Consider the following 134,074-nt stretch of genomic DNA (forward strand, 5'->3'; position numbering starts at 1 on the left):
TGGTGCTGTGCAGTTATAAGTGTCATCACCAGTGGCGTAGCTACCATAGAGGCAGGGTAGGCAGCTGCTATGGGACCCTGGGGGAGGGGGGCCCAGGGATGCACGGGGAAGATAAGAGCCTCCTGTGCCCTTCTGCTTAACCCCTTATGTACTGCAGTGTGTTAGTGACCTAGTGTTCTGTTACATGCTGCAACACAAAAAAGGGTTAATAAGTAAAAGACAATTAGCTCTCTGCTTCACTGCACTGATAACCTCTGACCTCTGTAGTCTGAGCTACTACAGAGGTCAGAGGTTATCAATGCAGTGAAGCAGAGAGCTAATTGTCTTTTGATGATTAACCCTTTTTTGTGTTGCAGCATGTAAGAGAACACTGGGCCACTTACACACTGCAGTACATAAGGGGTTAAGCAGAAGGTAGTCTGCTCCTGCACCTATGTATATAACCATAAGGGACCCTAATAGGCTCTTATAGTTAAATACAGTTGACTGACAGAACAAGCAGCCATTGACCTTTCTGCTCTGCCAGGCACTGTTGTGGCTGCACGCAGGATTCTGCCTCTGCCCACAGTATATATATATATATATATATATATATATATATATATATATATATATATATGTGGTATAGTGAGTAGGGGAGGGGGGCCCCCCATACAGTTTTTTGCTATGGGGCCGCATGAATCCTAGATACACCCCTGGTCATCACTGTAGAGCACCACTGTAATATTCATTAGGATGGGCAGGCCGGTGGGGCAGATCAGTACACTGAAGGCAGTAGCCCACCCCCAGTGCACTGAACAGCCTAATTTACATATTGATAAGAGTCAAGAGTTATCAAAAACTGCACTGAGGATGAAGGTAAGAAAATGACCTTCATCCTCAGAACTCCATATGTTATGGGAACATAACAGCAGGTTAGAGTTATCTAACCTGCTGTTAGTTTCCCTTTAAGGCTGGGTTCACACTATGTATATTTAAGGCTGTATTTGGTCCTCATGTCAGTTCCTCATAGCAACCAAAACCAGGAGTGGATTGAAAACACAGAAAGGATCTGTTCACACAATGTTGAAATTGAGTGGATGGCCGCCATATAATGGTAAATAACTTCCATTATTTCAATACAACAGCCGTTGTTTTAAAATAACAGCAAATATTTGCCATTAAATGGCGGCCATCCACTCAATTTCAACATTGTGTGAACAGATCCTTTCTGTGTTTTCAATCCACTCCTGGTTTTGGTTGCTATACAGCCTCAAATATACAGCCTCAAATATACGTAGTGTGAACATAGCCTAAAGGTATTTTCTCACTGACGGTATATCCCTTTACCCTATTGAGTAATTTAAGGCAGGTAGCAGACTAACACAAAACAAATCATAGAGCAAGGACAAAAGAAAACCAAAATCTTTAACATTTTATACATATTTGAGTTGTGGATCCCTTTCTTTTGACCAAGACTTATATTTTAAGTGACCCAAAGATCCTCAGGAAGTGCTTAGGATACTCTTTAGGATCATTTTCATCTTAGAAGCTGGTTATACTATACAGTTTTGGAATAGCTGTCTTTAGCTTCCAGCAGAAATTAGGGTGCAAGTTCCTGATGTCCCGGCCCCCAAAGCCAGTAGCGCCCCCTGAAGGAGTGGCATTCTTTGCCAACCTTGGCGCTGCAATTTTATGTTTGCCTACAGAAATAAGCAACCAATTGGTTAGATTTATAAAAACTGATATTCATTTCACGAATAGAATTAAAATCGTAAAAAATATAATCTTTGTCATAATGCTGTATGTCAAATATTGGATTTTACCTAGATACTGTACATATAAATTTAGTTATACTTAGAAAGATACAGTGAGGAAAATTAGTATTTGACACTGCAAATTTTGCTAGTTTTTCCACCTAAAAAGAATGGAGAGATCTGTAAATTTTATTGTAGGTACACTTCAACTGTGAGACATAGAATATATATTTTAAAAAATCATCGGGAAAAACAACAGCCATAGTTTTAAGCTAACGGCTATTATTTGCCATTAAATGAGGACCATCCACTAAATTGCAACACTGTGTGAGCATAGCCTTTCTGTGTTTTCAATTCACTTATGGTTTTGGTTGCAAAATACTGAGCAAAATACTGAGCGAAAATACTGTATGAGAACATTGCCTAAAAGTGAATGTCCACCTTAGAAACCATTTTACACTCTTTATACAGATAATCTATGTGAACAAAAATGTTGCATTACATTTATTAAAGCTTTAAACAAACGAATAATAATAAACACAATGGTTTATTTATCTTCTACCGATCCTGAGTTACATGCTGTATTATACCCCAGAGTTGTTTTCACAGTTCTTCATTGCTACTAGTCCTCGTGGTCATGGTTACAGACTACAAAGCAACCCTATGTTCTCTGACCCACCATTTGTGTGTAGTTTTCGTCTGTCCCCCTAATTCCGCTCCAACTGTCTGTAGAGAAGACAGATGAAAGGGAGTAATGACTGCAGAATCTGACAACACAGGGACCCTTTGTAGTCTGTAACCATGGAGACAACAGATTATTTCTCTTATTTTTGTCACGCATTATTATTTATTATTCATTATTTTATATTCATTGGAATTCTCACCGATAATGATGAATTAGATTATGTATCCTTTAAAATACTATTTTAGCATTTCAAATTGTATAAAAAATGTATGTTTTTATAAGGCTTATTTTACTAACTTTCCAAAGAAATTGTAGATAAGCGTAACTCCGCCGAACAGAAAGAACATTGGCAGGAACTATTAACTTTTTTTTAAGTTAATTATGCCAAACATATTTTGGATAACGTTCCCATGGGAGATTAAAGTAAGCAACGGCTTCAGACTAACTGGATCTAGAGTTGGAATGTATACTATGTTAGCCCCACCAAAGGAAGATGAGTAATAGATTTATCAAATAAATCAACCAGTTACTTTGTTTAGTCATTGTGAATGATCTGCGTCCAAGTCCAGTGTAAACACCAAATAAAAGTATCTGCGGGTCCTTTTACAAGGGCAGATAATTGCCCGTTATAAGCGCCAATCGATGACAAAGCAAGTGCAACGGCACTTGTAAAAAGAACCGTTTACACTGTGCAATTGTTGAGGGTGAACAGCCATACAAACAGTTAAGGTCCTATTACACTAAATGATTATCAGCTGTATTTGGGCGATATCAGCCGTTATGGTCGATAATCGTCTGGTGTAATAGAAGACATGAACGATGTCGGCTGATCATTGCTGTCGTTTGTCTTTCAACGATCTGCTGCCGTCTCTCACGTGCCAACCCGGGGCTCTATTCATAACAGAGTCGGCGGGGTCTGATACAGAGATTGCCAGGCGGTTCAGGGGTCGGACCCCCTCGATCTTTTTCCCTATCCTGTGGATAAGGGGAAATGAATTTTTCCCGGAATACCCCTTTAAGGAAAAACATTTGCACAATTTTGTTAGAATAACCTTTCAGAGCAGCAACAAGGTGATTTTAATTAGTCTTTTACTGATACTCAGCTCCTGTAGGTCCTCTACATACTATTTCTGATTTTCTCCATAAACAGAGAACATCCAGGAACAGAGGGCTGTTTGCCAGTAGTATACACAGAGGTCCTTCTTTTCCCTTACTTGTCTGGCTAGTCGTCACAACATTTTATTGCTGTGCCATTGATATAGTCTAAACAGGCTGGCGGATGGTTTTACAGTAAACTACTGTATATGGCATGTTGTGGAAGGAGACTGACTGTGCAAGGTGCTATGTGTGCAGAAAGGAAAGAAAACAGCAGCAGGGGTTATATTAAGTCATGAACTGCAGCTGCTGCTCCTAGGATGAGAGGGAAGCCTTGCTTTTCTAGGACAGTGTGGATCCTCTGGAGAAAGCACATAGTCTTGAACACTCTCTTGGACAAAACAGTAATTAAGTCCTGCCCCCACCTGTGTCCCATCTTGGTCTATCTGTTATTACAGTCTAACTACAGGATTTAAAGGGAACCAATCAGCCCAATGAGGCTGATATAGTTCCCTGGAACGCTGTGTAAAGCTCCTGCAGCAGCCATGGCACATACCGGCCATGGCTGCTGCAGAAGCTTTGTACCGGAAAAAAACAAGTTTAATCACTCGAGCGCGACAGGCATTATTAAGCTTTATACAGCGCTCCAGGGAACCATATCAGCCCACTTAGGCTGATTGGTTCCCTTTAAACAGCAGATTCCATAGAAATGAAACTCCTAGTGGCCAAAAATGTAAGGCTTTTTTTTTTATGAGGTAAGTAGTCATTTTCTGGTAAATTAAGACAAATCTATTGGGAACCACATGGGCTGGACCAGTGACCATTTAAGGCTTAGCTATAAACTTATGTGTGTGTGTGTGTGTGGGGGGGGTAACATAAAACAACAAAGAGTAGTGGGCCACTGATATTGACAAACATTAGGCTGTGCCTAACAAAAGCAGGACATGCGGCTTGATATTGGTAATCCCAGTGGGGAGGTAGAGAGCAGCCAAAACCAGTGATGAGACAGGAGGTGTATGTAAAACTATGGCTAAGCTGTTGTCTCAGATCATAGGTCTCTTTTCCTTTCCATGACAATTGTATGTATATTCAACAGGGCATACCACAGGAATCCATTGACTATTGCCCCTTAAAATGTGATATAATATGCCAAACATTCAAATTAATGGGTAACCATGTGAATAATTACAAAAATAGAAATCCAAAGTCCGCGTATAAAACAACAGGATTGCTAACCTCGGGTCTTTTAGGCACGGTGGCTCTTGTGGTGCTCTGTATGTAATAACATAAAGTCCATGTATAGCAAAAACCATAGAAAAGATGATCATGCGGCACTCACCATATCTTCGTACATATTCTTTTATTTATTTCATAGTAACAAAACAACCTTAAGTGCTGTACTTCAGAGCAGTGGAGGAATAACGTCTAACAGCATTCCTGAGTTACAGCACTCCAAGGTTGCTGGATCCATTGCTTTTACACAAGAACAAGAATATTATGATTTCCCAGGATCCCTGAAGTGTTCACATCTACATTAGAGGAACAGAACATCTGTACATTGTGCTGTGGTGAATCGCAATAGCCAAGAACATTCTGAAGCTTGTGACTGCGTCCAATATGATGCCTAATGCATGCAGATAATAAGGGAAAACCAAGGAATAATTGTATCTATAAACCAACAATGTAATTCAATATTCTGTAACTATCTTCCCTTCGACCTGAGTCTAGAATTGTTCTGTAACCAAACTTTTTATAGCCAAAAAATAAAAATAGAAATGTCGGATCGGATCAGCATGCAGCCATCCTCAATGTTACAAGACTGGTTTCCATGAAAGAGCTAATGGGGTATCCATCTGGGACATTTATGGCATATCCATCTCCAATGCCTGAAACTAGGTGGGAAGAGAACCAAAGGGATTGAGATGGGTGCATGTTCCAGAGGTTGGGGTGGAGTCTTTTATGTTTACTGAAAAGTCAGGAGACGGCTAATATTTTAAGGGGTTGTATCATAAAAGCAACCCCTGTTCATATTCACTAGGACTCCCCTCTACGAGTCAGCACAGAGATCTGTTTGCAGATGGACATGTTTGAGATCAGTTTGAGATCTGTCTGATGGACATGAGGTATCCTTGTATTACCGTGTTTCCCTGAAAATGCCTTATATAAATTTTTACTCAAAAACTAGGGGCAACTAAGACAATTCTACTTTACACCAGTTTACTTAATCTGCCCCATGTCTTATTTTTGGGGGTATGCCTTATTTGTTTCCGCCTGGCCAGGGGTAGAGAAATAAGACATCCCCCTCGGACCTCCCTGGAATACTCACAAGAGGGCATCAGCAGTAGGACGTGTGGTGGCGTGCAGCGGGATGTGCCCGTGGGATGGGCGGCGTGCAGTGGAACATGCCGGCTGCGACGTGCGGCGTTATGTGTTGGGACGTGCAGCGGCATGCGTTGGGATGTGCGGAGAATGGGGGGGCCATGGACCAAGTTGCCTGCGGTGCCGTCAGTGAAGCTTTACAAGGGGATTAAGTTAGTCCTGGGTGGCTGCGGGTAGTAACGAGCGGCCTTACTTTCGGGGGTCGCCCTAGTTTAGGGTAGGGGGATGCCTTACTTATTTTCGGGGGATGCCTAACTTTAGGCTAGAGGGTAGGGTAATTGGAGTATCTTATTTTTGGAGGGCGTCTTATTTTCGAGGAAACGCGGTATATAAATAGCTATCAAAAGGTGTTGTCCAGGACTAGAAAGACATAACTGCTTTCTTCAAAAAAACAGCGCCACTCAGGTTGTACGTGGCATTACAACTCGTCTCTATTCATGTTTAGATTTTTCCATCTTAAAATAAAAGCTGGTGGTCTGAGGAAGCCAGATGATTCTGAGTGGCCCATCACCCCATGTCTTGGATACTCACGCTACTTGGCTTTGAAGAGATGGAATATATATATGAGACATCAAGACATTTCCAAGTGACTTATGATAGACTCCGTTATTTAGACAGCAATATCAACAGGAACAAGCAAATGTTCTATTTTTAAGTTTTGGAAAATCCAAATGAATCCTGCCAAGACTTTACGGTTCCCAGTATGGTGTCAGATAAGTTTATAAAATATAGTAAATAACCCTATGGAATCATATAGAGATTCTGGAATGTTTACTCAAATACCACGGGCCAATATATGTGACATGTGAGATAAGTGCTCGCAGAACTACATGGTAAGAAGAAACAAAAACATGAAGATACATACGAATCCCGGAGTTATCTGATGAATCTGCTGCTTTTATTACCCTGGCCTTACAAATGAAATCTAAAGCTTATAAACTGTCTAGTTAGAGGCCAATAAAAGAGGATTGTGTTTATCTCTGATATTTTCTGTAAATTTGTTATGCTCTGTTGTTTACATTGAGATTCACACTTGTCTTATAAAATATTTATTAAAAACATTTTAAGTCCAATTATCAATAAACAAAGAATAAAAAAAATACAGCAGCTAAGAAACTAGATTTAGGATGAGTTTACTGTCACATTGTGTTATCAGTTATATCTAAGGCTGGGTTCACACTGTAGTCTGTTTAACATATTGTTTTATGGGGAAAAAATGAATGAAAAAACAAATGCAATTGTTTGAATTTGGGGTTTCCATTTACTTCCATTATAAAAACCAAAAAAAAAATCAAAACAGATACAATTTTTTTCTTTTTTTTAGCGTACACAAAAACACGGTTTTAAGTAACCATTTAAAAACATATACGTTAAATGGACTGTAAAAACTCAGTGTTAACACTGGTACACCCAAATGTGGCTGCATTACAAACATTGTATTTTCCGGCGTATAAGATGACTGTTTAACCCCGAAAAATCTTTGGGGTCGTCTTATACACCGGGTATGGTCGCCCCATACGGTGGGGGGGGGGGGGGGGCTAAAAAATGGCCGCATTTCCACTATATGGGGCAAACACTATTAAAAAAAAAAAAACAGTTTCTGGCGCCTCTGCATCCCCTGGCGCGTTCCCGGTGCAGGCAGTGTGTTGTACATTGGCTGCACAAAGGTTCCCACGAGGCACTCCCGAGCAGACGCCCCGATGAGAGGCTCGGCTGCTGGGAAAGCTTTGGGAGAATGACAGAGGCTTCGGGTACCCATTTTCCCAAAGCTTTCATGGCAGCCGAGCGTCTTCGGGGATCCCTGGCACAGCCAGTGTACATCACACTGCCTGCGCCAGGAACAGGCCAAGGGAACGCGCGGATGCCGGGAACGGGCCCCAAAAAAACTGTTTTTTTTTTTTTTTAAGTACCTGCAGTTAACCCCTGCCTGACCGCAGCAGGGCTGCGGTCAGGTAGGGGTTAACTTTTTCCGGCGTATAAGGCGAACCCCTACAATTTTCTCAAAAGTTAAGGGTCGTCTTATACGTTGAAAACTGCGTACTGCATCACTAAGGCTAAAAAAAAATAGCGGACTGTTTGTATAAATTTGCTTCTGTTTACACATCTGTTTATGCCTATTCTAACATTATCAGTTTGTTTACAGGATGCGGGACAGGTCATTTAATCTGGGGCTGTTTCCTGGGTCTCTTCCTCTTCTGAGCATGCTCAGTTTAAAAAACGGATTTTGATGAAAAGATGTAAAATGGATGCAAACACAACATTGATTCATTGATGCTCAACAGAAAAGAACAGAGGTACTGTATGTCATAAAAAGGAGCACTCCAACAAAAAAATGCAAAACTATGAAAATACTTATTACAAGTTCCAAATAGCAAAAAATATACTATGGCATAGAAACAAAACAGGATCCCTATACTATTATACTATACTATTTAAAAACCTGACAAAGTTCCTGTTGGGACGTAACCCGTAGGGTATCTTGGGTCGCCACGTGTATGCTCCTCTCCCTCTTGAAATGGTGATATAATTGCCCTTTTTTTGTACTTATGTGTGTTGGAATTTTTTTTTTTTTTGCACTAGCTTATTTTGCTTATTAATTCATATACAGTGGTGCCTTGGATTACGAGCATAATTTGTTCCAAATCCACTTACACCAAATCACATTTTCCCATAAGAAACCATAGAAATGCAGACAATTGGTTCCACACCCAAAAAATGATTTATTATTCTGAATAACATGTAAAACAAATGAAACAAACCTTCAGAAACAGCAGAATATGTAATATTATAAGTTACTGTACAGTAATGGAGAGGATGGGAAACACAAGGGCGGACAGAGACTATAGGGAGCATGAAGGAATGAGCAGGACAGATGTGGGCACATACATGCAGCGCTCTCTGTCCGGGGAGAGAGGGGTTACAGCTATGGAGAGATTACCTCCACAGTCCTGTCCCCTGATGCAAGACCCAGCCTGAAGTGGATCTGCCATGATTTGGAAGGTGAGGGAGGCTTCCTGGGTCAGAGTACAGGGCTGTAGACCCAGCTATGCAGACCCTGCCCCTCCCCCTCCCACCCAGTAAAGGGAGCTCTTAAACCAAAGCAATGCTCTTAAACCAAGTCACAATTCTGAAAAACTGTGAGCTCTTAAACCAAAACGCTCTTAAACCAAGGTACCACTGTATTATATTTTCTCATATGTTATGTGGTATAATATGGTACACACTGTGGGTCATTGATTGATATAGTGGTCACCCCTTCCTATTCAGCACATAGCACTTTATATGCTTTAGCAGGAGGGTCTGTGGGTTGTACTGTTTACTGTGTTGCAGGCCGGGGGGATCCTTTTATTGCATGGGTCCCTCATGGTTGTGGATATTTTAAGTGTTTTTAAATAGTGTATGGGTATTCTGGAATATAGAATAGAGGTAAGCGAAGGCATTCCTGTTGAGAACTAAGGGGACAGTTTATTTCTGTTTCTCTCATTGCAAAATGAATCAGAGAAGCAGAAGACAAGCGGAGGAGTAACGGATATATCAACCCAGCCTAACTTGTCCGGGCAATGTTACATTATACCTGAAAATATAGGTGGCTTTTATGCAGAAACCCACTGACCACTTTTTAAAAACACAATGGGGGACATTTATGAAGTCCGTTTTTTACGCCGGGTGTAAAAATGTCCCCACAGCTCCGGAGCTCAGGGGTTTTATGTAGAGGCGCGCTGCCTATAAATAAATCCCGATTTCAAGGAGCCCGTCCATGCAAAAAATGTTAAACCTACGCCAGCTCAGAGCTGGCGTAGATTTCAGTATCATTTTTCGTTGCAAAAAATGATAAATGCAGGGGACCCAGAGTCCGCGACCCCCCTCCACACCCCCTTCCCACCCCCTCCCCGCCCCACTGGCGAAGGTGGCATAAAATGGGCAGATGCAAATATTTTATTTGCAAAACAGCCATTTGCGAAATAAATTAAGTCGTATCGGGCCATTTTACGGCAACAAATACAACTTTTTTGCTTGATAACTTTCCCCCAATATGCTCTTATTAAAGTCATTATACAGTATATTTCTTCTACAGAATTACAGGCTTTGTGTGAGAGAAAATGTGCAAAAAAAAAAAACAAACATACGATACACCCATAATATCCTGGACCTGAAATGGTTAATGTGAGATGATGGAGGGAGGAGAATATTGAGCATATATAAAGTAAAGGGGGCCCCATGGAAAAAACGACCTGGGTTCCCTCGCTATTGCTGGTTTACGCCATCCCAACCTACTATCCAGGGACAGGAGGGCTCCGGCTTTCTTCCCCTCTCCACACCCTATTAATCTCCTGTAGAAGGGAAGGTGACGTAACCCTGTGGTCATTTCCGTGCTCACTTTCTTTCCAATGTGGTTATGATTGTGAAGAGAATTGGTACTTACACCCCAGAGGAAGTAATAGTCGTAGAGGCATTGCCATTACATGACAGCGCTGCCTGAGCTGGTGCCTGAGATCCAATGGAAAAGCTTATTGTGAAGCTGCAGCAGGAAAATGGTTCCAATGCGGGTTTAACTAATTCAGTAGGACTAATATGTGCCCGGGCTGTCAGATACAGGGTCTGTATGGGGTCTGTGTCGAGTACTGATGAGCGAACATCCCGATGTTTGGTTCGGATCCCGAACACAAACAAAACAAAAAATAATTATCATGATCGGTTCGTGTTTGCCGACATGTCACGAACAAATAACGAACATACAGTAGAAGTGTCTGTTTCGGTCTACGCACATGTATACAGATTATCAGGTGCAAAGTGTAAATTGCACAGTTGCGTACGCATGTTCGAATATGTTTAACCATTCCGATCATAGAAGAAATTGTTCGTCATCTGCGAACACAAACAATTAGCGTCATGTTCGTACGAAAATACAAACATGTTCCTTCGAGAAGTAACAAATGTCTATAACTTATGGCATGGTATCTGCATAGATTTCCATGCGGAATCCACAGCAGAATGCAGGCAGAATTATTACATGGGAACATTAAATTCTCCATTCACTTTCTATGGGACTCATTGCTAAATTTAGTGCTCCTATAGTTCCACAGAGAATGAATGAATGAATGAATGAGCATGAACACTGCCACTCCATTCACCCAGGGGACTGTCTTTCCACATTTGGGGTCCCACGATTAGCTAGTTACCCCCTTATCCATAGGACTTTGGATAACCCTTAGGGAAATTTTCATTAAATAAAAAAAGAAAACCCTTTGATCTTCCAATGTGTCCAACAAGCTGGCTGACAACCAATATTGCTGCTAACCCACCTCTCAGGGACTGTCACCCTGCTTCCCCAGACTCCTGTAGTCTGTCTTGTTTATAGCTGGAACAGCACTGTTTCAGGGTTCTGGGAAAGCTGAGTGACCACCACAATTCTGTTTACACCCACCATCTCTCACTGTAACCAGTATAAGTAATAATATATGTGTCACCATGTCAGAGCTCACTAAATGTGTATAGAAAAAAGATTTCCCAAATGAAATCATGGCTGAGGAGCTGAGGAACTACAACTCTCAGCAGATCTGACAAGGTATGGCAGAAGCTATAAGAAAGCAATAGGCTCCTGCATCATCTTTCCCTCAGCCTAATCCCAGTGTGATCCCAGTCCAGCCCAGTCCTTCCCACCACACAGGAGGCATTCTGGGAGTGGGAGGGGCTGGGCAGACAATGGCTGCCTACAGTTACTATGTTGTTAGTGCTCTGCCTGTAAGTTACCAGAGAAGAGGTCTCCCTGCTGATACGTGAGGGCTGCAGAGCGGACATCAATGTGCTGCTGCAGGGGGAGGAGGAGGCAGCAGCAATAGCCGGGCACCATGAGGGGCACAGAGGAGCAGCAGAGGATGATAGTGCAGGTCGGTGCTCCATACATTGTAGCTTCTCTCTATGTAAGCACTGTTAACCCTTGCTTGCCTGCGCCTTATATCAGTAGTTTCTTTGCACTGGAAGGAGTCTGTATTATTATAGTCTATGTGTAGCTGTCATTGTTACTAATCCATACCGGCAGTGAAGAGGTTACAGTGTTGTGGGGAGGGAGCAGTACACTGTATAGGGATGTTGCTAGGTTGGTGCTAAATAGAAACCAACTGTACAATGGCCTTACTGACAGTGTGGGAGTGTATGCCTACAAGATATATATATATATATAGATATATATATATATATATACTGTATGTGTATATATATATATATACATATATATATATATATATATATATATATATATATATATATAATAAAACAAAGTTTGTCCGAGGCGGCACTCCAGTAATTAGTGAATGAAAAAAAGGTTTTTATTCACCCGTCAATGTGTGACGTTTCGATCTCTCATTGACATCTTTTGCAAGCAACAATATCAGTGAAACAATGGCTGGTATTTAACATGGAAACCCCTCCCATTGTACATCCCATCATTAGTGACATCATCATAATTAGTATATGTAAACAATACATGATTCAATATAATACAGTGCATCAGTACAGTGTAAAATCCCAATTAATATATATACGATGTGAGATAAGTGCCATCAGGGTGGCTGATTCTCCCAATTCATATAATAAAGTCCACAAAACCCAAATAGTGTCTTCCTAATAAAGTCCAGTCCATACATGGTTAATGGAAGAGGCCATCACTCACCAGGTGCTCTAACAATCAGCTGTTCACTCCATGCTGGCTTTATGGCCTCGGTGTTTGTCAGCAACAGAATCACGCATGTTCCGAGTGAACGCAAAGAGTCATGGGAAGGTCCGGGTTACGTCATTGAGCTTGATTCCGCAGCGGAGATCCTCGCATGTGTACTAGATGACCTGAGCCCAACGGACGCCATCTTGGAAAAGGTACCAATTGCCCTCTATGTGGAAGCAAGCAGAAAACCGCATGGGTATCGCAAGAGTCACCAACAGCTTTGTGCTGTCACCCGGATGCATCCTATGTGGAAAATGGAGTTCTACAGCATGTCCTGCTGCATGGCCCAGCACCGGCATGGTGTCTCTCAGGGCACAGCTGGACTGGTTGCCACCTGGTTCTGTACCATGTAACCCAACTTTCTCTGGTTTGGCAGATGTGCATGGCATGTCTGCCAATCATAGGGACATTTTCCCTTTCTGCAGGGAAGGTGGCTGTCACTTGGGCCCCCTATGAGTCATGGGACCCTGGGCAATCACCTACCTTGCCCAATGGGAAAGACAGCTCTGGAGAAACAAGGGTGCCATATGATCCTTAGATCGTCCGGGTGGCCCATTGAAGAGATTACACGGAGCAACAACATTTTTTGGGGCTGTACATAAAGAGCATGATGTTCCCACGCCTGAAAAATATTGTCTTAACATACCCTAAAGCTGCCTGTGCAGAATAGATAAAAGTTGACCAAGGCCATTGATTTTAGTGGCATAAACTGACTCCGTAATGCGTGTGCGGGACCTCTTGTAAAATCCCCTGATAGTAGCTGTCATTCTGTCCTTGAGATTGGCATTCAGAATACATGCACAATCAGCCAAGCTAAGGGTACATGTGGGGACTGGGATAGCTGTCAGATGCCCAAACAAATGTCAACTATGTGTGGCCTGCTTATGTCCTAGGGGAGAAGCACTGTAAGCAGCAGCAGTGTCCTCTCTGGAAGGGTCCGCCCAACCACAATGGCCAGGTAAGGGTGGGTTCACACAGGAATCCAACCGGATCACCCGCCATTGATTCCGTCACTCGCCCCTGCTCGCAACCACACGTGTCTCCGCCTGTGCCATAGACTCCATTCTATGGTCGGGCGAATCCTGCTGGCCGCCGAAAGAATTGACATGTCAATTCTTTTGCCAGACGATGGAATCTGCCGACCATACAAGAGAGTCTATGGCACAGGCGGAGATGCGAGCAACGGAATTTGCGTTGGATTATCCGCCCCTATTCCGTAGTGTGAATCCAACCTAATACTACATTTCTTTTGTTGTGGATATGAGGGGTCTCAAGAACAAGATCCATGGAGGTGCGCTGATCACCATCAGACTCTTTTTTTTTATTGAAGAAATTACCCCTTTAAGCAACAGCTATTTGCCATGATGTGTGATCAGCCTCGATCCCTTTAGCTGCATGTATTATTATACAACAACAATACATTAGGGGATAGCTGTTTCAGTCATTACATAATATGTTTGGGCAGACACGTAAAGTTCTAAAGATTAGTGTAACACTGTCTATGACTATCTCCTTTTTATCACTATGGTCAATGTTTTTCTGTGTGATACGTTTCGTTCACTTCTAATTGATTCCATGTTTTACCTTATGGTCCCAGTGTATGGCTGGCGGGATTCCATACGATCTCAGGCTAAGCTGTCAGGTCTATGGTGCTTTTCTAGATGATGGAATTAATAAGGAATGTCTCAGCTTACTCTATATCAGGATATGGACGGCTTCACAAGCTTATGTAACTCTAATGCAGACAATTGGTAGGAATCTATTTGTCCTATGAAGCCAGTGTGACCTTAGACCAGGCATTCCCTCAGTGGGTTCTCTATGTACTTGTGTCAGATATTTACTTTGTTTGCATTTCATGAGCGTTCGTTATTATATATGACTATGGCCTCCCCACCTGTCACTATTACACAGCTGATGCTTATGGGCGTAGGACTGAATAAAGCCAGCGGTACAGCTGTATGGAATGCAGAGGTTGCAGATCTATGCTGCGTTTACACAAAGCGATAATTCGCCCAATCGATCGTTTAACGATTTTGAAGCAATGATTTGGTTTTTATAACGATCAGCGTTTAAACGAATAAATCATTAGAAAAATCGTAAGAAAATTTGTAAGAAAAATCGTGATTGCGATCGTTTTTAAGATCGTTTAAGCCCATCTTTCACATAGGGTGAATCTTTGATAGACTGTTTACACGAAGCCATATGCGAATATTAAGCAAACGACGAACGGCGATTTGAGAACGTGTTGAAAGATCAAAATGAACGATTTCTCGCTCGTCGCTTGATTGTTCGCTGTGTTTACACGCTCAAATGCGATCGTTATTGCGAAAATTCGAACGATAATCGTTCCATGTAAACTCAGCATTACCGTGCGCCCTGACCCCTTTGCTACATAGGAAGACACCCCTTTAAGATTCGTCTAACCTGCTGATAGTTCCCCTTTAAGTTACAATGAGAAAATATTATATAACCCTGAATGTTTTCTACAGGAATCATGTGGTAAAGCCTTCGGGTATGATTACTTTACTCTCTCTTTCTATTTTTTATATACTATTGTTGTAAATAATGCTTTGCGGGTTCCTTTTCCCCTCAGGAGCTCCTGGACAATGAAGATGAAGCTGAGGTGGAGCAGTTGAAAAAGACTTTGAAAGCGCAACGGCAGAAAAGGAAGAAAGCGGTAAAGAATTTTACTGCACTACTGTTTTTATAGTTTATTTTTTTCTCCCTCTCTGTTAGCCTTAAAGGATTAATCCAGCAAAAATCTTTTTCTTTCAAATCAACTGGTGTCAGAAAGTTATATATATATTTTCAATTTACGTCTATTTAAAAATGTCATGTCTTCCCATACTTATCAGCTGCTGTATGTCCTGCAGGAAGTTGTGTTTTCTCTTCAGTCTGACACACTGCTCTCTGCTGACACCTCTGTCCGTGACAGGAACTGTCCAGAGCAGTAGAGGTTTTCTACAGGGATTTGCTACTGCCCTGGACAGTTTTTGTAAAGGACAGAGATGTCAGACTGGAAAGAATACACAACTTCCTGCAGGGTATACAGCAGCTGAAAAGTATGGGAAGACTTGACATTTTTAAATAGAAGTAGATTACAAATCTATCTAACTTTCTGACAACAGTTGATTTAAAAGAAAAATATTTTCGCTCTCTGACCACCGCTGTGTTTCTAGCCTGTCGCCACCCACCTCCTCCAGAATGATTGACAGTTGCTCATCTTAAGGCCCTATTACATGGGCCGATCAGCAGAAGCAAGTGATCGCCTGGCAGATCAGGGCTTGCTTGCTTCTCATTCCCCGCTTGCTGCTGGCGCTATAACATGTGCTGACAGTGACCGGGGGAGGGGGTGCGGGGAGTTGCGGGAGGTGCTCCCTGGACGATCTTAAGATTGTCCCAGGAACCCATAGGAGACGGCGGCCAGCAGACAGTCGTTATCACTCTAAAATTTTTCAACATGCTGAAAGACAAGTATCAGCCGACATTGTGCATGTCGGCTGATTGTTGCCTTTTAACAGGAGCTATTACACCTAGGGATTATTGGCCGATAATAGGGCCTTTAGGCTTCATGGGATTTCAACATGAACTGACTGTCAATCATTCTGGAGTGGACAGGCGGTGGCCTGGAGACACAGCAACATTTACAGGTATACAGTTACATGACAGCACGGAAAGAGTATATAATGATGCAGACATGCATTAATGTTCTAGCACAGGCATAATACAGCACAGGACTAATACATAATGTAATGCTACAAAGGAGAGATCATGCACATACTCTTCCATTGTCCTGGTACATTACTGTCTGTAAGGTCTCAGTGGCATTGTGCCCTCTTAGGCGGTGAGCCCCATAACAGCTGTTTTCCCTTATAACCTGGTAGCTCTGCCCATGTAAATCAGTTGAAATAATGTCTGCAACGTTTGCTAGAACCACAACTGGCCAGCAAGCTAAGAGATTGATGGATGCACCGAGTGCATGATGATGGACCGGGATGTGCCATTTGGATGGTATTCTGATTCACAACCACCCATAGACTCCTATGTGTCTGAGTATGGCATAGTGCCGCAAACTGCATCAAAAAGGAAGCAGAAAGGATTACCAACATACTCCAGTCCCACACACTTCATGAACTCTGTATGAATGAGCCCTGTTAGTTACCTGCTTATGTCTATTTAATCTCCATTTTTGCCTATTTAGAGTTGACTTTTTAAGTCCTCAGAACGAATAACTATTTTTCCCAAATGATCTTCTGTTGTAGTAGTAGTAGTAGTAGTAGTAGTGGTAGTAGTAGTCTGACTGGGCCATCTTGAGCCTGTTTGCTATGTGTGTGCCCTCAGTTTAAGAGAACTGCCTAGGTGGCGGCAATACATGAAAACAACTATCCTCCTTCCTTATCATTAATATATCATTAAGCCATATTAAGTAGTGTGAACAAGAGGTACATTACCCAAAAGTGTCCTCTGAGAGTTTTATGCAGTGGGGTAAGGACTGTTACGCCCTCTTGTGGCACGTTCCGATATCTAATCATACACGCCTGTAATTACTTACATATCTGAGGCATAACTGCATGATGAGTATTGCATAATCCAACATTTCTATCTGGGTGCATAATTCAATCTTTTTCCCTCACACAGTGTGTATGCGTCTGCTGTTTCTCTGATTTATTTGCTGTTCTGTCTCTTCAGCTGATAGAGAATGTCAGAGATGGACATGAAGATGAAGCTGTGGAGGATGCTGGAGCTGCTCCACGAGGACAGCGCAGTGAGTACAGCCGCAGGGATCTAACCAGGAATGTCTGGCTCTGGATGGTCCTCTGGTGGATGATGTCTGTAACCATGCACAGGAGCTTGTCAGAGGGGCCGTGCCAGGGGCAGAGAGCCGGGCATGATCTATAGTGTAATCCAAGAGATAATTGTGACCCATTATATGATGGTACAGATTCTGAAACTGCCAAACAGTACTGAGGTGTCTTTATGCCAATAAAATGATTATATAGGTGTGTTTATCCCCGGCATAACTGAATTTAAACGTGCCTTGGATGAACGTATATTGCTGCTCTAGATTCTATTTGTTAAAGGGATTGTCTGAAAAACATTTGTTTTTCACAATGATCAGGCCAGGACAAAAAAGAACTGTACTCCCCTGTTGCTGATCTACTGCACCTGCTGTTCTGATGGTGCAAACCTCCTCCTGCTCAGAAATTCCTGGTCTCCATGTGATACAAGCTCATTACGGCTGTCACTGGCTGACTGAGTGTCACTTCCTTGATTAGATTAGACAACCACTTTAAGAAGTGAACCTGTCATCACTTTCATGCTGCCTGAACTACAAGTCCTTGGGGGCCTTCATTGATAGCTCTCTCGGGGTCCATTTACACAGAAAGATTATCTGACAGATTATCTGCCAAAGATTTGAAGACAAAGCCAGGAATGGATTTGAAAAGAGGAGAAATCTCAGTCTTTCCTTTATGACCTGATCTCTGTTTATAGTCTGTTCCTGGCTTTGGCTTCAAATCTTTGGCAGATAATCTGTCAGATAATCTTTCTGTGTAAATGGACCCTTAGGGTATAAGTCAATCAAGGCTGGTGGGACTGGGAGAAGTCACTGGGGATCACCGTGATGATTTGTGATTTGGGCAGCATAAAAGTCATGAGAGGTTCCCTTTAAGGCCTATAGCCATGCTGAGGGTGTGGGTTCCCTGTTATGCCCCTGCTGGACAAATAAAATATTACCACATAGAGAACCTGCCATACACATAAAATACAGAAGTGGGTCTTAGGGTCCTACTACATGGGCAGATAAAGGCCTGATCAATGCTGTAAACAAACGCTGATCTGATAGATCGGCACTCGTTTATTGGGTCTATGTTAGGCCCGATAATAATTTGGCAAGGGCTGTATGGACATTGTTAGTGATGTCTGTGCAGCCTTTGCCCAAACGGTTTACATTGCTGGTTTATGTACCTGGTCTCCTCCTGCCAGTGATTGGCTGAGGGGCCTGTCAGCTCAGAGCGCATGAGGAGACCAGGAACTTGGGGAGGTAATGTAAATTGCTTGTCGGATGCGCATCAGTATAACTTGTACAAGGAGCGCTAATTGTCTGAATCAGGCCAATTTTACCGTTAATTACTCCTAGTAATAGGGCCTTTAGGCTGCCCCTCTCCCTGCGTCTTTCAGTGTCTGTCCGGAAACCTATGTTAGAACTCCCCTCCAAATCAGGTCCTAAGGCTTATGGATAGGGTCACGGCATGTGCTGGAAGCTCCTAGGACACTTGCGGTATATGTAGACTGTAGCCTTAGCTCGGCCAGTTTCTGGAGTAGGTTGGCAGCCGAGCTGAGTAAATTGTTTTCTTCTGTGTGTGTGTTTACCAGCAGAGATGTTGTCTATGTTTTAATTCTATACCCGCACATGGGCAAGCTTCAAGCCAAGTGCAGTTTTTTTTCCCTGCTTGTTTCAGAAATAGAACATGTATAATAGTCTTGGAATAACGCAATAAATAAATCCAGACAGAATCTAACCAGAGTAACCTGTTTTAGGTTTACCTCCATTAAACGTCTCCAGTACGAAGGCCAGCTCTGCTGAATCTTCCATGAGAGAACGGCTGCGAGAAAAACTGAAAGCTGGAAGGGTGAGGAGACTGGGCTTCCCAGGTTTTCAAGATTTTTTATTTTTTTTTTGGAGGGGGGGATCTGCATCTGTCATTAATTAAAATAATGTGTTATGGTCATGATGAATGAAAAAAGACAAGAGTCCATCAGGATTAACCTATAATTAGACATGAGCGAACCGGGTTCGGGTTCGGGTCGATCTGAACCCGAACGTTCGGCATTTGATTAGCTGGGGCTGCTGAACTTGGATAAAGCTCTAAGGTTGTCTGGAAAACATGGATGCAGCCAATGACTATATCCATGATTTCCACGTAGCCTTAGAGCTTTATCCAAGTTCAGCAGCCACCGCTAATCAAATGCCGAACATTCTGGTTCGGATCGACTCGAGCATGCTCCAGGTTTGCTCATCTCTACCTATAATGCTTCTTTGCTGATCCAGGGAGAAGCCATACAACCATTATGGGGCAGATGCCAATTGCCCCATACAAGGGGGGGAAATTTCTCCCAGACTTGTAATATTAAATTTATCAAGAAAAGCATCTAGGCCTTCCTTGAAATAGTTTCATGAATCAGCTGTCACACAATCATATGGCAGAAAATTCCACAGTCTCACAGCTTGTACAGTAAAGAATCCGCGTCTTTGCTGATGGTAAAACCTTCTTTTCTCTATACGTAGAGAATGCCCCCTTGTCATGGTTACAGATAAAGTTGTAAAAAGATCACAAGAAAGATCTCTGTACTGGCCGTTCATATATGTACATTATGATCAGATCATCCCCAAGACTATACATCAAAGCATTGCAAATAGAATGGTGGCCTTACCTTACTTTAGGTTGTTAAGTTAATAGATCTGACCGTACTTTTCTATGTTTTAGTTTTATGTTCTTCCACTAGGGGTGCTGTTTGATTTACATATCATGTTATTAAAGGGATTTTCCAGGCACCACTCTTGTCTGCAGTTTAGGTGAAGGTTTTGCAACTCTGTTCTATTGAAGTGACTGAAGCTTAATTCCAAACCAACTGGAAACAAGAGTGGCGCTGTTTCTGGAAGAAAGCACCCATGGTTTTCTAACCCTGGATAAGCCCTTTAAGTACCAAAGGTTAACTCAGAGTATACTATGACTTTCTCATGACCTACTCCTCTAGAGATCCATGTGTATATGAGTGGTGTTTTTACGATCTTCCCTAACCAGATGAAGCTTCAGTGGAGCCAAGTTACTTACATACGAATGTAATCGACCAGATACTCTGTTTTATTTCATCCCTTTGGTGTGATTTGTATCATGCCGTATAATAAGAAGAATAGCTGTCAGGGTTGATTATTTGTTTACAGCTGGATGTATGCACTAGGGCTTTATCACACCCCGTGCAGTGAAACGTGATCCTAGGAAAGTCGGCCATTGCTTTCATCATCACTAATATTGAGAATTTATTGTCCAGTCTAAAGCAGAGAGTATTCTCCAGCAAGAGTCCCCGGTCGTCTCACCTAGAAGCCTTACTAGGTCTAGTACAAGGTTTGATGAGGAGGTGAGTACAACACATTGAATTTCCAATTAATGTAAACTTTTATTGGTATTTAGAGAAATTATCTATGGCGTCCTAGTAAATACTGATCAATATAAGATCTGGGCAACACTAGATAGTTTAGATGTACTTATACTTATTACATGTTTGTCCTATGGCCCCACAGCAGGATGTCATCCCTCTTCAGAAAGCAAAGGACGTAGAAGCTCAGCTGTCATCACGAGTACGATTCCGGGATGCTGTGAAGACGGTCCAGAAAAGATCTAATGTAAGTCTGCTAGGATTCGTACGTTTATTATCTGCTTGGGACATACTGAGTTGTCAGGTTAAGGGAACTCATTTTATATATCCTGATGGGGAGTTCTGAGTTAATAGACTGCTCCTCTGTTTAGGTATCTGGTTTCTTTGCCAGGGTGGCTACTAAGACAGTCTCTTGGTCTGGAAGACCTGTTTTGTCTTATGTTACATGTTACCCATTTTCTTTTTAAGTGCATTTAGTAATGCTTAAACTCCCCTGCGGAGGCACTGCAGAGAATTTGAACACTTAAAGGGGTGCTCTGGAGAGAGAATTTTTTTTAACTCAACTGGTGTTCAAAAGTTATGCAGATTTGTAAGTTAATTCTATTTAAATATATCAACTCTGTCAGTACTTATCAGCTGTTGTGTGTCCCACTTAAAGGGAACCTGTCACCCCCCGTGCCGGGGTGACAGGCTCCCGACCCCCCGTTAGAGACCCCTATACTTACCTCATCCCGCCGGGTCCCGCTTCTGGATTCGGTCGGGTCCCGGAGATCTCAGCCGCTGCAGCCCGGCGCGCGCGCTGACAGATGAGTCCAACGCTCATAGAGAATGACGGAGCGCTGGACTCTCCTGTCATTCTCTATGGGTGTTGGACTCATCTCTCAGCGCGCGCGCCGGGCTGCAGCGGCTGAGATCTCCGGGACCCGACCGAATCCAGAAGCGGGACCCGGCAGGATGAGGTAAGTATAGGGGTCTCTAACGGGGGGTCGGGAACCTGTCACCCCGGTACGGGGGGTGACAGGTTCCCTTTAACTTCCTTCAGGACATACAGCATCTGATATGTACTGGAAGACTCCGGAGTACCCCTTTAATGCCAGGTTTCTCCTGGGGGAACTAACAAGTAGGCAGTGCCAAAACACAAAACAACTTAAAAATGAATAGACAATCTATATAAAGCTAATGCTAGACACCAAATTCCACTGTGTTCCTGCATTGTGTGCTACCTATTACCTCTATTTAATTTTTCAAATTTGTATATTCATTCATGTATATATTATCCCATTGGTCTCCTTGCAGGTCCCGGATGGATATCCCACCGCCGAACAGTCATTCAACTTCTTTACATTAAACTTTGATCCTGAACCAGAAGCACAAACTGGACAAATCCAAAAGAAATCAGAAGAACCTCAGAAAAAGGAGGACACCGGAGACTCTAGTGCAAGGGCCGAACAAGACCAAGCAGAGGAGGGGGAAGAAGGAATGGTGGGTTTATTGGGGATAGCTGTACCCAAGGCTATGCCCAGTAATTTCATGTATAGCTTTAGTCATTGCTTTCCTCAGTGACTGGTGGGGTGCCAAGCAGATCTCCTTGAATTGGGTGGAAATGATTCTATTATTTTCACACGATCACATTGTTACAGGGAGAAGAGGAGTCCTTGGTTCCAGAAGACGACCTGTTTCTCATTGACCAGACGGCACGTGACTTTATAGAGCTGATGGCTGCTGAATATGAAGGATATCACAGCCGGCTGCAGAAAGAGAGAGATGTTTTTTTCACACCAAGCTTTCGACCAGGTAATTGACAGAACTGAATTTTGGATATGCTTTCTGTTTAAATAGACTCTATGGGGAAGATTTATCAAACTGGTGTAAAGTAGAATTGTCTCACTTTCCCCTAGCAACCAATCAGATTCCATCTTTTATTCCTCACAGATTCTTTGAAAAATGAAAGGTGGAATCTGATTGGTTGCTAGGGGCAACTAAGACAATTCTACTTTACACCAGTTTGATAAAGCTACCCCATAGTCTATGTGGATATATAACACCGCTATGTATATGATAGGTTTATAGTAATTATAAAAAAAAGAAAAATTGTATAAAAGAGTTTTGCTATTGCTATTCACATTTGCCCTATTATAGCGAATGTACCATAAGTTCCCGGTGCTGCCATTCTTTTTTTGAACCATTGCCCAGTTCCTGTGTACGGGGCCATTCTATTCCTGGGCACCGGTGAAGCAGTGGAGGCGGGAACCAGGCTGCGTTTCAAAAAAAGGACTGCAGCATCGGCTACCCAGCGCCGTTCTATCCATCTGCAAAACTTACTGATGGTACATTCGCTTTAAAGTGACACTGTCACCTCCTTTGTGCATTCTGACATCTCTACACAGGTGTAAAGGGTAAACTTAGTGTTTTTCATACCTTATTTTATATCATACGTCATGGTGCTTGTTAAAAAAAAAAATCATCTTTTATCAAGTGCAGATTGAGTTAAGTGGGCGGGGCCTCGCGGGATTGTCGCCACTTAGCCCCGCCCACAGCGCCACAGTTGGTCCCGCCCCCTCGCTGGCCATTGGAACAGGCTGGCCGAAAGGTCTAGACCCCACCCCCTTTACGTCGGCCAACCAATGGGCGTCAAGGATGCGGGGCCCAACGGTGCCGTTGTGGGCGGGGCTATGTGGCGCTAATGCCACGAGGCCACGCCCACTTAATACAATCTGCAGTTGATGAAAGGACACTTTTTACTTGAACAAACACCATGACGTATGATATGAAATAAGGTATGAAAAACGCTGAATTTACCCTTTACACCTGTGTAGAGATGTCAGAATGCACAAAGGGTCACTTTAGGGAATTGTATTTTAGTGCATTACATTAACAGCCTATCAATATGTAATGCTTTATTACCAGAGGGTGGCGCTGCAGCAACATTGAAAACTTGCTTCAAGCGGTCCCCCCATGCCCAAATAAATTACAGAAGTACATTGAGGTCCTAACCCAGTCACAGCACATACTTACTTTCTGTCCGAAAATGTAAAAAATTCTTTACATAATTTAAGAGATGCAAAACAGATTCTGTTGCCTTAGTCATGGCCACAGTGAGAATTCTTCTTGTATATTTCAAAGTAAGTAGAAACTGGTAGTTTGACTAAGAGGGTTACAAAATGCAAATGAAGCTATAGGCAGAACAATATCAACTTTGTTTCTTCTGCTTTTGCATGCAGTGCCCCCCAGCATGAAGGTCCCTGAGAACATGCAGCCGAGGTATCTGGAAGATGAGGGTTTATACATTGGTGAAAAACCAAAAGTATCCCGAGCCAACCAAAATCTTCTGGAGAATCGGATATTACAGCAGGATGAGGTACTAATACTGATATACTGTGTATATATATATATATATATATTTTAGTGTAACTAAAATATTCTCCTGTTTGATGCCATTCACATTTGTGTCTAAACCTTTCGTTTTATTACTGAAACTATGAAGATTGATCATATAGGACTGTACCTGCTATGAGGCGAGATGAGTATCTTACCTCAGACAGCAGACTGCAGAGTCCCATTGACCTGTAAATTATGGCTGTACACAGATGTGGTATGAAAGGCAGTCAGAACTGGGAACGCTGTCATTATTAGCTATTATATAGAAGTATACAGTACAGTTTGCTGGTTCTGTGATACACTGCACATTTTTCTGTGGGGCAGGAATGGGTTATTTTAGTTTTCCAGTTTGGCCTACTGATATCAGTGCTGCCTGATAGACCCCAAAGACTTACAATGTCATCAGTTGTGCTGTAAACAATCATGACAGAAAGAACAGTGATTAATTTTGCTATTCCTTGTGTTAAATCAGATGGAATTTGCAGCAGAGGCTCCGAACAGACTCTACCGCAAAATGTGAACAGAGTCTTAGCTGTCAGAATGACCTGTTGCGTGATAGGAAAAGCGAGCCAGTGTTTATGATAATCTGATGTCTGGATCCTATTTACAGGCAAGCGATGGCAAATGCTCGACTTGCTCGCCCGCCAAGAACAGGGATTTGAGGCCCCCTGTTCTTGGCAATAGTGGGGCTCACTTCACAGGGGTTGACTCCCACCTAACTTTTATGACTTGTTTGATTTGATGTGTCATAAAGGAAAATAGGGACTGTGGTGGGACGACCCCTTTAATTATCATGTTTGTCTTATTTGTTTATAAGGAACTATGAACAAGACCTGGGGTTCTGAGTTTTACCACTTTTTCATTATGTATTTTCGTCCTCAGGGAAAGAAATGGTTTGGTGATGATGGGAACATTTTAGCTTTACCTAATCCTATAAAAGCCTCCCCTACAAGACCTCCAATATTCTCTCTACATGAAGGCATAGACCCAGCCTTGGAGACCATATACATAAAGGTACACAGGGAATAGGCAATGTAGCTTATTTATAATACACACCATGATTCAGATCCTATCATCTTGTCCCCGCGGGCACATCTCTGCCGCTCCTCTTCCTGTGGAATTGATCTGCCCTTCTCTGTCTTTCATTGTCTGTAACCGTTGGATTATGGAATTCACACTGATAATTATAGCTCATTGTTTTTCTTCTGGTTATATTACGGCATATGACATTGCAATAACTTTTTAGATTTGAGTTTATTTTCCTCTATTATATCTCCATCATTTAGAGCCCACTATGTACAGGGTCATATCTATAGAGGGTGCGGTGGTATCAATCACTCCCAGGTTCCAGGCACTTAGAAGGTGGGACCTCAGTATAACAGTTTGATATAGTATTAGTACCAGTGGGTACCCAGGTTATTTATTAGCCATATATTAGGGCTTGGGAATATAAGACATCCTCAGATATTAATGACATTAAAGGAGTAATTAACAAACAAAAATTATTTCAAATGATCTGGTGCAAGATATTAGTAATTTACTTCCAGTACTTATGAGCTGCTTATCCTGCAGGAAGTGGTATTCTTTCCAGTATGGAGAGCAGGAGAGGTTTTCTATGTGGATTTGCTGCTGCTCTGGACAGTTCCTGACATGGGCAGAGGTGGCAGCAGAGAGCACTGTGTCAGACTGGACAGAATATATCACTTCCTGCAGGACATACAGCAGCTGATATGTACTGAAAGACTTGAGATTTCTTAAAGTAGTTATCCAGTGCTACAAAAGCATGGCCACGTTTGCACCACTCTTGCCTCCAGATTGGGTGGGGTTTAAAACTCAGTTCCATTGAAGTAAATGGAGCTTAATTGCAAACCACACCTGAACTGGAGACAAGAGTGGGGCAAAAGTGGCCATGTTTTGGTAGCACTGGATAACCCCTTTAATAGAAGTAAATTACAAATCTCTGTAACTTTCTGGCACCAGTTGATTTGAAAGAAAACCATTTTCGGTGAACAACCCCTTAAAGGTTATACTGTAAATATGACCTGATACATTGGCTGGGGAAACATACAGACACTTTTCACTAAACAGCCTAATTGGGTATTGCATTGGTTTTATGCAGCTTTTTCATCCTCATGTCATTTTGCATGATATTTGTTAAAGCGACTCTGTACCCACAATCTGACCCCCCCCCCCCAAACCACTTGTACCTTCAGATAGCTGCTTTTAAACCAAGATCTGTCCTGGGGTCCGTTCGGCAGGGGATGCAGTTATTGTCCTAAAAAACAACTTTTAAACTTGCAACCCTGTGCCAAACGGCCGTGGCCTAGAGTATCTTTGCCCTAACTTTGCACCACCCCTCCGTCCCTCCTCCCCACCCTCTTCAGCATTTTTCCTATTCCTCTGCAGTGAAAACTACACAGGTGCCTTAATGATCCAGCCCATGTGCCTTGCTGACACATGTGATGAAAAGGAGAATACCTGCCTGGAGCATTCCTAATGATGAGGAGGGCGGGGAGGAGGGACAGAGAGAGTGTGCCAGCCTAATGCAAACACAATCTAGGCCACGGCCATTGGGCACAGGGCTTCAAGTTTAAAAGTTGTATTTTAGGACAATAACTGCATCACCTGGCAAACGGACCCCAGGACAGATCTTAGAATAAAAGCAGCTATCCGAAGGTACAAGCGGTTTGGGGGGGGGCAGATTGTGGGTCCAGAGTCACTTAAATATCTCATAAGGTGCACATTCCGTTGTCTTAAAAAGATTGGATTGTCCCAGGTGAGTTATGTGCACAATCCCTATTAATTGGAATAGGACTCATGTACGGAATCTGCTTGGCATTGGATGTATCTACAGCAAACCTATTTCCAGTTGTTACTTTGGGGACCCAAAATGTGTCTGTAGTACGCTAGTGTGAAGACTGTATATTTCAGATGTATCTTGCTTTCTACCAGCAAAAAGATTATAGAAATAGTGAAATCTCCCAGAATCCTTATCGGGCTTTGACAATAAATGTTCTTTTCCATTTTCCTCCAAGGCAGTCCCCTCTAAGAAATCCCGTCAGTACATGGTGGAGTCTGCAGCCCTTCAAGGGGAGTTTCAGCTGGATATTGATATTTCGGGGATTGTTTTTACCCATCACCCACTTTTTAGCAGAGAGCATGTCCTGGCATCCAGGTTATCCCAGCTGTATGACCAGTATCTGGGAAGGAAGCAAAAGAACCTCACTAACCTCCTGTCAGACAAGGTATGTGGGGATAGAGCCACTGGAGAGGTCACATTACTAGTGTAAATCTGCAGCCATCATGTTATAGAGCAGGAGAAACTGAGCAGATTTATATATCATTTTGTGGGAAAATATTCAGTAAAACTTGTCTGTGCTTAAAGAGGTATTCCAAGAAAATCAACTTTTTCCCTATCCACAGGATAGGGGAAAAGTAAGAGATCGCAGGGGGTCCACGGGGGTCAGTCACTGACTAGGACTCACCCTTGACTACTTGGCCCAGAATAAGCAGAGTTGTATGTGAATAGATGCCAATTTATATTGAATCTTCTCCCACAAACCTGTATATCCATGTACTCAGCTTCTCCTGAAAAATGAATGAGTGTTAAAGGTTTTCTGTGCATTCACTTATTATTTACTTAAAGGGGTTATTCAGAATTAGAAAAAGCACAGCTATTTCCTTGTACTAAAAAAACTAAACAAAAAAAAAACACCACTTCTGTCCTCAGGTTGTGTGTGTGGTATTACATTTCAACTTCGTTGGAACTGAGTTGTAAAACCCACAACCCACAGTGAGAACAGCAGAAGAAGAAAGTGTTTTTTAGGGATTTACTTAGGCAAAGAACACAGTCGTTTTAGACTTTTGAGGCTGCACACCTTTATGATGTTTCCAGGTCTCGAGCTGTTTAGAATAGATTGACGTATATTTATCAATGATTCTTAATAGTTTTTTTTATTTCTTTTTGCATAAAAAAGTTGCATGCACTGAGGAATGCTGTACAGAACATCTCCACTGGGGGCGCTATCCATGTCACCAGCACAGTCGCTGAACAAAGTATCGCTGAATATAAAGTGGAAATTAAGTAAGTGACCGAAAGTGGTGCAGATATTTTATTGGGGGGGATTGTCCAAGATAAAAACAAGTAATACCCGATCCACCTTTTAAAGGGGTTATCCAAAATTGGTCAAAGCTTAGCTACTTTCTTGCAAAAACAGCACCACCTCTTTCCCCAGGTTGCATTTGGTGTTACAATTGAAATCTAGTAACTTTAATGAAACTGAGCTGCAAACCTCACACCCAAACTGGAGACAGGAGACATGCTGTTTCTGAAAGAAAACAGCCAAGTTTATCTAAGCCTGGATAACACCTTTAATTCTGTGAGCTATCCCAATGCTCAGAGTAAAAACGTTTGTTGTTTGGATTTTTTGACTTAACCTTTTATTATGTTTTTTTCCTATAGGGAAGAACTACAATGCTAATTTGAGTCACTTATGATTTCTATTATTCTGAATGTTGAAAAAAATACTCCATGTGACTTCTTTCCCGACATGAATTTTTCTGCAATTTTACTGTGCTGAAAACAATGGCAGGTATCCCCAGCCCTAGAACTCCTATTGAGGGTGTTAATAGCATCTGCCCACCATAGAGTGTTGCTGTGACCACAGAAGTGATTCCACATGGCCGCACGTTCTGCTTTGTCCTCACAAGCCTTCAGTTCTAGTACATTATCTCATAAAAAGTCTTTTACTAGGACACTGGAAATATGACATGCCAAAGAGCGCTGGTTTCACTTACGTGCGGCCTCACTGCTCCTCGAATAAATTAGACAAATCTAATTGGAATCATACATGGTAGAAGAATTGTGGCCGTAATGAAAGTCACATTCCTCCTCTTATTGTTTTATTCTTTTTTTATTATTGTGTTTGTTATCGGCCATAAACAGCGCTGCCAGCCAGTAGCTGCTATTCTCTCCAGGGGCGGACACAAACCATACAGAAAATGCATCTTAAATTTGCCAGAATATATAATGTACATATGATATTACATTATCATATACATACATATGAAACAGACATATGATATTACATCACAGCTATAAATTAACATTACTGTTAAGGTTATGTTCATATCACCCTTTTTTTTACGTTGGAAAAAATCCATAATGGAATCCTTTGCAGAAATCAGAGATGCTGGGACCCCCAGAATGGAGGAAAGAGGTCCCCCAAATAAAAGGAGAAGACCGTGTATGCATGGTCTGCACTCAATTTATTCTCTATGGAAGAACACTCTAAATTCTTTGGCTTCTGAACTCTGCCAAGTGCTGCTCCATAGACTGGAGTGACTGGAGGGCTGGCAGCACATGCGTTTTCTGACATTTTCATTGTAGGAGACATTTCACCTCCTATTATTTTTTTTTTCTAGAACGGTCAATATAATTCACTTAGTTATCCCTTATCTTATTCATAAGGGACAACATTTAATTGTGGGAATACAGATTTAGGCTATGTTCACACAACATATTTTTTCGTATTTATACGGCCGTTGTTGCCGATCGCGGCCGTAGGAATCCGTGTCAGTGCACACTATGACGCAAACGGCTGGGGACACTTGCTTCATAGTGTGCTGTGTGGAGTTCTGATGCGGGCGCGTGCTGATGCACCTGCATCAGAACCCTGCGGCCGAAAAGATCATCCTGGGAATATCTTTGCAGAGACCGGCCGCTCCGTGACCTGGCCGGGTCAAGGAACGGCCAGTCTCTTACGCTATGTGAACATGGCCTTAAAGGAGTAAAGGGGTTTGTCTATTTTGGATAATTACTTTTTGTTACAATCTAGGAAAAGGAAGCATTGCACTGTTCTTGTTAAAATCACTAGGCTGTCTGTGTAATTTAAAGGGGTACTCTAGTGACAGAAGATTGTTTTAAAATTTTACAGAATAGTAAATGACTTGTATTTAAAAATCTCAAGTCCTCCAGTACATATCAGCTGCTGTATGTCATGAAGGAAGTGGTGCATTCTCTCCAGTCTGACACAGTGTTCTCTGCTGCCACCTCTGTCTATGATAAGAACTGTCCAAAGCTTAACACGTTTTGAGTTATGAGCATTTGCTACCGCTCTGGACATTTTCTGGCACAGACAGAGGTGGCACTGTGTCAGACTGGAAAGAATACACCATATTCTGCAGGACATACAGTAGATGATAAGTACTGGATGGTTTGAGATTTTTAAATAGAGGTAATTCACAAATCTGTATAATGACCCTCTACGGGAGGCTCGAACGCCGCATCGCTCAGCGTCTCTCCACGCTGAAGAATGAACATGTTCATTCTTCAGCGCTGAGAGATGCAGTGCGCGAGCCTCCTATAGAGTGTCATTATGACACGAAGGCTGGCGGTATTCTGCCGCTCTTGCTCTGTGTGAACGGGGCCTTATGCTTATGAGGTGTTTTGGTGCCCTGGGGGTGATCTCAATAGTGCCCAAATAGTATCCAGACACCAAGTGTCTCATTATAGTAACCAGCCCTCCTAGATATATGCATATATTATTTCTTCAATTTTTTTTTTTCTTTTATCCTAGACAAACAAGGAAATATCGAGATGCAGAGCAAGAAAAAGACAGACTTCTCCTCAAGTCCCTCATCAAAGTGTGGAAAGAGATTAAGTCCCTGCGCGACTTTCAGAAGTTCATTAACACGCCAGTGAAACTCTACCTGCGAAAGTATGTGGTGATGACATGTCACTTCCTTTTACTCCAGACAAGATGAGTTTTGTTGATAGTTTTCTAAGTAAAAGGAATTGGTCATAGGGATGACAGAAAGAAGTGAGAAGTGGAATGTAATGTGATGACAATTACAGTTACTGTATGGGGGGACGACACACAGAAGTGTAGGGGGAGCTGTCATGGGCAGGAGGCTTTGAAAAACACATCTGTTATCTATGTTGGCTATTGCTGGTATACGCTGGTACTTTATTATTTAATTTTTTTTATCTTTTACACATTTTTTCACACTCAATTCAATGCCCTTAATGTATAACTTAGAACTACAAGTCCAGACACAGACTGAAAATTGGGCAAAACAAAGCTAATCCTCGAGAGGAAAAACCCATTGTGGAGGAAAACTCTAGGGAACTGATGCTGAAGGATTGCCCTTCCCTTGGGCTTAAATGGTCAATGCCAAACTGTAACTAATCAAATGAAAATAAAATTGTCATTATGCACAAACAGATAACATGTACAATAATATGTGCATTATTACACTTGTAAAAAGAGAATCAGTTGTAGAGTAAAAATTTAAAAAGGGGAAAGGCAGAAGGGAAATGTTTTACTCCAGATCTTTTTTTTTGAGAGGAAGGAAAGGGGAGACAAAACAGGAAGTTAAATCTATTCCTAAACCCCACCGCTCTCATAGCAATACACTAGGCATATACTCCCCCCTCTTAGAGTAGAACCACCTGTGCTTAAGTGTATAGCATTATACAGGCAAGACTGCAGCGGTTATAGGTCATGTCCCCCCTTCTTAGGGCTTCGGGGGGGGGGGGGGGGGGGGGAGAATCTTTCTTGAATGTATAGAATTATACTCAAGAAATAGAATCTCAGGAAATTTTATAAGCGCATTCTAGGATTTCTAGCAATGTAGCAGGATGCATTCTAGAATGGACAGAGATGTCGTAAGAACATTCCAGAATGTATATAAATGTGGTCAGCTGCTTTTGATCACTTGTGACCACCTCCATGCTTGCAGATGAAGCAAGATGCATTTTGGAATGTCTAGAATTGTAGTGAGGTGGATTCCAGAATGTCTAGAACTGTAGTGAGGTGGATTCCAGAATGTCTAGAACTGTAGTGAGATGCGTTTGATCGCTTATGCCAGTGCTGTTACCACATCCATGTTTTCCATACATTCCTTTATAGTAAGGCTTCTCCATGTGCTGCACAGAACCCTCATTGTAACCTATCATGAGCGCTCCAATGCTTGAGGCAATGTTTCCATACTGTGTGGCCATGTTATTGGAGTTAACGTTCTAATGTTGTCATCGGATATATACAAGCATTGAACAGAGCCCAGGATGCCATACGTAAATGGATTGCAGGCATTGTATACAGAAAAAAAAATATTTTTAAGATTTGCCAGATTTTCATTTTTTAAACCAGGTCTGAAACATGTGCAGGACATGTGTGACAGACTGAGAAGACTCATAAAAGTTACAGAAAATATTAAAGTATGTTTTGATCGTAGGGAAGAAGTTAATAGAAAAGTGGACGAAGAAGCGTATGAGGCTGAAATTCAAGCTGAGATAAGTGAGCTAATGGAAGAACATGTGGAGGAGTATGAGAAGAATGTGAAGCAATACAAGCAAGATGTTCAGCAATGGAAGGCATGGAAAAGGGCCCAGGTATAAAGGCCAGGAGGGGCACAGGGGACATAATAGGAGGGGCACAGGGGACATGTGGTCTCACATTTGTGATAGATAGATATGCATTTTTTATGTTAAAATCCAACATGCCAGACTCTTCTGTCATGGAAAAGTCATGACATACACATTAGTCGGTTCATCCCACTGACTTTAAATAAATGTGTATAGACAGCATTAGTCTGAGCTAGGTGTCTTTTTCTGAATGCCATCATCCTGCCTTTGTTCTTTAGTAGCCATGTTGCCCTAATAACTTGTCTGATCTATCAACCCCAATTTAAAGTTCCCTTTATTAACCTTCATTGGTGGGCCATAGTTTTTTTTAATTGCTATCGTTAAAGGAGAAGTCTGGTCAAAATTTTTATTGAAATATTATATTGTCCCCCAAAAGTTATACAAATCACCAATATACACTTATGGGAAATGCTTATAAAGTGCTTTTTTCCCTGCACTTACTACTGCATCAAGGCTTCACTTCCTGGATAACATGGTGATGTCACGACCCAACTCCCAGAGCTGTGCGGGCCGTGGCTGCTGGAGAGGATGATGGCAGAGGGATGCTCAGTGTCCCTCCAGTGCCCTGTGTCCCTCAGTGTCCCCCTGCCATCATCCTCTCCAGCAGCCACAGCCCGCACAGCTCTGGGAGTCGGGGCGTGACATCACCATGTTATCCAGGAAGTGACATTACCATTTTATCCAGGAAGTGAAGCCTTGATGCAGTAGTAAGTGCAAGGAAAAAAAACACTTTATGTGCATTTCCCATAATAAGTGTATAATGGTGATTTGTATAACTTTTGGGACGGGCAATACAATACTTTAATAAAAGTTTTCACCAGACTTCTCCTTTAAGCTGTAATATTTAATATGTACATAGAAAATGAAGAATAAAAAAAGAAAGGAGGGTGTAGAAGATGAGGAGGAGGAGGCAGATGGTGGACATGTAGGAGAAGAGCCTACCAAACCCTTCCCCCCACCTCTGGTGGACAGACAAGACATAGAAGTACAGGTTCGTGATAAAGCAGCGAACATCAGGAGGAGACCTGGAGAACCTATTCTTCATCCTGAACTGAGCCTTTCTGGGACAGTCACCCCCAACAACATGTGTCCAAGGTAAGATGGTCGCAGTCGGGGATAAACATTGAATTGAAAGTGTAACAACTTGGCTGACGCGTTTCACAGTGATTAGTGATCTTTCCCATGCTCAAATGACTTCGCTGGAGTGTGATAACCTGATATCAGTGACCACATGTAGTAGTGGTTCGGAGCCATCGCCCTTATAACCTGTTGTAGTCTGTAGTTCAGTGGTGACATTGACGACTAAAAATGAAGCGTCTTCTATTGCTTGGGTTCATACGAATAAAAAATATCACTGCCAACCTGTTACATTACTTCATTGAAAGAAAAGTATTGCATGGTCGGCACAAATTTTTGTCATAAGAACAGCAAGTGTCTCGTCAGCCAGTACGTTTCACCCGAAATGTTGCTATATTACTATGGTAGAATGTTTTTCTTGTGCCTGTCATTGGGGGACACAGCACCTGTGGGTATAGGCTACTGCCACTAGGAGGCGACACTAGACAGAAGAAGAAGTGACTCCGCCTGGCAGGCTATACCCCTCCTACAGACACCAGGCTAACTCAGTTTTAGTCTAGTGTCCGTAGGAGGTAGACACAGGTGCCATGCACCTCTTTATTATTTTAGTTTTATTTCTTTCTCTTTCTTTCTAGGTTATCAGGGGGACCGTCGGCGTGGGCTGCCACACCAGACGTAGCTTCCCTCTGAGGGTGCACGGAAAGTTTTTATTTCCCTGCGCCGGTCACCTGTCCCCCACCGCCGCTCCCTGCGGCAGGATGCCGGTACCCCACCCAGGTGCGAGGTGACCGAAGGGGTGACCCTGCGCGCACCTGAAGCCGCCGGACAGGTGAGTATCTCCTCTGTCCCACCTGCCCCAAGTCTTCTCTTTGGGGTCTCCCCCCCCCCCCCCCCCTTCCTTCTTGGGGGGATTGTCCTGCCTAGCGTTCTTTAGGAACCCTCTTCCCCCTCCTGGGGTCTCTATCTCTCCTGGGGTGTCGTCCTGCGCAGTGTCCTTAGGGACATTGCTGTCAGAGGTTTAGTCAGGGTGGAATCCCTTCCTCCCCCCGCCTCACAGCACAGGGGTCTCCGGGGGGGTCTCTGACTTACTTTCCCCCCCTGGTCGTGGTGTCTCTGCCAGGGGTGGCACAAGGGCAGCAGCTGCCGGGGCTAGCTGGGCGACCGCGTCTTCTAGCGCTCCGCGCCGGCATCCTGCCGCCGCCGGCCTGCTCCATAAATTTAGGCCCCGGCTTCTCCCGGAGCTAGGCCGCATCGGCGCGCAGCCGTGACGTCACGGGGGCGGAGCGCCCGCCCGCCTGCCCAGTTCCTATTGGTGTAGCCCCCACCTTCTCCTCCCTGTGCCCCCTCCCTTCCTCCTCCTCTCCCCTGCAGCCAAGCAGCTTGTGGTCTCCTGCTGCTATCACAGACTGTCAGCCCCACAGCTCCCAAGCAGCAGCTTCAGCTCCACTACAGCAGCTACAACTCCCTATGCAACAGCTGCTCCAGTACAGCAGCTACAACTCCCTGTGCAACAGCAGCTCCAGTACAGCAGCTACAACTCCCTGTGCAACAGCAGCTCCAGTACAGCAGCTACAACTCCCTGTGCAACAGCAGCACCAGCGTGCAGCAGCTAGAATCCAGTCCAGCATCCAGCACGGCAGCAGTTCCACGGTCGGGTAGGTTCACCCAGTGGGTGATATCCCCCTCACCCACTCCCCAGGCTAACAGCCCTAGCTACTATGTCTGGTCCCCGGGACGACCCCCCTAGGCAGCTCGCTCCCGCGGCTGTGACGACACACTTTGCATGTGTTCGTTGCATTAAGAAGTTCCCTCTGCCTGCTGTGCCTTAACCCTGGTGCCAACTCCCAGGAGCCCCCCCCCCCCCCCTCCAGGTTCAGATTTAGCCTCTCCTGAGTTGGCTAGGTCCCTGTCCCAGGCGATCGGTGACCTCTCTAGCTGTCTCAGGTCATGATTCATGTCATTGAGCGGTTGCCCTCCCAGGCGCCCCCAGCAGCGGGGTCCTCCAGGGTATCTCCTGACTTCCCTTCCAGAGGACGATCCCATAAGAGACCAAGACTCTGTCTCACGGTCACCCTCTAGGTGTTCTTCAGACCCTTCTCCGACAGATCCACTGCAGGCGGTTCTGCTTCCCAGCGACCCCTCTCCGCCACCTCGGGGGACCCCTCTGACTCTGCTTCAGAGTCTGACAGGGAGGATCAGCTGGCCTCTGCAGTGCAAGCCTTGATCCGTGCAGTGCGGGACACCTTGCATATTGATGAAGAGCCCCCTTCTACATCCAAGAGTGAAGTCTCCTTCAGTTGCCATAAGCAACAACCCTTGGTTTTTCCTGGTCATAAGGATTTGAGGATCTTCTAGCCAAGGAGTGGAAACACCCTGACCGGCGGATTCCATCCTCTAAGCGTGCCGAGGCTTTGTTTCCCTTCTCCCCTGACTTGGTCTCTACATGGACGGTGCCCCCATCTGTGGACCCTCCGGTTTCACGACTTTCCAAGTCTACTACTCTGCCTCTGGCAGATGGTGCTTCACTCACTGACCCAGTGGACAAGGAAATCGACACTTTTTCGAAGTCGGTCTTTATTGCAGCTGGTTCGGACCGGCGTCCTACCCTTGCTGCATCCTGGGTCAGCAAGGCTGGTTCCTCTTGGGTCAGGCAGTTAGTCCTGACCTCTCCCTGTACACTCCACGCGAGGATCTCCTGTCTCTGGGCTCGCAGATTCTGCATGCGTCCAAATACTTGTGTGACGCTTCTCAGGAAGCCGCTCGTTTTTTCTGCTCGCGCCCTGGCAAACTCTCTAGCCATCCGACGCTCGGTCTGGCTAAAATCCTGGTCAGCTGACGCCGCCTCCAAGGAGGCTCTGACTTCTCTTCCCTTTGCAGGAAACAGACTTTTTGGTGAGCAGCTGGATTGAATAGTCTCGGACGCTACCGGGGGGGAAGAGCTCCCTGCTCCCTCAGAACCGGTCCCGGCGCCCTCAGTCTCTCAGGCGTTCCAGTCATTTCCGCTCCCTTGAGCCTCCGACACGTTGTCGCCCGGCTAAGGATATGTCTCCGGCTCCTTCTAGGAAGCCCTCCTTCAAACCCCGCCCATCCTGGCAGCCCTGTTCTCGCCCTTCTAAGGGTCCTGCCCCCAAGTCTTCTTCCTGAAGGTCCTTCCCCACTCAGGTCTCTCCCTCAAGTAGGGGGTCTTCTGCTCTCCTTCAAGGAGATTTGGCTCATATGTCCGATGTGTGGGTTCGGGAGGTAATGTCTTCAGGATACAAATTCGAGTTCGGGTTCTTTCCGCCGCCTCACGTTTTTCCATCAAATCTCCAACGCTCTTCGGCACAGCTTTCCGAGCTTTTTCAGGCGGTTCAGAATCTCCTAGCTCAAGGAGTTGTGGTCACAGTCCCTCCCTCTGAGCGCTTACAGGGATTCTTTTCCAATCTGTTCACAGTCCCCAAAAAGGACAGTTCGGTCCGTCCTATCCTGAATTTGAAGTGGCTGAACAGGTTTGTTCGCCTTCGGCAGTTCCGCATGGAATCCTTGTGATTAGTGGTCGCGTCTCTAGAGCAGGACGAATTTCTTGCGTCTATAGACATCCGCGACGCCTATCTGCATGTTCCCATCGCAGCCAGTCATCAACGTTTTCTACGTTTCACCGTCTGTTCTCGACATTTCCAATTCGTTGCCCTGCCCTTTGGGCTAGCCACGGCACCTCAAGTCTTTACCAAGATCCTTGCACCTTGATGCCTCTGCTTCGGTCAAAGGGGGTGGCTATCTTGCCCTACCTGGACGACCTCTTTGTAAAGGGCCGCTCCAAACAGGACACTCTGTCCAGTCTCCAGATCACACTTGATCTCCTGACCAATTTCGGTTGGGTGATCAATTGCCAACAATCTTCCCTACTTTCCACCCGCTCTATGGAGTTTCTCTGGATGCTATTCAACACAGAGACTGCACGCGTTCTCCTTCCTCCCAACAAGGTTGCCTGTTCCATTCGCCTTTGCATGTGAGTCCTGGGCAAGATGGTCTCCCCTTTCGAGGCGATACCCTTCGCTCAGTTTCATTCGCACCCTCTGCAGCGAGCGATTCTATTTCAGTGGGCCAGGCCCCCTCTGTCTCTCCACAAGGAGATCCTCCTGTCGCCTGCTGTTCGCAGGGAGCTTTTTTGGTGGTTGACGTCTCCAGTGGTCCTTTCTCCCCCTCAATTGGCTGGTCATCTCTACGGATGCCAGCCTGTCCGGGTGGGGGGGCTGTCTTCGCGTGCCACGCGGCTCAGGGCTCTTGGTCACCGATGGAGGCTCGGCTTCACATCAATATCCTGGAGCTCCGGGCCATCTTCCTCGCCCTGTCTTAAGTGGACCGATCTCCTGAGGGGTTTCCCGGTCCGTGTTCAGACCGACAACGTCACCGCCGTTGCTTATCTGAACCGTCAAGACGGTACCAGGAGCCCCTCTGTCATGACCGAGGCCGCTCGCATTCCCCGTTGGGCGGAGCGTTTTTGTTCCAGCTCTCTCGGCAGTCCACGTTCCCGGGGTGGACAATTGGGCGGCGGACTATCTCAGCCGCGAAAGACTGGATCACGGCGAATGGGCTCTTCATCCCGGGGTGTTTCTTTAAATCTGCCGGCGGTGGGGATTCCCAGACGTGGATCTCTTCGCCTCCAGGCTGAACCACAAACTCCCCACCTATGTGACTCGAGCCCGGGATCCTCGCGCGTTCTCGGTGGACGCCTTGGTGACCCCATGGGAGCAGTTCTCCCTGGTTTGCGCCTTTCCTCCTCTGCCCATTCTCCCACGAGTCCTGAAGCGCATCAAGGCACTTAGCTTTCCTGCCATTCTTGTCGCTCCAGACTGGCTGCGCCGGTCCTCGTGCATCGGCGTAGTGCACCTCCTCGCCGACGCCCCCTGGCGTCTTCCCCTGTGGACTGACCTCCTTTCACAAGGGCCAATATTCCACCCTAATTTACCTCAGCTGAGTTTTATGGCGTGGCTGTTGAAGCTGCGGTATTGAGATTTTGGGGGTTTTCGGAGCCAGTCATCCAAACCATGCTTAATGCCCGCAAGCCTCAGTCGGCTCGGAACTACCATCGCGTATGGAAGGCCTTCTTTTCTTGGTGTGCACAGAATAATTTTCACCCCTTGGTGTGTTCCGCGACCAAGATTCTTTCTTTTTTTGCAATCCAGTCTGGACAAAGGCCTCAGTCATTCCACCTTGCGTTCTCTTGATTTCCGCCCTCAGGTGAAGACTTTTCTCAGGGGGTGGTCCATTTGGCCCCCCCCTTTTCAACAGTCTGTAGAGCCCTGGGACCTTAATTTAGTCCTCGAGGTTCTGCAAGGTCCTCCCTTTGAGCCTCTACGGGAGGTGTCTCTTTGTTTCCTTTCTTGGAAGGTTGCATTCTTGGTGGCGTTTACGTCCATCCGTAAGTTGTCTGAACTGGCAGCGCTCTCTTGTCGCTCCCCTTATCTGGTCCGTCACAAGGACAAGGTTGTGCTTCGCCCTCCTCCTTCCTTCCTGCCGAAGGTCGTGTCTGCATTCCACCTTAATGAGGACATCTTTCTCCCCTCTTTTTGCCCTGCGCCCTCCCATCCTAGGGAACGGTCCCTGCATTGTTTGGACCTTGTCCGGGCCATACGGATCTACTTGTCAGTCACTGCTTCCTTCCCGCCACTCGGATTTCCTGTTCGTGGTCTCGTCGGGTCCGCGCAAGGGGCTGGCTGCCTCCAAGACCACCATTAGGCGTTGGATCAGGACGGCCATCGCAGAAGCCTACCGTGTTCGTGGCGGTGCGGGTCACCGCTTTTTTCTGCTCGGGCTGTGGGGGCCTCTTGGGCGGTTCGCCATCAGGCCTCGGTGTCCCAGGTCTGCAAGGCCGCCACCTGATCTTCAGTTCACATTTTTACAAAGTTTTATCAGGTCCATATCCTGGCTTCCTCTGACGCCAGTCTGGGCCACAAGGTTCTGCAGGCTGCCGTGTGTTAGGCAGGCCGCATGGGGATTGTCATCTGATTTCCCCACCCTCTGGGACTGCTTTTGTACGTCCCACAGGTGCTGTGTCCCCCAATGACAGGCACAAGAAAAGAGGATTTTTGTACTCACCGTAAAATCCCTTTCTTGTGGCTTCATTGGGGGACACAGCTCCCACCCTGTTATTTTGAGGTTGTTTTCTTTACTTTTCCTACTGCTTGTGACTAAACTGAGTTAGCCTGGTGTCTGTAGGAGGGGTATAGCCTGCCAGGCGGAGTCACTTCTTCTTCTGTCTAGTGTCGCCTCCTAGTGGCAGTAGCCTATACCCACAGGTGCTGTGTCCCCCAATGAAGCCACAAGAAAGGGATTTTACGGTGAGTACAAAAATCCTCTTTTTTATGTTTCTAGTAAATAATGTTCCCCTCTCCAATTACAGGGCAGAAGTATCGAGACGTGAAGATCTCCAGAAACACTCATTGTTCATCAAGATCCTGTTCAACAACAAGGAGGTGTCCAGAACTGTGACCAATCGGCTGGGATCAGACTTCAGGGTCCATCTTGGACAGATCTTTAATTTACAGATCTATAACTGGCCGGAGAGCATAAAGCTACAGGTACTGCTGGGCACATGAGCACACTGACCTCCATACATGTACAAGGACAGTCTGTCTATAGTATGTGTATACAGAATGTCTTATTCCACAATCTTATGTCTTCAAGTAAGAAGAGGAATTTTAGAAGCTGGTGGGAAGGAACTCCAGTCATGGGAAATAGTAATAATTTCTAATGGGATTGTGTAACCCTTTATAATAACCCCGATGGATCACACTATGCAGCATGCAATGTTCTTCGTTGGGTCATAAAAATCACAAAATTGTCAATAACATAAAAATCCACTTTGTCATCAATCGCTAATATATTTTAGACATGAAACCTTTCTCTTGCATTGTAGTGTTACTATGTGTTCATAAGGTACATGTGTTTTTTTTTTCTTTAGATCTATGAAACAGCAGGACATGGCGGTGGCACCCTACTGGCAGAGGTTTTTGTACCTATCCCGGAGACCACTGTATTAACTGGCAGAGCCCCAGTGGAGGAGATAGAGTTTAGCAGTAACCAGAGGGTCATGTATGATCATGAAGGAGTTGGCAGCGGTAAGGACATGTTACATATGTCTCTGTCTAGATGTTGTATATCATAACAATATGGCAGTCAGTCTTTATATTTATTCTAGATGACATTGAACACAAGGGTTTGAATAAACCATACTGCCTGGTCTTTGCAGCCTATTATTTGCCTCTTTATATAAATGGGGAAGGGCTATATACTTGATCGTTGTACAGATAACCACGCATATACCTATAGAGGCAAGCCATGCAGCTGCTATTGGGCCCCCGGAGAAAGAGTATTCCGCCAGATCCACTCAAAAATTCGGGATATATAATATTTAGAATCAGGAAATCATTATGTAATCATTTGCTGATCTAGTATTATACCATTGAAATTGATATTGTTTGATGGATACAGTATGTCTGCAGTGATATAAATTGCTGTGTATATGGTCATAGTTCAGGCCTCTTGAGCCGCCCATTTGAGATTGAGTGAAATGAACCATCGGAATCCATTTGTGGCGTTGAACAAAATCTTTAATGGGGTTAATACTGGCAAAGCCTTTAAATTATTAGTCTTCTAAAACAATAACAACTATCTATTCCTATTCATTCTTTTCATCCATCGGTAGCCAGACTTTCCTTCCTCAGGGCAAATATTTAGGTAATCTCCCTACCCCAATGGTTTATTGGGGTGTCCTACCAGCCCCACACCGCTCTAATCTATCTTCCTTGATAAAGTACAGTATAACATTTTACTACTTTGCATAGATTTGATGTTAGGCGGACCACACACCTTCGATGAGGGTTGGCTAAACCAGATGTTTCGGCAGGACTGATGTGTATTACCCAATGGTAGATGTGTCTTGAGAAGTGGTGGGCTCGGCCCTTTTTGTTTTTGTTGAGATAAGCCACCATTAGAGGTATCTGGCAGTGACCTTCTCCCCTCTGTTTTTGGAGAACACATGTACGCTCAGCCATGCATCGCAGGTGATAGCTGTATAATAGGCCATTGTATGATCGGCGGGGTGCCAACACTCTCTACTCTATCAGCTATCACAGCACCAGAAGTAAAATGTGTACAGAAGACAAAAGTCCCCGCTTTGAATTTTGTAGTCGTGGTCTATTGATGGCCTACTTTCCCTAGAAATCCCCCTTTTAATCTTGGACATCTGACACCCAACAAATTGGAAAAACAATAGTGTTGGTAAATTCCCTTTTTTTTTTTTTTTTTTTTTTGTGGATTCTTTAAATTTACTAAATACTCAATTTTTTTTTTTTTTTAAGAGAACTCATACTTTAAGACTCCCTTAGACCCCCTACCTTTTCTCCAGTTCTTGTACTTACCAGGACTAGATAGCTGTGGTTATACATCTGCAGTTATTATACTACATGTGTAGAGTCAGGGGTCACGTACCATAATTTATCTTTATTACACCAGGGTAGTAATGAAATACAGGAAGCAATAAATCAGCCACCCCGAGGCTGTATAAAACGATACATAGTGGGAGCCATACTGAAATAATAAGAGCAATAATATATAAAGGTGAATGATGGGCTGGGGATCAGCAGATCAGCGGGTCGCACCCTATGAGAGGAGCATCTCTCCAAACACCTAGCGGTGGAGACAGATGCAGGTCTGCTAGTAATTTCTACATTTTTGGTGCCTGAGAAAATAGAATCTATCCTCCTAAAATCCAACCCCCATCATCTTCCTGGCAGTCGTACTAATGCTGCTACCACTGGTGTCAGGTATGAGTATATGTTACAAGCCCCTACCCTCAATATGAGCCACCATTTATTGCCTAATAATGAATTAAGTTTCATTTACTTTCTTTTAGATGTTCCATTTTCCTTTGAGGCTGATGGTAGCAACAAGGTGGCTCTGATGACATCTGGAAAAGTTGCATATTGTGTGTCCTGGGCAGTGGGGGAGAATGGGGTGCCACTGGTCCCCCCACTATCACAGCAGAATGTACAGAGGTAAGTGGGTGCCTGGGACGGATCAAATCGTACTCTTCACGTCTGTGTTATGGGAACATATAAAGGTTGTGTGCCCCAATTAAAAATTGGGCCCCAAAATGTCAGTTATAATACTAGTATAACCTTATGTACATTCAGATACCAGAATCCCAACCCAGCTTAAGTGTTAGCACCTCAGGGACTCGAGGAGAGCACTAACACTAACCTAACAAATAACATCTTACAGGCCATGCAGCATTCCATTGAAGAAAAGTAAGCAAAGTAGCTTGAGCCTGCTCTCTGGCGCCACCTATTGGAGGTACTGTCTATTTACTACCAATAGGTGGCGCCAGAAAACAAGCTCTCTTCCTTTTCTGCTACTTTGCATGAGAATTGACTAAAATGTAATGGTATAATATGCTGTACATAATAATTACATATTATGCTCTCTGTCTCAGGCTGTAGTATATTCAGCTGGAACAGAAGAACATAGGGAGCTCAGGTTTTCCATTGACTTTCAGTGCACTGAATTATTATTAGATATGAGCGAACTTACAGTTAGTTCGGATTTGTGTGAACCCAAACTATTGGTATTTGGACTCACGGTGGTTGGAGAAGGTTGATGTAGCCTGAGGACTGCCTGGAAAATATGGATTCAGCCCATTACTGTACCCATGTTTTCCAGGCAGCCCTAGGGTTACATCAATCATCTCCAGCCACCAGGAGTCAAATGCTAATAGTTGAGGTACACACCAACCCGAACTTACTGTAAGTTCGCTCATTTATTATTAGTATATTTTTTGTAATGCTTCACGTCTCCTGTGGGGGCGCTGCAGTGAATTAAACAAATTAAACGCTAACCAATGGGTTTCACCACAGATCATAGCTGGTCTCTGGGGAAGGTCTAGCTAGGGACACTTTATGGTCATCTTATCTTTTTAATGTTACTAGATTTTGATTTTAAGAAATCAGGTGATACCTTTTAGAGGCTGACTGGGTATATTTGATTGTAAGCTTTCAGGAGTCTAGCCCCCTTGGTCAGACATACTGAGTTAGTCTCTAGAAGGTATGGCCTGATTTCTTATCTCTTCTTCTGCTTTCTATGGCTAACACAGTACAACATTATTCTACTATACTTCATTGGCAGGGCCTTAAACAACATGGACGCTGTGTCTTCTATCGGAGCCTCTGGACTGACTGACATGAAGAAACTAGCCAAGTGGGCGGCAGAATCCAAGCTTGATCCCAATGATCCTAACAATGCAGCTCTCATGCAGCTCATAATGGTGAGACATATAATGTATTTTCCCGCTTTGTAGAAACCTATAGCACCAATACAGTATAGTCATTTAGTGACCAATCATTTTGATATATTTTCTAGTAGAAAATTATTGTATTTTTCTTAATGGGTTTGTCGTACTGTTAAATTTTTTTTTTTTTTTGTCAGATCACAGAAAACATATCAATTGTAAAAAAAAATATATAAAAAATGCTCTAATGCTTTGTCTAGATATTGCTGTTACATCCTTGTCCAGTGCTGGTGGTCACACATGCTCAGTAGCTCAGTTCCATTGCCCAGATTTTTTTTCCACTTGGGGCAGAGTGATTCTTTGGCAGAACTTGTATGTATTATAACCGGTACTTGTGAGAAGATGTTGCTTCTAATGCACAGATTTCTACTGGCAGGAATCACTTCACTGCCCATATACAACAGGATCCAGGTGGTCTGAGCTACTGAGCATGTGTGACCACTCACACTGGACACATTGGGTCGATGTTTTGAGAAATAATGGATAAAACAGCAGGGGGCTCCATAACAAGCATAACAACTAGACACTGGAGCATTTGTAAACCATTCCAATTACTAAAATATTCTGTTGTGTTGTGTCTGGTTTAAATCCAATGATATTAATCTGTGGCAATCCCTTTTATATTCTACTAAATGCCCAAAATAGATTGCAACTAAATGCCCAAAATAGATTGCAATCGTGATCTGCCCATATTATGATATTGCTTATGTTACTTAACTTGCTCAAATGGGTTATTAAATGCCTATGGGAATTTCTAGATCCCTTTTTATGAATTTGTTCTCCTATTCCTATGATGTTTTAGATTGCAAACAGTGGGGACCCACATGTTCCGGAGTTCTTCAGACTCGAGCAGCTGCAGAAGGAGTTTGACTTTGTCTCAGAGGAAGACCTCAGCCACTCAAAACGTTTCCGTCTTCTACAGCTCCGAAACCAGGAAGTGGCCGAATTCCGCAACTACAAGCTGGTGCCCATAAAGGAGCGAGAAATTCCAGACAAGATATTTGTGGTAAAATGTATATAGTAAAGGGGAAGAACACTAGGAGATACAGTTCCTGCTATATATCCATATACTCATGTACTTTGGGCCTACCAAAGCACATTATTCTGAAAGCCCATCCACCATTGCTGGTGAAGGCCCATCTATGAGGTTATTTACACCATATCTACCATTGGAGGTCATACAGTAACTCCTATAGCTATGATCGATCTATCGATCTGTCTTGTTAGAGGTCATATTTATCATTATAGATCAAATACTCTGTGATAATAAATATAGATGATGTCTAGGAATTATAGGATATTAAATCCCCTCCCTAAAATGATGTACCCCAATTCATTAGTATTTATATAGAAGTCTTGTGGTTGAACCCCATTGTTGTCAGACGTGGGCTTCTCCGTTGATCCTCTGGTTGGCCAGTCCAACCATAGCTGCAAGATATCAGTCAGACTTCTAAAAATATAAATATGGATTTTTTTTTATTACCCCCCCCCCCCCCTCCTTTATATTCTAGGAATATGAGAAGAAATTACGGGACCAGGATATGAGCACTGCAGAAACACATCTAGATACACATAGGATTATGGTTGCCAAATATCTCCACAAGGTATATAACACCCACTGACATGAATAAATGTGTGGATGTGTGCCGATGCAGCAGAGCTGGACTTAAATTGGCACGTCCTGATGAATCATCTTTGCAATATTACATTATTAAAAATCACTATTGATTGGCCCCATGTGATAACATTTCATACCCAAGGGTTACGAAGCTTCACGTGGGGTCACTATGTAGTCCTATATGACAAAGCATATAAGAGACCTAAATGATAAAGATTTATAGTGCACGTGTTGATGTTTTCTGTATAAGTGACAACTAATTTTATTTCTCGGGTTTGTCGTCAGGTTAGAGAATCTGTGATAAACCGGTTCCTGATAGCAAAACATCATTTTATTCTCTCTGACTTGGTTGTTGAAGAGGACATCCCTAGTCTTGGGTAAGATGTAAATATATGTCTCATAATTTATTACAGGAATTTTCAACTATTGTTTTTGCAGCGTAAAATGGTTTCATGACTGCCATGGAACATTAGATCAATAAACTGTAATATATAAAGGTCTAAATATGGCCCAAAAACTGACAGAATGGATCAAAAAGCCTCTAAAAAATTTGAAAAAAAAGACCAAAGGCTAGGTGATCCATTTGGACGAAAAGTTTTTGGTCCATGTTTAGAGCTTTTGGCCCAAAATACTGTGTATCAACAAAAACTTTCATAGTTCAGAACGCGTCAGAGTATTATTTTCATTTTCTATTTTGAATCCATACAGCTTTTAATTATGAAGTACTAAAGGTTGAAGTTTTAACATCTCAGAGTTCAAGAATCTCCTTATTCCTAAAAAAAAAAAAGAGCAAAATCTCTTAACGTTTAATTTTCCATCAGGAATATTGTGTTTGCTAGAAAATTCTATAAAAAGTTAAAACACAAAGGGGGAGATTTATCAAACTGGTGTAAAGTAGAATTGTCTTAGTGGCCCTTAGCAACCAATCAGATTCCACCTTTCAATTTTCAAAGAATCTTTGAGGAATGAAAGGCAGAATCTGATTGGTTGCTAGGGGCAACTGTGGTACTCGGCCAGTAGTGTTGATGTTATTTGTTGTGACGCCAGCACTGTATAGGTGCACAGGTGTGATGTTGGTACCTGTTTTGTGGCTGGTTTATGTTCCCAATGGACGGTAACCTCCGGACTTGTTGCGGCTCCCTTGGGCTTTTGTCTCGGCAACCTGGAGTAGTAGTTGACCCACCCGTGATGTTGGTACCACCACCCACAGAGAGGGGAAAAAATAACCCAAGGTAGACAATGGTGTGTGTGTATGGGTTCAGGTGTAAACAGAGGAGACAGAGTCCTGTGCGTTTAATACGAAAATAGAACAGTTTACTGTATAATGTTGCAGGTAGACAGTACACTTAATACCAGTAGTGCAAATCTTGGTACGACTTGGTTGCTGACAATAGAGTAGGAATAGGTGCTTAGTAGAAGGGCTTTGTAGAGGTAGAGAGAAGAGAAGAGGAGTTGACAGAGGAGCTCTTGCCCTATGTTGATCCTGTACTTTGCCAGAACTGAAGATCAGATATAAGTAGATAAGTGTTACTTGTACTCACATTTAGACAATGTCTGACCGCCTTCTGCCCCCTATTGTCGTAGAACCCGTCCTAGGTGGGTAGCACGAGACCCAGTCGTCGGTTATCTAGGTGTAGCAGGTGCCCAACACTTCCCAGTCGACCTGCACTGCGCAGTTGGATACATAGACCTTTTACTCTGGTAGCTGTGTCCTACTGGGGTCAGCTCCTCTTGGTTCAGGAGTCTGCCCTGCACTTTTTAGACACGTTCCTGTAGTGGGCTAGGGTGACCCTAGGTGGCTTCTTTCCCCTTAAAGTAGCTTAGCACTGCATAGTAAAAATAGTGGTCACTGCTGTAGAAGCAATCTCTGTCAGAGCTAGTCTCTCTTGGATCCATCCCCTTGGACCTCCAACAACTAACTCCTTCTACTTCCTCCCACACAGAGCTAACTCCTCCTTCAGGGCTGTATGTGTGTAAGAGAGGACAGACAGGATAGGACAGAGAGAGCACCTGTGAGTGGTCAGCACATATCACATGACATAAAACTGTTAACCCGTTAACTTCAGCTGTGCATAGAAGTAATACATATAAACAGTGGAGACATCTAGTGGGGAAACTACAGTAGTACATCAACCACTTTAACTTGAGTGAGAACTTTAGGACAGGTGTACAAGAGAAAACACAAGTGGTGGGACACCATACAAAGACAATTCTACTTTACACCAGTTTAATAAATCTCCCCCAAAATGTTTCCTTACTAAAGGGGTTTTCAAGGAAGTGCCATTAATTGTGTTGCAATAAGCTGCCAGTATTTGATGAATGGGTGTCCAGCATCCTCCCCCCCCAGAAACCTCCATCAGTCTGTGGAATGAGGTCATGTCACTTACTGAAATGTTTCACCACAAATTGATTGTCTTTGAATGAAGGGGGGGGGGGGACATTATTAACAGCACAAAGTGACACTAAATACCTTTAAAATGTTCAGTTTCAGTAACTATTTTAAAAGAAAAAAAAAGACCAGTTATAGTAATAACCATTTCTTGTAAGCTGGTTGAAAAGCAATATGGCTGTCGCCTAGATGCTGCTTTCCTAGATGCCAAAACACCTAGTTTGGTTAATTTGGCATTGGCTCATGTGATGACGCTCATAGTGACTGAAGCTGCAGAATAGATTTTTTTTTTTTATTCTTTTCTTTTTTCTTATATATTATCATTTAGATGGATGTGCTTATCTACCATTCTCATAAGCTATGAAATGCAGTAACCACAAGTGACCTCAGTGGAGATGAGCAAACCTCAAGCACGCACAGGTTAGTCCAAACCCGAATGCTCTGCATTTAATTACCAGTGACTGAAGAACTTGGATGCAGCCTTAGGGCGTCCTGGAAATCATGGATGCAGCCTATGGCCTATGCCTAGGTGCATCCAAGTCCTTCAGTCACCGGTTATTAAATGCAGAGCATTCGGGTTTGGACTAACCTGTGCGTGCTTAAGGTTTGCTTATCTCTAGAGAGGGCCTTGTACCATTGATATTTTATTCTCCGGTGTGATATGTTGTCTTCATTTCTCTCCATGTGTCTGTATGTTATATTGATGTATATACTCTCTCTGCTTTTCCTTTCATACTAAGTTCTAGTGGCTCCGGGTATGTCATCCATCATTGTTCCAGTTTTCACTCTGTGCACTGGCAATGAACCAAGGGGATATTCCTAGAACATAACACATACCTCCTCTACCAGCATTTATGTAAAAGGCTATGCAAACATATCCCTGCATTATAGATCAATAGCTTGGCTGTTACCTATAAGATCACCCCTTGGTTATTGCCTATGTAGGAAGAAGTACAAAACTATTTCCATAAAGTTGTAATAGAATTGTAATTAACTCTTGAAATGACGCCACCACTCATCCGTAGCCTTGTATTCCTTAATAGCTAAGATATCTCCACCATGGCTGATGAGTTCCTGTTAGGACAGACAGGAGATTTCTCATGGTCTATTGTCAGCTATATCTTAATTTTAAAACATTGGTTATATCTGATTGAAGGGACATGAGACCTAGAACTTAGATTCCCGAATTTCATTGCATTGTCCCAATCACAACTTTACGCAACGTGTAACAACTTTATGGTGATGTATTGTACCATAGTGATACATAGTATGAATTCTATACCACAGTCCTTATAGAAGCCTTTTAACAGTGGTCTTTAAAGCAGGATGTTCAGCAGTTTTTTGTTGACTAAATAGGCACAGGGCACAATAGGACGTCTTACCTGGAATTAGGGGTTGTCTCCTCTTCCTGCTCATTCATCCCCCTCAACCCCTCCCCCCTCCATAGGTCCTAATGGACTCAGCAAACCCATCTTAACTTTGCTCCTCTGTCATGTAGATGACTTTGCCTCATAATGAGCAGATAAGAAGGGGGGGTGAGGCTGCAAACAGCTTTTTAAGGACAGAAAGAAGCTTTTTGTCTAATAAAACCTATTATAGAGTTTCTTAAAATCGCTTGTTCTATTGATTTCTGCAAAAATATTTTAAATGACAGTTACACTTAATTTTTTTTGCTGTGCCGTTTCCTTTTTGCTGTGTCCTTCCTTTTTTGCAGTGCTGTTCCCTTTTTGCAGTGTTTTGTTATTCCTCTACAGGTTTACCTAAAAAATAGAAAAAATAAAAAAATAAAATGGCTAAACCCACCAATTTAAGTAAGAATTGTTAAATGCTCTTTGTTTTTCTGGACATAAGCTTTTGGAAAGGAGTCTGTTCTGTTCATTCAGTAACACAGTGCTTGAAAAGAAGGGTCTTCTAAACCATTGTGTTCAACACTTTACATCTAGTCGCACAACTCCAAACCATCTCCAGAGGGCTCCACTGAGGACTGTGGTACAGATAGACCTGTAGTGATATCATCTTACACATGCCCACCATTCATGGTTTCTGCTCATGTCTCAGGCTCCTGGGGATGGACCTCTTCAAGTTAGCCGAGCCGAAGCGTCCGCTGAAGCCCCGGAGAAAAGAGCGGAAGAAAGTCACTGCCCAGAACCTGTCTGATGGCGACATCAAGGTCCTGGTGAATGTGGTTCGTGCCTATGACATCCCGGTCCGAAGACCAACGTCCAGGTAACAGGACAGTGCAAAGATTTATGCACAGACACACCCACACACACCTATAGTCTTTTTCCCTTCTACACGGTTTCCCTGAAAATAAGACAGTGCCTAATTTATTTTTTGTCCCCAAAAATGAGCTAAGTCTTATTTTCAGGGGATTTCTTATTTTTCCATGAAAAATAATTTAAATTTATTGTTGAACAAAAAAAAGTGAACATTTATTATATACTGTACAGTCTGGAGATTCTAATGCTCTCCCACAGCAGGTATGGTATTGCAGCCTCCAGCCACCAGGAGTAGCTCATCATAGCACAGCAGGGAAAGCGTACAGTATCGTGAAGGGATAGCAGCAGACTGTGCGCAGCTGTACATCTGCTGGTATGGGACGGGCCTCTTGATGCCTTGCCTACACATTTACAAGTGACCGCTACAGAAGGTAACATCAAGGTGGGCTGCAGGTGAGGGTCTTCATGTCCTGCATGCAGCTGCTCTGCAGTGGACGATGAAGGTAGGGGGCGATGAAAGAAAAACTTTGTCTTAGTCTTACTTTCTGGGAAGGCCTTATGCTTAGCAATTCAGCAAAAACTCTATTTCTTATTCTCAGGGAAACAGGGGTACCATGTTATTAGACCTACAGCATATCTGAATCTCCTCAAATATATATATATAATACAATATATGTATGTGTGTATATATAATTAGGGGTGAAGAGTAATGGGTATTAAAAATAAGGAGGGTTAAAAAGAGCTCCCCTGCCGCCCACTAGTGACTGCACAGGACACATAGCCAGTGGCTGGTCTGGGAATGCTGGAAGTTGTAGTTCTGAAGCAGCTTAAGAGCCGCAGGTTGGAGACTGCTGGTTTCTATAGAAGAGACATGTGAGTCTGATTTACTACAATAAGGGGGTGAGTCATATAGCTCTCTGACCCAGTGATATCATTACTGGTATAAATCTCTGGGCTTCACTATTACAGACATATGGGAGGATCTGCTGTCCTCTCAGGATGTTATGTAGACATTTTTGGGAAAGCTGGATAACATTTACTAGGACCACATGAGCATTCATCTGTCTCCTAAGTTGCTGCTTAGCTGAATTTGTATGTGTTGTTCCTATCCTCCTCTAGTTTACGCGTGTGGGTGTATAAATCTATCCCTGCCATGTAAATCGAATGTGCCTAAAAATGTTGCCATCGACGACCACGGCCGTACTTTGTGTGTAGTGGAACAAAGTCTTATTTTCAATGGGATCCTGGCCAGAGCGTATACACATTGTATACGCTCCGGCCGGGATCCGTGCGGCGGCGCGAATAACTGACATGTCAATTTTCTGCGGCCCCAATTCAATGAATTGCGGCTGTAGGAAACCCTGTCAGTTCACACAGTGAAGCGAGCGGCTCCGGACGCTGGCTTCACTGTGTCCTATGGGAAGCACTGATGCGGGTGCATCAGCATTAGACCTCTGCGGCCGGAAAGATCCGGATGATCCGCCGTTCCAGGGTCACGGAACGGCCGGTCCCTTACGTTGTGTGAACATAGCCTAATAATGCATTGCCGAATGAGTTGCCTAAACAAATGGTATAAACCATCACCCCAACTATACACAACAGTGCTTATGTACGGTTCAGTGCCCAAGTAGAAGTGCTGCTCAATGTCATAGTAAATACCATTATACAGTCCTCATGTGATACCACCATACAGTGCCCATGTGATACCACCATACAGTGCCCATGTGATGCCACCATACAGTGCCCATGTGATGCCACCATACAGTGCCCATGTGATGCCACCATACAGTGCCCATGTGATGCCACCATACAGTGCTCACGTGATGCCACCATACAGTGCTCACGTGATGCCACCATACCGTGCTCACGTGATACCACCATACCGTGCTCAAGTGATACCACCATACATCCCCTATAATTATGGTAACACTGGGGCAGCGGTAGTCGCTCTGCGTCACTCCCTGTTCTGTGCTTCTGGCACAAGCAGTTGATACTTCAGATAAGACTCGGCTTAGCAGAGAAAACAAGCGTTCCATGGGTGGCGGGATTATAGGTCACGTCTGTGTTTTTTCCTCCTGCTTTATGGAGATAGTAGAGTATTTCTGACTGACTGGAAGTGAACAGGAAATGGGAAAAGTATGTGATCATCTTCTCCCTGGATTGTGGCCAGTGCAGGAATGTCCTTAAATCCCCTATATTTTGGGAATTCTCCTGTCCTGCATACCTTGTTATGAAACCCGCCATATATTGTAGTTATAGGGGCAGCACTGGTTACTGATGGTGGTGTTTACTCAGAGGAATCCATTATATTTAAAGTGACGCTAACCTAAAATACTATCGCCTTCTTCTAATGGAATAGTTTAGTCTTTGCATCAGACAGGCTGGCTGCGGAGCTCATGGCTTCAATGCAGTCGTGGCTTCAGTCCACCTTGCTGTTTGAAAGGCATGTAGTGTTCATCCTGAGCTTGCTGATTCATGTATTTTCTTCCCACCAGTCGCTCTGTCCTGCTAATATTTAGGCACAATGAAGGGTATTGTGGGTGATTGTGTCACAGCCACATAAATGGCAAGGATTATAATAATATGGACATAATAAAAATTCACACAGTAGGAGAATAGTCAGCAGGGGTGCAGGACTATATAAGGTGAATTCAAGATATATTAATATATATCAAGTGTATTAATAGATATTTTTTTTCTTCCTAGCAAACCAGCGCAGCCCTCCAGATCAGCCAGATCCTTCAATGAGGTGTTCACAACGTCCGCCTCCCCTCAGGGGCAGGCCCAGTCACCCGAGTGGTCAGTGAACCAGGTACTGGGAATCATTTCCATCATTATTAAAGGGGTTTCCAGGATTAGAAAAACATAGCTGCCGCTTCCCAGACACAGCGCCAACAACAGAGGACTGGGGTGGTGCTGTGTTTTTGTTTTTTTTAAAGAAAGTATCTAATTCGACAAAGAATGGATACCACAGATTACAATTTCAATTAAGATGGATTTGTGTTCTGTATGGTGTAAAAAAAAAAAAAAAAAGATAGATTTGTGTTCAAGGCAGTCTGGGACTAGTTTACACCAGAATTGCAAGGAATTTCATAATGTTTGTAGAGGAACAAGTAGATTTATCTTGTATATGTTCATATCCCTATATTTGCAGGTGGCAGTATACCTGTATGGGCCCGTGTTGTACATAATAGAATATTCTCCATTGTATTTTATATGTTTTCAGGTGTTGGTGCGGCCATTTGTAGAAGTTTCCTTCCAGCGCACTGTATGCCAGACATCAACCGCTGATGGGCCAAACCCCAACTGGAACGAGGAACTGGAGCTTCCATTCAGGTAGGTGGCAGCAAAGAAAATCTATATGGAAAATGGGAGTAAACAGATGCAATTGTGTATTGCTCATATTTTAAAGAATCGCTTTGGGCATTGGAAGACTACATGTTTCTAGGATGAATTTGGACTTTCCATTACTGATTATGAGGACACCATTGATTGCAATGGAAGCTATTGTAATAAGGAGTATAACCTAGGCTAAATAATGTAGTCCCAGCTCACAGCTCAGGTCCTGGGTATTATCGCCAAGTAGTCCGTGCAGTGAATCTTTCAGTGGAGTTAGATTTACTTACTTTATAATTTAGCTTTGCTTCTACTGATCTGTTGCAGAACAATTTCTAACCCCCTTTTGCTTTCCTCTAGGGCCCCCAATGGTGACTACAGCACAGCCAGCTTACAGTCTGTGAAGGATGATGTCTTCATCAATGTCTTTGATGAAGTTTGCTTTGATATTTTAGAGGTAAGGGTTAAGCCTGGCTGTACCTACCAGCATCACCTCTAACACAAGGCAACGTATGATGGTGAAACCGACATTACAATAGTATATAGGTAATATATTGATATTTTGCAGGATGATCGTGAACGAGGAAGTGGAATCCATACAAGAGTGGAGAGACACTGGCTCGGATCCATCCGAATTCCATTTACCACAATCTATTTCCAGGCCAGGGTAAGGGCACTCACATAAATCTCACAAGAAACAATGGAATATGAAAGATTAAGGAGAAAAAGAGGAAATCCTGAAAAGTGAGATTGGGACACAGAGGTGTTGCCCTGAAGCTTAAACAATTAGACCTAAGTGTCCTCCTACACTTGCCGATCAGTAAGATTGGTGCTCATTGGCAGTACAAGGAACGATTAATCATGTGACTGGGCTACATGAACAATCACTGCATTGTTCCTGAGGCCATTTAAATATATCACTATTGGCCGCATGTCTCCGGTTTACACACAGAGATTTGCAGCCAATAGCGATAAATTTTGACACCTCACAAAACATGCGATCAGCCCAGGGGTTCACATTTTCCCTCTCCTCGGCTGATCGCCAACACTTTTACACAGGCTGATTGTTGTCCGAAATACGGATTCCTTTCAAATCCGAAACCACCTGCTCAAGGCTTTGGAGGTAGGTGGATGAATGTAATAATCGTAAAGATGATGGTGGTTGTCCTCCTCATCTTCCTCCTCCTCTTTTCTATCCCAGCATATTGGTCTTTTCATTGAGCTTAAGCGTCTCGCACTATAATCACAATAAGATAAAGCTTCAGTCATTGGTGATTCAGTAGGATCTTGATTTGGTAGACTATCCATATATTTTTCTTGAGGAACCTGAAGATGAAAGTAATGGACATTCTGCGGAGACACTTTCTCTGATCAACTGCGATTAAAATATACTAGAAAGATTTTTATTTTCAAGGTTGTTGATGGTCATAGAATTAATTTTGAAGTGTCACTGTGGTTTGGGAAAACTATTGCAAGTCAAAAGTTCTGATTGTACAAATGGGGAGAATGAGTGGGGAGAGGGCCATGCTGCAGCGCATCCTCTCCTTGCTCTGTGTAAGAAAAAAAAGATTTGGGCTTAGTAGACTTAAATTATGAGCCCGACTCCTTTTTTTCTAACACAAAGCCGGAGTGCACCGTGCTGGAACAAAGTCATTTTCTGGCTTGATCTCCCGATCAATATGGGTTTGAATACTCAGACCCGGACCGATCAAAGCTTTTGACTTGTCTCTATGACAGGTCAAAAGTTTTCCCAAACAACAGTGACACTTTAACACCTTTACAACAAACAATTGGATACAAAGCCGTATAAGTATTTTTATTATTTACTTCAGATAACATTTATTAAAATTAGGGGTTCCAGTCTGCAGGACAGTGATGTTGTAGCTGTGCAGTTTCTTATGTGCAATAGCGCCATTTAAGTGCAATATGGGAACCACTGTGTTCATATATGTGACGTTATGTGATATAGCTTTGCACATGTAGTACCAGTAATCTGATTGTGATATATATATATATAATATATATATATATATATATATATATATATATATATATATATATATATATATATATATATATATAGTGTGTGTGTGTGTGTAATGTATGTGAATAGTGATCTGGCAGCTCTAGCCTTGTTCACATGCTTACAGTCCCCACTGCCCTTGTAGTCTGCTTATTGTTTGGAGATTGCCTCTTTGTTCTAGTTTTAAAAGTTGTTATTTAAAGTAAATATATGGTAGCCCCCAAGTCACAATATTATTTGGTTCCAGGAAAACTATGGAAAACTGGTAACTGGTTCTAAAGCCCCCAAAATGTCACCTCAACATGAGAAAAAAATAAGAATTAAAGGAAAATAATCAGATAACTGGATAAATGGATAAAGCAAGTCCTTATATATAACAGTTAAAAAGAGCTATTGGAAACTGCAAATTACTTTCCATATAGAGGACCAAAGCGATTTCAGGTTCTGTACAGATCACACAGGGTGCCAGAAAAATAAAAGGAAGCCGTCCTAACCTGATGCCCAAAGGAGCAACTCATCCTGTCCCAGGTAAAGAGCAGCACAGGACATTACACTGGACTGTAGGGAGGAGATACTAGACAGCCAGTAACTGCAGGCACTTCACTAGTACTGGGATTTCACCAGTAAAATTGTCACTTTTATTGGTCCATCATCTAGTTATTCACATGTTCTGCAGATCCTGACTTTCCTATCCTACCATTGTATGTTGTAACCCGAGGCCATTGTAAGTAGAGGGACCACTGTAATAAAAATATTGATTTTATACGGCTTTGTATCCAATAGTTTGTTGTGGTTGTGCTTTATCTAGTGGATAGCTGTGTTACATTAGTTACAGACGGTCATGTGGTAATTGATAACCGTGAGAATATTTGCACGTCCGCTGGAACTCTTGTATATAATGACTTTAACACCTATGTTCAGACTCTATTTGTAGCGTAATATAATAATAAAACTGTGGCTTTTTTCCTCAATAAAATTAGAACATAAAAAGCAAAAATAATAACCTTTTATCTGTTATTATTTGGTTCCTTTTTCACAAAAAATTCCCTGCATTTCAGATTGATGGAACTTTCCGGATTGATGCCCCCCCTGTGCTGCTGGGATACAGCAAACAACGCAACCTGGGAAATGACGGTGGATATGAGTCAGTACGAAGCCTGAGCCAGGGGTCTTTTCTGACACTGTTCATCACCATTGAACCGCAGCTTGTACCTGGAGATCCTATTAGGGAGAAGGTATGGATGATGATATCATCATCTTCTACATAATACCTTGTGGTAACCATCAAGAATACTTTAGAAGAAGCTGCCATTTTCTTCCATGTTCTCCATTTTCTTCCACAATCTCTTTCACGGTTCTAGAGCCCTTATTACAGGAAGCGATTATTGGCCTTTACAGGCGATAATCGTCTCGTGTAATAGAAGACAACGATCCGAATAGCATCGATATGCCGCCGTCGCTCTGTGCAACAGGGCTGCCTGGACGATCTAGCGATCACTCGGGCAGCAACCCTGCAGCTCCCCATGCAAGCCCCCCCCCCAGCTCGTATACGCTCCCTGACGATTTGTGTAATAGTGCCGGCAGCAAGCGGGAAACGAGGATCAGGAGAGCAATGACCTGACAGGTCGGCGCTCATTTGGTCCTCTGAATCACCCCGTGGAATAGGGGCTTAGCTCTCAGACTTGTTTTTTGTTCTTCTAAAGTGTCCTGGTAGAAGTTTGTGTAGCATGGAGAAGTCAGAAGTGTAATTATGGGTCCATTCACCTGGGGAAAAGTTTCAGTATGCAGTATGCCACTCCTAAAGCCTAACTTAAGGCCCTGTTACACAAAGCGATTATCGTCCATTACAGCCGATAATCATCTTGTGTAATAGAAGTTAACTACCAGCGGACATGCACGATGTCGGCTGATCGTTGCCTTTCAACATGTTGAAAGCTCAGCGGTCATGATAGCAGCGATATACTGCAGTTGCTCCGTGTAAAAGGAGTGTCAGCAGCAGACCGTCGCTATCTTCTAGCAATCGCTCGGGCAGCCCCCCAGCTCTTACCCGCTCGCTGTCGACGCGTGTAATAGTGCCGGCAGCGAGCGGGGGACGAGGAGCAAGCGAGCACTGACCTGACAGGTCAAGAGAGAAGCAGAGCTGCTGTCAGAGGTCTGTGTGGTCACATGACAGCAATGGGGAAGGGGTGTGTGTTCAGCATGGACCAATCAGAAAGTGAGAATCACAGAGCTGTGCAGGAGGACAGTGACAGAAACCTCTCTATACAACAATGTGAATGGCACATAAGTGCAGGCACATTATAGCAGCAATGGAGAGGATGGGAAACACAAGGGCTGACAGAGACTGCAGGGCACAGTATAGCAGCACTCTCTGGGGAAAGAGGGGTTACAGCTATTAAGAGATTACCTCCACAGTCCTGTCTCCTGATGTAAGCCTCAGCCTGAAGTGGATCTGCTATAATTTGGAAGGTAAGGGAGACTTCCTGGGTCAGAGTACAGGGCTGTAGACCCGGCTATGCAGACCATGCACCTCCCCCCTCCCACCCAGTACATGAAGCTCTTAAACCAAAGCAATGCTCTTAAACAAAGTCACAATTTTGAAAACCGGTGAGCTCTTCTCACGAAAGGCTCTTAATCCTAAAACAAGGTACCACTGTGTGTGTGTGTGTGTATATATATAATATGTAATATGTATCATTTATATGGGGGGGGGGTGTACACTTTATATTGGTATATGTGTGTAAAGTATATTCATACACATTACACACATCTATAAATAAAACACATACTGCACACATATATCCATAGATATAAAATTACACACACACATCCATATAAATAACACACATACACATCACACACATATATCCTGACACATATATTCCTCTCCTACACTGTACAGTCACATCTCAGCACAGCAGGAAGCCATAGTGAGCAGAGGATGGGCTGCTGTCCTCTTCCTAAATTGCAGATTCAACCCCCTCCATCTCCAGTCTGTCGAGCAGAAGGGGACGGCAGGACCTGCTGGATCCTGTGCTCACCTCTCTATACCCCACCTTACTCTACCTGGGGCTGAGGAGCAGATATCAGCTCAACATTGAAATATGTATATATCTAGCACATGAATAATACAGTACATGAATGATAATAACATAAAACCTGTTCAGTTTGACAGTCGTGAAGACGAGAAGTTGCTTCAGGCCGCAGAGAAGTTCCAGATTGAAGCTGCCTTGAAGTTCCCCAGCCGGCAGTGCCTAACCACAGTTACTGACATCAATGGGACCACTGTGTTTGTGACACGATACGTCAAGGCCCTGAAGCCTCCACAGGAACTGCTCGATGCTGACCCCAATAATGTGCAGGCAACAAGTGTGAGTCATGTATATGTATGTGATCTATCTATATGTATATAAGCTTTAAAGGAGTTGTCCAGCAAAAATATTTTCTTTCAAATCAACTGCTGTCAGAAAGTTTTATATAGATTTGTAATTTACTTTTATTAAAAAATCTCAGGTCTTCCCATACTTATGAGCTGCTGTATGTTCTGCAGGAAGTGGTGTTTTATTTACATTCAGACAGTGCTCTCTGCGGACATCTCTGGCCGTCCAGAGCAGAAATAAATCCTCACAGAAAACCTCTCCCAGTCTAGACAGTTCCTATCTCGGCCAGAGATGTCAGCAGAGAGCACTGTGTCTGAATGTAAATTAAACAACATTACCTGCAGGACATACAGCAGCTGATAAGTATGGAAAGACTTGAGATTTTTAAATGGCAGTAAATTACAAATCTATATAACTTTCTGACACCAGTTGATTTTAAAAGAAAAAAAAATTTGGACAACCCCTTAAAGGGGATTGCACAAGATCAGAATTAAGTCTGCGTTTGTCTTATTCCAAAAACAGAAATGGCTCCACACCAATTGACTGGCTGTCTGGTATTGCAGCTCAAACTCATTACCTTGATTAGAGCTGACACACTAGACACAACACGGACAAGGGTGGCCCTGTTTTTAAGGAAAGCAGACATATATTTTTCGAATCCTTGACAACAGCTTTGGCTGTCTAGGCACAATGGTAATTGTAGTTATGCAACAACTTAAGGGTCGCAGGTCCTGCACCCCTGCCCTAGCTGTGTTGTGGGAAGGATTTACACCAGCTTGAATTTGCAGGGTGGTGTGCCATTATACTCAGTATCCCAGTGCCCATGCCAAGCTGGCATCCATTTATATCTATCTATCTATATCTAATATATATATATATATAATATATATATATATATATATATATATAATATATATATATATATATATATATATACATACATACATACATAGTGGGATTTGTGTTTTTTGAACAAGCTATCACAAACAGATCCCTACTCATATACTATGTAATATGTTCCAAACAGGAGCTGGTGGCGCGATATGTGTCTCTAATTCCCTTCCTGCCAGATAACGTATCGTTTGCCGGGATCTGTAATTTATGGAGTGCGTCAGATGTGAGTATACGGGAAGCTAAAGCATTATAAGATGGAGTGTACACTACTTTATATGGATGATAAGGTATCTCTGCCCAATAGCTGCATGTACATACTTTGTAGAATGTGCCCTGCTTTCTGGCATCTAGACCCAGTGCAGTGGTTGTGACCGGCCCCAGAAGCTTTAAGGAGTGTCACCACCACAGTCTGTGTGTGATATCTATTAGTTCTATTAGGGACTAGTGGTAATATAATTTATTCCTTATTCTTTACAGCAATTCCTTGACCTTCTGGCTGGAGATGAAGAAGAACATGCTGTGCTACTATGCAATTACTTCCTGGCCATGGGAAAGAAGGCTTGGATTGTTATAGGAAACGCCATTCCTGAGGTAGAGAGGGGGGCCCACAGTTATATAGACGTACCAGAGTGTATTGTAATAACTCTTAAATCACAGTGTGCAGTGTAATGCATAACCTAGTAGCTGATATAACCGCATGTGCTCTGAACAGGGAGGAGAACAAGCCACAGTCATAATGTTACAATATTCTCCATTAAAGGGGTATTCCACTCAAAGATAACTTTTCATATGTTGCTGCCCATGGTGAGACTAACAGTTCCTTTCATACTTGTTATTATCTATTCGGTCTCCTTCCCCTGCTTTCTGCTGAAGACAGAGAAAACTGTGTGTGAGCTTTTCTCTCCGTCTCACCCTCTTCACCTGGATAATGTAAACAAGTCCCTCTCTACAATTTTGTAGCAACTCTGTAATGCTGGGAGGGTTAATCACAGTGAGTTAATCAGCATCTTGACCTCAGATTAACCTTTAACAGCATTACAAAGAAGCTACAGATACAGCCTGCCAGGGACTTGTTTACATCAGACGTCTAGGTAGCGAGGGGGGAGACAGAAAAGCCCAAACACAGTTTTTTTTTGTTTTCATCAGAAAGCAGCAGCTCAGAACTGAGGAATGGAGACTGAATAGATAATAAGTACAGAATGATTTGTTAGTCTCGCCATAGGCAGCAACATCAAAACTAATTTATTAAAGCCTATACTGTGCATAAGTAGCACTTAAATAAATCTTGGACTTGATACGGTTGACAACCTTATTTTCTATTTTCAGGGCCCCACTACTTATGTGCTGACTGTAGAGCAAAACCAGTACATCATATGGAACCCAAGCAGTGGTCGCTTCTATGGTCAATATGACACATTTTGTCCATTACAAAGTGTTGGCTGCTTGATAAACGGGGATAATGTAAGTATCGTAGTAATGCAACGTGCAGCCAAAAAGCCATCAGAGTAGAATTCAAAGTGACTGTTGTGTGGTGGTTACATCATGTATCACCGCCATGTGACCACATTGACTATCATTAGATGTGACTTTTGTCTTTTCCCTTTTAGATATGGTTCAATGTCCAACAATATGACTCTCCTATGAGTATAAGCTTTGACACAAGTCGGCCTAAGTCGTGGAAGCCATTCTTCTCAAGAAGTAACCCGAATCCAGGACTGTCCAGTGTGCAGGTATTTCTGACTATAACCAATACCATGTCCCGTCTCCACAAAAATGGACTATTTTAGAAGTAAATATCTCCCCTTTGGTATGTATATCATTGAGCCCACAGTTAGGTGGTCCATGCTGCCATCATCATAATAATATCCCAATTTGTTTATTGCATTGGATGATGGTTTAGATCAGTGATGGTCAACATGTGGCTTCCAAGGTGCCGCAGATTTACAACTTCTAACACGCCTGTGAAAGCCTATGGCTGGGTTCACGCAGTGTGTTATATTTGCATTTTGAAACCATGTGTATTTTTGTTGTGGTTTTCCAGTGTGGATAGTGCACAATGCATTTTAAAGGTTTTTACCTGGTAAAACCAGACAGCATCACAGAATTTGTGGAAAGTTTTTTTTTTTTTTTTTTCTTCAAAACAAGATAAAATCCTGAAAAAAAATCTAGTGGTGGCTGTTGGACCTACCTTACAAAAGTGTATCACCAGGATCCTGTCAGTTCTGGTCATTAGACCTACAGTTGGGCCAGGACTGGTGGCCATAATACAGCCACAAAAATGTGGGAATTGGGTCTGTTAGGTGGACATTCATCTTTTGAGTATCCAAAATAAAAAAAATAAAAAATAAATCTTGAACAGTCCCTTTAACGATACTAAATTTCATGTGTAGGAGCTGTCATGTTACATCTGACTTCTGCATGTAATTACATAGCTTATAGCCTTCCTTCTAATACCTGTTTTTTCTGTAGCCGGAGGAATTAATTTATCAGCGTGCCGATAAGACAGCGGCCACAGAACTGCAGGACAGGTAACATAATAAGATGAGCCGGATGGATGACTGGGAAACTGGATACGGAGCCTGTTACATGGCTTGATTATCTTTAAGCAAGGGCTATAGTTTGTGTGTGTGTGTGTGTGTGTGTGTATATATATATATATATATATATTGCATAAGAACACTGCAGAGACACCATCACATGTCTCGACGTCAGTGAACTAGCCAGACCTTCCCTCCGGGAAGGAACAACCAAGCCAAAGGCGTTCTCCAGTCAAGGAAACCACCTCAGCAAAGTATCCATCCACAGACAGCTGTTTCAGGGTTTTTGCCCCTCATCAGTGTGGAGTAGGTTTCTGGCTAGTGGGAGCAATGACTAGTAAGTGCATGCAAAAGAACCCTGGTTGACCTCAGGGAGATCAACCAAAACACCGCAGAGTGTCTCTGCTGTGTTTTGGTTGATCTCCCTGAGGTCAACCAAGGGAAGGGAAGGTCTGGCTAGTTAACTGACATCGAGACGTGATGGTGTCTCTGCAGTGTTCTTTTGCATATTTGATTTCCCAGGGGGCAATGTTCTAGAATACACTGACGTTGAGACATGTGATGGTGTCTCTGCGGTGTTTTGGTTGATCTCCCTGAGGTCAACCAGCGTCCTTTTGTGTATGTATGTATGTATATGTGTGTGTATGTATATGTGTATATATGTGTGTGTATGTATATATGTATGTATTATGCGCAGCAAGGGCTGTGCAGATAGATATATATATATATATATTATATATATATATATAGCTATATATTAGCGATATCCGCACAGCCCTTGCTAACTATATCGATAGATCTATCTATATCGATATCGAGATATAATTACCTCTCCACACTCGTTTCCTCCTGCCTGTTCTCTGCAGCCACCACTGAAGCTTCTAAAACCCTTCTGTGCAGTGACGGGCCGATCAGTCAAGCACTGGCCGTGACGTTGTCCCATCTGGGTCAGTGAATCGCTGAGCGGCCTGAGACTGCTTTAGAAGCTTCAGCGGCGCCTGTGGGTAAGCGGAGAACAGGCAGGATGACACTGTGGAGCGTGGAGATAGAGGCCTGTGTCGCCCCTTACTGCTGCCAATGCAAAATGTACTTATATTACATATTATTATAACTTCACTAAAGCAATGTATTAAAAATAACAAAAAACTAATAAACACTCCAGAGTACCCCTTTAAGGGCAGACTTGGGGGGGGGGGGAATCACTGTGACCAGATGAGTATTTAGTGTTTGTTGACAGGATTGAAAAGCTACTGAAAGAGAAGATCATGGAGTGGAGACCGAGACACCCCACCCGCTGGAACAGATACTGCACATCCACTCTCCGCAATTTCCTTCCTTTACTGGAACAGAACCAAGGCAAAGACGTGGAGGAAGATCATCGGGCAGAACTGCTGAGACAGCTGGGAGATTATAGGGTACATCATATCATCTATATACACTTGCCTATGAGCAGGGTGGGGGAAAGGCATGTCTATTAACCAGAGCAGAGAAACTAGAGCTGTGGAGGAACTGTAGCATCTATTGAAATCAGTTTTATTTGCATATTTTTCTACTCACACGTTTTGTCTTTTTTTTTTTCCTTCTAGTTTTCGGGATTCCCAATCAACATGGCCTTTTCTGATGTGAGGCCGCTCATAGAGGCTGTGTACAGCACCGGCGTTCACAACAATGAGGTTCCCAACGTGGAGTTTGCCCTGGCTGTGTATGTTCACCCCTATCCCAAGAGCATCTACTCAGTATGGATATATGTTGCGTCTCTTATTCGGAACAAATAAGCATGATGATGAGTCGTGATGGACCCCCAACAATCTCTATACACACCTGGGTAGGGTCCTGCTGCTTCTCAGGCATCATGACGTTTGGCAGGAATACCAGATCATGTCAGGTGAAATGTACACGTATCCACACTTGAATAAGACAATTCTGCAGTACCGAGCACCGCCACTACTAATAGTACAGCGCTGCAGCTCCCAGTGCTAATGAGAGCTGACTGGCCGCAAAGCTGCTTCCCTGCTAATCTAGGCCTTTTAAATTTATATAGAGAGAAAAAGGTTTCTAGAAGTATTTCTGCAGAAAACAAGCACAGCACAGGAAGCAAGCGCAATATTCAATACATTGGCATTAAATAAGGATAATGAGATAAAACTGCCCCAGGCCACCACCAGTAGAGGCATACTTTGGGTTTAGAAGGGGTTACTCAAGGATTAAAATCTAATCTGATCCATAGCACCCCCACACACAAATTACAGGGTTTCTCTTGTCCTCCCCATGTCCTTATAGTCAATGAAGCTGTGTACTCTCATCTATCAAGTACATGGAGCAGCGATATGGATCCATTTAGCGCATATGAAAGAGCTTGTCCTGGTACACATTAGACAAAGTGTGAACTTTGCATTTATAAGTGGTGATAGAATGAAGGTAACATTGGAAAAATGCCACCATAATATTGTTGTGTAGCAATATAGGTGTTCAGTTTATGTGATCCAGGACACACATTTCCTATGGGGCTGCAGTGCATTGTTCAGCCTAATCTACACCAAAGACAATCTATGTAGACTTCCAATGATTTAGTCATAATAATGGACATTTTTTAATTAGTTTCATTGCATTTATATCATGATCTATTTAAATGAATAGGGTGGCTTTAGTAAGATTTTGTGTTGTCACAATCAAAGGCTGGTCATTTTCTATTGCTGTAGCTAGATGTCTGCCTTTGAAGTCTGTGCCACTCCAATCTGGGTGTCTGGAAAAGCTGGATCCAGTCCTGGGCAACTTCTGGATGCAGCTTTCCAGGCACCCGAGGAGGAGCGGCACAGACTTCAAAGGCATCCGGTTGATGGGCAGATTGCCGAGCTAACAAAGGATTGGCTTCATTTGTACTGTAAATTCGCTCATCTCTAGCTGTAACCATTGGAAGGCTTATTTCTTGGAGTATGAGTTGCATTTTTTAAGGAGAACTTATTTTGGGTACATTTATATTATTGCTTTATTTTTATGCCATTCACCATACTAGAAACTACATCCAAAACTGTATACATGTAATGACACTATCCACACCTTTATTGTAGCTATTCAAGGCTGCAATCACCTCAAATGTTTTTTATTGTTCCTCTTAAGTGGTAGAGGTGCAGCCCAGGTACTTCAGTGTTCTGGCCAAGCCTCTGACACTTCAGAGCATAGGGTTCATGAACGAAAGGTTAAACCCCAATTTGATCATGGTGGCGTTAGTCCCGGGAACCTAGAAAAGTCTTTAGTACTATCTGGTATACAAAAGTTGCTGTTAAAGCGCACTAAGTCCCAAAAACACAGGTCATAATGTATTAGTACATGGGAGTATGCTAAATAAGTTTACAATGATAAAAAAAAAAAAAACAATCCATGGGCTTTTAAAAAGGAAATACAAAATGTTTTTGTTTTTTTTTTATATATGAAGTTTTAATGTTAAGATTTTTTATTTTATTTTTTTAACCAGAAACAGCACCACTCTTGCCCTCTGTTTGGGTGTGGGTTTTGCAGCTCTGTTACACTGAAGTGAATGGAACAGTTGTAATACCACATACAACCTGAGGACAGAGGTGACGCGTTTTAATTATTTTCTCCTAAATAAAACAACGCCTTATACACCCAAATATTAATTATAGCTGCTGAAATGTAAAGGTCATTAAGGGGTTAAGTAATTGCACTAAATGAATGCATATGGTACATAAAACAAGGTGAAAGTTTTTTTTAATACAATACAATGTCCTCCAAAGATCAGGTTGTTGTCTTTTTACTGTTTTTAATACTTTTTTTTTAATTGTAAATAGATATTTATTACAATTGTATTTTTATATATTATTGGACAAATAAATTAATGGTTTATGGCAAGTGGTTTGTTTGTAGTGACTACATATACAGTGCAACATATGGTTACTATCTAGCTTGTGTGTGATATATATTACAGTGCTCATAGACATAAATTGAGGCATTGACTGACCCACCAAATGCTGAAAAACCATTTTACGTTTTGCATTCCTGAAAATTTAGGGCACCAACGTGTGCACAGAACTGCAGTTACCCTAAGGCTATCTTTATAGAATATGTTGACATATATTACTATTGTAAGTGTCCGAGAGGCAAAGCTCCCCTTAAGGGGTTTCTCATCAACTAAACTTTTGATGATGACACTGAGAGAGTGTGGAAAGGTAAGAATAGCCTATCTGTTATGTTCTCCTCCAGGCCAGCAACATATTCAAAATTTTACAATGAGCAGAATACCCCTTGACCGGGCTAATTTTCGTATTTTCCTCCTTGTGCTTAAAAGGCCATAGCACTTGCATTTTTACACCTAGAAACCCACATGAGCCCTTATTTATTAAATCACTAAGATGATCGCTATGATGTGTTCTTTCTATCGGTACCTTGATTGCACATATGTGACTTTTTGATCGCTTTTTATTACAATTTTTCTGGATTTGATGCGACCAAAAATGTGCAATTTTGCACTTTGGGATTTTTTTGCGCTTACGCTGTTTACCTTGCGAGATCAGGAATGTGATACATTTTTATATAATATTATATATATATATATATATATATATATATATATATATATATATATATATATATATATAATATGTATGTGTGTGTATATGTATATACTCATATACTAGAAGCCCTCCTGGGAGACTTCTAGTATAAGCACACTGATCTCTTGAGATCTATGCCAAAAGCAATAGAATGCCGAGCCGGGATCAGCGCCATTACAGCACAGACACCGTCCGGCACCAGACACTGAGATCGCTCCTCCGTAACAACGTCATGGGGGGGAGGGGCGCGATCTTCCCACTAGACCACCAGGGAACAATTTTGACAGCTGCATCTGAAGACTTAATTAGCGGGCATGGCGATCGGACCTTGCCCACTAATGGCCGTGGTCCCGGGCTACATGCCGCACCTGGGACCACGGTGGTTCAGAGCAGGGTCGACGCGTGGTCCCGCTCTGAACTCCCCCACCCGCGTGAGGACGTACAGTTACATCCTTGTGCAGGAAGGGGTTAAAAGCAGGGATGGGGATGGCTCTCCAGCTGTTGCATTTACCATCATGCCTGGAAAGCCAAAAGTTTTAGATGTCCAGAAATGATAGAAATTGTAGTTTTGCATCAGATGGAAGGCCAAAGGTTCCCCATCCCTGCCCTAAAATGAAGCATGTAAATCAAGTTATGTAGATCCTCAATGATTTTGTCTCACTGGGGGGGAAAAAAGTTTGATTTTGCTATTTCATTCCAGTAAAAGCTAACAGGACACATCAATAACCGATTCTCCAGTGTTGGGTCCAGCATCACCAAGGGTGTAATGTGTCCTGTGATGCAATAACACCATTCTATGACTTCCTCCAAGCCAAGCTTAACCTCATTTCCAGGCTTGTAATCAGATTGTGCTGAGCTCTTAATGACTGTGAGATCATGGTTTGGCAGGTTACACTGTTACCTCCATGTAGAGACCATGAAATGTAATCTCACATCGATCTATAAACAGTATTTTGTATCCCATCTTCATAATTCACATCCAAGGCTGAAGGATTTGTTTTCGGATTTCTACAATTAGTCAGTGTTTCTAAAGGTGAATGCACACAGGACTAAACTGCTGCAGGTTTTTCATGCAGGCATACAGAAATAATGTGCACTCTCTTTTGCAGTTTATTGGGCATTTTCACTGGAGATTTCATGACTAAATATAGCAGGGGTTAAATCTAGTCCATCAAAAGCCATTTTGCTGCAAATTACCTGACTCTTACACACTTTTCTATAATAGTCTGCTCTGTACAGACACCAAACCAGGACAACACTGAGGAGTAAAGTTGGGCAAAATACTTCAGATGGGCCTCTCATATAGGACTGTATCATAGTATGCTCTGTACTGGCAATGACAAGTAACATGCTCTAGCATCTCTCCTAGAGATAAGCGAATTTACAGTAATAATGAAGCAAAGCACTTTTTTTTTTTTTTTTTTTTTTTATAGCTACAATCCGTTCATCAGCCGGCTGCCTTATAACTGACTGCCGCTCCTCTCTGGGTGCTGGGAAAAGCATCATAGACGGCAGTCTGTATAATGAGGGTAGAAAGTGCTGCTAAGATGTTTGTCCAGTAAATTCTGTAGGGACAGTAAGATCACCATGCTCCTAGGTCTTTAGGGGGTATTCCTGGTATGCGGTGATTAGTCTCTACTAGAGATGAGCGGGTTCGAGTCGATCCGAGCGTTCGGCATTTGATTAGCTGGGGCTGCTGAACTCGGATAAAGCTCTAAGGTTGTTTGGAACACATGGATACAGCTAATGACTATATCCATGATTTCCACATAGCCTTAGGGCTTTATCCAACTTCACCAGCCACCGCTAATCAAATGCTGAAAGTTCAGGTTCGGATCGACTCGAGCATGCTCCAGGTTCGCTCATCTCTAGTCTCTACCAAAGAGGGACAGGTTCCCTACAACTACTGTCTGGTCTTGGGTCTGACAAGTCATGCAGATGGCAGGATGTGTCTATCACTTACCTATTGGGTGACGACCAGCTGGTGGAGGCAGTATGATGTTCTGCTGGGACATTTTTAGGTCCTTGCATTAATGTAGATGGTACTGTGACATATCACTTACCTTAAGATTGTGTAACCCCCACCCCTTGCCACAGCAGCTTCTATGTCCCGCAACACTGGGAAAAATCATCCAGGAATGGTTTGAGGAATAAGCAAGATTAAGGTGGTGACTTCATTACTATATTTCTCAGAATTTAATCTGATCGATCATTTGTGGGCTCAAATCGATCATCGGCTATTCTAGAAAAACAAGTCTGATCCGTGGAGGCTGTGCCTTACAACTTACATGACTTAAAGGGGTTATCCAGGATAAGAAAAAAGCCAGATGCTTCTAGCGAAAACAGCACGGCAGGATGTGTAGGGCATTACAGTTAGTCTCCATTCACTTTAATAGAACCAAGCTGCAAAACTCAGACCTAAACTGAGGACAGAAGCAGTGCTGTTACTGGAAGAAAGCGGCCATGTTTTATCAAGCCTGGAAAACTCCTTTGGGAACAAAGCAGGGAAAGGCGAATGTTTTATTATAATCACTGCCACGAATAATGATCGTTATTTGTGTCTGTCAGTATTAATAGACTAGCACCTTTTCCCGATAAATAACAGACTATTCCCATAGTGGAAACATAGCCACACATATTAAATGGTCAACTGCTCCAAATAAAATCAGCAGTTTCAGCAAACATTCATTTAAAGGGAAACTCCAGATATAGATAAAAAGCCGATTATTTGAATGACACTTCTATATAACTTTTCATGGACATTTAAATAATCAGTAAAGATCCAGAGTTCCCCTTTAATGTACATATAAGTATGTGCAATGTAAGAAGGTATACAGAGAATGGTGAACTACTGAAGTGTATAGTCATTATATAGTTACATAACTTTATGCTTATGTGCTTTGAAGGAGGAAAAAAACTGCTGTAGAAAGAATAATAGCAATAAAAACATAATAATACAGCTATTATAAGGCTGCAAGCCGCAGCATGTAAATCACTGAACATGCAATAACCAACAGCTGCCAAAGTCCCAGGACACCGACATTAAAAATACCTCCACTTACAGGAACCTTCTCATGTCATAGCTACACATCAGGAGGGGTCCCTGGGGGTGTTCGTCAACAGACCGTGAGCTACGATACATGGGGATATGTAGAAGAATAAGACCATGTATGAAGAGGATAAAAGCACAGATACTTCATCACAGCATCACTCATAAAACAATTCAATTGCAATAATAAACAGCAAAACAAAGATAAAGGATTTCAAACAATGAAGTTTTATTAAGCGAAAACTGTGACTACACTAGACAGCTTGCTCAAGAACTAGGATGTATGCTGCTCAATTTCTCAAGGAAAAAACTCCATAAGGATCCCAAAACAGGTTATACACACAGCGTGTGATAAAAAGGTAAAGTGCATGAAAGAAATGGCTGCTCAGATGAGTGGGGGGAGTCAGAAAAGAACTGATCATTCACCAGATCGGCAGCAGGCCCGAAAACCGCACTGCAGATTCTGGCATCCGCTGGCCGTGTCAGCATGAGGACCTGCATGAGAACACAATGGCGGTGAACACAGACAGTCAGTACGGGTACATAAGGCAAGAATCAGCAAAAACACAAGATGCTTGAATGCTCCATACATTGCTAAGGACACCAGTGAAGGGATTAGTCTTGGTTTTTGTGGGTTTTAGACAAAGAATCTGCAGCACAAACCTAAGAGTATGCACATAAGCTATAATGTACTCAGACATATTTTCACTTTAAGGGTACAAACCCACACACCGTATACACAGCAGATACGCAACAAATACGCAGCAAATACGCAGCAGATTTGTTGGTACAGATTTGATGCTGTGTTCAGTTATTTAGATATAATCTGCTGCGTTTTTGCTGCGTGTTTGCTGCGTATCGCAGCAGTAAATACGCTGCTTATACGGCGTGTGGATTTATACCCTAAGGGTATAAACCCACACACCGTATACACAGCGTATTTACTGCTGCGATACGCAACAAAAACGCAACAAAAACGCAGCAGATTAGATCTAAATAACTGAACACAGCATCAAATCTTCACCATCAAACTGCTGCGTATTTGCTGCGTTTTTGTTGCGTATTTGCTGCGTATACGGTGTGTGGGTTTATACCCTTAGGGTATAAACCCACACACCGTATACGCAGCGTATTTACTGCTGCGATACGCAGCAAATATGCAGCAAATACGCAGCAAATACGCAGCAGATTAGATCTAAATAACTGAACACAGCATCAAATCTTCACCATCAAATCTGCTGCGTATTTGTTGTGTATCTGCTGCGTATACGGTGTGTGGGTTTGTACCCTTAGGGTACAAACCCACTTGACGTATTTGCTGCGTGAATCTGTCTTAAAAATAAGCAGGCAAATTGCAGGTTGGCTTTATACAATTGTTCTGCGTTAAAATACGCAATTGCGTATTTTTGAAGCGTGAAGCTTGTTGTTAGCAAAGCATCAGTTGTTAACAACCTGTGCGAAAAACGCATGTAGCTTCACGCTTCAAAAATACGCAATTGCGTATTTTAACACAGAACAATTGTTTAAAGCCAACCAGCGTTTTGCCTGCTTATTTTTAAGACTGATTCACGCAGCAAATACGTCAAGTGGGTTTGTACCCTAAGGCTGGGTTCACACACAGTATAATTCAGGCTGTATTTGGTCATGTCAGATCCTCATTGCAACCAAAACCAGGAGTGGATTGAAAGCACAGAAAGGCTATGATCACACAATGTTGTAATTGAGTGGATGGCCACCATATAACGATAAATAACTGCCATTATTTCAATACAACGGCCGTTGTTTTAAAATAACAGCAAATATTTGTCATTAAATGACGGCCATCCAATCAATTTAAGCATTATGTGATCATAGCCTTTCTGTGCTTTCAATCCACTCCTGGTTTTGGTTGCAATGAGGACCTGACATGACCAAATACTGCCTGAATTATACTGTGTGTGAACCCAGCCTTAGGGTGTGTTCACACGTACAGGATTTGCAGCAGAATCAGCGCCATCAGATCTACTGCAAATCCTGTACATGTAAACGCACCCTAAAGGGTTATACAAGCACCATGACAGCTGCTGGGAAAGCTTTATAGCTTTCTGTATACAACTGTATACAGAACTTACCTGTAGCAGATGACAGTCCAAACATGCCCATACATTCCTAAACACTGTTACTAGCACGTAATACTATATAAACCTTTTAGCCAGATAATTTCCAGACAGCGTAAACTACATTATAGGTAAAGATAACTGTGCACAATGGAGTGAAATTTTTGGGGCTATCCAAGATTAAAAAGAAACATGTCAACTTTCTTCCACAAACAGTGCCACCCCAGGTTCCATGCGGTATTACAACATGACTCCATCACTGTAATGAAAATTAGTTGCAATAGCACATGCAAACTGAGGAAGGGAGTGGCACCGTTTCTAGAAGAAATCAGCTGTATTTTTCTACTTCTGTATAATCCCTTTAAACTTGTGCCAGTTTCCTGAGGGATTCTGAATGCACAAAACACACAATCTACGTTACCATTAATGTTGTCACAGTAGTAGAAGTGTTCATCATTTAGAGAGGGACATGCAGACACTAAATCCTGTAAGCCTGATCCAGTCACATTAAGACATCCAGAGAGATTTAGGTGTTCTAGGTAGGGTAGTCCTCCGCCTATGGTCAACGCCCTGTAATAAACCCAACACATCATTATCAGGATTTCATCATGATATCATCCTTATATGAGAAGCGCTGGGCACTTTGCTGTCCCTATACTTGCCGAATAGACATGTCAGCCAATCCAACTGTGCATAAATGACAGCTGGGAGACAGGTGTGTGTATGGCTTCAGTTTATTTCTGTGTACCATGCACAGTGCCATGCCTTAAAGGGGTATTCCAGAGTGGGAAAATCAGAAGCTGTAACCTGATCTCTCAGTGTATAGGTTTCATCAGTGACTACAGAGTAAGGGTCCTATTACACAGAGGGATTTTTAATGATTAGCGACTAACGATAAACAATCGCAAACGAGATTGTTTATTGTTAACCTGAAAATGTTCGCCATATTACACAAAACGATGGCCGTTAGATATGATCAATATTACGATGGTTTATTCCTTCTGATCTCAGCAAAACAATGGGCAATGTGCTATTATACTGAACGATTAGTGAAAAAGTGCAGAACTTGAGCGAACGAATGTGGAATTACAGCGAACGATTAACAATATTTTAAGGTTCAGATCTAAATCAACGATCCACGACATACGAAAGATTTTTCGATCGTTGCCTGCAATTACAAAGAACGATTATCGTTTAAATTCGATCGATTTAACGATTTTTCACACGATAATCGTCCCGTGTAATAGGGCCTTACAGCTATGTTCCCACACGGTATTTTTTGCTCATTATTTGCAACCAACCCCAGGAGTGGATTGAAAACACAGGCTATGCTCACACACTGTTGAAATGTAGTGGATGGCCGCAATTTATTAGCAAATAATTGCCAAATAATTGTTTTTAAATAATGGCCGTTATTTGCCATTTAATGGCAGCCATCCACTACATTTCAACAGTGTGTGAGCATAGCCTGTGTTTTCAATCCACTCCTGGGGTTGGTTGCAAATAATGAGCAAAAATACTGGGTGGGAACATAGCCGGAGGCTGCATTCACATGTAGCGTGAATGGCTGCATCTGCGCATCGTAATCACAGACCTCCCGGTATCGTGTATTGTTATGACACCGGGGGCTCGAACCTGTTCAAATCACATGCTACTGTATTGACATAGCCAGGCAAAGATTTAAGCAGATTCGGAGCTCTCGGCATCATAAATAATACATGATGCCGGGAGGTCTGTGATTCTGGTGTGCAAATTCGATGATTAATGTAGGTGGGAGAAGCAATCAGAGATTGGTACATGAAGAGGCAGCTCTCTGTAATAACACATATTGCACAGGTTCTTATCTTCGCTTAGGCTTTAGATTTATAGAAAAGAAACCTACAAGATTTATTCTTTAACATGGAAACTTGATTAAAACTTCAGGTAATATGATGAGAAGCTGCCTTCAGGCAAAGTTTCACCCTTGATGACTTGGCAGCCACATATATGTTACAATGAAATTACTTAAAAGGAACCATCCTGCACATTTGTGCTGACTAAGCCCCCAGAATTGCTGCACAGACTTTGCAGCTGGGTCTCCTATGGTGTCAGTGGTTCCAGGCTCCGTAGACTTCCCATCAGGTAAAATACTTTTTAATCCTGTGAGTGAGGCAGGGGGCTGTGACTAGTCAGGACCCCCCGTTCTGTTGCGCGCTCTGCAGGGTGATGGACAGACAAGGAGTCCCTTAAGCGGCCACTAACAGGCCTCCTTGCCTGTCAACCACCCTGCAGAGCGCGCAACAGAACTGAGGGTCATGACTAGTCATGGCTCTCCCCCTGCCTCGCGCACAGGATTAGGAAGCATTTTACCAAACATGAAGCCTACAGAGCCCGATACCCCTGACACCATAGGAGATTTAGCTGTGAGGTGCACACAGCCGTTCTAGGAGCCCAATCAGCACATCTCCTTTTACCTTTTTTATCAGAATTGTTCTCTATATCATCAGAATTTAACAATAAGGACATGTAAGGAAATAGATACACTTCAAATTACTTGGTAAAAGGTAACCTGTCATGTTAAACAATCTAAGCTGCCTCCATCATATTACAGAGCAGGAAAAGATGGGCAGATTACTATGTACTATATTTGTATTGGGGAATGGCCATTTTTTCCTTAACCCAACAAACTTTCAGGGCTTAAAAGGGAATCTGTCAGCTGTAATTTATGTTCCAAACTGCAGACACTGTTAGATAGCTGTTAGGTCAAGGAGACACACTATACTTCTCATATATCTGTCTGTGCTTCCAGAATGTAGAAAAATGCTTTTCTTGTCTGGAACAAAGAGTAGAGTCAAAGAGGTTTTTCCAAGCTCCTACATAGTTGCAAGCTGGAATTGCTCCCCCTGCTTGACTGACACCCAGACATGGAGCCCCAGACAGGCTCAGGTATGGGGGGGTAAGGAGGTGTTACAGCTTGCTGCACTTCAGGAGTTCGGAAACGCCTCTTCGACCAGAGAATAAAAGCATTTTCTATGTTCTGGAAGGACAGCTGTATATGTAAAAGTACCATGTGTCTCCTTGTCCTAGCAGCATCTAACAGTGTCAGCAGTTTGGAAAGTGAATTACAGCTGGCAGTCACTTCCAGAGTCCAGTGGGCGCAGATAAATGCCAGCAACTGAGCAGGACCCCCCACTGGCAACCTACGCAGACAATAAATAAACACACATGTTCCTTTAAATTTTTACCAACAATTCTATACATCAAATCTGCTCAACTTCTCCTGCTCTGTAACAAGCTACCCACAGCTCAAACATATTAACATATTAAAATGGTTGTATAGACCCCCAGTGATCAGTTTATCATAACATGCCCAGATGAGAATACCCATGTAAATGAGACAGGTTCCCCTGAACTGATCACTTCTAACCAGCCACAAACAATGGTAACAGTCAGATGGTTAAACTAAGAGAAAGTAAAAGATCCACTAACCTGAGCCCATGATCTGTGATCTGATGACAACCCGAGAGGCTGAGTAACTGTAACACACGTGCAGCACTAGGCTCACATTTTGCACTCCCAGAGAAAGAGTCTGTGACCTCTGACTGAGTAGTCCTTTTGCCACCTTTGCACACAGCAGAGGCTTCTGGGAGTGCCTGTATAGTCCTTAGTTTTGCTCCAGCAGAACAAAATGAATGGCCACAATAGGTATAAGCATCTGACTGGAGTCGCTGCTGCCAGCCACCATTAGTCCTCATTCCAGGCATTGGCTTCCTGTTGCAAAATCCATTAGCAAAACAAGTCATATTGGAGGACATCTCCAAAACACAAAGTCCATCAGAATTCCTATACTTCCAGTCCGCTGCATCCTCAATATCAGCCAGCCTCTCGGATTGTAAAATCCAGAAAGGTGAAGACGGGTAGCCATCACAATGACTAGACTGTGTCCATAATTCTTCAGGAAATAATCCACACTGGCCACCGATGCACTGCATGGTGTTAGTCCTCATCCTGTTGGTCATGTCTTTTCGCCCCCAGGCTGATTTGACATTTTTGTTGTTTCCGGAACACTTTAATAAACTTTTCCTGTAAGACGGAAGCACGCCAAGGGCCAGACTGAGCCTTTCCAGCGTTAGGTCGCTGATCTTATCACATCCAGACAAGTCAACGTGATGCAGAGTTTGACAGCTGCCAAAATACCACCTGAAAAGAAGAAAGCTGTATTAATAAAATTATATGACAAGGTATTCCAATGTAAAAAATACTATGATACCTAGTCATTATCTTAACAGTAGTATCCCCATGTGTAGCAAAGTGCCATGGTGTTACGATGGAGGGGATTGCTATTCCTGGCTTATTCTTTCAGCTTATTGGGGCAGCAGCACACATGGCCAACCACAGCTACATTCAAGCAGGGAACACAGGACCCCTGTTCTCACCCTATGGATAGGCAGTGACTTTTTAAGTGGGAAAACTAGTATAACTGTATATACCTATAAAATGTGACATAACATGTAATGAGCTGGCTGACCTCTGCCTGGAATGAGGGGCCTTTAGCCTTGCTATCTGAAACAGCCACACTTCCAACCAACATGGTGAGTGCATCATGGCTTCAATCACACAGGTTGGTTGGGAATGGCGCTGCAGATGAAATAAATACAGATACCAAAAGATCTTATATAACAATTGTCATCTTGAATATCTAGTTTCATAGATTGTAAGGGTAGCTTCACACACACCATATCGCAGTGGATTTGATCTAAATAACTGAACACAGCATCAAATCGGCTGCAGATCTGCTGCGGATCCTGTATGTGTGAATGCACCCTAAAAGAAACATGTCAACATTTCACCCTATACTGGGGCCTGAAGTGATGGTGACATACAAAAAGCAGGAACAGTATACAACAAAAGGTATCTATGCATACGACTAAAGAATAGCTGACAGAGCTGCCATGAGACATTCGGCAAAGAAATAAGACTTGGCCCTACTGGACCCAGCAACCCCTGGAGCGTTTACTGGACTCTATTGGACTAAGGTGGTGCACTATAGCCAGCAACAGTCTGTACAATCTCCACGAGAGGGTAAAAGATGAAGGCACTCAATGGTACTTGCATGCAGAAACTTCTTTATTGGGTGTCAATCGCATCATGGTGCCACACGGCTTGATGCTCCCGGCATGCCCACTCACCCTGCACTACATTGTGATGTAATAGACACCTAATAAAGAACCTAAAGTTTCTGAATATCACTGATATGAATAAATCATCAGTTTCTATTCTCCATCCCACATTACATAGACTTACCCATCAAAAGCAGAGTCTGTAACATCTGTCTGTGTAAGATCCAAGTGTTCTAGATTGGGACAAAACTTAAGCATCTGCCGAATCTATAAAGGAAAATCAGCCATTATAAGAATATGCCGCAGATACTGAAATACTGATCACAGGTAAATCTCTCTGTATATGTGCATACCATTTTGCTGCTGGCGGCTGAACTGTATGCAAGTACAAGGGTCTTCACTGAAGGACCAACATTGGGAAGAATATTCTGAATCAACCCATGCAGTATTTCTTTCTCTTGCTGTGCCACACTTATGGAGGAAGAGTAACCCTCATCTTCAGGCTCCTCTGTAACAAAAAGATTAAGTCAGTCCAGCAGCTCATGAGAACCCTTTATTTAGCGTCCGCTCACACTTCCTTTGTTGTTTGTGCTGGAGGTGTATTTTAGAAGTATTCCCCAACAGGCACACAATTGCATATGTCAGCACCACATCATGTACCTTTTTTCTTTACTATATTATATTGTATAGAATAGTGCAGCACACTACAATCACCTATATTGTAAAAAAGATAAAAAGAATGCCATTTTATACTAGCACAGTGTACACCATGAGGATGCTCTTGGTATATGCTGGGTGTATGAGGGCTTATGGATATGTTTTGCATGTACCCTAGGATCCCTACTGGATTTTAAGCAAAGCCTAGGGTAGGGCAGGGCGATTAATCAAATTAATTTGATTAATTGGCCCAGAAAGTTAGAAACAATTTCTGTGAAAATTGTAAATTCGATTTTCACAAAAAATCATTGTGGGCAGAGTGGTGTCAGGCGGGATCGGAAAGAGGTGCAGAGGTGTCCGGACTGGAAAGAGGTGCAAGCCGGGCGGCGCGGTGAGGTGCAGACCGGGCGGCGCGGTGAGGTGCAGGCTGGGCGGTGGGGTGAGGTGCAGGCCAGGCGGCGGGGTGAGGTGAGGTGCAGGCCGGGCGGCGGCAGGGTGAAATGCGGCGCCGGCGGCCTCCAGACTTTTAACAGAGCCGCCGCTGACCTGCGCCCCACTCCCCTCCCGTCACATATGCAGGTCCCTGGTCTGTAGAGGACACCGCCGGGACTGCAGGATAAAGAGATAGCGTCACTGCGGGTCCTGGAACAGCGACGCTCTCTCCTTATCCTGCAGTCCCTGCTGCCTCCTCCACAGACCGCGGACCTGCATGTGTAACTGGGAGGGGAACATGTGTGCCAGGGTGAGTGGAGGAGAAGGAGGGCTATGTGCACTCCTGCCTTAGTCCCCCTCAGCTGCCCCACTCACCCCTTAGTCACCACCAGTCCCCCTAAGCTGTCCCAGTCACCCCCAGTCCCCCTCAGTCTCCCTCAGCTGCCCCATTCCCCCCTCAGTCACCCCCAGTCCCCCTCATTTGCCCCAGTCTCCCTTAGCTGCCCCATTCACCCCTCAGTCTCCCTTAGCTGCCCCAGTCCCCCTCAATCACCACCAGTCTGTACCAGTCCCACTCAGCTGCCCCATCCCCCTCATCTATTCTTGTACTACTACTACACCCCTCATCTATACCTGTACTACTACACCCCTTATCCACTATATTTCCACTACTACACCCTACCTAGATGGAGGCACAAAGAACATCTCCTATACTATATAGGGACACAGAGTACATAGGGCACATATTTGGGAAGACTACTTATATGGGGCACAGAGGGGGCTTGTCTACTACATGGGGGCACAGGGGAGCCGTTACAATGGGAAGCAATACAGTTGTCTCAAACGTCATTAAAATAGTATCTGACGTTGCAGGGAGAAAACTGTTCTATTTACCAAATAGAAAAGAAAAAAAAATCTCGAGATTTTATTTTTTGGCCATATCGCACAGCCCTAGCCTAGGGTTACTTTCACACAATGTTGGCATGCAGTTAGTATATGCACAGGACTCAATGTCATTTTGGCTATTTTGTCATTATAGAGAGGTATTTCATATATAAATATACAGTCTTACAGTATATTACATGTTCTAGCTAATAACGGAATTCCGAGTAATGAACAAACCAGTTTCTTACCAGACTCATCAATGTCGGCATCCTCATCCCATTCCTGGTAAGCGCGACTTTCGTCTTTCCTTCTAGACACCCAGTCCTCATCCGGCTCAGTGTCAAGGTGAGTAGCTGCCCCGCTGTACCAGTTCCCTATAAAAAAAACACTTATCACAATGCAAAAAAAGGAAATGAGCTGTAAAGTCTCAAGGTAAACATTACAAGGCATGACTAAGCAATGTACTGTCCCAACCGTGTCACACAACACCAAAAAAACTAAGCAGGCGGTCAGATGGAAGCTCGCTGGTATCTGTTACATGACACAACCTTTGTCATTATACCAACTGCTAAGAAACTAAAGATAGATCAACTATGTGAAATTATTAAGTCTTCAATCGGACCATACAGATTGGATAGCTGCGGGATGTTCCAGCAGTGCTGCCCCCTTAGGAGGCTGAAAGAACTGCTAGTTTTACCAAAGTTTCTACATACCTGCTAAACAGCACATCAACAATGTAACCAATCAAGGACACAAAAGTTAATGCAATAAAATACTGTACCAAAGGGAGAACATGAGCTGATGCATATTAAACAGGACAGTCCCTATGCCTATGCCCCAAGTCAATAACCAGATGTGGAGTGTGGTGTCCGCTTATTATAACACAGATGTGACTCACCTCTAGCCCACAGCACCGGATACAGATGTTTCCAGAGAGATCCAGCCTTTGCCAGCTGTGCCCATTTACTGTTCACTTGACTACAGCGACACAGCTCCTGCGGATTAAGGTAACTAAAAATTTTCAGCATTACCTCCGGAGGAAGATGACAAATTGATGTTGCGCTCGGCTGAGCTGCTGGCTCTGTAACAACAAGAACACATCCTAAATATCTGGGAATATACCGCGGCTCTGAAGTTACCTAACTCCAACATCTCCCACATATTTATACATTATAAAAGGACTATAATGAGCTACAAGTAACAATGCAGCAGAGAAAAAATAATGTGAGGCTTATATATTAAGACAGTGCCCATGTCTGCTAGCTTACAATGAGGAGGGGAATGAATAAGGTTGGGGATATACAAAGACTCTTCATACCATGACAACAATTGTCCTGACCATAGGAATAGAATTCAATGTTCAAAAGGCGCTATTGAAGCTACGGTACGATGAAGACAGAAGCTGTGATGCAAAATTTCACAATATCCCACACAATGTTGAGCAACTTCGTAAAAATATTGCAAAATTCAGAATTCAGCTAATCTGTTGAGTCTCATGTATGACAGGAGGGTGGGAATAATACACTAGTCTAGTCTTGAAAAGTGCAGAATAGTTCTGCATACTAGTGTGCTAAGAGATGTCAGTGGCATAGTGTGAACTGATATAGACGTTCTGGTCACAATTCTATTCTGCTGTTCAGACCTTAAACATGCAAAAATTAAATGTCATGTCTATAGAACCTTACTGTCTACTACTGGTCCCAGGCCTTACCCTCCTCCGCCTTTTCATCCACAGAGTACTTGAGCACCTTGTGAAGCTCTTCAGCCTCATTCCAGAGACTCAGCCCTCTGAGCAGTTCTGTGGGATCTTTCTGGGAGCAGTGTTGGGCGATCACCATCTTTTTAATGTCCTTCAGCTCATCATAAGTAAAGTATTCCATCAACATGGGCTGGAAAACCTGAGAACAGATATTTAGTCTCCGTAAAAGCAAACATTGGACGGAAAAACAACACAATTGGAAGACTATAGAAATGAGAAATCAGAGTGACTGGTAACAAGGTGGTAGCAGCCATCCTTCTGTAGATGGCTGCTATAAGGACAGGGATAATGGACAGGACCAGAGCTCACTCACCTCCTCCTCTTCCTTCATGTGAGGGATGAAGTCGCTGGTGAAAGCCTCCAACCTCTCCTTCAGCTGCTGGGCATAGTTCAGCTGCTCATATTCATCCTGCGAGCACAGAACAATGACTGGGTGAGAACATTTTATGTGCGGCATATGACCTGGTAAACTACAAGTTACACATCTTACACAGCAAAAGTAGTTAACACAAGTTGTCAGCAGAATGAAGATTTATTATGAGGAAATCTTATAGGAAGGCGATGTCACAAGTTGTGTACAATCTCAGACTTCCTTGACATGTTCTAAGAATTCATGTAATGCAATACAGAGGGGGGTGAAATCATTTACTAATACTACATTTAAAGGGGTCACATGACTACAGCCCTGTAAAATGAAAGCTATTGCTAGGAGCTGCCCTGCAATGGACAGAGGACCTCTACTAAAGATCTCCATACACTTTATACTTTTTTCCAGCCATACCAGACACTCGCAGCCACAAAGCAACAGCGTCCTGCAGGGCAAAGAACGTTGCAAATGGGGGCAAAGCACAGGGGTGGGTGAGTGAGAATCCCTCTAAGCATCAGTATTACAAGCTGCAGGGCTCAGACATCACACTATTTTACTGAAAAGAACCAGACTGTGCACAGTGCAGGTATTGCAGCTGTAACAATGCTGTATAGGTGTAATTCAGCCTAAAGCACCTTATACACAAATGATTACTGGCAAGGAGCATTGCTAGAAACGCTTTTTCAGCCAATAATCGGTGCATGTAAAAATGTCAGCAATCAGCCGTGGAGTGGGAAAATGCCTGATCCTCGGCTGATCGCTGATCAAAGCAGCATCCGACTCATTGGCCACAATAGAGATTGTGTGCATAGTTTCCAATCCCAGATTGACATGCAAGGCCGTTACATGCATTTTTAAAGGAAAGCACTGGTAAGGTATCAGTGGGAAAAGATGTTCTCTACACATATATATAGTGCAAAGAACAAGTGAAGCAGATTCCCATGACAACCCATTCAGATTTTGCTGTAATTTTCCAAAGAGACTGACTCATGAGTCACTGAGGTGGATACAAAGCAGTGTGTAACATTACATTTGGCCACACTACAGCAGTTTCCTATATATCAGTGCCTAGCATGCAGACGTGCGGCCATGTCTGTTTTTCTCCTCATTTGGTGAAATGAAAAGAAAAACATTTAAAAAAATTGGAAATAAAACAAAAATTATCATGTGCATATGTATTCACTCCTTTTGCTATGAAGCCTGTAAAATGTTCTGGTGCAACCAATTTCCGTCAGAAGTCACATGCTTAGTAAAATAAAGCCCACCTGTGTGCAATCTAAGTGTCACATGGTCTGTTAGAATATAAACACCATTTCTGAATGGCCCGAGACACCATAAAGCACAAGGCACCACTAGTCAGGGAAAAAGTCAGGGTTGGGGTATAAAAATAACAATCTTCTATGATCCCCCAGAGCACCATCAAATCCAGTATTATGGTGTGGGGAAAACGGCAGGGACTGGGAAACTGCTCCGAGTCAGGGGGAAGATGGATGGAGCTAAACACAGGGATAATCTTGAGCAAAACCCGTTTGGGTCTGTCAGTGATTTGAGACTGGGACGGAGTTTTACCTTCCAACACTACAATTGCCCAAAGCAACACTGTTAAAGCAGCACTCGAGTGATTTAAGGGGAAACATGTAAATGTATTGTAGTGGCCTAGTCATGGCCCAGACTTTAATCCCACAGAGAAGCTGTAGTCAGACTTGAAGATTGTGGTTCATCAGAGGAAACATCTTACCTGAAGGAGATGCAGCAATTTTGCCTTGAGGAATTGGTAAAAATCCCAGAGGCAAGATATGGCAAACTTATAGCACCTGAAGCTGTAATTTCTTCTGAACGTGGCTCTACAAAGTACTGAATACTTTTGCAAGCCAGTGTGTGTATGTATACACAAACCAACCTTTTCTGTGGTACAGTAGCTTACCTTCACATTTTTTAGCCCTTTCTCGAACAGGACGAGCATCTCAGAGAGCTTGTTGTCGGAGTGTACATTGTACACGGTCTGGCTGCGTTGCTGGAGCAGGCCGATGATGCACTCATTCTCGATCTGCTCGTGCATCTTGAACTCCTTGAAGGTCTCATACAGAGACTGCAGAAGAGCCCGGAAATCATTGTTGTTGGAAAAATTGGTCTTGGAAAGCTGTGGGAGAAGCAGAATACATTAGTCTATAGTTTTGAAAAATTGACTTGATGAATAAACACAAAATAAGAATTTAACCCCTAGACGACCCTGGACGTAGGGTTACGTCATGGAAGTCTGTCCCCAGACGACCCATGACGTAACTCTACGTCCTGGGTGTTTCTCCCGCTATGAAGCGCGTTCCGGAGCGGAGCGCGCTTCATAGGAGATGGGGGCCGGCTGCAGTGAGCAGCCGGGACCTCACCGGTAATGACACGCTGCAGCGATTGCGCTGCCGCGTGTCATCAACCCCTTAAACGCCGCTATCGCGGCGTTTACGTGTAAGTGACAGGGGGAGTCCCCTGTCACTTACCGATCGGGACCCCCGCAGTGTGACTGCGGGGGTCCCGATAGTTGAAACGAACCGCCGGAGGTCTCTCACCTGCCTCCGTGCGGTCCGATCGGCGATCTGCTACACTGAGCCTGCACAGGCATGCTCAATGAGCAGATCGCCGATAACACTGATCAATGCTATGCCTATGGCATAGCAATTATCAGTATAGAAATCAAAGTACTGGATGTAAAAGTCCCCCAAAGGGACTTCAAATGTGTAAAAAAAAAAAAAAAAGTTCAAAACACTATTACACTACCCCAAAACCCCTCCCCCAATAAAAGTTAAATCACCCCCCTTTCCTATTATATAAATAAAACATATAAAAATAAATAAATAGATAGATAAACATATAATATACCGTAGCGTGCGTAATTGTCCGATCTATTAAAATATAACAAGCGTCATTGTGATCGGTGAACGGCGTACACGAAAAGAGGGGAAAAAGTGAGCAGATTACCGATTTTATGTTACATTATATATTTTAAAAAATCTATAAAAAGTGATCAAAACGTCCGATCTTCACAAATATGGTATTAATAAAAACTAGAGATCATGGCGGAAAAAATGACACCCCATACAGCCCCGTAGGTGAAAAAATAAAACCGTTATAAGCGTCATTATAGGCCCATTTTATTAATATTTAATTGCCAAAAAAAAGGATTCCATAAAAAAATACATATATTACATTAGAGAATCTGTGTAACCTGCATATGGTTGTGTTCGGACTGACCTATAGAATAATAGTATCATGTCGCTGTTACCATATAGTGTATTATGTAGACACAGGAACCCCCCAAACGTTACCATATTGCATTCTTTTTTTCGATTTCACCTATTTATATCTTCATAAATAATATATTTGGAATTCCATCATACATATTATGGTAAAATGAAAGACGCCATTACAAAGTACAACTATTCCTGTAAAAAACAAGCACTTACATGGCTTGTAGATAGAAAACTGAGAGTGCTAGAGCTGTTAGAAGGGGAGGAGGGAAAAACGAAAACACTAAGATCAAAATTTGCGCGGTCCACTGGGTCATTTTGGGCCTGGTCCTCAAAGGGTTAATTATTATACATGACTGAGACAGGATCAAAAACCTCTAAAAGATACGGGTCGGTAACAGTACCACCCTGGTAGCTACTTGTTTTGGCTGTTCCTCAGTGAAAGTGAAATGGATAAGGCCCCAAAGGCACCAAGCAGTCCCTTCTTATATCTTTTTGTTCTACAGACCAATGAATAGAATGTCTGTGTTTCTACGTATGTATTTGGAAAGAAACTATTGCTATAAGCTAAAGGAATGACCCCACTTTTTCTATTAAGCACAGCCCAGTCACTGTGACCATGCAGTGTGATGACAGTCCCATGTGCGGTTGCATCAGCTCCTGCAGCATTATGACCTCAGGCAGAACACATCAAGTTATTGACACCAAAGGAGGCAAAGAAAAGATTTGGTTACAGTTTTAGAGCTAGAAATGGCTAAAAATGTTACCAATCAGCTGATCCCCACAATCTGCTGATTCATTTTCTGTAACCTACAGCGATCAGCTTTCATCTCTGGGGGAAAATGACATCTGTCCAGACAGGGAACTGTAGGATGAGACGGCGGCTACATAGACGGGTGACTGACCACGTAACACACAGCAATGCTCTTTGTCAGTGGCTCATAGACAGGGGGCATGGACTGACTGGATTTCAGAGAATCCCAGAGCATTTCCTCGCTCATCACTGGCTCCATCTCACAGGGAGACAGCTACCTGATCTGGCAGGTAATCTGTCTGTGTAATAGACACTATACAATATAGTCTATAGAAGATATCGTCCGCATCTTATTGACACTTTTAATGCATAAGAAGAGTTGGACTATGCTCCCGCACAGTGAAAGAGGTGCCAGATATAACATTATTGTTATTATTATTGTTATTATTTTACTAATAACAATAATAATAATAACAATAACAATAACAATAACAATAATAATAATAATAATAATAATGCTACATTAAATCTATAGAAAATCCCAGTCATCTTTTCTAGTTCAGCTAATGTTCCATGTGGGCAAAAAATGCCTACTCAGTGGAACTAGTAAAAGAACCAGGCGGTCAGGAAACCAGCAGCGGCGGAGAAGCAGGTCAGGTGAGTATACCTGTTTTTTATATCTCTGCAGCCTCAGTGACATTAAAAACCGAATGTCTGCCTGGACAACCCTTTAACGTAGCACAGAATTTCAACTGCACTTGCAGTCACATTACTCAGTGAGTATCGGACCAATGTTCCACAACTACAACTCCTATTATGCTCTGGCAGTCTTCGACACACCATAATTGTGAGCATAGCCTGATACATTACAGAATTCAAAAGAACAGGCATTATAGAAGACTGCTTATAGCCTGCTGGTCTATGGGTTTATTCAGCATAATCTTTTGCTGGTAGTGGTTTATCTGCCCCAGCTTTACAACATGAGCCTTACCTTGTATTTCAAGTTCAGCAAGCAGCTATCTCACCCAACAACATATGCACACTGAGCTCTGCTGAGCATGCACGGGTTCTGACATGAGAGAGGGGAATTAAAGCCGTATTATGTATTATACCCAATGTGCTGGGGAAGCGAGTGCTGATAGCTCAGCACTCACTTCCCCCTTGTTCCACGCTTGCTGCCGGTGCCATTACACACAGACAGTGAGTAAAAAGCAACAGGAGGGGCTGCCCGAAAAAAATCCTTAGATCGTTCGGGCAGCCCATTGAAGTCAGCGGCAGTTTGCTACCACTGCTCCTGTTACACGGAGCGATGATCAGCCGACATTGTGCATGGCAAGTAAAAGTAGAAAGTCGGCACTATGTTGGTCGGTGGTACTTGTGGTGGGAAAACCAGCAATATGTAGGGAAAATCCTAGCACAACCCAAGCTGATGAAAGCCATGCCTGGCCAAAACCTGTTGTGATTGTAACTATTGATGCATCTGCACTGAATAAATGAAAGAAAATTATTGGCGAGTGCCGGGATCTTTTCTACAGACACTGTGTATGTTGGCTGATCATTGTCTTTCAACATGCGCTAGGACACTGAGTGATTATCGGCCACGTCATCAGCTGCTCAGCCGCGATTGGCTGAGCACAGTTATGCTCAGCCAATCGCGGCTGAGCTTCGGATGACGCTGCAGAGGGCGGCCGGCACTCGGGAAGATCCGCCGGCCTCCCGAAGAAGACGACACTGCTGAGGATCGGAGACCGTGGACGACACGAGATGCGGTGAGTATAATGCACCACACTTCCGGTTCTAGCGTGGGTGGGGGGAAACACGGGGAAGGGGGCCATTCACAGACATAACATACATTACAAAGTTGTATAACTTTGTAATGTGTGTTATTCTGTAAATAATTTTTTATCGCCGGACAACCCCTTTAAGCTGCTGCCAAACTTTAGTGGCAGCTTCTCTTTTAGGTAGGAATCGGCATGTTGTAATCCGACTACTGGTTCTCTTCTATCTTTTACCCAGAACCAGTATTTGCTATTAGCTCAGCCCATTTTACAAGGTGGCTCTGGGGGCAACCAGCTAAAAGGTTAGGGTCCGGCCATGGGTTCCTAAGTGTCGGGCTACAAGGCTCCAGGGATTAGCAGCCTGATATAGAAATCATGGGACAAGGCTGTTCTTATTTTCCTACCTGGGATTAAGAGGTCTGAGTAGATTTCCAAGGACTGCTTAGTCAGGTAGGTAATAGATTACATAATGCGCGGCCTTCAGCCATTTAATCATAAATCCACAGACATATCTGTAGTGTAGGCATTTCCACTGTTCACGTACAGCCATAAAGAAAGGCGGCTAACCTTGCAGACTATGCAAAGTAAAGATTAGTGGGTCACGTAGCAGACATTAGTAAAGCCACTCTCCTATCTATCCACTCATAACACCACAAACGGCTCCGCTATGTGGACAGCAAACACAACAGCATAGACATTCCTGGAGCTTAGAAGTGGTAACCACCCTGGGAAGGTGCCTATGTTTACATGGGAGACGTGTCTACTGACATGCCGAATGATATTTTCAAGAATCCTATTCACACAATGGGGCCAGAAAAGTACAACCTCACGGAACCTGCCCAGAAAGTATCATGGATCCCATGGGACCTGTGCAGTATACTCGCTAGGCATAAGCCAGCTGCCATGGCAAATATACCACCCAGCTGCATCTCACTCTGCCTGATGCAAAGTAGTGGTAGTATGGCTGAACAACACCTTTAAGACTATATAGGAAAACCTGCGGCATACAGAGCAGTAGTGCAGAATCCTAACAAGACACAGAGGTTTCCTTGGCCTGTCTGAATTATTATGCATGAGTCATGTCAAGGTTGGAAAACTTTTCAGCAATGAATTTAGAATGTGTGAAGTCAGTGTCTATGGACAGAAGAATGAACAAATAAAGGTCATCAGGTCAGTATAGCTACAAGACTGAACAGTTACCGCAAGACTATAAGTACCAGACTGAACAGATCCCGTCTCTGTGGGCAGCATACTAATATAGCACTTCTAGATATCCAGCAGACATGTTCCACCTGCCACTGTGCACTATATACAAATTCCACATAAAGATCTAATATATGGCTCTGTTCACACCTGTCCTTTAGGTAAGCATTAAGAGTCCAATTGCAGACTACCTGAAATCACTCACCATAACACACAGAACGATGGTTAAAATTAGCATCAGTATACGAACGATCGTAATAATTCGAGACGAGTCAATTGCTCATCTAAACGAAGCAAAGCGCTCCGCTCATCAAGCAAGACAGCCTTTCAGCCCTGCTCTGCACCCTGCCAATCCTCCCAGGATGCCAGAAAAAGCTGGTTCCAATCAGGGCTGTGGAATAAGCCGCAGCTCCGACTCCAACTCCGACTCCTGAATTTTCTCAAGACCAACTCCAACTCTGACTCCTGAATTTTATCAGGACAGACTCCAACTCCCGACTCCTGCTCCTTCCTAAATGGCCAGTCATATACCAGTGGAGTTATTTATTACACTGGCTCAGCAGCTTCTCCCTAATGTCCTACATGATTTCTGAGGGAATAAGGAAACATATAAAGCAGCTTCTCCTGTGTGTGCAGTGGATGCAGCCAGTCTCCAGCCTCCATGTCCTGAAAAACTCAGAACTGGACTACATGGAGCAGGTGGTCTTTTCCTGCTGACAGTCTTCTATCTTTCTAGCTAAATATTCACCATACACACAGAAACACTGCTAACAATGCCAGATACCTGTGATATAGAGGTCAGCCATAGTGATATACAGGGGGTCAATCATAGTGATATACAGGGGGTCACACATAGTGATATAGAGGTCACACAGTGATATAGAAGGTCACTGTGGGGGCACGCAATAGCACGCACTCACACACACACACAGCATGCTGCAGCCATAGCATACACACACACAGCCCGCTGCAGCCATAGCATACACACACACACACACAGCCCGCTGCAGCCATACCATACACACACACACACAGCCCACTGCAGCCATAGTGCACACCACACACACAGCCTGCTGCGGCCATAGCACACATACACACACAGCCTGCTGCGGCCATAGCACACATACACACAGCCTGCTGCAGCCATAGTGTGCGCACACAAACACAGAGCTTGCTGCAGCCATAGCACACATGCACACAGCCTGCTGCAGCCATAGCGCACATGCACACAGCCTGCTGCAGCCATAGCGCGCACACACACACACACAGCCTGCTGCAGTCATAGCGCACACGCACATAGCCTGCTGCAGCCATAGCGCACACGCACACACACACACACACACACACACACAGCCTGCTGCAGTCATAGCGCACACACACAGCCTACTGCAGCCATAGCACGCACACACATACACACAGCTGCAGCCATTGAACACTGAAGAAAAACACACAATATTATCCCAGAGAGAAAACACAACACTGAGGACAGAGGTTACTGCTACACTACTTATGTCTTCCTCTCCTCCTCCTCCTCCTCTATATTACACAGGATATCTTCATATTACACTGCTGCTCATATACAGTCATCAAGCATCCAGGAAGAGAACAGCACAGGCGCCCCCCACACAATGGACTCTTCCTGCTCAGAAACAAACGCCAAATGATGACCGACAACTTTTCCATGACCCCCTTATGTAATAGGGCCAGTGTCCTATTACTGATATATTCCCCGACCACCCTTATGTAATAGGGACAGTGTCCTATTACTGATATATTCCCCGACCCCCCTTATGTAATAGGGCCAGTGTCCTATTACTGATATATTCCCCGACCACCCTTATGTAATAGTGCCAGTGTCCTATTACTGATATATTCCCCGACCCCCCTTATGTAATAGGGCCAGTGTCCTATTACTGATATATTCCCCGACCCCCCTTATGTAATAGGGACAGTGTCCTATTACTGATATATTCCCCGACCACCCTTATGTAATAGGGACAGTGTCGTATTACTGATATATTCCCCGACCACCCTTATGTAATAGGGACAGTGTCCTATTACTGATATATTCCCCGACCACCCTTATGTAATAGGGACAGTGTCCTATTACTGATATATTCCCCGACCACCCTTATGTAATAGGGACAGTGTCGTATTACTGATATATTCCCCGACCACCCTTATGTAATAGGGACAATGTCCTATTACTGATATATTCCCCGACCACCCTTATGTAATAGGGACAGTGTTCTATTACTGATATATTCCCCGACCACCCTTATGTAATAGGGACAGTGTCGTATTACTGATATATTCCCCGACCACCCTTATGTAATAGGGACAGTGTCCTATTACTGATATATTCCCCGACCACCCTTATGTAATAGGGACAGTGTCCTATTACTGATATATTCCCCGACCACCCTTATGTAATAGGGACAGTGTCGTATTACTGATATATTCCCCGACCACCCTTATGTAATAGGGACAGTGTCGCATTAGAATGTTGCTCATAATATATATTCATGAGCAAAACTTGTAGAATTCATATCAAAATTCAATTCTACATTTTTAAAGATTTTTTTGTTTTTAAAAGCTGGAGTCGGAACATTTTTTTCCGACTCCAGCCAAAGCTAGCTCCGACTTCAACGCCGACTCCAGCCAAAACTAGCTCCGACTCAGACTCCACAGCCCTGCCACTCACTCACCACGGCGCTATCCTGTCTCAGCCGGTGATTGGCTGTGCGGCCTGTCAGACAGTGGGCAGAAGCCAGGGGAACACCAGGGAGCATGTATAAACTTAATTATTTTTTACAGTTATCAGCTGTGCATCACTATTCCATGTAGCGATGCGCAGTCAGCAGCTGATGATTTTTCAGCAGGTTGAAAGACATTGATCTACCGATGATCATTTCTTTGGCTGACCATTGTCTTTATTACACAGAGAGAAAATCTGCCGAATAAGCCTGGTTGGCCAGATTATTGCTCCGTGTATTAGGGCCTTTAGTTTATGTAACATGCACTACACCCCCTTCCCATAAGAGTCCACACCAGTCCTTGTCCCTAATGGTGCTCACAGTCTAATATCCTCATCCCAGACTCACATAGAGAGATAAAGAATCAGCATGTGTTTAATATGTAAAAACTAGGGAACTGGAAGGAATCCTGCACAACACTGGGAGGACACAGACACTCCTTATAGATGTTGCCCTTGATCAGAACCAAGACACAGGAGCTGTAGGGCATCAGAGAATGCCAGGAGCGATGGCTTCACAATAATAAACCTATTTGTTTGGTGACATTATAAAGTTGGTGACCCACATAAACCCCCAGGACGTGTGAGGACAGTATACAGCCGAACACTACAAACACCTCAATGCAAGGGTCCAGAGCCTCTGTATATATTATCATGCTAAAATCTCTTTAATGGAATAATCCTATCACATAAAGTTATTGTATAATCACTGTGGTCCGCCCACTATATATCCTGAGAATGAAGGGGCAGAGCTGGTTTAGCATTGCCTCTCCTAAGTTTTGCTGAGCAAGATCTGCTCACAGACTCCGCACCGTAAAACCAGCCAGGTGAACGAGACTTTATAGAGACATTTAAAGGATCACAAGACCATTATGGCTTCAGCTCTTCTTTTAGAGAGTTAACAAGACGCCATGCTGCTAAGTAAGTGGAAAACTTTACAGCTGTTATAAACACCTGAAAGAACAAACACTGTACAGTAAGAGTGCACAATAGTACAGCCTACTGTCAGTCACACACAATAGGAAGATAGAGCTGCAACGTGCTCCATAACCATTCTGATCAATCACTTTTGGCCAATTCTGCTATAAAGTAACTAATGTGACAGGCAGCGGCTCACGCTCCTACAGCCATGTATAAGGAGACACAGCACCCCCTCCTGTCTCCTGGGCTCCCATCTCCTATACAGAATCCAGTGCTAGCCAGTGCAATGTGATTTTATACAGTGTGATCTGATTCCTCACTGTTGTAATGTGATTCTATACAGTGTTATGTGATTCCCCAGTGTTATACAGTGTTATGTGATTCCCCAGTGTTATACAATGTAATGTGATTCCCCAGTGTTATACAATGTAATGTGATTCCCCAGTGTTATACAATGTAATGTGATTCCCCAGTGTTATACAATGTAATGTGATTCCCCAGTGTTATACAATGTAATGTGATTCCCCAGTGTTATACAATGTAATGTGATTCCCCAGTGTTATACAATGTAATGTGATTCCCCAGTGTTATACAATGTAATGTGATTCCCCAGTGTTATACAGTGTAATGTGATTCCTCAGTGTTATACAGTGTAATGTGATTCCCCAGTGTTATACAATGTAATGTGATTCCCCAGTGTTATACAATGTAATGTGATTCCCCAGTGTTATACAATGTAATGTGATTCCCCAGTGTTATACAATGTAATGTGATTCCCCAGTGTTATACAATGTAATGTGATTCCCCAGTGTTATACAATGTAATGTGATTCCCCAGTGTTATACAATGTAATGTGATTCCCCAGTGTTATACAATGTAATGTGATTCCCCAGTGTTATACAGTGTAATGTGATTCCTCAGTGTTATACAGTGTAATGTGATTCCCCAGTGTTATACAATGTAATGTGATTCCCCAGTGTTATACAATGTAATGTGATTCCCCAGTGTTATACAATGTAATGTGATTCCCCAGTGTTATACAATGTAATGTGATTCCCCAGTGTTATACAATGTAATGTGATTCCCCAGTGTTATACAGTGTAATGTGATTCCCCAGTGTTATACAGTGTAATGTGATTCCCCAGTGTTATACAGTGTAATGTGATTCCCCAGTGTTATACAGTGTAATGTGATTCCCCAGTGTTATACAGTGTAATGTGATCACCAGTGTTATACAATGTAATGTGATCACCAGTGCTATACAGTGTAATGTGATTCCCCAGTGTTATACAGTGTAATGTGATTCCCCAGTGTTATACAGTGTAATGTGATTCCCCAGTGTTATACAGTGTAATGTGATTCCCCAGTGTTATACAGTGTAATGTGATCACCAGTGTTATACAGTGTAATGTGATTCCCAAGTGTTATACAGTGTAATGTGATTCCCCAGTGTTATACAGTGTAATGTGATTCCCCAGTGTTATACAGTGTAATGTGATTCCCCAGTGTTATACAGTGTAATGTGATTCCCCAGTGTTATACAATGTAATGTGATTCCCCAGTGTTATACAATGTAATGTGATCTCCAGCGCTGTAAAAGGTCATTTCATTCTCCAGTGTTGCATCCTGGGCTGGAGATAGGAGTCAGGAGACAGGACAGGACGCACAGCTCTACAGCCGGCAGCACTAACCACAGCCTGTCAGTGCAGCTACTTGACAGCAGGATTGGCAATGAAAGTGTTATAGAGAAATGATTACTGAGCACATTTCTGTATAACTGGAGGTATGTGTCTCACAGGTAAGGCTTGTGAGCAGAAGATCAACAGGAAGCCACTTACAGGGAGAGCCTAGTTATACATCATAGCTAAACCCCCCTTAGTAGCTTGGGGTGTAATCCTGAGGCCTGACTTATTTCCACTGGAGGTGAAGCTTTTATTGTCACTATATGTCACTACAAACAGCATCCACCATACCCAATAGTACTGTCAATGATAAGATTGTTATGGTAGCATGCCAAATGAAGGCCTCCATGATGACCAGTCACTGCTATGGCTGATCATATTAATCACACTATAATCCTATCGGCAGGCATCACACACTACAGCTGCATTTAAGTTTCCAATTTCTTTTTCTTTTTTTTTTCCTAGTAGAATATCCTGCTGGGACACCTTAAAGAGAATGTACCATCATACCTCTAATGACATGTAGACTACAGTGGTGTGGAGCATTCTCTTTTTTCCTGCCTGGTCGCCGTTAATTTCCCTGCCAAACGCATATGCAAATGAGCCAGGGTGAAGCACAGGAGGCGGGCTTGGTGCGTGCTATTACTCTTCATCTCCTCCCCCTGTCTGTGACGCGCGCCGCTGACTCGTCATCTACGCCTCAGTACCGCCTCTTATGTTAATACTGCAGGTCCTACATCCCAGCATGATTACAGGGCGGCCGGGACATATACAGGAGGCGGGGCTGTGCGGCATACTGTAGAACAGGGGTCCCCAAACTTTTTACACAGGGGGCCAGTTCACGGTCTCTCAGACTAGTGGAGGGCGAGACTATATGCTGCTGCTATATCTGGTCTGCGGGGAGCTGTTGCTGCTAGAGGATGACACTTTCTCTGCCCATGAGGAGAAGGTGGAGTGGAGGCTTATAGTGCTCATCTGTCTCTGGTCCAGGGGAGGAGCATTGGGGGTGGCTTAGAATGAGGGAGTTGTAGTTCTATCACAGCCACACAGGAGCATGCTGGGAGTTGTTGTTCTACCACAGCCACACAGGAGCATGATGGGAGCTGTAGTTCTACTACAACCACACTGGATCATGCTGGGAGTTGCAGTTCTACCAAAGCCACACAGGATCATGCTGGGAGTTGTAGTTTTACCAAAGACACACAGAAGCATGCTGGGAGCTGTAGTTCTACCACAGCCACACATGAGCACGAACACACACACACACACACACACAGACACACAACACAGCAGTAGCGGTGGAGGAAGACACTGTCTCTCAGCGGAGGATCATACTCCTCATCTGTTTCTGTCAGGAGGGGGCGGGGGCATGGTGCCACTCTGCAGTGTCCGGGGGAGAGGTGGGGGCCGGATGAATGGCCTCAGGGGGCCGCATGTGGCCCGCGGGCCGTAGTTTGGGGACCCCTGCTGTAGAACCTGCCGTGTAACATAAGAGGCGGTACTGAGGTGTGGATGATGAGAGTCAGCAGCACGCGTCACGGACATACGGAGGAAGTGAAGAGGAATAGCACGTGTCGGGCCCGCCTCCTGTGCTTCACCCAGGCTCATTTGCATATGCGTTCGGCGGGGAAATTAACAGCAACCGGGCAGGGAAAAGGAAAATGCTCCACACCACTGTAGTCTACACGTCAGTGCCGACAGACTGGTAAGGCTAGGTTCACACTGCGTTTTCAGCATCCGTTTAACGCATCCGTTTTTTGCAAAAAAAAACGCATGAAAAACGGATTGCAAAAAACGGATTCATTTGTGTGCATCCGTTTTTCCATTGACTTATAAAAAAAACGGATCCGTTTTTTTTGGCGGACCAAAACACGTTGCTGACCCTATTTTTCTGGACGTTAAAAAAAACTGATCCGTTAAACGGATGCTAAAAACGCAGTGTGAACCTAGCCTAAGTATACAGCAATATTAGAGGTATGATGGTACATTCTCTTTAAGTCCTGGAGATGTTACCGTGACATGTACCGCCTACTAAAATACTGTACTGACCCTTCAAGGTAGTGGTTTACCCTAATAGCAGTGGTATCTTTCAGGAGGATAATGCTCTGGCCACACTGTAAAGGCTGTTCAGGAACTGAGCTGCAACACCTCAAAGAACAAAGGTGGCGCTGTTTCTAGGAGAAAGCAGCTATGTTTTTTCTGATGCTTGACACACCCCTTTAAGCGATCTACTTGTAACGTCTTAGTGCCAGATAGCACAGGATATCCTCAGAGGTCTTGTACGATTCATTCCTTCATGGGTCAGAGCAGCTTCAGCAGCAGTAGGGGCACTACAGAATATTAGGCATGTGGACTCCATCCTGTGGATACACATACATACAGGCCATCTAATGTTGGATAACGCTATTTAGGCAGGAAGTAGTAGTATATCCTCAGAGATATACATGGTCTGGCCAAGTCTGGATCGGAAGTGTTCAATAAAATGTAAGTGACAAAACATAAACTGCACCTTCCACCATTACTCTCTGCACGCTCACACAATGTGACACACGTTTTCATTACACTAACGTGTCTGCACACAACAACGGGATGGGCATCAAAAATATTCAACTCTGCATCAAAACAATGCGGCATTTTTCATATTAATCTAGAAATTCTGTGTCCCTGCTGTATAGTCATATGTACTGGTACACAACAGATGTGAAACAGTGCAGAGCAGCCACTTAATACACCCTTTAAAGGGTATTGCGCTAAAACATAAATTTTCATATGTGGCTGCCCATAGTGTGACAATTCCTTCCATACTTATCTATTCAGTCTCCTTCCCCCAATTCTGAGCTGCATCTTTCTGGTGAAGACACCAAAACTGTGTGTGAGCTTTTCTCTCTGCCTCCCCCTCCTCCCTTCTGAGACAGCTGATGTTAACAAGTCCCTGTCAGGCTTTACCTGCAACTTTGTCACTTCTTTAGAGTTAATCTGAGGTCAAGTTGCTGATGAACTGTGATTATCCCTCCAAGCATGGCAAAGTTGCAGACACAGCCAGCCAGGGACTTGGAAAGGGGGGAAAGGGGGAATATGGATTTGGAGGGAAAAGCTTAAACACAGTTTTTGTGTCTGCAGCAGAAAGCAGCAGCTCAGAACTGGGGGAAGGAAACTGAATAAATAATAAAAAGCATGGAATTAATTGATTGTCTCACCATAGGCAGCAACATATCAAAAGTTAAATTTGAGTGGAATATCCCTTGATGGTGCGTTCACACCTACAGGATCTGCAGCTGATTTTCTGCAGCAGATTTCATTTAAATAACTGAACACAGCATCAAATCTGCTGCAGATCTGCTGCAGATCCTGTAGGTGTGAACGCACCCTTAAAGGGCATGTGGCATCATAAAATGTTTAAATGTCTATTGTTTAAATCAAGTGTATTTTGATGAGGTTTCTTCTAACTTTCCATTTTACCATCAACATTTTCAAATAGTTCTGAAAACTTACATTCTGGCCACCAGGCCTAAAACTTAGCTGAGACTTCTGTACATATAATTTTCCAGCAGTGTCCTCCTTATCAGAACAGACAGGAGTACAGTGAAAGGTGACACCAGTGTATAGAGGACAGAGGTACACACAATAGGTGTTGCTTAAAACTCTGTGATCCCCCTCCCTGTAGAATGAGATCTATAAAGGTCACTGAGCATGCCCACAAGCCTCTCACACTGATCAGAATGGGACAGAGAACAACAGAGAGGGGGGGGAGGTATAAAGTATGGAGGCCTAACTACAGGCGAACTAACTGTATAGGAGTCTAACAGCAGTAGGACATACACTATGGTGGCTAACTACTACAAACAGTGGGACTACAGTGTGGGGGTATACTGTGTTTTTTCCAAAAATAAGACTTACCCCAAAAATAAGCCCTAGCCCTTTCACCCTATAAAGGTAATGTATGACACTGTATTCATAGGACGACAACATCTGAAGCATACGGGCAGACATGGCTGATTGTTTTTCGCCACATATACTGCATCTCACTGCATTGCAAAGGGTAAAATCCTCAGTAGAACTTGCGCATTTGATGCCAATTCTGTTCACTACGGGTCCATTTACACAGAAAGATTATGTGACAGATTATCTGCCAAAGATTTGAAGCCAAAGCCAGGAACAGAGTATAAACAGAGATCAGGTCATAAAGGAAAGCCTTCTCTCCTCTTTTCAAATCCATTCCTGGCTTTGGCTTCAAATCTTTGGAAAAAAGAAAAAAATACTACAGGACATCTGCAGTCCAAGAGCTAAACTGGACATGGTCCCATCCAGCTTCACCACTTACTGACATAAACGCGGTGCTACGTGCAGGTCTGGTGAATAGCATGGAGGATGGGGGGTCGTGTGTGGCTGCAATCACTTAACATGGGGAGGGGGATGTGTAACACTACTGCTCGGCTTCAGTTCTGAACTCAATGGTCAACAATGATGTTACATTCAGCCATGGTCCGTACAGCTGTGATCCAAAAGCTGAGCTAACAAGAGGGGGTGCTGAGCGGTGGGACCCCATCTACAAGCTTACCTAGAATAAGAGATGTCAGAGAAGACACAACCTACGCAGGCCAGGGCCCCATAGCTACTTGTCACCCCATACACAGCAGCTATTCCTCCTGTGCCCCTATATACACACACCTGGCCTAGAGGGAGGGGAAACATGATCCCACCAGTGTAAACTGGACATGTTATAACCCAACCAACCCGATGCCCACATGGCCCTGGAGGGACACAATGTACCCTGGCATAAGCATACATTACACAGATTGTGTGGTATGACCATGTCCGATACAAGCCGGCCCAGTAGCTACACCCCTCTATAGGTGTGCGCCATGATGCTGTGCACTCTACACTATGCCCCAATATAGTAAACATGGTGATATAATCCATGATACATTGTATATACTGTACATTATACAACATGTTGTATATCACATCACACTGTATGTACATATACATGGTAATATAGTGACCATATGGTACACAGTGTACATTATGTGATACAGCACACTACACCTTATATAACTTACACTGTAACCTATATGTAATGTACCAGGTTACACAATCCATTGCATACTATCTGCTGTACAAGTTATAGAGAACACTACTGTATATAACTACTTACATTGTAACCTATTACATGGTTATATATACAGTACCATATACATAACTGACATTATACCCTATATATAGCAATACACATATAATGTAACTGTATAATCATACCTTACATACGGCATATACCGTGTTATATATCACTACAATGTATATATTGACACATACAGTACATACATTATGTACCTAGCAATATACATGCAGTGCAATGTACCTAGCAGCATACATGTAATATAACCACATATACACTGTATATAGGATATAGCACCTTATAGTGTACACAATCGCCTATAGGTGTAGCAGTATACATGTAATCATATATACACAGTATACAGCACCCTATAGTGTATACAATCACCTATAGGTGTAGCAGTATACATGTAATATAATCATATATAGCATACTGTATACAGGATATAGCACCCTATAGTGTACACAATCGCCTATAGGTGTAGCAGTATACATGTAATCATATATACACTGTATACAATGACCTATAGGTGTAGCAGTATACATGTTATATAACCACATATACACTGTATATAGGATATAGCACCTTATAGTGTACACAATCGCCTATAGGTGTAGCAGTATACATGTAATCATATATACACTGTATACAATGACCTATAGGTGTAGCAGTATACATGTTATATAACCACATATACACTGTATATAGGATATAGCACCTTATAGTGTACACAATCGCCTATAGGTGTAGCAGTATACATGTAATCATATATACACAGTATACAGCACCCTATAGTGTATACAATCACCTATAGGTGTAGCAGTATACATGTAATATAATCATATATAGCATACTGTATACAGGATATAGCACCCTATAGTGTACACAATCGCCTATAGGTGTAGCAGTATACATGTAATCATATATACACAGTATACAGCACCCTATAGTGTACACAATCGCCTATAGGTGTAGCAGTATACATGTAATGTAATCATTTATACACTGTATACAATAACCTATAGGTGTAGCAGTATACATGTAATATAACCACATATACACTGTATACAGTATATAGCACCTTATAGTGTACACAATAACCTATAGGTGTAGCAGTATACATGTAATCATATATACACTGTATACAGCACCCTATAGTATATACAATGACCTATAGGTGTAGCAGTATACATGTAATCATATATACACTGTATACAGCACCCTATAGTATATACAATGACCTATAGGTGTAGCAGTATACATGTAATTATATATACACTGTATACAATGACCTATAGGTGCAGCAGTATACATGTAATCATATATACACTGTATACAGCACCCAATAGTGTATACAATGACCTATAGGTGTAGCAGTATACATGTAATCATATATACACTGTATACAGAACCCAATAGTGTATACAATGACCTATAGGTGTAGCAGTATACATGTAATATAGTCATATATATATACTGTATACAGGATACAGCACCCTGTAGTATATACAATCCCCTATAGGTGTAGCAGTATAGCCGTCCTGTAGCTCAGGGCACCGTCCTATGGAGGATGCAGTACCGCACCTCCCCGGCCGGGCCGTTCACACTCTGCGGTACATTTACCTTATCACAGTAGCGCCCGACCAGCTGCTTCATCCGCCAGTGCGGCCCGGTGAACACATCCACCTCATCCGGAAAAGGAGCCATTCTCCACTCTCCATACAGAGCAGACGAGGCGCAGCTCCGCGGGCGGCCACCAGGCTACCACGACGACTCCGGGACTGACCCTACAGCACCAACAACACTCCTCCTCATTACAAGTGCGCAACTACGGCCTACCGCCACTGCGCCTGCGCAACTCTCCCACGGCGTCACTCCCTGAGCGTTATTTCTTCTGCGCAGGCGCGCTTTTCCGACAGCAAGCCGGGCTTTTTCGTCGGTCCTCTAGCGCGCATGCGTGTTACAGCGCAAACGCTACACTGCTGGTCGACGCGCATGCGTTTACTATTAGACACAGTATTGTTGTCATGTCATGCTGGCCACTGATGCACTCTGGGAGTTGTAGTTCCGAGTGCAATTCCAGCTATATACTGTATGTACAGTGATGCTAGGTTCTGACTGTATCCCACTGTGCATATTAATGATATTGCAAATCCAAAACAAACAGTAAAATTATTTATGATGTGATTATTAGAAACATTTACTGTAAAGCAGTGTTCAGAATCCTGTGTTTCCAGCAGTGCCAAAACTACAACCATCAAGTTGTGACACCCAGTGATCCCCAACCTGTCTCTCTTCAGCTGTTACTAAACTACAACTCCCATCATGTCCTGACTGCCAGTGTTCCCCAACTGCTGCTCTGTGGCAGATGCAGGACTCCAACTCCCATCATACCCTTCGGTTCCTCAGTTTTTTGCAACCTCTGGCTGTCAGGGAATGGTGGGAGTTGTAGTTTGCAACAGCTGGAAAGCATCATGTTGGAGAACACTGCTGTAAACCAGGGATAGGGAACCTTCAGCCCTTCAGCTGTTGCAAAACTACAACTCCCATCATGCCTGGACAGCCAAAGCGTAGCTTTGGCTGTCCAGGCATGATGGGAGTTGTAGTTTTGCAACAGCTGGAGAGCCAACGTTCCCTCAACCTGTGAAAGGCCGAAACAACAAGGAGCATGGATCTAGCGAGACCTCCTGATGATTTGTCAGATGACGGATAAAAGCAAAAGATGCAAAAGAAATTAATAAAGTGTCCACGTTATTTAAAAACACTTCGACATGTCACACAGATTGGATTGGTCATAGTCTGGGTGATCAGGACCCCAGCGCTAGATTGGGCTGAAAGAAATACAAAGTTATGTGCTTCACTCCCCTACTTGCTGCTCTATCCTTCTCATGGCAGGAGTAGGGTTATATAGTAAGTCTATGAAGCCAGACTCCTGCAATGAGATGTGCAGGTAGGTAGGTATCCCCCATTAGATAGGTAGCCCCCCAGTAGTTAGCGAAAATAGATTACTCAATTGCACCAAGATAATTGAAAAAAAAACAAACAACAACATTCTCTCCATTTCTATGCTAGGAAGCAGGGTCCTCGGCACTTTAGGTGGGCACCTACCCATCGTCCAAGTCTAGGCCACCAGGCTAAAATTCCAGTGCCCTGGATTCTTTGGACGCCCCTTTTGCAGATAGGGCCATGGGCAATTAAACAGTTTGCCCCAACCCTAAGACCAGCCCTGGGGTGGAAAGATGTTAAGCTGTTCCTATGGCCTGATGTGAATGGTGGATCAGTCTATATAAATATGTTTCCTGTCATTGTAATCCTGCCGGTGACTGCGGAGAAGTGATCTCTACAGAGCAGAATGGGTCAGCCTGTGAGGCTCAGGGGCCAAAGTGAAACCAGCAAGATTTCTAACACATATCTGAATTTATACATATATTTTAACATTATACAAATATTTGTAAATTTAAATTTGTATAACATACAAACCTGACTTTTTCTGACAATAGATTTCCTTTTAGCATTTCTGGTGCACCAGGTAAGAAGATCAAAGTGCAATGATAATGGACACAGGGAATTAGTGGCAATAAGTAAATATTAACAGTAGCTGACTGGTAAGCCGCCCTTCCGAATAGGAAGCCTCATATAACAGGAAGAGACAACATCAGATCTGGGGTCCCGCTGGAATCACCAAGGTATGGAATCTTCTTTCTGGTCTTCTGCATCTTATAGGATTATTAGAAAACTGCTGGGCAGTACACAGCAAGGGAATGACTTACTCACTGGGTGTCAGTTCTAACATAACCACAATGGACCCTAACATTGTCCTTCTGTCTTTATCTTATTGCCTTTCCTATGTTACTATGTGACCGAGATCCATCTGAAGGTTGTATTCTAAAGCCCCTATTCCATGGGGCGATGCAGAGGAGCAAACTAGCGCTATCAGCGCTTGTTTGCTCCTTGTTCCCCCCTTGCTGCCACCACTATTCCACGTGGCGGCAGCAAGCGGGTAAGTCCAAGGGGGGGCACGGGGAGCTGCGGGGGGGGGGGGGGGGGGGGCTGCCCAGGTGATCGCTAGATCATCCGGGCAGCCCTTAGAAGATAGCGGCGGCGGTCTGCTGTCGCCGCTCCTATTCCACGGAGCTACAGCAGCAGATTGCTGCTATATTAGTCGCTTGTTTTGTAACATGTTTGAAAAACAAGCAACGCATTGATCAGCCGGCATGAACGAGGTCGGCTGATCGTTGCCCTCTATTCCACGGGACGATCATCGGCCGTAACGGCCAATATCGGCCGAATACGGCCGATAATCGTTCCGTGAAGAAGGGGCTTAAGGCATTACAACTTGTTGCTTGTTGGTTGACCTATACGGCCCAACAGAGACTCAGTGCTGGCCCCTGGCTTTCCTAGGAGCACAGTGTGCCAACAAAAAAGTATCAGTGGAAGTCCCCAGAGGAAGTCTAAACACTGATGGCACTTTCTATGGGAAGCAACAGCACAAGAAGGCCAAGCCTGTGCTGGTGCCAGTCTATTCATGGTAAAAATAGAAAAGCTATGTGCGTTCATTCGTTTTACGAGACTGGCATAGATCATCTCATAGGAATGCATAGAAAAAGTGACTTCCGATGCATAGAGTTGACCCTATGGTATTGAGAGAGTCTAATTAGCATTTACATGGTCTCTCAAGTGATGGAAGGGGAAGCTGAAGATATAGAAATAAAGCTTATCCTAAACTATTTATAAATTTGGGTGGCGGAAAAAAAAGGTGGAGGGAGTGCGCCTTTAAAAATATGATGATGATGATAGTGATTAAACCATAGAGACATAGAGCCTGACAAACCAGTTCAACCGCAAATCAATAAGGGAATAATTTATATATTACTAAAAGTAAAACCTGGCAACATGTTAGCCCTTGGTATAGTAAGCTGACTCCTACTCACAGAGCCATCATTCACTACAGGATTAGCTCCAGCAATCAGGACTGTATATATTATTCATCACTGTATACTGCAGGTAAGCACCTCAGTTGCCACGCTACACTATTATTCTGTACATGTGGCAGTCTTGCACATATAGGTTATGTTACCATCACATTTTTTTCTTTGCATTTATTATTTTTAAAATGACCGTCCATCACTTCGGGTTCAAAATTATGTCAGTCATTTTGTGTTTTAGACGCCCGTCAGTATAATGACGGCTGTTGGTACAGTATACTAATTCAGGTGGACTGACAGGCCTTTGGGTGTGTCTTTAACTGAAAAATCCATTGAATTTAAGGACCAGTTAACACGGAGTAAAAGAGGCAGAATTCCGCAACAGAATACAGGCTGTCTATGGGAGGGCTCTCGCTCCTCCTCTCTCCGCTCAAAGAATTGACATGTCCCATTGGATGTCCATCATTCCATTGACTTTGATATGTTCCATTGAGGTCAATATTTTAAAAAGAAAAAGCAGGTGCCTTTACAATTTTTTTTTTTTTTTTTAACTTAGTGTGAACATAGCCATGAGCTTTTTAACTATATAAAACGGTGACAAGGCCACACGTTGAGGCAAACCATGTAACTGCTATGAAGCCAATGGGAAAAGAATCTAGTGTGTTTGGTTAAACAGGTCTCATAGAGACTGGAAGCAAGTAGCATAATTAAACCTTAGCTTTCGTTCTTTATTTCAGACAGGTTTAGGCTATTTTGGGAGAAAATAATGTTGGACAATCCCTTTAAAGATGTACTCCAGGGATGTGTTGTTGGTAATGTTGTTGGGTTTTTTTTTGCATTTAAATTATACAGATTTTTAAATTACTTCTAATAAAAATACTCAAGTCTTCCAGTACTTATCAACTGCTGTATGTTCTACAGAACGTGGTGTATTCTTACTAGTCTGAAACCAGTCTCCTGCCATCTCTGTCCATGTCAGAACTGTCCAGAGCAAAACTTCTTCTTCTCTGGACAGTTCCTGTGATGGACAGAGTTGGCAGCAGAGAACACTGTGTCAAACTGAAAAGAATACACCACTTCCTGCAGGACATACAGCAGCTGATAAGTACTGTAAGAGTATAGCAAAACTATATACTGTAACTTGCTAACACTAATTGATTTGAAAATAAATATTTTTTTATCCCATTGTACAAATCTGTATAACTTTATTGTACTGGTTGATTTTTTCTGGAGTACCTAGGCAATAAATATCATTAAAAATATTGCAAAGAAAATCTTGCTTCTTCAGGCTATGTTCACACAACGTGAACACCCGGCCGTTCCGTGACCCCGTGGTCACGGAACAGCCGGTCTTAGCCCTGATAATCCCTTAAGTACCGGCCGGGTGATCCTTCCGGCCGCCGAGCTTCCCATAGCCCACAGTGAAGCAAGCGGCCGAAGCCGCTTGCTTCACTGTGTGAACCGACAGGTCTTTCTGCGGCCGGAATTCACTGAATTCCGGCCTCAGAAAACTGACATGTCAGTTTTTCCGGCACCGCATGGGATCCCGGCCGGAGCGCATACGATGTGTGTACGCTCCGGCCGGGATCCCATTGAAAATAAGGCTATGTTCCACCCCTCAAAACTTCGGCCGTAGATCTGCGGCGAGAACTAAGGCCGTAGTTTTACGTAGTGTGAACATAGCCTCAAGATTAGAAACATGCAAAATGAGAAAAAAGTACAAAATCAGTAGAGATAGTTATAGAGGAAAACATTTCAAACACAGAAATATACTTTTAAATGCCTGTATACCTGGGGCATTTAACACAGGCTGATGATCTGACAAATGAACATTCCTATGAGCGTTCCTGATCCTCGCCCAGTGTAAGTATCCCAGCCTTCAGTCGACAAACAAGCAAACACTCATTTGTTGGCTGATTCTATCTATTTTGTACATATTACTTTGTAAATATTTTGTACATAGACATCTTACTTTGTAAACATACACCATGCTGCCAAAAAGCAATGTATTCCTATAGGCCGAAAGGTTTGAAATGTACAGGAACGATCATTTGATGAGGAAATGCTGGGAGACCACCATACACCATAGATGGGCTTAGCTAACACAAATGCACAAAGGAAACGCTTACAGCCCAAATGTATGAATTTATAAGAAATCCACTTTTTGGCCACTGCCACGTTTTCTCGTTCGGGTGGATATATGTTTACCATTTTGCTTTTGTTGCTTTTTCATCTGTGTTTACATTCAGTTATATAGTAGGCTATTGTTTATTATTTGTAATAGCTTTTTTACCATGTTTTTGAGGCATATGCCAAGTTATATCATTCACGCTGCCAACTTCTTGAATACACATAACAAATCATTTCTGCTTAGTAAAGTCGGAGGATTCACAGATTACAGGCTGCAGCTTTGTCGGTAATTTGTAGACACTCCCTATGGCGCTTACATTTTTATACCTTAATTCCGCTTCATGATCATTGGTATTGTGAACCCAATCATTTGATCCAGATGAACACAACCCAGCAAGAACTAACATGACAATTACAGCAAATCCAGTCTAAATCTTTGCAAGTCTGCCATGATCATCCATGGAGCTGTTAGAGGGATGAAGGTTACCGAGCAAATATATTTTTTGTTTTGGCCGTAACATTGCTGAAAACACAATGGAGTGACAGCTACAATGATACATCCTGCAAAACAAGCCCCCTCGGTGATGGGTGATGTCCCAAGTGCAGCTTCACAACAAATGACAGGATTAGCGGCATTCCTGGGGATTAACCTCAGCTGAACTGCCGCCTCGTTCCACATTTGTTGCCTTTGGTGGTAAAAAGAAGATGTGATTTCATTACCCAAAGTTTATTATGTTTAGTCTCTATTCCAGATAGTGTAAGAACTGATAAAAAAAAATTATTCTACTATGACTTGTCGATAAATTCCAAGAACATCTGAGAGACGGGAAGAATCTGCTCAGCTACTTGTAGAGCTTACGGGAAGGGTGGGTGTCACATTCTTCAGGATGTGGGTGACGCTTGGTTCGGAAATTCCTGGATTAGGGATTAGATTTTAGGCGTGGAGCCCAATATGGCGCTGGGTATTTTTATGACACCATCATCTTTTATTTGTTTCTTTTTTAGAATCCTGCTGTGAATGGGGCTGGAAACCAGAATTGTGGACTGCCAAAATCATGGTAGCTATGGAACTAGTAGGCTTCCAGCAAGGGGAAAGTGATTTATATGATATATGTAGGTCCTGCTGCCAGTGTGAAAGGTAGATCAGCGGGACCCATCCCGGGTGAAGGTGGGGCATATGTGATGTGTTTATCTCCCCTGGGGGTTGCTGAGTGGAAAATGAAGTGGTGGATGTGTAGTGGGATGAGTAGGACCCTGGTGTATGAAATTGTATATGGGATTGTGCCATGACAGTGCCAACTGAATATAGAGGAAGCTGTTTGGCCTTTAGCGGCGGATGAGATTGGGGGAAACATTGTTATAGCCTTGACTATTGAAAGAATAATAACAATAAGAGGCCATGGGGAGAAGAGGATAAGTGGCATATAAGAGATGAATGTACCTCTGTAGGCGTTCGGGAGGGGAGGGGTCTCATGCAGGGTCAGGTATGAGGGGCAGTAAGGAAATGTTACAGCCTGGGGCACTTCAGGAGTTCTGGAAAGTCTCTTTGACTCTTCTTACTTTATAATAACAGCATTTTTCTACATTCTGGAAGCACAGACAGATAAATATAGAGTACCATGTGTCTCACTACTCTAATAGAATCTAACAGTGTCAGCATTTTAATTTGCAGCTGACAGATTCCCCTTATAGCAAATCTACAGATTAAGTAACTAGGTGTAAGCTAACTATAGAGTAATATTCCTCTGTATAACACTCTGTATCACCTTACATAGAGGTTATTAGATGAAGCTTTTACCACTGGTATTCCTGATGTTCTGTTTTTGTAGGCAGAAGGTCTGGAACATGACATCATGTTGTACTCGCTACAATTAGAAATACTGTTTATTCTGCCTGGAATTACTACTAGTGGTGTAATATCACGTACCAGAACACATTCCTTCATCCAGACAGAACTCTGGTGATGCTTCCGCAGCAAAAAAACCCCAACTCTATCTTCCCGCTCAGGAATCCAGCCGTCTAGCAGAACAGGGAGGTTGTACAGTTTTTTTCATGAAATCCAAACATTATAAATTAAAGGAGTACTCCAGCGCCCACAGACACACACAGCATATATACTTACCATCCCTCCAGTGGCTTCCACCCTGCTCAGCCAATCAGGGCTGAGCAAGCTGGAAGCCATGTGATGCGCTCCAGCCAATGAAATGGCTGCTGGTGCGCATGTGTACCAGCAGCCGTTTCCTCTTCCATTCACTGCTGTGGAAGACAGTGAAAAGGAAGGAGACCAGGACCACCCCCGCTCTGACGACATTGACCCAAAATGGGAGGGGGGTGTTTAACTACCAGTTAGATTACCTACAGAGGGGATACTACATACTGGTGGTCTTAGTATTGGGGGGTTACCTACCTACCCACAGGGGGATTAGCTATACTGACACTACCTACTTGGGGGGCCAACTACACAGGGAGGGCTAACTACTATATAGATGCACAGATAGTAGATCTGGCTACTATATGGAGGCACAGAGATGTTGGAAAGTGATGTTTGTAGTGGACTGCACATTACAGAAACAATTATTAGTGTTGTGACAAATTTGGAGGAAGTCTCTGACCATGGTGTTGGCAGAAGGAACTTCCGAAAGAGAAGAGATTGGAATATCCACAGGGGTGTTGTCTGTAGACAGTAGAGAAGCACTAATGGATTCCTGTGTTATTATTGTTTAAGAACCTGGCTCATGGGAATAAACTGGTCTAATCATCCTGTCAATAGGGAAGAAAATGCCAAAGATACAGCAGTTCTTCAAAATTTGGTTTTCTTCGTTCCTTTTTTTGCACTGGCTATCAGTCTGATGCCAAAGAGAAATGCAGCACGTCCTCCAATAATGCGCATAGTGCATGACAGGTTGTGGTGGATACACGAAGAGGCCAAACAGAATAACACTCAAGCTTAACATGAGTGCCAATACAACGTGTATGTCATTCTGGGTGCCAACGTAACAGTGGGTGAGAAGATCCAACTCAGAAGTCACAAGTCATTAGTCACTATTTCTTGTGCAGGACCAGGCACATAGAATGAGTAGGAATATATATATATAAATATTGGTAATTCCTCAAATGAACAGTCTACATAGCTTGCACTTTGAACTAATGCTAATCAATCATAGGAGATGTGAATTACAACATGTTGCACCATAACATTAAAGTGACACTGTCACCCCCTTTGTTCATTTTGACATCTCTACACAGGTGTAAAGGGTAAATTTAGTGTTTTTCATACCTTATTTCTTATCATACGTCATGGTGCTTGTTCAAGTAAAAAGTGTCCTTTTATCATCTGCAGATTGTATTAAGTGGGCGTGGCCTCGCGGCACTAGCACCACATAACCCCGCCCACAACGGCACAATTGGCCCCGCCCCCTCGCCGGCCATTGGAACAGGCTGGCCGAAAGGTCTAGACTCCACCCCCTTTACGTTGGTCAACCAATGGGCGTCAAGGGGGCGGGGCCAACCGTGCCGTTGTGGGCGGGGTTATGTGGCGCTAGTGCCGCGAGGCCACGCCCACTTAATACAATCTGCAGTTGATAAAAGGACACTTTTTACTTGAACAAGCACCATGACGTATGATATGAAATAAGATATGAAAAACACTAAATTTACCCTTTACACCTGTGTAGAGATGTCAGAATGCACTAAGGGGGTGACAGTGTCACTTTAAGTAGACTGTTGTAGTACTAACTTTCGGCCTTCAGGTGTCACTGTTCACAATAAATAATATCAATAATACTACAAGTATGCTGAATACATCCCAGTGCAATTTATAATCTAACTCTGTTTATATCAAGAGTGTACAGTCCTGTAATGAAAGGAAACTAACATGTTCCCATAGCACTGGGGACACTGAGAAGGAGGGTAATTGTCTTACATTTTCAAGGTTACAGGTTCCCTTTAAAGGGGTAGTTCACAAAAATAAAATTCTTTCAAATCAACTGGTGCCAGAAAGTGCCAGAGATTTGTTATAATTCCGTCCACTGATACTTTACCAATGAGCGCGGAAATGAAGGGGCAGAGCACACACTGCAAAGCGATTCTGCCCCTTTGGTAAGTGATTAGAGGAGGTCTCAGCACCCGGACTCCCACCAATACAAACCTCTGACTTGTCGCTATAACATGTTAGAAGTTTGTTTAAATGATAGGTACCCTTTAAAGTGTCACTGTGGTTTAATTTTTTTGCAGAAATCAATAGTACAGGCGATTTTTGAAAAAAACTTTGTAATTGGGTTTATTAGTCGAAAAATGCATTTTTATCATGAAAAGCAATTTGAAGCTCTCCCCCCGTCTTCATTGTTTTCTATGGAGAGGGGAGGGCTGGAGGGAGATGAGGCACCAAAACAGGCCAACAAAGAGTTAATTTACAGCTACATCACCGGGCTATCTCCTCTGATAGTCAGCGCTGACCTCTGAATACTGGCTTTCACACAGGTCCCGCTGTGTAATCCTTTGTTCTCTGCTAGCGACTAATCTCCCTCCTCCCCTCTCCATAGAACAGACAGGACTCGACTGATGTAAAAGAGTCAAGATTTCCTGATAATGAGCAGTGATTTGCCTAATAAACCCAATTACAATGTTTTTTTAAAATCGCCTGTACTATTGATTTCTGAAAGAAAAGAAAAAAAACCGACAGTGACACTTTAAGTTTTACATTGACATACAGTAAATGGCTATATTACTGTTCCCACCCATTTTGCAGGTTTATCAGCTCTATGTTCTGGCCCAGTCTCAGTATGCAGCTCCCTAATCTGACCCGGCAAAGCCTGCTGTTTTACATCATTTTCATCATGCAGCTGGAAGGTACAAGTCAATGGACAGGGCCAGGTACAACCCCCAACCTGGAGACTATTGTTATTGGCAGGTGTAATGACTACATTGAAACAGTCAATCCTTCTGTAGGGTAAGTGACTTTATCTAGAATAACCAGTGTTGGCTGTGATCAGGTATAACCCATTGGCTAGGATCAGGCAGTAGGACATTCCCATCCCAGTAGTCAGACTTATACACATTAGATAGCAGGGGGGGGGCCAGATGTACATGGAAATAGCAAAGTCCCTGCGGTATTGGGCAGCGATAAGATTAATGGTGCAGTACAGGAGGGCAACAATAAGGGTAGAATAAATCCAATAAAAGCAGAGTTTTACTTGAGACTGCATTGCATGTAAACAGTGGAGCATAGTCTCTATCTCTTTTATCATTACTACAGGAAGAAGAACTGTTCCGCTATATGGGAAGCCTTTAAGAGTGCATTTGTCAGCAAGGATCCATGCGCTGTACTCCCATCGGACTATGAGCGCTATATTAACCTGACACTCCATGACCTACCCATAGATAAGGTTCTGTATTCAATGCATTATCTATAAATTATGTTAAAGGAGTACTCCGGAGACAAATGGGAAGATTTATCAAACTGGTGTAAAGTAGAATTGGCTCATTTGCCCCTAGCAACCAATCAGATTCCACCTTTCATTTTCCACAGAGTCGGTGAAGAATGAAAAGTAGAATCTGATTGGTTGCTAGGGGCAACTGAGACCGTTCTACTTTATACCAGTTTGATAAATCTCCCCCAAAATGTTTTCAAATCAAGTAGTGTCAGAAAGTTATACAGATTTGTAAATTACTTCTATTTAAAAATCTCAAATCTTCCCATACTTATCAGCTGCTGTATATCCTGAAGGGAGTGGTGTATTATTTCCAGTCTGACACAGTGCTCTCTGCTGCCACCTCTGTCCATGTCAGGAACTGTCCAGAGCAGGAAAGGTTTTCTATGGGGATTTGCTACTACTCTGGACAGTCCCTGACATGGACAGAGGTGGCAACAGACAGCAGCTGATAAGTAGAAGGCTTTGTTTTTTTAAAATTAAAGGAATTTATAACTCAAATTTCTGACATTAGTTGGTATGAAAACTTTTTTTTCCTCCAGAGTATCCCTTTAAGTGGAAAGAAGAAGCCCAGTGAATCTCTTGTGCAGGCAAATTTTCATCAAGATTCCAATGTCAATGCATTTCGAGCCAGTGAGGCCCTGAAAGGTGACTGAAACCCCAAGTGATCAGTTGCTTTTTCCAGGGCAAACTATGTGGCCAAACATTTCTCTTACAGTGACCTCTGCTGGAGACATGCAGTATTGCATGATGCCTTGTGAAATAAATGAATGACTTTGTGGTTAGAGGAAGAAGTAAGAAATCTAGCCATATAATATAGATATATATATATATATAGTATAGAGTAATACATTTATTTTTATATACTTGTCTGCAGTCGCTTTTCTGGGAAAACAACAAACAACTAGTGCACAGACTGTCAGACCGTGGAAAGCGCTACATGCCCCTGGGCGACACTTTAATGGGATGGTTAGGCGATAACGTAAACTTTTGTGGATCAAGAAACAATTCAGGTTAGACAACTATAAATATATAGAATATACACAGTGGTACATTGGTTTAAGAGTAACTTGGATTAAGAGCATTTTGCAAGAAGAGCTCACAGTTTTTAAAAAAAACTAACTTGGTTTAAGAGTATTGCTTTGGTTTAAGAGCTCCCTGTACTGGGTGGGAGGGCAAGTGGGGGAGGCTCATGGTCTGCATAGGAATTTCCCCCCACCTTCCAAATCATGGCAGATCCACTTCAGGCTGGGGCTTGCATCAGGGGACAGGACTGTGGGGGTAATTTCTTCATAGCTGTAACACCTCTCTCCCTGGACAGAGAGTGCTGCATGTATGTGCCCACATCTATCCTGCTCATTCCTTCATGCTCCCTGCAATCTCTGTCAGTCCTTGTGTTCCCCACACTCCATTCTGTACTGTGCCTGCACTTACACTCAGCTATACACACTGCTGCTATAATGTGCCTGCACTTACACTCAGCCATTCACACTGCTGTATAGAAAAGTTTCTGTCAATGTCCTCCTGCACAGCTCTGTGATTCTCACTTCCTGATGGGTCCATGCTTAACACCCCCCTTCCCCATTGCTGTCATGTGACCACACAGACCTCTGGCAGCAGCCATGCTTCTCTATTCTAGCCTGTTGTACTACACTACTGCATTATGGGGATCTGCAGTTCTATCCTGAATCTACAAACTACTGCTGTGTTATCAGGTTTATACACTTACTATACATTATACTTCACATGCTGATGGCTATACTGTGCAGTAACTTATAATATCACAAATTTTGCTGCTTCTAAATGTTTGTTTCATCTGTTCTACATGTTATTCAGAATAATAAATCATTATTTTTGGGGTGTGGAACCAATTCTCTGCATTTCAATGATTTCTTATGGGAAAATTTGCTTTGGTTTAAGAGTGGATTTGGATTACAAGGACAGTCCTGGAACGAATTATGCTCGTAATCCAAGGCACCACTGTATATATATGTTTGAGCCCCCTTAACTCCCCCACCGATTGGTACATACATTACCTGCTCCTACGCACTCCGGCTTGCTTTGGGAGCTCCCAGTGTCTAGATGTCCCGCTCAGCCAATCAGAGCTAATGTATGTATAATGTCTCTGGCTTTAGGATTCGACTACACCTCTTGTCCTATTACATCAGAGTGTGAACACAATCCTGAGGAGTCTTTCTGGAGGTTGGCTTCTATTACTGTAAGTTTCTGTTAAGAAGACCCATCACCATTAAAATTGTTTATGGGACCTCTGTTTTATACCATTCCTCTGTTATTCCTACTGGAATTGTGAAAATAAGTGTACACCAGTATATTACCATTCCCCCTGGCAAAGGACAAGTCACTTACACAGGCTAACCTTCTAGCCATGGTTAACAGTGTAAGGGGCCTATTCCACAGAGAGATAATCGGCCCAATTCGGCCAATTATCGCTCCGTGGAATAGAGACAACGATCAGTCGATGATCGTGTAATCGGCTGATCATTTATTTACGTGCAAGCCTAAAATCATCGGGCACCGACCGCGCATCGGTTTGTGGAATAGCAGTGTGTGGCGGCCGACCAATGATTCTACAAACAGCATACTTTACCTAACCATGTTGCAGGTCTTCTTCTGCGCTCCTCTTCCTCCCGGTCCCGCGCAGTGGCAGCTTCAGAGCGGCCTGTCTGAGGTGACAGAGCGCTCAGCCAATCACTGGCCAGGTCCGCTGCCGCTGCTGCTGCGTGTGGGACCGGGAGTAAGAGGAGCGCAGGAGAGGACCTGCAACATGGTTAGGTAAAGTATGCTGTTTAACAAGGGCTGCAAGGACATCGGTAACGATGTCCCTGCAGCCCTTGCTAAACGATTATCGGGGCGTGGAATAGGCCCAGTAAATGAGCGCCGATCTAGCAGATCGTCGCTCGTTTACATTATTGATCGGGCCCCCATCGGCCCGTGGAATAGGACCCTAAGACATGGGTCATTAAATTACGGCTCTCCAGCTGTTGCAATACTACATTTCCCATCATACCTGCATAGCCAGATCCAAAGCTTTAGCTGTATGGGTATAATGGGAATTGTGGTTTTGCAACAGCTGGAGGGCCACAGTTTGGAGACCCATGGAGTAAGGGCTGTATTACATGGACTGATCACTAATGTAAACGATTTCCAAACTGCTAGATCAGCGCTCGCTTACTGAGCCTATTGCAGGGCTCGATAATGCATCATGGACTGTATATATATTGTTACCAAGGTCCGTGCAGCCCTGGCTTTAAAAGTATAATATAATAAAGTTTATACATACCTCTTTAGGATCCCTGGTGTTCTCCTAGCTTCTGCCCGCAGCCGCCGCTGAAACTTCAGAGCTGGTCTAGACAGGCCGCTTAGCCAATCACTGGCTACAGTGGTCCCGTCTTGGCCAGTGATTGGCTGAGACCGTTTCTGAAGTTCCTGCAGTGGTTGCGGGCAGTGGGCAGAAGCGACACTACTTGGGAGCATGGAGAGTATGTATAAACACCGCCGCTCATTGCTATTACATATAGTGATTCGCGCCCAGCGACTAATGATTTTTAGGCCGGAATAAACAACACGATCAGCCAATGATTTTTGTTGTCTTTATAAAATAATAATCTGTCAAATCGGCCTGATTTTGCAGATTATCGCTCCATGTAATAGGGCCCTTAGACTATACACAGAAAAAGAAGTCTAAATAAAATCCTGGATAAAATCTCCTGTTTATTTCCTCACATTGTGCATATAGAAAAATATCAGACTATGTAGGGACAAATCCTATTAACATTGTCAATTTATTTATACATCTCCGGGAGGAATAACTGAGGAACACCACAATGCAGTATCCTGTCAAGGTTTAGCTTTAATAAGAATGTGATTGCGCTGCGGAATCTGTTGGCGCTATACAAATAAATACGGTATTATTATTATTATTATTATTTTATCTTACTATATGCTCTTTCCCTTAGTATGCTCAGCACAGCCATGGTGAAATACAAATCATGCTGAATGGATCCACACCAGGAGGTGCTTTCCCAGAGCCCAGGTAAAAAATTGTAGGATTTTACTTATAGATATAGTTTATTAAAAAATCTAAAGGGGCCCAGACTGACTAATGTGTATTGAGGTCTCCCAACTGTTCTCTCCCCTGATGTCCTCTGTTGGGAAAGAGTTGGGAGACCTCTATACACATTACAAACAGAAAAAAGCTGTACTCACTGGGTGCCAGCGCTATACCAATAAAGTGGTCTCAAGACGTACTTCAGAAATAAAAGTGATTTATTTAATGCACATATGTGGACATGTAAGCAGTTTGGGCCATCTTTTCTGGCGGACAGTTACCCTTTAAGTAAAAATAAAATATTTAGCAATAAACAAAAAAATTCAGCTCACCTATCACCCGGGGAAGCATGCATGGAATGGATGTGGCAAACTCCATGGAAAAATGTGAAAAAGATTAAGAGCGACATAACGCTCAGAACCTTCCTGTAAATGTTTTTTTTTTTTTTTAGTGAAAACCTGAATAAAAGTTATTGCACCTTCACGTCAAACACTGGGGTTTTCTTACTTTTCATTAGTTAAAACATTTAGGGGGAGATTTATCAAACTGGTTTAAAGTAGAATTGTCTTAGTTGCCCCTAGCAACCAATCAGATTCCACTTTTCATTTCTCACAGTCTCTTTGAAAAATGAAAGGTGGAATCTGATTGGTTGCTAGGGGCAACTGAGCCAGTTCTACTTTACACCTGTTCAATAAATCTCTCCCCCCCAGTTTTAATTATTTTCCTTTTTTTTTTTAAGTCATTACCTTCCAAGCATTTTATAACATTATATTTCTTTCCACTCCATGAAGTTTTTTATCCGACTTTGAAATTCCAAATTTTCAAAGGGACAAAATTTACAGAATCAACATCTGGGTGATGGATGAAATTGATGGAGTGAATGTGTAAGTATGAATCTGCAACATTTTCAGAATTTTCTAATACATAAAAACCTCATTAAAAGCCTAACTGAAAGCAAGTATTTTAAGTGAATGTACCATCTGGTAATGTAATTTTTCTTTTTTACCTTACCCTGTCGGGCTGGCGCAGTGATCCCGATGCTGGTCCATTTTTCAAAACGTTGCCCGGGTAGGGTCTGGGGAGACAGTAAAAAAGTTACAGTCACCTGTTCCAGTGCCCGCAGAGAGCTGCTTCACAGTCCTGGATCCTGCCGGCTGTCTTCTGAGCTCCCTACTGGCTATGTCATGACCTGGCTGATGGATGCCCAGCTCAGCCAGTCAGTGACTGGGGTAGAACACTGCTGCAGTCACTGATTGGCTGAGCATTCTAAATCCCACCTGTCTGAGATGTGGAACCAGGCAGAAGATGCCGGTGTGGTCCAGGAACTCTGTGATGCAGCAGAGCGTGGGCACTGGGAGTGGTAAGTATAGTCTTTTTTATTTCCTCCCCACCCCGTAATGTTTGTTACCAGCCAGACTTCTCCTTTAATGGGGTTTGCCAAGTTATTATTACCTGTCCCCTAGCTCTATAGAGAATGAATAGAGCAGCGGGTCACACACTGACCTGGAGCTCCATACAAAACAGTCAGGACGCTATTCTAGAGATGCCCTGGGGATACAGAGATCGGACTCCCTGCACTCGCATACTTGTCTCTTATCCTGTGGATAACGGACAAGTAAAATAACTTAGCAAACCCCTGTAACTACTAGTGGCTACCAACTGGGAGATCCATGTAGAGATTTTTCAGATGTTTGTATAGGCAGATTGCATTGCACAGGGGCTGGATCTTATTTACCTCTGGCAATGGAACAGAGCTGGGGAATAACACATTTTGTCCATATGATGTAGATACAGCAAAACCTATAATGCTTATATTACGTTCTTCTGCTCTCTGTGTTTTTCAGGGATTCTTGCGGAGAGAATAGCATTGCTACATTACAATCTGTCCTGTCCCGCAGAGGTTTTCCATACAAATGCTATGACAATTATCGGTCAGTAACCATTCAGCGGATATTTATAGATCACCCTTAATAATCAGATGCATGTAATTATTGTACGTCATGTATAATAGTCAGGCAGCGTGTAGTCATGGGAACGGGAGTCTTATAATCAATTCTTCCTGGATGCTTTTGTGCTGTTCATCCCCGGCACACATGTTGTGATTGTACACGCAGGGATCTATTTTTATTCTTCCTTGTCATACAGCCTTGATGTCGAATATTCTAGAACATAACCACACACTATGAAAACATTATAGACTTACATAGAGGATGTAAAAGTAAAGTAAAAGTAAAATCAGACACATATTGTAAATGTCTGTTTTTCTGGGTTTTCTGGACATAGAAAATGTTTTAGAATTATGTGCTTTAAAAATAAAAAGAAACCATACTCACCTGTCCTGGTTTCCTGCAGCTGCCATTGTGATGCTCCCAGCTGCTCCCCACATCCTGTGACCTTTCAATTCTGCAGGAAATACCTGCTCAGCCAATCACTGACTGAGGTGGGTCACAGCTGTGGCCAATGATTGGCTGAGTGGGCATTTCCTGCATGAACAAAATCTTACAGGAAGTGGAGAGAAGCGGTGATCAGGAGTCGACTGTCAGGCTAAGTGGGTAGGTTCTCTGGGGCCATGACATCACAGGAACTGGGAGATACAGGAAACCAGTGGGGAACGGTAGCTGCGCTTGACTGACATATTGTTTGTTGTGTTTACAGCTATCCTAACAATCCTTTAAATGGCATAGCAGAAGCAGTAAAACAATATAAAACAATTTTACCAACACATAAATGCATACCAGCTTATTAGCTGTCTCTACATATAGGTTTAGGCTGTCCTATCTAAGGGTAGCATGAACTAGTGACAGAGAAGCTGATGAAGCAGAATTATGTATCACTTACATTGTTCTGTGCAGCTGATGCGAATATATCCTCCTGAATAATATGGATAATAAGTAGTCCTTTCCATTATGTGTGTAAGCCCAGCAGTCCTAGATATTCATAAGAAGCAGAACATTCCACCCACAGCTGCTGATTCGCAGTTATTTATCCATGCTCTGTATAGGCAGTCACCTGTCAATCAGCTGGAGGGCGGGGGGAGGGGTGTCATAAGAATTCTATTCTCCTGCATATTAGGAGAATTGCTGAACAGAATGATGTAAGTAATACAATAGTTTATGCTGCCCTCATTTAAGGCAGCATAAACCTAGTGACAGATTTCCTTTAAACACAGGTGCCCATCTTCCATTAAAGTCTATAGCAATTATGGCCGATGTGGATCAACAAACATGGGATTAAAGTTTTTGTATTAGGTGGATGTCCCACTGTTATATTTATGGCCTAAGCTGTAATGGGTATACTGGGTACTGAATACTGTTGCCTGAAATGGCTCAAGGACCTTCTGTGCCACTATACAGATGTGGCATAGGAGCTCTTGATTTGGTTTTCCTATTTCTTATAAATATATAGAATACACATTCTAGAGGTAGCTTGTATAGACTGAAAACATCTCTTTTAAAGGGGTAGTGCGGCGTTTAACTTTTATTCACTAAATAACACACATTAAAAAGTTATACAAATTTGTAATGTGTGTTATTTAAGTGAATGGCCCCCTTCCCCGTGTTCCCCCCACCCCGGAAGTGTTGGTGCATTATACTTACGTGTTCGCTGTGGACCCTGGCCGCCATCTTGTGTCGACGACATCATCTTCGGGAGGCCGGACAAACCGATCCAGCCGTCCCTCATGCCGCCCCCCCCCCCTCTGCCGCGTCATCACTGGATCAGTTCTTCTTTATTCAGGATACCTTCCTGCACTTTTAAAAAAGAGTGCTAAGGTATCTCATGTGTGTCCGTTCACTACAGAAACTGACCCAGAAAACTGACAGGGGACGTGTAAGAATCACTAAGGTGTGGCTACATTTCCTCTTCCCACGTGACTTCCTCCTACAGCGTCTGTAACGTGTGCTGTGAGTGGGTGAGAAGAGAATGCAAGAGAAAAAGAAGGATAGAGATAGGTAGAAAAGAGAAAGAGCTCCCGTTGGTGCACAGATCCTAGAAACAATAACCCTTTAGTTATCTACAGCTGTGCAATACTTAGGTACACAATATACATACTAGCGACATCTAGTGGCAAAACTTAGGTACAACTTCATTACCACATTTACTTTAAGTACAGACTTTTGCAAGGGGTGTAAGGACAAGAAACACTCATGGTGGGACACCACACACTGATCTTACAAGAACATGTTTTCCTGCATTGTAATACCTTCCCATCTTCCCTACAGACAAGTTCGGATCCTGCAATGTGTGGACTTTCCTGGTAACCCAGCCTGTAGTACAAATAGTGGAATTGGCCGTACTTTATCATGGATGACAATGATTCCTGTTTTGTTTGTTACAATTATGAATTATGGAAATAAACATTGATTTCATAAACAAGATAATAAAAAAGAGAACAATTGTTATTTATACTGCATGACACATGTAAAAAGTAGAATTGCATTGTTGAATTGTTTATACCTATCTTTAGAGGAATTCTAATAAGTTGTGAAAAGAGACTGTGGGGGACATTTATTAAGAACGTTGTATCTGATATATAGTAGGCACCCCCCCCCCCCTCATTTACCCCATTGTATTTACTAAAAAGCACTCTGGTAGCACCAGCACCTGCCGCATGGTGGGTGCAGAAATCTACACCTGTTCCTGCCTTGCCAAGCGAATAACAAATTTCAGTAATCTAGCTGTTGCAAAAGCACAACTACCAGCATGCTAGGAGCAGGGCCGTCTTTCCCATTGGGCATAAATACAATATATGAGCCATGTTGTTTTCCTGTATACGGTAACATACAGTTTACAGGGACCCTGTATACTGTATTATACAGTATACAGGAAAACAACATGGCTCATATATACAGAGAGGAGCAACAACATGGTTCGTACATACCTACAGTCAGAGGGGCAACAACATGGCTCAAATATACAGTCTGTATATATGAGCCATGTTGTTATGTTGTTGTCCCTCTATAGCTATGTATGAGCCATGTTGTTGTACAATACAGCAGAGGGGTGGGCCCGGTGGGGGGTGGGGCGGTGGGGGGTTGCAGTTCTCAGCTCTGCCCAGGGGCCCATAATGCTGTTAAGAAGGCCCCAGCTAGGAGTTACAGTTTTGCATCAACTGGAAAGAAACAGGTCAGGGATCCCTGACATATGTCATCATTCCATAGATACCTATGTTTCTTTATTCTGAAGAAATTCCTAAGAAAAGGGTAAAGTGATAAGAAAACTTCTCAGCAAATTCAAATTATTAGTAAAACGCTTGGAGTAAAAATTCCTGTTCTAACAATTAGACATCGAATAAATGCAATGAGGCTGAGAATAATGACCTAAACCCCTCCGCTTTATCTCCTGTCAGATAGGGAATGCATAGTCCCCGGGCTGCATCATTCTCTGGCCTTACCTCATGAATGGCAGGATATTTGGTATTCTCGGCATGTACAGTGAAAGTAAGGTCTGTTCCTATGTGCACACAGAATGCTAATTCTCTAGATGGTGTAGGGCAAACGGGTGACGCTCCATAGACTTTCTGTTTAATTTTGATACCAAAAATCCTACAATACTTCAGAAGTGATAGATGACAGTCTGATGACCTATAATTCTGTGTTTCATGGGACAATACATGTGACTGGCAATGATTTGGGACTACTTCTAAGATATAAGTCCTGGTAAAAAAAAAAAAAAAAAAGTGCATATAGACATGTGACACTACTGTATCAGACACGAGTAGTTAGGCTTCTGCCAAGGTAAGAAAATATTCCTTAGCTATTGAGGGAATAGAAGATGACACATCTAACAAACCTAATTCCATCCCTAGATCAATTATGTGACTTACATGCTGCCAACTATATATTATATATTCCATAGAATAGATAATAACTAGCATATCGGTGCATGGCTGACTGCTGGGACCACCGCCAATCACAAGAACAGAGGTCCTATGTCCCCAAGTGAACAGGGTGGCAGCGCGCATGCTCCCTCATTGCTCCATTCAAAATTTATATGTTATACAGTATTATTAATTTAGCACCCTCCTCACTTTTACGAGGAGAATCTTGCCATGGGACGCGTAGTGAGCATTAAAGAGGTATTCCGGGAAAATATAACTTTTCCCCTATCTACAAGATCACGGGGGGCCCGACCCCTGAACCCCCTGGCAATCTCTGTATCGGAACCCGCCGATTCTGTTATGAATAGAGCCCCGGATCGGCTTGTGACCCACGGCTCTATTAATTCCTATGAAGCGACGGAAACAGCCGAGTACGCCGGAAGAACACTGTACTCGTCTCTTTCCGTTGGTACGGGGTTGGTACCCGTGGCTCTATTCATAACAGCTCGTGGGGTCCGATACGGAGATCGCCAGGGGGTTCAGGGGTCAAAGCTCCCCATACACCTTAGATTTTGATGGAGATAGGGGTCGGGCATGATTAAAAATCACTGGCCGACCCCTTTGTTTCAGGAGAAAACAAAGGAACACTTGTCTATGTCGAATGTTCTTTTGTATGGAGTGGGGGGAGCCGGTCAGAAGAAATAGTTACTCTGTGGATAGGGATTAACTCTGTAACTTGGGAATTCCCCTTTAAATACACAATTATAATAGCAGTATATACCTACCATGCCATTTATTGCTGAGAGCTTAAAGGTGCACTATCACTTTTGACATGTCAAATTCAAAAGGGTAATATTTATGGCATGGTGACAACACAACAGTCAAAAAAAGGTTACAAGACCACATTTTTAAGACTTCAAAATGACACGGATAAAGCCAGATGGGATTTTTTTTATTTAACTTTTAACAATTTCAGAAAATCACAAGCCCTGAAGACAAATTCCTCTTAGTATGAAGGTCATCTTCATTCCTGTAACATATAATCAGTCGGACGTATCATCATCAGGTGTCAGTCAACAGCATTGGATTTGGGAAAAGCAGCAACACTGATGGCATATGGGATAGAAGCTTTGTGGGATAGTGATGTGTCTGGCCAACTTAAAGGAGAAGTCTGGCGAAAATTTTTATTAAAGTATTTTATTGCCCCCCAAAAGTTATACAAATTACCAATATACACTTATGAGAAATGCTTATAAAGTGCTTTTTTCCCTGCACTTACTTTTGCATCAAGGCTTCACTTCCTGGATAAATTGTGATGTCATGCCCTGACTCCCAGAGCTGTGCGGGCTGTGGCTGCTGGAGAGGATGATGGCAGAGGGATGCTCAGTGTCCCTCCAGTGCCCTGTGTCCCTCAGTGTCCCTCTGCCATCATCCTCATCATCATCATCCCAAAACCGTACAGATATGGCAATACATTATATAGACACATCTATATAACTTTTAATATACCTTTAATAGAAAACAAGTTTTCCTTAAGTGTAGTTCCCCTTTTGCTTGGGTTTTGCAACACTGGAGATAGGGCTTTTCATATTTTTTTTTACTTCCTTTATTATAGCATTTGGCAGATTGAAGCACCTACTTTTCCCATTCCCTTTCCCTCCCCCTCCTTCCCCTTGGTGTTTTTTTTCTCTCTCTCTCTTCTCTCTCTTTATGTCTTTTTCTCTCCTGTGGTATGCCCCCAAAGTGTTATGTCGAAGGAGCGGGCAGTCACTTGCTAGATGTTGAGGTGTGACGCCAGATCCATGGTGGTTGGTCTTGATACAGCCTGACACAGTGATGTTATGTTGTGACGCCAGTGCCAGTTGGGCACACAGGTAAGGTGGCACACCTGCTTTTATTTTAAAGGGCCGGTTGTACCTTGTTCCCCTGTGGACAGTGACCTGCTGGGTTGCTACGGGGTCCCTTAGGATGTTATAATCACAATGGTCCGCAGTGGAGTTTTGACCCACCCACCACCAGAAAGGGAAAATGTCCCAAGGATGTGGTATAGATGGTGTTGGTGCGGGGTGAAAAATCAGAGTCTCTTTACCATAAAAATCTCGTTTTACTGTGAAAGTACTGGTGCAGCAGGTAATACAGCTTTGCTTTGACAGGATACGTTTCTCTAGATAATACACTTGACAATACACTCGGTAGTACACTTGATAATACAGCAACCAGATCTGTGATAGGGATGCAGTGAAGAGTACAGTCGTGCTGAGTAGCGTGTTGAGAGATACAAAGATTTAGAGGAGCAGAGAGGAGGATGTTGTGAGAGTCCCAACCCAAGTAGTACTGTGCTCTGCCGGGATATTGGAGGATGAGGTAGAAGAATACCTAGTAAAATAAGAAGAGAATACTTGTGCCTTTGTTTTAACCTTTGGATCTTTGCACCACCTAATGAGGGTGACACAAGGCCCCAGACCTTGTTACCTGGGATGAGCGGAATGCTGAGGATTTCCCGCTGACAACCGAGCAGCGAGATAGAGTTCCTAGGCTCTTAGCAACTTTGCTCTATCCGGATCAGTTCCTAGCGTACTGCTGTCTGTGGATACTGTCCTGCACTGTGACTCTCCTAGTCCACAGTGTGGGTTGAGAGTATCTCAGACTTGTCCCCTCCTGTGAGGGGTCTAACACTGCATAGTCTCGTGTAGAGTAAACAGAGGAGAAACTGTTAGCTGTGTCTTGTCTTGTACTCATACAGGAACCTGACTAAGACTGACCTACACTTCCTGTCACCCACGTGACTTCCTTCCTCAGCGTATCTAAGGTGCGCTGTGAGTGGGTGAAGAGTGGATTAGAAGAAGTAAAGTGAGAGATAATAGGATAGAAGAAGAAGACATTCCCATAGGTTCACAGATCCATGTGACACACAAATGAACAATAACCCTTTCCATACTTCAGCCGTGCAGCATCTGTGTACATACATCTGTAATACTGACATCTAGTGGCGAAACTTTATCACTACTTTCATCACCACTGACTCACAATAAGTACAGGCTTTTACGAAGGGTGTAACCAATATCAACACTGTGATGGGATATCACACTCCTCTATTCTGGTTCTTAGTTGGGGGCTTTATTGTTTCCTTTACATGCCATTTATCTTTTGTGCTGTGGGAGGGCAGATGTGTTCTTGATCTTCCTGCTTCTTACATATTGACTGTATATACTGAATGCTTTTTGGAAAGGTCATAGCTCTGCAGTGATAATGGTGTAGTGCGATAACAATCTGAATAATGTAGTGTTCCATCTGATCATTTGTATTGTTCTTGCTTTGTAGAATAAAAGCTTTATTTACAAAAAAAAATAAAAAATCACGTGGAGGAGGAGGCTACACTTTGCACACTCCTTGCTTCTATACCATCAGGTGAGTAGGGTGTATGCTGGGGGAAAGACTGGGGGGTTTACTTAAAGATATGCGCCTTTTCCCAATGTACGCCAGGGTGCACCATGATAAATTCTCCCTGAAAACAGATCTGAGTGTTCAGATCCCGACTGATGAGGACAATGAGTGGGGAGGGAAGCATGCTGCTGTGCTCCTCTATCCTCACTATCAGGCTGTTTTGGTCACGTGACACAGAGCCGGGAGAAAACAGGCTAATCGAAGGCTTCTACCAGCTCATCCTCCTAATCTGTCGGTGACAGCTGATAAATTTCTAGTGCCATCGTATCCTCCCAAAAAATGTAATAAAAAGTGATCAAAATGTCCCATCTATCTAAACATGGTACCAATAAAGACTACAAATTGTGGCTCAAATAATAGCCTATACAACTCTGTAGACAGAAAGAAAAAAACAACAAAAATACTGTTCACAGTATAATTTATGGTTATATGAAGAGTGTTGTTACAAAGTAAAAACCAGCTAGAGATGACTGCAACTCGGGCATGCTTAATTCCGATTGTTCGGCATTTGATTACCATTGACTGAAGAATTTGGATACAGCCATATGCATTTACCCTTTGGCCATGTTCACACAGGGTAAAACAACAGCCGTGTCAAACAACGGCCATTGTCTTGAATGTGTTACCCGCCCGATACTGCAGTATCGTTCGAATGAACATCACTTTATTTTAATTGGAAAGCGGGCACATTTGGGTGTGCCCACACTCTAATTTTGCATAGCACACAATGGAAAGAACAGCCGGGAGCCATACTTTACACTGTGACCACAGGCTATCTTGTTCGGCTGCTATTCACTTAATAGCGGGCGCACAGAATAGACCTGTCAGTTATTTTGTGAGGCCGCAGAGAACACCGGCCATAGTGTATATAGTGTGTATACACTACGGCTGTGATTCCATACACTGTAATGTAATCGATTAATGTCATTAAACGGTTGTTGTTTCAACCTGCAACAACAGCCGTTGTTTAATGCAAAAATACAGTGTTTAAACATGGCCTATGGCTGCATCCATATTTTTCTGGATTTCTTAGGGCTGTATCCAGTTTTCTCAGTCACCTGTATTCAAATGGTGAATGACCGGACTCGAGTGTACTCTAGTTGTGCTCATCTCTAGTTATGGCTTTCATTAGAAAAATACCAAATGACGCAGCACTCGATGCAAAAAATTGCAGGCAGGTGCATTTACTTATTATTTCACTTATTTTACATGATCACGCTTATTCATTTTCACGTCATGGGTTCATTGTGACCCTCATAAGTATATTATATATTCATCATGAATTTGATGTATTAACACTGTATATTTATTTTTATATACACTTGATTACTTTGATGATGCACTGAATTAATTATTTTGTAGACATGTATATAACCTACTAGAGTGTGGTGTGATCACTAGCTTGAAAATGATCGGAATTGTACGACCAAAATGTCACTGCTGTACTATGTGGTGCTTTGATATTTTTTCACCTATTTTCACCTATATCTGAGTGCTGCGGTAATATATTCTTTGTAGTTATTGCTTTCAGAAGAAAAAAAGAAAAACGAAAATTTAAAAAATGTACATTTACAGGGTTAATTGAAGGACTTAGAATACAGAGATTTTATCAGAAAAAAACTTTATTAATATGAGTCTCCGAGTGCGGCAGAAAGTGCTGCTCATCTAGAGCTGGGTACTGTCAGGACAGATGCGGTAGGTCAGTATAAGTTTTTTTTTCTTTGTTTTATTCCCGCCCAAATACATGAACAATATCTTTCTTTGTTGGTAAACCCCTTTAGATTTAGTGGAACCCCCCAATGTAAATTTGGGGTAATATAATTTCAATATATGAGATGCATTGTTTTGCTGGGAGAAGAAGACCTACTAGAAGTGTCTAGCAGCTGCCTATCTCTCTCTTCTATTAATAACCCTACAGGCTGGTCAGAGCTGAGTGTATTTATGGGGAGGTCAGAAAACATAGTGACTGTGTCTTCCGAATGACCCGGCAGCTTTCTTACATGTGGGGCCGACTTGACTGGAACGAAACAACCGAGCAAAAAATTCTTTACATATTATTGTGCGTAATAGAATATCTCCAGCTACTGCGATAGACTTAAAGAACATTCCGGATTTTCATGTGACATTCTGGACCTGCTATGGCCTCATTCACATTGTATAATTTTGATGCAGTTTTCGATAGATCTTAAAGAGGAAAGATACACAGGAGCAAACACAAGGTTCCAATCCTCAAATACTATTCCATTATATGGAGCTATCCTATTCCTTTATATGGGCCTCAAAGTTCATTCGTATTTTTTTTTTTAATCCTACTCAGTTATGAGGCTCAAAGTTCATTTTTTTTTATTTTTTATAGTTTCATGATCTATTCTTATCTTTGTTGTCAAGCAGAGATAGAAGGAACAACTCGATGCCAGTGTTCACAGATTAATTTAGAAACTGTAAGTGGCAAAATGTAAATGCAGAAAACTTTTCACGAAACTACATTCCTTGCCGTCCCGTGATGAACCAGCCTTTCAAAAACTTAACAAAGACCTGCATGTGAGCTGTAACAAACAAGAGTGGGAGGGAGGGGACAAACAGGCTATAAAGTGATCTATCGGCTGACTCGTCTGGCTGTGTGCACTGGAGGAGTGGGTAGCACATCCTAAAGGCCAGCACTCAGCAGTCCTGCAGAAGACAAGGCAATGTCTTGGCACTGTGCATCTAGACCTGTGATTGGAAACCTGTGGCTGGGGAGCATGCTGACTCTGATGGCTCTGATGGTTTTAGCTTCCACTGTAGTCAATGGACATGCACCAATAAGTAATCAGAAAGACCAAGGAAAAAAATATACAGGAGCAGGGACAACGTCCAACCTGAGAAACATTGTCATTGGGCGGTGCTACCACTACATGTCTCTATATCCAGACACTGGGTGAGTAGATATAATACATTATGTGCTGCTGGTGACCATTGTATTAACTTTAAACCAAAAGATCCTTGTGAGATGTGACTTGTAAGAGGAAGAAAAATGTTTATTGTTGTGCATGTTCACACATAGGGGGAGATTTATCAAACATGGTGTAGAGTGAAACTGGCTCAGTTTCCCCTAGCAACCAATCAGATTTCACCTTTCATTTTCCAAAGAGTCTTTGAGGAATGAAAAGTGGAATCTGATTGGTTGCCGGGGGCAACTGAGACCGTTTCACTTTACACCATGTTTGATAAATCTCCCCCATGGTGTATATGCTGCAGATTTTAATTAACAATGTTCATATGTAAAATTTAAAAGTAGGTGTTAGGGGTCCATGTTGGGTCCAGGATCCGTGCCGTGATCCCCTATCTTGAATGAATTAATTGCACATCTGTAGTGCTGTCTGAAGCTGATAGTCCACGACTGCAGACAGCGCTATAGACGTGTTGTGAATGTGGACTTAGGCTGTGTTTACCAGGCTTGATCTGATCTTTTATTACAAGAAAAACATCTGCAATGAAGCCTGGTAATGCTGATCACATGGCAAAGCCCAGACAGTCAATTTAGACTAAACTAAAGCATCAATTAGGTGAGTGGGAGAGCACAACCCCGGGCAGGTTACACACAGCAGTATCTGGCTAAGTATTTTGCATCAATATTTCTACGCCAAAACCAGGGGTGGGTACAAAACATGGAAAATGTGCATATTGTCAAGTACTGCCATGCAAAGTCAGCCTTAGCAAGGCCTTGTGAGCAGAATACATAAGCTGGACAGATTTCTGCTAATTGGCTACACTGTATCAGTCCGTAGTCCAGGCTGTTTAGCTCACAGAGTATTGGATACAATTATATCCACTTCTCAGGGTGCAGGACTTCCTCTGTTGCCTCTTTATATATGCAGTGTTCTCTTTCGTGAATAGTGAGGAAACTGGGAGAGATGTTTGGTATCTGTGGATGGCTTCTTAGTCCCTTTTGCCCATAAAACCCCTTTAAGAACTGTGACAATGCAGTCCAATGATCAGATGTCATATGCTCTTGTGCTCTTGATATTTGCATAGGTATACAGTATACTGGGGTTTTCTACAGCAAGTTCCTACACTTCTCTTTATTTTTACCTTGAAGGGATAAGAACTGCACCGATATATGGCAAGAACTAATTGATGCAGTACAGAAGAAAGACCCATGTAAAATAAGTGAAGAGGATTACACGCGGCTATCACTTGTCAGTGCACAGACCATACCGTGTGATAAGGTGACAACATTCATCTTCTTTTTACAGCTCCATAACAAAATTATTGTTTGAAAGAGGATTGTCTCTATGGGGAAGATTTATCCAACTGGTGTAAAGTAGAAAGTCTCAGTTGCCCCTAGCAACCAGTCAGATTACACTTTTCCTTCCTCACAGATTCTTTGAAAAATGAAAGGTGGAATCTGATTTGTTGCTAGGGGCAACTAAGACAATTCTACTTTACACCAGTTTGGTAAATCTCCCCCCAATATGTCTCTATCAAAAGTTTTTTTTTCTAGTGACAGTGGCGATTTAATGACTTTTCCTAAAGCCATCATTGCAATTGTCCCGGGACACCCCTTTAAACTAAAAAAAAAAAAAAAACTTTTGACTTTTTTCGTCTCAAAATTGATGACTGTCCAAAAAGCCGTCTGTAAAGCAGCCAAAAAAAGATGTCGTGTCAGCATAGCCTCAGGCTGGGTTCACACTATGTATATTTCAGTCAGTATTGTGGTCCTCATATTGCAACCAAAACCAGGAGTGGATTAAAAACACAGAAAGGCTCTGTTCACACAATGGTGAAATTGAGTGGATGGCCGCCATATAACAGTAAATAACGGCCATTATTTCAATATAACAGCCGTTGTTTTAAAATAACAGCAAATATTTGCCATTAAATGGCGGCCATCCACTCAATTTCAACATTGTGTGAACAGAGCCTTTCTGTGTTTTTAATCTACTCCTGGTTTTGGTTGCAATATGAGGACCACAATACTGACTGAAATATACGTAGTGTGAACCCAGCCTTATAATGATACCAATTAACGTGTTGTTTTTGTCAATGATACTTTTTCCATTCGATGGTGTGAAAAAAAGTTAATTAAACCTTTTTTTCCATGCCTTACACATGTGAAACATGGCAATATATCACATCACTTTATATATCACTTATACTAACCAGCCATAATAAGCCCCTTACCATTTTGTGTCTTTTCAGACCCTACTGTGGAGCAGGACCAATGACCTTGTTCACCGTTACACAAAAGCCACACAAAATTTTATCACATTAGAAGACACTTTCCTGGGCTTTCTGTTCAATGGTCTTATGTGGTGCGGGAAACCCCTGAGACCAGGTAACCAGCTATCCATCTGCTAAACTAGGAGGAAAAGTAAAACTCAGTGGCAGCGGATTCCACTTGAAAGTCTGTCTGTCCCATTGATTCAGTGGGATTTCTCTGGGCTACAGCAGTGACAAGGTTATTGAGAACAAACCTGGTAGTCTAGGGCAGTGGAGAGGTTAAGGTCAATATCCCTAATGGTTTAGGGCACTGAAAGGTTGGGGTCCGTATACCTATTGGTCTAGGGCAGTGGAGGAGGTAATATTAATATACCAGGTAGCTTAAAGCAATGAACTAATTAATTTTAGTACTTATGGTAGGCCAGGGCAATGAATATGTTAATGTAAACACCCCTGATGATTTAGGGCACGTAAGGAGTTCGTTTTAGATTAATGTTATCTAGGTAGTGATGAGGTCAATCCTTCATACCTGGGGTTCAGAGCTTACTCACCTACTTAGGATACAGCCTCGCCCTGGCTCTAATAGAAAGCTGACCACTGATAGTTCAGCTTCCTGTTTTCTTCCTGCACCTATCATATAGAGTGCAGAAAATGGATGTAACTGTAAAAAGATGAGTAAGCTCTTTGAGCAACGTCATGTACCTAGCTGAGTGATTGCCTGCTCAGCCAATCAGTGACTGGGGCAGGACACTGGCCCAGTCACTGACTGGCTGAGCAGGTAATCGATCAGCTGCATTGTGACGTTGCAGCTGGAAGAGCCCCGTATGTGACATCTACATATTGCAGCCAAAATAACATCTGTTGGCCATCATTGGGACTTGGAAGCGGCGCTATGGAGGCACTGGCACGGGCAAGTTTACTTTGTTTTAGTATTTTCCTGTAACCCCCTGCCTGCCAGGGAGTCTGAACTGGGGTAGATACTGATTTACCTGGCCAGCCATATAGATTAAAATGGATTCTCCTAAGAAGAAAAGTTACTACATAGCCGTATTACTTTAACACCTAAACACTGTAGAGACCAAAGACAACCGTCCAGGACACTTTCAGATGCCATGCCGTGAAGAGTAAGGGCTGTTTTGGTAGCACTTCTAATATTATACAGTATGTGTATAGTATATAGATCATGATTTATAGCATCCAATGTGGTTTTCTACCATTTACCGTCTACCATCTTTTTCTAGGAATGAACTTTAAGTCTTGTCCTGCCTGGAACGAATGTGACAAGAACTCTATTTCCTCGTTCTGGAAAATGGCATCTGCTGCAGTAAGTAACAGCCAGGACTGTATTATTGACGTCTTAGATGCAAAACTGTTAAGGGCCTTTTACATTGGGCGATTAACAGGCTTTTGTAAATGCAGCAAGGATCAAATGTAATAAAAAATTTGTTCCTATGTTGTTGATCGCATCTTTTGATCTGACCTCAAAATCATTGTTAATCCTTACAAGCCTTTCAGTGTAAAAACTCATCGTTCACAGTATATAGATAAGAATGCAATTACGATCATAGTTACAATTTTATTTAAGAACATATTACAACAAGAGATGAGCGAACCTGGAGCATGCTGGAGTCCATCCGAACCCGATCGTTCGGCATTTGATTAGTGGTGGCTGCTGAAGTTGGATAAAGCCCTAAGGCTATGTGGAAAACATGGATATAGTCATTGGCTGTATCCATGTTTTCCAGACAACCTTAGAGCTTTATCCAAGTTCAGCAGCCCCCGCTAATCAAATACCGAACGTTCGGGTTCGGATGGACTCATATCCAAACCCGGTTCGCTCAACTCTAATTACAACTTTTTGTAGCTATTTATCTTTTCATGTAAATGCCTATTGTTTTAAAAGGACCCTTAGGGTGGGTTCACACTATGGAATAGGGGCGAATATTCCACTGTGAATTTTGACACTCGCCAGAGGAGGAATTTTGCGGCGAATTATGTGCCCCTATTCCGTAGTGTGAACCCACTCTTAGAAGGGTCTAACATCTCATCACACTGAGATTCCAAGTAGTCAGCTGAAATCTAATGGAGAACCCTGAAGCATATATTCAAATTCCCAATAGCACCCCCACATGGTAAGGCCGGGTTCACACTACGCTTTTTCAATCCGTTTTTTTTAATCCGTTTTTATAATGCACACAAAAACGTAGCTGACCTTATTTTTGTGTATGTTAAAAAACGGGTGCGTTATTTGATTACAGCACCATTTTATGTACAGTCAGCTCTGGTTATATGAGGATGGGAGAGCTTTTATATCTGACATCTGTTCTCCAGTCATTTACTTTAATCCCATAAATGGGGATTTTACAATGTCTGCAATATGTAGTCATCTGGGATGTGGTCAATATCTTTATTATATATATATATATATATATATATATATATATATATATATATATATATATATACCAGGATACAATATTCCCCCGGTAGGGTGTGTATACAAGTATGTACTGTACTCTCTGGTGTTTGCTTTGTTTTCCCAGTTCGCTCGCTCATCCTGTGGAGTAGTCAATGTGATGTTAAACGGTTCAGCAGATGGTGATATCGCCAGGAAAGAAAGGTATTGTACAGCTTTATCTCTGCAGTATGAAATATAAATATAAAGGTCAGGGTATACGTAGCAATTATACAGGCAGGATCCCATTAACTAACACTGTAATGAAGAAAATCAATAAAAAAGAAAATGTGATATGAATACTGATCTACACATTCACATGTTTTTTTAAGGTCAACTGGTGTCAGGAAGTTATACAGATTTGTAAATTAATTCTATTTAAAAATCTCAAGTCTTCCAGTATTTATCAGCTACTGTATGTGCTGCAGGAAGTGGTGTATTCTTTCCAGTCTGACACAGTGCTCTCTGCTGCCACCTCTGTCCATGTCAGGAACTGTCCAGAGCAGTAGGAAATCCCCATAGAAAACCTCTACTGCCTCTTTCCACAGGACATACAGCAGCTGATAAATACTGGAAGATTTACAATTCTGTATAACTTGCTGACACCAGTTGATTTAAAAACATTTATTTATACATACAGCAGATTTGCAGGAGATCAGTTCCAATGTACAGTACACTAATGTCGATGGGGTTTTCGAAATATGTTGGAGAACTTTTTTATGTGAAAAAGTGAAAATCTATAGCGTGCTCTTTTTCTTGTGGAAATGCTGCTGATTTTGGCCTTCGATTTTAACCTTTAAATATATAGGAGTAAAACTCTTTATACATAGGGTGTAGAACATTATGGGGGAGATTTATCAAAGGGTGTAAAATTTAGACTGGTGCAAACTGCCCACAGCAACCAATCACAGCTCAGCTTTAGGCAGTGCTGAAAGGAAAGAGGAGCTGTGATTGGTTGCTGTGGGCAGTTTGCACCAGTCTAAATTTTACACCCTTTGATAAATCTCCCCCTATGTGCTTATAAACCACTTACCACTGTACATTTCCAAAGAATAGTTCTTTTTATCACTCCAGATCTTCACTGGAAGAATGTTTTTTATTTCCTGTGGTACAGTGTAGAAGTAAGGGTCCTATTACACGGGCCGATATAGGCCTGATCATTACGGGAAACGAGCACAGATTGGCACTCGTTTACTAAGCCTTTTACATGTCCCGATAATGGTTTGGCAAGGGCTGCACGGACATCGTTAAAGATGTCTGTGCAGCCCTTGCCCAAACAGTTAATACTTCACCTGTCCACACTGCCGGTCTGTGTAATGGTGCGTTTACACAGGCAGATTTATCTAACAGATTTTGGAAGCCAAAGCCAGGAATGGATTTGAAAAGAGAAGAAATCTCAGTCTTTCCTTTATGACCTGTTCCCTGTTTATAGTCTGTTCCTGGCTTTGGCTTCAAAAATCTGTCAGATAAATCTGTCTGTGTAAACACACCATAATAGGGCCCTAGGTCTCACAGCTGACTCCTTCAGACATGCCGCTCAGCTGCGGACATTTCAGAGGGGTAATGTCTCCCTCCTCAGGCACATGACTGTTCTTTCCAAGGCACAGATACGCCAGAGCCCTGTCATAATCTGGTGCTGATGTATCTGAGCATGGACTGGCATGGACCCCATTTACTACAAGGACCCTAGTATATAAAAGATTTCATTCAAAAGTAGCAAACCATGCTTTTGAGTCAGAGTGAAAACTGATATGGCTGACAACATTTAGGCCATAGAAGTAAATGGGGTCCGTGCCAGTCTGTGCACAGATACATCGGCACGCAATTTTGACAGGATGCCGGCATATCTGTGCCGCGGAAGGCACA

General features: G+C 43.0%; 4 protein-coding genes across 6 annotated transcripts in view; 3 read left to right on the top strand and 1 right to left on the bottom strand.

Annotated features, from left to right (window-relative positions):
- Positions 1-11,585: 11,585 nt before the first annotated feature.
- CC2D2A (coiled-coil and C2 domain containing 2A) lies at positions 11,586-66,243 on the top strand. The gene is made up of 36 exons (XM_069977426.1): positions 11,586-11,783; positions 15,207-15,290; positions 17,303-17,378; positions 19,154-19,245; positions 20,666-20,752; positions 20,916-21,017; positions 22,067-22,252; positions 22,411-22,564; positions 23,992-24,128; positions 25,031-25,162; positions 27,184-27,393; positions 28,126-28,232; positions 30,727-30,867; positions 32,387-32,543; positions 33,436-33,671; positions 40,036-40,213; positions 40,597-40,753; positions 42,550-42,691; positions 43,818-43,956; positions 44,783-44,986; positions 45,492-45,584; positions 45,884-45,975; positions 50,046-50,213; positions 52,913-53,018; positions 53,433-53,542; positions 53,903-53,999; positions 54,111-54,209; positions 56,624-56,800; positions 58,733-58,936; positions 59,973-60,062; positions 60,317-60,430; positions 61,166-61,300; positions 61,447-61,569; positions 62,309-62,367; positions 63,614-63,791; positions 63,963-66,243. The coding sequence occupies exons 1-36, from the start codon at positions 11,745-11,747 to the stop codon at positions 64,149-64,151; spliced, it is 4,794 nt and encodes a 1,597-aa protein (XP_069833527.1). The 5' UTR covers positions 11,586-11,744; the 3' UTR covers positions 64,152-66,243.
- A 3,957-nt stretch (positions 66,244-70,200) lies between these two features.
- On the bottom strand, positions 70,201-100,635 carry FBXL5 (F-box and leucine rich repeat protein 5). Its single transcript, XM_069977428.1, has 11 exons — positions 100,360-100,635; positions 83,213-83,428; positions 81,235-81,330; positions 80,874-81,060; positions 80,061-80,243; positions 79,411-79,536; positions 77,542-77,696; positions 77,373-77,455; positions 75,558-76,268; positions 72,511-72,659; positions 70,201-70,488 (listed from the first exon to the last, which is right to left on the bottom strand). Exons 1-11 carry the CDS (start codon positions 100,441-100,443, stop codon positions 70,412-70,414), a joined length of 2,067 nt encoding a protein of 688 aa, XP_069833529.1. The 5' UTR covers positions 100,444-100,635; the 3' UTR covers positions 70,201-70,411.
- Positions 100,636-102,345: 1,710 nt separating this feature from the next.
- Positions 102,346-119,658, top strand: BST1 (bone marrow stromal cell antigen 1). Of its 3 annotated transcripts, XM_069976460.1 has the most exons (10): positions 102,346-102,422; positions 106,797-106,849; positions 110,539-110,739; positions 111,046-111,175; positions 112,098-112,233; positions 113,356-113,438; positions 115,198-115,274; positions 116,081-116,173; positions 117,134-117,220; positions 119,510-119,658. In XM_069976460.1, the coding sequence occupies exons 3-10, from the start codon at positions 110,552-110,554 to the stop codon at positions 119,649-119,651; spliced, it is 936 nt and encodes a 311-aa protein (XP_069832561.1). In that variant the 5' UTR covers positions 102,346-102,422; positions 106,797-106,849; positions 110,539-110,551; the 3' UTR covers positions 119,652-119,658. The 3 variants fall into 3 exon arrangements, with proteins under 3 accessions (XP_069832561.1, XP_069832563.1, XP_069832562.1); XM_069976462.1 differs by lacking the exon at positions 116,081-116,173; XM_069976461.1 differs by lacking the exon at positions 106,797-106,849 and having other exon boundaries at positions 102,353-102,422.
- A 7,269-nt stretch (positions 119,659-126,927) lies between these two features.
- Positions 126,928-134,074, top strand: part of LOC138796776 (ADP-ribosyl cyclase/cyclic ADP-ribose hydrolase 1-like) — a 15,065-nt gene continuing 7,918 nt past the window's right edge. Inside the window, exons 1-5 of the mRNA XM_069976463.1 lie at positions 126,928-127,468; positions 128,630-128,759; positions 129,733-129,868; positions 130,995-131,077; positions 132,297-132,373. Coding sequence (XP_069832564.1) covers positions 127,239-127,468; positions 128,630-128,759; positions 129,733-129,868; positions 130,995-131,077; positions 132,297-132,373 — 656 coding nt within the window. The 5' untranslated portion in view covers positions 126,928-127,238. The remainder of the gene's footprint in view (positions 127,469-128,629; positions 128,760-129,732; positions 129,869-130,994; positions 131,078-132,296; positions 132,374-134,074) is intronic.

This window comes from Dendropsophus ebraccatus, chromosome 7, assembly GCF_027789765.1.
Source record: "Dendropsophus ebraccatus isolate aDenEbr1 chromosome 7, aDenEbr1.pat, whole genome shotgun sequence".
Lineage (NCBI taxonomy): Eukaryota > Metazoa > Chordata > Amphibia > Anura > Hylidae > Dendropsophus > Dendropsophus ebraccatus.

What these genes read in the sequence shown, in the direction of transcription:
- CC2D2A (XM_069977426.1), top strand. Translation starts at nt 11,745, where the DNA reads ATGAGGGGCACAGAGGAGCAGCAGAGGATGATAGTGCAG. An exon ending in GGCAGAAAAGGAAGAAAGCG is followed by an intron (nt 15,291 to 17,302) that starts GTAAAGAATTTT and finishes CTGTCTCTTCAG; the next exon opens with CTGATAGAGAATGTCAGAGA. An exon ending in GAGGACATCCCTAGTCTTGG is followed by an intron (nt 45,976 to 50,045) that starts GTAAGATGTAAA and finishes CTCATGTCTCAG; the next exon opens with GCTCCTGGGGATGGACCTCT.
- FBXL5 (XM_069977428.1), bottom strand. Translation starts at nt 100,443, where the DNA reads ATGGCTCCTTTTCCGGATGAGGTGGATGTGTTCACCGGGCCGCACTGG. An exon ending in TGCCGACATTGATGAGTCTG is followed by an intron (nt 77,697 to 79,410) that starts GTAAGAAACTGG and finishes TTTTTGTTACAG; the next exon opens with AGGAGCCTGAAGATGAGGGT. An exon ending in ATCACAGATCATGGGCTCAG is followed by an intron (nt 72,660 to 75,557) that starts GTTAGTGGATCT and finishes GGTTTATTACAG; the next exon opens with GGCGTTGACCATAGGCGGAG.
- BST1 (XM_069976460.1), top strand. Translation starts at nt 110,552, where the DNA reads ATGTTCTGGCCCAGTCTCAGTATGCAGCTCCCTAATCTGACCCGGCAA. An exon ending in TGGATCAAGAAACAATTCAG is followed by an intron (nt 112,234 to 113,355) that starts GTTAGACAACTA and finishes CTCTGGCTTTAG; the next exon opens with GATTCGACTACACCTCTTGT. An exon ending in AAATGCTATGACAATTATCG is followed by an intron (nt 117,221 to 119,509) that starts GTCAGTAACCAT and finishes TCTTCCCTACAG; the next exon opens with ACAAGTTCGGATCCTGCAAT.